The sequence below is a fragment of the Gallinula chloropus genome, assembly GCF_964237585.1.
Source record: "Gallinula chloropus genome assembly, chromosome: 4".
In the NCBI taxonomy this organism is placed as follows: domain Eukaryota; kingdom Metazoa; phylum Chordata; class Aves; order Gruiformes; family Rallidae; genus Gallinula; species Gallinula chloropus.
Window position 1 is genome coordinate 74379285 of NC_140088.1, and position 144179 is coordinate 74523463.

The following is a 144179-nucleotide window of genomic DNA, read 5'->3' on the forward strand; positions in this document are numbered from 1 at the left end:
TTTTTTGCTTCTGTGCATGCCTCTTCATGGTAAACCGAGTTGGCTACCTAAGTACAGAACCAAATAAGAGCAAAAAGTGGAACTGCATCGTTTACCTGTGTCAGGTGTCCTGGAGGTCTGTTAGGATCATTGGCTATAGTCCCAGTGACAACCATTCTGTGTCCAGCAGAGAACGGGAATTAATTTTCTGTTCAGACCAATGGCTTTGTCCTGCAAGAAAAAGCTAAAAGCTAATTTATGTAGAATATACTGAGTTGGAAGGGACCCATAAGGATCATCAAGTCCAACTCCTAGAAAAAGTATAATCCAAAAATTGCCTGAAATAGCTAAATAAGTTTTAATTTTCTCCAGTAGAGTCTGGCTAGGTCAGGGATGAACTCACATCTCCCACAGAGCACACACCGCAGGGCAGTTAGAGTTGTCCAAGACTTCAGTGGACCTCTCCTGCCAGCTGCTTTTTTTTGGGGGTTGCGGGGAGAAATACAGACTACAATTTTTATGATGCATTGACTGCAGTGTTACTTCCTACTTCTTCATTTCTTCCACCAACTTGTTTGAAATCCTATTCTGGTTTTGGTTGGGTTTTTTTAATTGTTTCATCTACCTAACCTAATGTAGCTGGTCAGCACTTTGCCCAAGTTAACTTAGTTAAACCAGAGTTGTTTGCTTATGACAGTTAATGGAATTTGCACTTAAACTGTGTCAACTGTAGTTGTGTGCTGACACTAAAACCAGTGACTGTACCTCAGGGATTCTGTGAATATATTTGTAATAACACTGAATTGTGGCTTGATTTTATTTATTTTTTTAAATTTCTATTTCAACCTACCTTACATCAGTCCAAATTGAAGTCCAGATTTGGCACCAACAAGGCTGTGGTTTTTTCATATGCTGGACAATAAATGAACACACCTGATTTTTTTTTTAGAATTCAGGTGTTGGCAGAGGTGGGAGCCGGATTTACATCTGCAAAAGAGAACCAGTTTTAGGAAACATTGAAACTTGCAGTTTGTATGCACCCAAACACACACATCACTTACCTGAACAATGGCAACATCCAAATGCAAATTGGATGAATTGCACTGCCTCTCTTTATGAAAAGAATGTATTGGTATTCTCTATATGAAATGGAGCTTTCTTGCCTATTCATGAAGTATCAATTTATCCTAGTAGAATACATTCTGACATTCAAATATTTACATACACTGCTTTACAAGTCTTTCAGATACCTGTATTGTTTGAACAAATGTGTCCCCTTGCTGTCATAACTATTTGTGGGCTCCAGTGTGGGCCAGAAGATCCAGGTTAAAAGCCCAGCTGAAGAAAAGTGGCAGACGCAGCAGAAGCTGCAGTACTGGGCAACTGTAGTCCAAAGCTGGGAATCTGACAATTCATAAACAAAGCTCAGGCTGAGTCATGTGAGGGATAACAGGCCACTTATGCCATCCCAGTTACCTTGTCAGCCTAGAGGAACCAATTCTTTGAAATTCTTCCAAAAGCTCATTGGGAAACAGAGAATCCAGACTTTGTGACCCCCTTCTACAACCAGGCCTGGATGACAGCATCATCCCTACGGGTACCAAAACAAGGGCTTTACGACACACCTCCTCACGTGTGCACCAGGCCAGCCATCAGCCCTTGCTGCTAGAGCAGGATGAGCACATGCTGTGGGTCAGAACTGAGAAAATTCTCCTGCAAAGGACAACATCCATGGCTCATGGCTGTCTAGGTCCTGCACATCGCTAGTGCATCGTATTCATGTTCAAAAGACACTGGTGAATGAACGAACTGAAAGATGCTCTCAGGAAAAGCAGTAAGTATGTTTGCACAGTCACAATGGAAATTTGATCTTGCCCGTTGCAGCAGTGCATATGAATCAAGGGGAAGGTATTTTCTATTTGAAAGATCTCAATCTTTTAGTGAAGCAACAATGTCTCAGGTATTTTGTGAATATTTGTACAAAAGCCATGATGAATATGCACTGCTGGTTGCTGGTGAGGGCACTGGACTAGAAACCAGAGGTAGGCTCTTACCTGGGTTCCTCTGACAAGGTCTGGAGACCCATCCAAGATTAGCCAGCTTCCAGAATTCTCCATGATCCTGAATTCTGAAAGGAAGAGAGAACACCTCTGTGTAAGATGAGACACCAAACTGCAGGTACCCCGAAACGCCAGTCACGGTTTAGCATACTTTCTCTTTACCAGTTTGCACCCTTATTCCCTGAATCGTAACAAAGGTTCCTAGTAAGCGCTCTGAGGCCGAAACACAGAAATAGGTATTGGAGGGACTGTGATACTATTCCTGTTTAGCCTGTCATTTTCTCTTTCTGCTGCTCTGGTATTCGATTCCGTATGAGACAGGGGGACATGGAAAAGCACAGCCTTACAGTGGCTTGCTGTTTACAAGGTGATCCTCAGACTGCTTGCCCCTGCACACAGCCACACTCCCGTTGCTGGTCACATTTCTCAGTGCAGAGATGAGCCGGTTTACGGGCCATCTGTCAGGCAGCGCGGGGGCACTGTGTATTGATGCCATGCTTGTAGCTATCTCTTGTTTGAAACAAAGTTCAGTTCAAAGCACTTCCAAGCACAGAAAGGGGAGAAAAAAGATGTTAATGTGTTTAGATTACATTAAAGTTTTAAGATTAACTAAAAGAAAGGGAGAAAAAAGTCTGCTAATGTGTAGAGCTCAGTGGAGAGGCATTATTATATTACTTCTAATGCGCATAAAGCATCTCCTATTAAAAAGGGATGGCAGTTTTACATCCTATTAAATATATCAAAGCTGTACTTCAATTACAAATCCTTTCATATGCATGTTTTAACAAATATGTCTTTGATAATAGAGTGCAGCAGTAGCTTTTTAAATGCTAAACAAGATCCCTACAATACAGCACAGAGATAAAAAAAGGAAAAGTACCAGAGGAAGGTGGGCAGGGCAGGGCAGGGGACTGAAGGATTTATTTCAATATTTTCATTCCCTTTGTAGCTCACAAGGCAGAGTTTACATGCCATTCCAGTGTGCATAGTAGGACACCGATGGAATAGCACAACCTGCAAACAGTATAATGGAGGTGTTTGGCAAGATGCTATTGTTTTTCCACATCACTATCTTTGAAAACAAGCTGTGTGCTAATAATGCTAGGAACAACAAAAATAAAAGCAAGCCGTGCTTGGATGAGACCTGCAAAACAAAGGAGAAACTTCCTGCCCACAGGAGGTGATGAGGTGACAACACACATAGTCCTGGCCCTGTGAACTTACCCATCAAACGTCACTGTCATAAGCCACCAGCCCTGATGCTGCCCTGGAAAGCCCAGCATGTGAAACAGTCCTCTGCAGTGGGCAGTCTGGTGCAGTGCGGCCCAGGGGGAAGAACAGTGTTAGAAGGATCAAAGGAAACCCAAGAGGGACCCAATGTGATCCAGAGTCCAAGTTGTTTATCCCCTTCTGCCTCTGCACAGAGTTGTTAGGGCTGGGCAGTGCTCTGCAGACCCTCCTGGGCCCTCTTCCGCGTGAAGAGCCAGCCCCTTGTGTTGCTTTCCCTGTACCTAGACCCCTGCGAAGGGAGGGTTGGCATGTCAGATTTCAGCTGTCGCGACACTGGTGTTCAGATCCCCGTTTCTAATTGTGCCCACCCCCAGCTTTACAATTATGCAAACCCCAAACTCTGTTCCTGCTCAGGGTGGACTGAAGTCACAACATTAATTGGATCAGGCTGCCCAGCTCCATTTCCATGGATCAGGTATTATTGACATCTGGTATAGGAATGAGCCCATGCCTATGGAAATATATGAACCCGCAATTAGCTTTTTCAGGCTTCTGATGAATTAATTGAATAGAGGTTCATAAATCTTAAAAAAGAAGGCAAAAGATGTGATAATAATAAAGAGCGATAATAAATTCTGCTTAGCCTTTTGTCCCCATGGTTTCTTGGTTATGGAGATAAGGAAAGCTGTAGAGATTTAGTGAAACGAAGTCACTTAGCTAGAAAATAATGATGAGCAACAGCACTGTAGTATCATAACTCTGATGTCCACAGTACCGAGCACCAGGGCATCACAGTACTCATGGAACTAGGTCTCGCTTCCCTGTCTGCTGCTGCTGTTAAGGCTTATGTGTCGTACAGCTTGGCTCTGCTGGGCTACTCTGCAGAGCAAGGAAGGCGTTATGTTCCTTAGCAAGGTGGAAGGGAAAACCAGAGCCAAGTTAAGCCTTCTCCCTCCCCCTCAGAATAAAGCTACACAGCAGCAAAAGCACCCACCGGAATTTAAACACTGGGACACAGTAGGCTCATAGAACCAGTTCCAGAAATGCTGCATGATACCAGCTGTGAAACAGAGGGTTAGAGCCAGGACAAAGACGCTGTTGTCCCAGATTGCCACCCTTTGTCCATAAGATCCAGAGCATGACAGAACCTTGTGGTACCACATGAACAATACACACAACTTGTAGGACAACCAGGCTGCGCAAGACAGATGCTGTCCGCATTGGCTTGCAGAAAAGATGTCACCCAAAGGAAACACTACCTCCCTTTTGTCTCTGGGCCAAATCTTCTGGGTGATATAGATCAGTATCACACTATTGAAGTCAATATTACAGATTCCAGCTGGTTAAATTGGCTTCAATCCACTCAGTCAATGAATCAGATGCTCAGCAGGTGATATACAGTGTTTGACTTGCCTAAGCAATCATTACATCCAGAGACTCAGAGATCTATTCTGAAGTCTCAGCAAACAAGACAAAATGTGTTCCTCTTTTGGCCTCATATATATCATTTCACTTTAAAAGGATTTCTTGCGTTAGATGCTTCAGCATTACTTCCAGCAGGTCCTGGTGCTGCAAACTGACAGTACTTATGGCTGTGTTTATTTGTGCTGATTTTTTTTTCTTTTTCCAGCTGCCTCTATTAGCACAATGGCTAAATGCAAATTCAAATCACTGTGGTGATTAGCTGCAAATATTGCTTTTTGCAATGGATTTGGTGTCCCAAGCAAACAAAGGACTGTTCTCCAGCGCGCTGCAGACGGCACGATTGTGTACTTCACAGATGTCTTTGTGCAATCAGCTTTTCATTACTGGCCTGAACATAACTTTTGATAGAGCCGAGAGAAAAGAGTGGCCTGTGGTGGGAAGCAGAAGTTCCCTTACCTGGCACACAGTATTTCCTCCCCTGCAGACATATTGATTACTGAGGGGCTGCTGAATGAGTGAGGTGCTACTCAGCATGAGCGTGGCTGGAACAAGTCCTATATAATTAAAGGAACAAATGATCTGTCCAAAAACTCACGGTGACTATCCTATAGCATTGTAATTCATAGCCAGGTCCTCTTGCTTTAGGTTTTCTCTGCTATAGGAAAAAACCCACAGCTGAAGGCTAATGAATTATACATGAAAGGAAGAAGTTGTTTCTAAACCCAAGGTGACTGGGAAAAAATCTGCTGTCTCCTGAAGCAGGAGCTTAGGCATGTTTCTTCAAAGATGTGAGACCTGCCTCTAAGAGCATTACGGCCAGGCTAAGCACAAGCTCCTCAAGAACTGGAGCAACTCTGCAGAAGAGAAGACAAAGAGCTGACCAAGTAACAATTTGTCAGTTTGTAAAAGGCAAAAATTAAAGGCAGAGTCTATTCCTTATGCACAGTGAACAGAGCAAGTAGTCAGGGCTGAGGGAGATGTAGATTAGACATGTTTTGAATGTCAGAGAACAGTCACTGAACTTCTACTACGGCTCATTTGCCAAGGCTAGATAAACACGTCAGACAAGAGAAAGGTAGAGCTGATCCTGCCTTGAGGAACAAGAAGGTACTAGAGGATCTTTTAAAGTACCTTCCTATCCTTTTTTCTATGACTCTAATCAAGTATTGCATTGGTAGCTCCTTGGCCCCAGGAAATTACAAATCTTGCATCCTGAAAGAATGGGAATCACTGTTTCACAAAAAAACAGTGGATGTGCATCTGCACCACTGCATGTTGGCTTTTACATGAAGAAAGGTGTTTGCCCAAAACAGGAGCAAAGAACAAGCACTTAAGAGTAGGCTTAATTGCATCAGATGAAATTTGTGGTGCTTATACACATCCCTATGTACTTCGCTGGGCTGGAGATGCAAGTTTTTAAGGCATGATGTTGGAACACTGGCAGAACGAAGGCAGCCCTGCACAGAGAACAGGAACGTTGCAGGGTGTCCAGACAACCTGATGTGAATGAGCAAATTAAGAGCAAGGAAATATTTTTAAAAGCCAATGCAATAATAAGGAGGCTATGCAACACTATAGGAGAGGAAATCAAGCTGAAGATAAATTTCTGCTCTAACATGCCGTTGTTCTGCTAAGTCAGCTTTTTTTCAGCAAGGGGTGATGGGTAGGCAGAGAATAAGGTGGTAGAGGGGAAAGGGTATGGCATGGCAAACACACCCAGCCACACAACAGCACCTGCTAGGAATATGCTGTGCCACTAAACATGTGACCAAAATACACAGAGCCAGGAAAGACTAAAAACTTTTCAAAGGGATTTCCAGCTGCTCCCAAGGAAACAAATCAGAGCAGGTCTCTGCTCCCAGGGAAACAATCAAGAAAGATACATTCTGTTCGTTACTTTGTCAATAGCTTGCTGTGTGGCTGTGCAAATCATTACCTTTTTTTTTTTTTTTTTTTTGGCCTCAGTTTCCACACTATCTGTCTATATTTACTGCGTAAAGAACATCATGAGCAAATCCACCAGTGAAGCGTCTGAACTACCTGAGAGGGCACAGTAAGGGGGAGCAGGCCAGTATCTGCCTGGGACTTGCTCCAGAGGAGTGCTATGAGGGTCTCACCCTTAATAAAATTTCTTACTATCGATAACACTCTGGCAACAAAATTGATGCTTTGTTATCAGAGAGAAAACTGTGGCTACAGTAAAGACAATCTCAAAGCTTCAAGGTCTAAGCACCCTCCTAAACATTTTTTTTAAAAAACTCCCTCTCTTGCCTTATAGCCCAAAACAGTAAGAAAGAGAAAAGACATGATCAATAATTAAAAGGCTGGAAATGAACAAATGGAATGAATTGTTCCAAGAAGGTTGAGGAAAGGAACCTGAGAAATACCATCTATCTTTATCTCTCAATCTGGCAGAAAATTTACAGAGTGTCTTTATAAAGAGAGATTCTAAGGTTATATATTAACTGGTTCAGGTTTCTGAGTGATGCAAATTTAGGGGTATGTTTTCTTTCTTTTTTTCTTTTTACATTATGCTTTCTCATTTTATGACACTTCTCAGACTTGACTCATTCACAGCAGATGGCTCCATGAATACTGGATATTTCCATAAATAATGACAGATTTCCCTACAGTCTCCCCACCCTCCTTCACTCCACATGCCCAAGTCTTTTGTGTGCTATCTGCAGATACACATTCAAATTCTGGTCAGCAAACAAGCCTATCTAGTACTATTGTCATTCCTGCAAGCCCAGTAGAATCAGTAAAACAATGAACTCATCATCCCATCTGATTCAAGAGCATTTTTTCCATGAAATTCTAAGATAGAAAGGAAAACCTGCAAGGCATTTGATGGAATTGAATACCTCCACAGGTAACAGTAGAGAACTACAGCAGAAAGCCATCTTAATACTCTGCAGCACTGGCCAGACAAATTTCCTGCACACTGACTTTTAGTTCAGCAGTCACAAGGCCACGTGCTCAGGTCCTCTGAATACCTTGGCCACCAAGGAACCTCCAAGCCTTGGACTGCAGAGGAGGAATTTCTAACAAAACAAGGAACCTCAAGAGGCAAAAGGAGCACAAAAATCCTTGATGTTGGGGCACAGTATTTTGGTTTGATCTACCTATAATAAATGATGTGTGATGCTACTGTCTTACAGAGATAAAAGCAAGGTGGCTTTTAATTCAGGACATTAAGAGAAAAATATTAAAAGATTCTTATCAGAGCAATAATTTATGGTTAACTTATTGCTTCAAGTGCTCATAATCTGCCATCTATATACATTTCTATCAAATGGCCCTGTAAATAATTAATAGATCTAATTCTATCAGTGTTGCCAGGGCAGGTTTCCCTGTAGAAGGTTAATGCTGTGATTTAATTCTTTATTTATGTGATTAGCAGCCCCAATCAGGCTGTTTTAATGAGGTCGCAGGCAGCGGATTATCACAACTGACTCGCCTGGCAGGAACCCTTCAGCACTCTGTGTCTGAATGATGCTCAGTTCTGCTGCACTGTCCAGGTGCCCACAGAAAGCTGCCAGAAGGTATTGGGGAGCAGAGCGGGGTCCCTAGCCAGGCACCAAATGATACTTAACCCTTTCCAGGTAGCCTGACCCCTATTAGATTGCTGCAGTAGTCCAGGTAAAACATGGTAACATAAGAATTGCCATAGCGCTTCAACCCTAAGGTTCATCTGTGATGCTTTCTTGTTTCAGAGTGTCCAGAGGAGGAAAGACAAGAGTATCACTATGAGGAGACGCAGGATAATTTGTCACTACAGCAATGCCTTAGGCTCATTTGTAACAGTTAGCGTTTGGATTAAATCCAAATGACAATCCTCCCCACATCAACAAGAGTACCTGTCAGTTATTAGATTCTTCACACTCAATGCTAGGGAAGGAACTGATAGAAGTGCAGTGTTTTTAAGATCTCATAAATCTGCATTCCTATGTAAACAAAAGCTTTGAGCACACAAAGAAAGCAGAACCTGTGTGCCTTTCTTTCATTTCCTTGCTCTTCTCCCCACCCTCCCACCACCACCCCCCCCCCCCCCATTTTTCCCCCAACATTCCAACTCTTTAGATCGCTCTCCAGGCTTCTTAAGGCATTAAGGGCCAAATGCCAATGTTCATTTTCATAAGGACACAAAAGACCAGGTCATTCACCTCACATTGTAACCTCCCACCTAGCTGGTGTCCTCACTCCTGACGAGAAGGGCTATCCGGGGACCCTCTGCTGTCAGCCATTCTGATCTTAACAGGTTGATAGTAATAAGGGAGCGCTCAAACAGCACGGACTGCCTGAGTGGGAAACAGCAAGATCTGTGTTTTATTATTCACAGCCTCTACTCACACTAGCTGAGAAGGGCAGGAGAAACAGCTCAGGTATTTCTTTTCCTTCTTCTACTTTCCCTGTTCTTGAGTCAACAAAGATGTTTTTCTTTACTCCTCTTTACTGACCAGTTTGTGGGTTTGTGGGGTTTTTTGTTTCCTGTGGGGTTGGGAAGTTGGGTTTTTTTAAATTATTGAATCTTGTTTCCCCATCCAAACTGCCTTCAGCTCCTGTTTTGTCTATTATACTTGGCGCAGAAAAGAATGAAAAGGAGAGAATCTCGGAAGAGAAACAAAAGCCCGCAATAAGCTGTATTCTCAATTACCCTGTAGCACGCTGACTGGGAACAAGAAGACTTGCCACGCTGACATATACAGCTGAAAATTGAGTTTGCCATGAACAGTGGTGTTAAAGAAAGCCTTTCACTGTATCCCTCGCAGGCTGCCACTGTGCTGTGCCCTTCGTGAGTAACTCTGCCACTTATTGGCACAGGTATAAAAATGCCCTTTAGACAGCAGACAGCTCAGGTAAGCTCTAGAGAAATCAAAGCAAGGAAGCAGATAAAAGGCTAGCAATATTTCTGTCACTAACTCATGGACAGTTTTTTTCCTCGCTAACAATTTCCACCATGGCAAGCTCTGGGTCACTACAACAACATCCAGAACAATGAATTAAAGTTATTGAAAAAGATCACATAAAATTCAGAGGCCGAGCACTTTTCTGCCTCACTCACACATTTACTCAGTTTCCTGTACTAAATTCCTCCAAAAATAATGGAAACTCGATGTAGAAGATGAAGTGCATGAATTTCATCACCAGATGGGAGCATCCCAATCCTCTGATCAGATTTCCAGGAGGCTGCAGACTAAAGATGCTCACTTAGGAATTTCTGTGCTATGCATAAGGGCAAAAACACAGTCTCCTGTGTTCAGAGACTCAACATCATGATTCCTGCTTGTGTAACTTACCATTGAGGCTGCAAGTCTATGGTGGTTTGACCCTGGCTGGAGGTCATGTGCCCTCCAAAGTCACTCTATCACTCCCCTTTTCAGCTGGACAGGAAACAAAATACATATTGAGAGGCTTAGGAATCGAAATAAGGACAGGGAGAGATCATTCTGCAATCAATGACATGGGCAAAACAGACTCGACACAGAATAAAGGAAAGAAACTCTCTAATTTATTGCACTACACACCCAGTGAAACTAGAATCGGATAATGGGAAGCACAACCAGATCTTAAAACACGTGCCCCCACCCCTCCCTTCTTAGCAGACTTCACTTTAGTCATGATTTTGCTCCCTTCTTCCCCCTCATTGTGGCATGAGGAGGGCCAGGGAATGGGGGAATGGGGGTTTCGGTCAGTTCCTCACAAGATGTTCTCCTTCTTAGCTGGTGGGGGGGGGGGGTGTGGGGGGGGGGTGGCTCATTCCTCATAACCTTCCTCTGCTGCAGCATGGTGTCCCACCCATAGGAGACAGTCCTCCATGAATGTCTCCAATGTGAGTCCTTTCCCACGGGGCTTCAGCTCTTCACCACCTGCCCTGGTGTGGGTCACTTCTATGGGGTGCAGTCATAAATCACAGACTGTCTCTCATTCCCTCAAGCCCAGGCCACTCTAGCCCTTTTCCATGGGCTGTGGGGGAACACCCGCTCCATCATGGGTTTCTCCATGGGCTGCAAGGGCACCTTCCTCTCTGGCACCCGGGGCACCTCTACCCCCTTCCCTGGCCTTGGTGTTTGAACAGTTCCTTACATCTTCTCACTCCCTTCTCTGGTGGCAAAAAGCCGCTGCTTGCATTTCTTTTTCTCCTAAATGTGATTCCCAGAGGTGCTGTGACCATCACTGATGGGCTCAGCCTTGGCTAACAATGACTCTGGCCTTGAGTGAGCTGGTGGTTACCCTCTAGGGCCTGCAGAGATATTCTAGCTGCTGCTTGCAGAAGCCACCCGTGCAGATCCCCCTTCTCCACCAGAACCCAGCCAAACTACAACGAAGTCCAATGGCTGAGATTCCACCATCCAAATCCCTCCATACAAACCCCAGCAGAGGGGCAGGGATGACAGCTGTGGTCACGGAGTACTTTAAACTGTCCCACCAGGAACAGAGCACATACAGATCACTGCCCAATGATCTGTCTGCTGGGCTGGCAATATTCCCACCAGGAATCCTCTGCAGGGCACAATCAGTGACATACTTTGGAATAACTAAGCAGGAATGGGTGATGTAAAGCTACGGTCTCTCTGCATAACTGTCCTCCCACCCCACCTTATCCTGGCAGGGAATGTTAGCTGCTTGTTTCTAATACGTTATTGCTTTCCATCATTTTAAAAGGAACCATGGAGGTAATGGCAGTATTTTCCCTCAACAGGCAAATAAAAGGAGAGGAAAGTGCTGAGCCCACCAGCACTGCCTGCTCAGGCTGCAGATTATTGCAGGGCTCAGGAGAATAGCTGTAGAGAGCTTTCCTAAAGACCCTACTGAGGTGGTGTCACATACAGAGCAATGTCCTCGTTATTCTCATGCAGCAGCAAGCAGCTGCAGGGGACCCGGGGGACCGGGAGGGAGGGAGCAGAGCATCCCAGCAGCCTCTCATACATCTTTACCTGCAGCAGCTCCAGCAGTGGGCAGCAAGCCAGCCTGTGCTTGCAGAGGGGAGGCAAACGTTACCTGTTTGGTCTGTGCCGGATGGTTTTTCTGAGGGTTGGTTTACATTTCTTTTTTAAGGAAGTGTTTATCTTCTGACAGTTTTCTATTTGTTTTATTTACAAACAAATCCCCTGGTGAAGCTCTCTTTACTCTCACAGATCTCCTTGGGGTTTTTTTTGTTAGGGGAAGAATTAATCCAGAGACTGATGAGACTTCCATACCTGCCACTAATTCAGAGGGCACATTCCCCTTGTGCCCTCACATCTTTATACCATTGTTTGCAAAGTGCTGTTCTCTCTGATCATTTGTCTTTTGACATTGGGTTATATCCCCTGAAGTTTCTCTCTTCTGTTTCATATCCCAATTCTCTTAAAATCACATCCTAATCTCCAGGTAGTTCCAACTGCCATTTACATTTCTGGGTCTTTTTTTTTCAGCAAGGTACTCATTTATGTGCCTGTCTTCAGATTGGGAGACTTATCTATGCAGTGAAAGACCGTTTGGAGATCAAAGCAAGCGCAGCTTCTGGATCTGTGCCCAGGCTAACCTGAGGAAAGGGGTAGGAGAGATGCTTCATCCACACAACTCCTCCAGTGCTACCCAACAGATAGCACTGTTTAATCACAAAACTCTGGTGGCTTTTTGTCCCTATGATATTTATTGTTGCTCCCACTCTATTGTTATTCTGTTATTATTACAGCTTTTACCAATGTACTTTTTGTAGATAATTTGGTTTACTACTGCGGATTCTCTCATGAAACAGTTAAAAAGAATCTGTTGTTATGCTGGTTCTCATCCTGAGAACACAAACCAGGGGATGTTATAGTTACCACTTGACCTATTTCATCCCTACTCTGCCAGGAAAGGCATTCCACTGTGGGAACCTCCCTGTGTTCTTCCACAGCAAAATCATAAACCATTTCATTTTTCTGAATGCTTCTTCTTATTTACTGTTTACTAGTCCTACGGACTCCAGAAAGCTTCCTGCTTCATGTGTTTGACTTATTAGAGATTTTTCTAAGTTTCTCCAACTCTTCTGGCCTTCCTCGTCACATCTTTTTCTATAATGTGGCTGGGTTTATGAGCCTTTCTACTTTTATTTGTCAGTCCCAAGCACTCTGAAGGATGCCTTCTCACTCTTAGCAATATGCTTTACCTGCTGTTTAGCCACCTCAGCTTCCTTCTGCTCTTTTTTCTTTTTTTCCTCAAGGTGACTGGTTTTTTTTTGATAAATGGGAAACATTTGCTCTGGGATTGCATCACTCTGTCTTTGTTACTTTATGTCTTTATGTGACTTGCTATGATTTAACTGTTTTAGCCGCTTCTAGCTTCTCCTTTCTGAAATTAAGCGTGATACCAACGGATGTTTTAGCTGTTGTTGATTCTGCAAGAATGGTCAGTTGAAATGAATTGTGGCAGGGCGGGCCTTTGACAACAATATTATGAATGACGTGCAGTCTGCTGGCCTGGCTTTCAGGAGTTGCTTCTGTTCCTGTGCCTTCCTTGACCGGCTGCTCCATGAAGCGGTCACTGATGGTGTCTCAAAAAGCAGACTCTACGCTATACACTGATATGACATTTAACCAAGCTACAAAGGGGCCTCAGAAATTGTTCATCTTTATTGCATTTGCTGCCTTCAAAAGCAGTCTGTTGTCTCACAGAGTGCTACTGTCACTGTCAGTCAATGGTTAATGCAGTCCTAATGTAGCATTTTTTCCTACTGAAGCCTCAAATTTGGGTCTGAGAAGCTGACATGCCTGTTTTACAGATCTGGTTTGATTCCAAGCTCCCACTAGCACAGAGCACCACTCCTCCACCAGTACTTGACTCTTGACCTTTCATGTATGCTGTGCTCCTTGGTCTTACAATGCTCCTTGACCCTCTCTCTTCCCTCTCTGAAGCTTGCAATAGGCCTGGTACATCAATACTGTGGCTTATAGCTATTTCTTAGGCATTTATACAGAAATTCAAGACCTATTGCTCTTGTCTCCTACTTCTCTTCAGCCTGCTTAAATGACAGTCTTAGCGCCGATCGTTTACCACCTTTCTTGATTGATCGCTGCTGATTTCTGCCCTGACCTTTAATTTAAGGACATTGAATTGTTATGATTTCATCTCTTGGATAATGGATAATCTCAGAGAACACCTGTTTTCTAGAAAGAACTGGATTTGACTTAGATTCTTAACCTACCAAAATGTCCTTCTGTGTCCTGTAGGCTCAGTCCAGTTTTGACCAATTTTGTGTCATAACTCCTGGAGACATCAGGGATAGCTGCACCTTGTCCTGCACATATTGCTTGTGCAGATCACATCTTAAAATCATCTCCTCTTTAAATGGGAAAGGGGGGAAAGAGCAGAGCTCTTACCAAACGGCTTTGTTCTTATCAAAGACCACGACATATGCTTATATTTTCATGTGCCACTGACAATAAACTTGTATCACACAGCCAGATCTAAAAGAGCACTATGAAGTGACATTTAGGCTGTGAAGCCTTAATTTAGGCACCACAATGATTAGAGTGTTTTAATATCATAATAACTGATAAATAGACTATGTGTCAGACATTTCATTCCCTTTTAATCAAAACTCCTAGTCTGCTAAATTAATCACCCCCTTGGGGTACAGTAGCAGATTTCCAATTTAGTCATAGAGCATCATTAATAATGAAAAGTTCTGGAGGCAGATTCTTCTATTCATGTTCCTTTGTATAATCCAGCAGGTTTAAAGAGACAAGACAGAGAAGGTAGAAGGCATCAACACCTTCCAGCAATCCAAATAAACAAACATAATTTTTGATGTCAATCTTCTAAGGACTCTCCTCCTTGAATATTAAGAATACCACAAAGCACAGCCAGACAGAAGAGTTTTGATTTTACCCAAATGGTTTTAATAAAATCAAAGCTAAAATGCATGAGAAATGGAAAGGAATGCTGCATTTTGAGCAGCTCCTGTATCATGGCACCATAAATTCACTCTGCTTAAATTGGCTAATTTTGAATAAAACTGTTTCTGAGCAAGCAATCTTTATCTGGTGTGTCTTAATTTTTCTCACTAAAAACATTTTTGCTCTTCTGCTGAATCTTAAACAAATTTCTGGTCAGAATTTATGCCCCACCCACTAATGGATGTGCTTCATTTTCTGTTCAAGTGTTGTCTAACTACATATATAAATTTGTGACATATTTCATGATAATGGTCTCTGAGTAGAATGAGTGGCATTGACTATATGCAGAGCTAATGGCAACACTAATTTTGCTGGGTATTAGGGAAACATTTTCCTTGCCATCCACTCTTGCATCCTCCAATCCGTGAAGAATGGCAGGATGACTAAACCAGTGAAACCTTCTAAGGTCACAGACAAGTGTCTGTTCATTTTTTCCTACCTGCTCTGTTCAGCAGTGGTGCAGGTCCACGTATCCATCCTTTGCAGTTCTCATGGTGCCATACCTTAAACTTTCAGCGCTTCTGCTAGAACTAGCACTGGGAGAGAAGAGCTTTAGGTAGCCACCAGCTTCCCTGGATTTACAAGTTGACAGTCTCCAAACACTTTGCTGTTTGCAGCATATAAAGGACTCTCACATTTAGTACCAAAAAAGTAATGCACCTTGTTGGGGCTTGGACGTAAACCAAAGTAAATAAATTGCTAATTCAAACAGACACATCTACAACTGTTAACACAGCAAGTATCTCCATATATCACTATCCCAGTTGTCTGTGCCGAGAGATCATCTGATCCTGATGCACTGCTTAACTTCATCTCCCACGAGTAACAGGCTATGCTACGTAAGGGAAAAGCTCTGGCTATAGCAACAAAGAGCTGATTAGAAGATTTCTTTCTGTTCCTGAGGCTTGGAGGAATTTCTTCAGGTGCATGAAGCTTTCAAATAAAACCCTCCTGCAAATCACTCTAGTGTGCTGTCAGCCCATACCACTCCTGTCCCTCCTCCACTGGGAGAGCCATAAAAGTCCAAGGCCAGAGACTGCTGCTGAACCAACAAGCAGGAAGGATTTACGGCCGACAGTAACACCTGACCTCATCAAACTCCACTTTGGGCCATTTATCACTCTTCTGAAGGAAAGCAAAAGCATTAGGATTGGGGAGGGATCAGGGGAGATGGAAGGAAGGGAGAGGGAATCGCAGTCACTTTAGCTCCACTAAAAGGTACAGTAAAAACCACCAGCAATACAGACAAGTGCCTAATGCCCTTGAAAGCCAGTGTCTCAGGAAAAAACCCACCCTAGGCATTAAGTGAAATGGATTTAAAACAAATGCTGAAATTTATCAAATAGCTGAGTAACCCCTTGTCTCTAAAGCTATACAGCAAAGAATAAAGATCTGCCTAGGATAAAAAGCGAGAACATCTGTTGTAGCAGGTGAGACCACGCAAAAGATACAGTTAAAAAGCCTTTCTGTTGAGTGACCATCACAGAGAAGTTGACTGATGTGCATTTGTCCCGGGGAGCAGAGCAGGCAGAGCCTTGCAGGTGGACTCAGTAAGGGAAAAGCCTGTCTGCACACTGGCTTAGCCTCATCACCAGGGTGGTGATAACAACACTGCAGATACTTAAGTGAGAAGGTATCTTGAATTATGGTGTTTCAGTGTCTGACCTGCTAGCAAATAACACATTCAGATAAATACATGCAGCCAGGGTGGCTGGCTCAGGGTGGGCAGGAAATAAGTGACCACAGACTCTCTTACCAGTGTATGTAATACATTATCAAGGACAACCAGTGGGAGAGTTGGACTGTGTCCCGCAAGAGACGTAGAACAGAAAGATCTTGAAACAACAGTCCGGAGGAAGTTGAGTGATCGGATCACCTGAGCCTTTTACTCAAATGAAAGTTGTCCCAGAGGAGCATTTCTCCACATACGCCACACTGGTGATGCACACACCCTGGCTTCTCTTTCTTCGCTATTTTTGAAAAGCATACACAAAGGGAGCTAATGAAAGGTTCTTTAAGGGCAAGAACAGAAAATCTCAGTGCACAGGACTCCAAATTTCAAGCATTCACAATGATACATGTAGACAGGTACCTAAGAAGAGAGGCACTCCAAACCTCTGCTGGCTTCTAAAAACCCAAGCTTTATGTTTTATCAGAACAACCTGAAGCTGAGATGCACCTTCATTTTGCCTGAAGGCAACTAGAAGGTGGTGGGACTACTTACCAGCTCTCCAAACTGCACGTATTGGTATAAGAGCTGGGACCTCAGAGGCCATTTGTACTCTCAGGAGATAGAGCTGTTCTGCATTGCAGCCAACCTGTTCTCTTCCTATCAGCAGTTTCTGGTGGACCACTACCTAATGCTAAGGTATAAACCCCTCTGACATTAACAATGAAATCACAAGTCCTCAAAGAATCCCCAAGGGTCAAGGAAGGACAACACAACTGCTATCTCACAGGAGATTCTCTCTGTGCCATAAGTGAATAAAGACCAACGCAATACTGACAGCAAATTCACATGTGGCAGCAACAGGCAGGAAGTAGATTAAGTTTATGGTTAAAGAGATACAGTGTGGAAATAAAAAACAATGTAAAAGAAAGACAAATATAAGCAACCATGAGCAAGGAGTATTCCCCAAAATTAATCTCACAGAAAGTTACTGATTAGGGGAGAAACATATTATGTAAGCGCAATAATTAAGTGCCAAAGAGAACTTCAACATCTGCAGATGGCAATCTCTGCTTAACACAGGCTCTGCACTCAAGCTACCTGATACCTCTTTTATGGTATTAAATTTTACATTGTCAACAGTTGTTTTCATAAATAAACAATCTTATCTTAATGAAGTATGTTATAGATGGGTCACCAAAGCACTGAAGCTACATCTACTGATTTTCTGCCCACAGAGAAACCTAACATGTTTCTTTCACCCCCAGTATTCTCTGTATCTGTTACACTTCTGTGTATCTTCACAAACTCAGTTGATTTAAGCTTTGGCTATGAACAGCAAACATTAAAAATATCATCCCTAAGCCTGAAAGCTGTCCAGTTGGAAACAGCAGATTGAGAGATGCCATTTGTATTTCTCGTATGCTGATTCCCTCCCATGGATCTGGTGAAACTGTAGCCCTGTCTCTGAGGGAGTAAAACCCATCCAATTCAGGGTGTGAGGAAGCAAACACAGCTGGGCTGCTTGAGACTAATTTAGATGATAAAGAAGAATGAGACTGAGGCTTCAGAGCTGCACCTTCCAGAAAGTACCATCATTAAAAAAGAGAAGGAAAAAAGCCCCACAAAATTACAGGGGAAAAAAAAATACCCAAGCCACACTTTCCCTGAGCTATGTTACTTATTTAAAAAAAATTCCATCAGAAGTCAGCATTGGCTGACTTTTCAGTAATCCTAACACCAGACAAATGACAACATTCCTCACTGCGGCTTTCCAATCCAGTAATCCTACAAAGAATTGTGCAATCAGAATTTTAAATGCCCTGGGAACTGAGTTAATACCAGATGGTATGCAGCTATATTCATCATTATAATTTCCTAATATTATATTAACATTTACTAGTTTAGCACTTGAATCATCTAGCACGACACTGCTAAAATGTATGTCCTGAACTCAGTACCATGCAGAACAGTTTCGCCTCTCTCTCCTTGGCTGTCATTTCCTCAAGTTTTTCATAATGTCGATCTTTTAACATTTTATGGCCTTATGAAAAGTGCAGGGTTCCACATGTAATATTATTTTGCCTTTTCAGTTACAATCGCAAAATTAGATCAATCTATAGGTGCTTCTGTCTTTTCAATAGTTCCCGGATTTTTAATATTATCAAGATGAAAGCGTTAATTTCTTTTAGATTAAGGAAAAAATGCTGCATGAATAGACTGTATATTTTCTGCAAAGGGGAATGATTAGAGCTGCCGATTTGCTTATGTGGTTCTCCTTCCCAGTCGTGCATTGGAAAAAGTGCTGGAAATCTCCAGTTGTACCACTCTCTCCCCTACATGCAAATTTATGGCACATAATGTAAATTCTTGTTATCCAACTTTACATCAAGGGTAATCTGTTGAGCTATACTTGGTTGCAAATAGTTGCAATGGCAAATCTGTTTTATGGTGGCTTTTCATTATCGTATCACATTTTCAAACTTCTTCAGTGCACCTTTTTCTGCATTTTGCTCTACATTTTGTTTAGTGTTCAGCTCTGGCAATAAACACCAGTTTTGTCTCCTACCTTCCCACCTTGCGCTTCCAGTGTGTTGATATAATTGATTAAAAGCCTGAAGAGCTGACCTAATCCCAAGAAACGAGCCTCTTATTTCCAAAGCAGAGAAAGAATTGGCTCACCAAGCAGCATTTTCTTGCCTTTCAAATGACTAGCACAGTATTTCAAACAGTTAAACTGTTTCCTTTCACTGTGATATGAAATGAACAGCTTGCAAATAAGCACTAAGGCACATGTTCATTTAAACCATAAGACAGTACACAACATCTAGAGTGCAACCCATACCCATTTCCCAGTACATACTGTAAATTTTCCATATAGTCTCTCTTCCAACAGTATCTGTTCATTGTCACTAGTGAAGCAGCAGTACTCAGCACTTCCTTCTCAAAGTGATGCTCTTTTGGAGGGGGTTCTTTGAACACACACTACTTAGTGGCCCATCTTTGCCCTCCCACTTTATTTATTCCAGGCACGCCACTCTTAAACAGCCACCTCCCCAGCCAGTCGAATTACCTTGATGTATATCATGTTAAGTCTCTTCTCCGTGTGACTCCTCATAAAATTAGGTATTTATCTGCATACCAAGACTATCTATATCTAACATCAACAACAGAAAACACTTTTAAACAACTATTAAACCTCGTGCTCCAGGTTGTAAGTTGTTCCTGTTAAAGCTCAGCAGAAGATTTAAGTAGGAATAGATGATCGTTGTTAACATCTGTTTACAGTAGAGGTCTTAACTCATCCACTGGTATTGCTGGCTCTGCCTAGTGCTGGAGACCAGCTGAACTTTGGGCTTAATCCACTCTGGCAGTTCCTTGGAGTCTGCGTATTTGGATAAACTGTGAGCCAGCCCAGTTAGACCATAACAGGATTTTTATTCTTATTAGAAATGCCATTTTTCCTCCTCCAATTATGCTTCTGCCCTTCTTTGACTTTCTTCATTCCCAATGAGAAACTAAGATGTGCATAGGTGGTACCACTGTGCATAAGACTGGCACTTGAAGAAACTGTGGTCTCTGATAAGCCACAGGTCAGATCCTTCACTAGCCTACATTGCTTTCCAGCTTGGGATGTCAATTTACTTGGTGGATGACATGCTATCTCTAAAAGAAAATGCATAATTTAGCCCCATAAAGATGACATCAAGCTGGAAGATACTTCTGTGATCACCCAGTCTAATGTCTTACAGATAATTGCACTCAGTGACTCTTAGATCATGGGGAAGCAATGTACAGAAGATAGGTTTGAAAGCATGCAGCAGTTTCTAAAATACCATTCTCAAAAACACCATTAATTAAAAAGAAAATTGACAAAAGAGCCTGACATCAATTTTTTTCTCTGAAATGGGGTTATCAATAATGCATCATGCAAAAGTACACAGGTAAATGGCTACAATAATTTATTGTGGTTCCTTATTGCAAGGCAGGCTAAATACACTTTTTGAGATTATTTTTTTCTGCAAGTAAGCATCTTTGCCATTGTGCCTACTCTGCATTAACTTTGGGAGTTTGGCTCAAGCTGCCATGACACAAGGAAGCAACCAGCCTGCAGCACATACCACTATATATCAAGGAGAACTTTTACCAGTTCTGTGTTGACATCATTAAACACAAATTTTCAGCGTGTTCCTGTAACTTAGGAGCCTAACAACCACTTCCAAAACTGAAGTAGGTAGATAGGTGCTTCTAGATCCAAAGAATTAAATTGCAAGAGTGCCATCTAGCTCAACTCTTGCTGAAAAGAGAGTGGGCATTCAGTAAATTCCACTGAAACCTACAGCCTCAGCATGCCCCGAGATCCATACAACTGAGATGTATATGAGGATCTAAACCCATGATAGCTTCAAAAATGGTACACTTAGCATCCAAAATTCCTTAGTAATTGCAGGAAATATGTTCCATAAAGTACTGGAATGCTGGACTTTAGACACTTCAGTCTGTAGCCTCCTTGCCATGGATAGTGGGGACAACAGCTGGGGGTTGATGTCATACCAGCATTGTACTGCCCATTTGCATGCAATATATTTTTGGACTTGTAAAATGAGCAAAGAATTTATCAGAACAAAAGGCAGCATTGTGAAGACAGATTGATTAAATTATGTGTTCCAAGTTTGTACAGTCAGTGTCTTCTGTATCCTCAGTTTCACCTCCAAAAAACTCCTGAGAGTCTCTACCTCTGTATCAGGCATCCTGTGTATTGTGGTGAAAGATGACCACCTCTCCTCATTTAAACCCACTCGGATTCTCCCCTGGACAGCGCTTAGCCCGGCTCATAATTATTCTTGGTCCACAAATTCTAACTGGTCAAACATAAAATGTTACAGTTTGCTAAAAATCAGAAGAAAAAGAAAACTTGGTGGAAGCCTTTGGCAGACTTGACCTGTCAAGGGTAACAAATTCTGAATCAAGTTTATGTTCCATGAGTTGATGCACCTAGCTGAAGCTCAACAAGGGCAAGTGTAAGGTCCTGCACCTAGGGAGGAATAACCCCAAGAATCAGTACAGTTTTGGGGCTGACCTACTGGGAAGCAGTGCTGCACAGAAGGTCCTGGGAGTCATGGTGAACAAGAAGCTCTCCATGAGCCAGCAGTGTGCCCTCATGGCCAAGAAGGCCAATGGTGTCCTAAGGTGCATTAAGAAGACTGTGGCCCGCAGGTCAAGGGACATTATCCTCACCCTCTGCTCTGCCCTGCTGAGTCCACATCTAGAATGCTGTGCCCAGTTCTGGGATCCCCAGTTAAAGAAAGAGAAGGAATTATTGGGGACAATCCAGCAGAGGGCTACAAAGACGATGAGGGGACTGAAGCATTGCTCGTATGAGGAAAGGCTGAGAGATCTGGGTCTGTTTAGTCTGGAGAAGACTGAGAGGGATTCTGAGTAATATTTATAAATATCTAATATTTATGTCTAGAGGAAGGGGCCATGTTCTTCTCAGTGGTGCTCAGTGACAGGACAAGGGGCAGTGGGCATGTGTTCCGTCTGAACATGAGGAAAATATTCTTCGCTGTGAGGGTAACAGAGCACTGGGACAGGCTGCCCAGAGGGGTTGTGGAGTGTCCTTCTCTGGAGATATTCAAGAACCTCCTGGACACATCCTGTGCAACCTGCTCTAGATGATCCTGCTTTAGGATCTAAATGATCTTCAGAGGTCCCTTCCAAGGCCTGCAGTTCTGTGAATCTATGAGACTGTCCCAGGTTTCCCATGTGTGGCAGCTACCTGCTTCTGCAGAGGAAGTTCCTAGTTGTCTCTCAGTCTTCTGCTAGCATTAAAAAACCAAAAACCCAAACCAAAACATCAACGAAGAATGCTACCCTTGGGCATTCAGCTGTACGGCAACAGAAAAACCAGCTGGATAGCCCACTCTTGATGACACTCATCTATACATAAGACCAGGTTTTCAGTCCTTAGTCTCTTGCACACCTGGTGAGTAACTTGAAGAGATCAGATAAGAGTAGAGGGGTTAATTAAAAAGCAGCAATTTATATTATATGCCAGCGTGATCCACGGTCCACTGAAATAAAATGGAAAGGATCCCTGTAGTTAATTCAAATTAATTAACCCAGCTATGATTGACTCTTGAGTACAGTATGTGGTGAGACAGAAATCAGAAACAGAGTTTTATTTTATATAACTTTAGGTAAGAGATTAAAAGCTAATGTGGTCAGGATACATGAAATAATATTCTCTACATGGTCTTAGAGTCCTATGACTATTTTCCCACTACATCTCATGTGAAATACTATGAGCAATTAATATAAACCACTATGTTTTGCAAATCCATTAAAAAATAAACACTAGTCCTTTCTTTTAGATGTGAAGAAAAGCACGGATCACTGAAAGAAAAAATCCTAACAAAGAAAATATGGAACAAAAGGAATAGGGAAGCAGAACTTAAGCTTACCATTTTGAAAAAATGTTTTTTTTAATGCACAATTTAAAATAGGGCTGCAGTGTCTAAACATAAAGCAACCACAAGCATGAATATTATGGGTTAAAATATGCCTTTCCTGCCAACCCATCAAACTGTTGGAATGGCGCTTGCAATTCATAATCGACTGATGAAAACTAGCATCATCACACTGAGCCGTGTTGTCAGCAAGAGTTCTCAGGCTGCTCCCATCCTACAGCATGTTGTTTCTGATCACAGTCACTCCCACTGCCCATCCCTTCCCCTTAAAAACTCTATGTCTTTCCACTGTAAGCAATCACAACTTTGTTCTCCATCAAAAAAATTGCAACTGAAGAGAACACAAACTACACTGTTGCATCTTATGAAATGGTGAATGAACCCAAAACTTCTAGTTCCTTAAGCATGTGCACAGTTCAGGATTATCCACTGGATTTCCCAGCCTGTCTGAGGCGTCACATGTACCAGGCTGGGGCAAGCTGTGCATGCCCTGGCTATTAAAGCCAGCATTCCTGCATCCCCCTTTTAAGTCTGTGTTTATATTTGCAAATTGGTAAATAGATTTGTCAAAGTGTCAAGCAACCAACAACTTAAAAGAGGCTTCTCCTTAAGCATCCAGAACTTGCAGATGAAATTAACTCTCAGGAGGACAGATGCCATACAAATGATCTGGGTATTTGCTAAAACCAAATGTCTTAGTGAAAAGACACAGTTTTCTTGAACTCAACCTAGTAGATAAAATTCCACCAAAACTGGCTCAGCACCCTGCACTTTCTCAGGCTCACTACTACAGCTACAGAAACCAGGATTTTCCAGATATGTAGCTTTTGATTGCCCCTCTCCCATGGATTTCCCAAGACCAGGAAATTCAAAGTCTCTGGAAGTTTCAAGAGATCTGTGCAGCTAATAAAAATTCTGCATCTCTTTAAACTCCCCTGCCAGTGTCTTTTAAAGTAGATTGTGGAAACAAGCTTAATTTTTGTACTTTTTTCCTTTAACAAATATCACACAGTGGGAAAAACACTATGGAAGCTTTAAATCCAAATCAATGAGCAGTTATTACCTCCCCAAGGTCAGTCCGACAGTTTTATTATCAGTGACACGGGAGCAAATGTTGCAAACGCAATGTGCAAAAGCACCTCCGTATTACGCTTCCGTGCATGGTCTGAAGCTAAATTACTCTGGATATTGTGCCAGTGATAGTTCTGACAATACATTTTAAGACCAGACGCAGGTCATGTCACATCCATGAATTATATATGGAACTGTCAAAGTTTCCAGAAAACCTTCTGCTGCTTTTTGTGCGCATCTGTGTGCTGGTAGCCAAGTCTGCAATATTATTTATAATTATAAAGTGCCAACAAGTATAAACATGGGAAAACATTTAGGATTCAGTCTTGCACATATTGAATAACAACAGACATTGACTTCAAGCTGATCGTGACAGACCTTAAAAATATATATACTTTTCATCTTGAAAAGCATAGAAAAGGCAAGGCAATAAATAGAGTGAATATAATCCAGTACATAGAGAAATGACGCAAGTTTCCTCCTATCTAACATTGTGTTTCCAGAGAAGAACACCATGAGGGCTTGAGAAAATTTTCTCACTGCAGATCACAAAACGCTGCACTAGTTGGAGGGAGACAGCCAGCCTTTCCAGCCACAGCCTGGTATTCCTTCTGTGGATGACATGCGTTTCGCTCGCTTTTACGTGTGCACACATATACACACACACCCCCCACCCCCCGCAGAACCTGGGCTTGCAAACACGCCAACCCCAAGCAAAAACACTTTATACAGGTGTCTTTTGAGAGGGATGCCCAAACCAGATGGAAATCTATCCAAGAGCACTATAGAAGCAGCTTTATGGAAACATGAACTGGTTTTATCTACACTGTTCAAGGCAGTAAGGTCTGTTTTTCTCCTCTTGGCAAGTATCAGGGAGGCCTGTGTCATGGGAGGAAATCCTGCTCTACAAACAACTGAGGAATGCTGAGACTTACCCCCAGATCTTTCTTGCCTGCGTAAAACTTTCTGCGCTCACCCCTTTCTCTGAAGGACTTTGTTATGTTTTGCCAGTTATTCTCTAATGCCAATAAGGGGAGGAAGCAGCCAGGAAGGTGCTTTTAGCACACACAAAATTATAAGCTTTGACAACTCTTGTCTTGAAAAACTATAGCACACTTCCTTTGCAAATTAATTTTAATAACTGTGGCTAGTTTGCTGTGAGTTGAGTAGTTTTGCATGAACACACACAATTAAATTAATATGCAAATGTTCCCATTCCTCTGAGAATACTAAGAGGCATTCTTTACAGCGTGTGAGACAAGGAGGAGGAAAAGGGAAAAAAAAAAGCATCCCCCAAAAGAGTCTTGTTTAGGAGGGTGGGATGTCTTTTCTTTGGCTAAGCTACTAAAAGGGGACTCAAGACTGGCTGAAACAATGCTTGTTGATGAAGCAGAAATAAAGGAGGAAGAGGAGTCTTTGGAGATAAAGGAAGGAGGAAAAGACTGGAGCATCCCAAGTTGTTAAAAACTGACCTCAGCAAGTCTAAATCTTCACAAAGGTGGCATTTACTGTGTCAGGCCTCACAAAGGTTCCCATTCTTCCCCTGCCTGCAGGGACCCCGTCTTTCTCCAACCATGTTTGAGCAAGGGCCTCAGACAATTAGCACAGAGTCTGGCCCTTCACCCTTTGGCTGTCAATCACCTACCCAAGCAGATGGACAGCAGAGCAAGAAAAGATGGTTTCCAAGCGTCTTTGCCCTTTTTCTCATATCTATGCGCCAGGGGCCCCTGGGAATGGCGGCCTGGCTGGGAGGGTGTCGGACTCCCTGACAGCAGACACCTCTGCTACCCAGGGCATCGCCGCATGCGGGCAGGGCTCTTTGTACAGCTGGAGCATGAGAGCGGGAACGTGGATGGGCTTCCCAGGAACCTCCGTGCTCAGCCACAAAAGACCCTCTGGAAGCCGAGAGGCCAGAACGACTCAACAGTCACTAAAAGTTATTATGGAAAAAAAAGACCCTTTCACTCCGGGCCTTGCTTGCTGGCTTTGTAGACTTGGACAAAAACAGTCACTACCCAGACAGCGGATGTATCACAGGAGAGAGTGTGCGTGTGACAGAAAGATAGATTAGAAAAGACTGGTAACATGAAGGCAAATAGATATAGATGTGGGTCTCCAGGGATGGGAGGGAAAGAGATGGAACACAAAGGCGCTCCTGTACTGCTGCTGTTTGCAGCACACTGCCTTTCTCTGACCTTCCCTACCAGGTTTAAGGGAACCAAGACCATTTGTAGTACTGCAGAGGAGTGAGAACAGGTGTGAAACAAGGACAGGGAACCAGGAGAGAGGACACAACTCGCAATTCCTCTCCTACCAGCCTGCCCCAGCCTGGGATCAAAAGAGAGGGGAGGATCGTGGGATGAGCAAAGATGCACGGGCAGCAGTACAAATGCAGCCTGGTAAGCAGGAAAGCCTTCACCCCTCATCCGAGCAGCAACAGAAAAGCAAGTAGAGAAGAAAGAAAAGCCTGTTTTGATCTGTGATGAGACAGTGCAAATCTGAGATCAGTGGGGAAGGGCATGGCTCTGATCTGAAACAATAAACTCTCTACAGATGACTGGTCAGTGGGTCCCAGAGGATAATTAGGATAATTCTGTTCACCCTTCTTGGCCAGGGAGGGAAACAAACAGGCTGGAAAGCGCCCATCTTCAATTACCTGTCATATTCTCCTTACGTCCTTGATTTGCACAAGTTTTGGAAGATGAGTCATCTGCAGCAAGCACATGCACATGACTCCAGAGAGAAAGTGGGCCTACGTGCCCTTCACCCTTTCCAGCACTACTTGGGTGTGACACAGCAAGGATGTCATGCAAGGGTAACCGGGACTCCTGAGGAGCCGTGACATCTAGATGTTGTCACTTTCCCTATTCACTTTTTATGCTGTCCTTTCAGGCATGAGAATGCTGTGAAGGAACTAAAATTCATCCAGAAGAATCTGACTGTCTAGACTATTAGTTACACAAATAAGTGTTCTTCTAGAAACTGTAGCCATTTATTAAAATCTCGTGAACATGACTGCAGGGAAAGGATTCAATTTATTAATGCCTTGTTCTTTTGTTGACATGAGCCCACCATCCCTCAATCTGAGGAGCCCAGTACATCTGAGAATGAAAATAAACAGTTTCCCTCCCCCTCTAAATTCCTATGATTGGTTAAAACCTACATGAGATTTTAATAAAAAGCATCCAATTTGGTTTTTATTTACCTTCTGGTTTTAAGTCTTTGAGAAACAAATTGCTATGCAGGTTTGCCGGCTAAAATAAATAAATCATTACATAAATCAATCAACAAATAAAGTGAACAAAATAAACAAATAAATCATTTAAATAAAAAAAAATAAAAAAGCCTGACACTTCTACAGTCCCCAGCTCCCTGAAGCTGGCATAGTAAGGAGTGTACCAGATTGTGCCCTGCTCTAAGAAACAATAGCGAAATTTATTAAGACTTTATGCATTATTGTTGCCTTTCTGCTGTTATTAGTGAGCCTATTCTGCCTTTCTCCTTCCTTGCCCTGTGCACACCATCTGCTAGTAAGTAGCAGGAAAACAGGAAAAGCGCATTATTATTTGTAGGCACAGACTAAGGCTGCGGTGTGTGAGCCACCATACAAATTGAAAAGGTAAGTACAATATATGCGCTAGAAGGATGAGACATCAGAGAAGTGGTGGGTGAGAGAGTACACAAAAGCAGCGAAACCATTCCTTGGCCTCGGAGGTCTAGGTCTCAATGGCAGAGGTGATGCCCTTAATTTTAATCTCCTTGAGGAGCACAAAGGGAAGAAGGATTTATGACACAAATAAAGAAATTACTATGAATAAAATGTCTGTCTGAGCTACAGTGAAAAATGCCTGGCCCAGAGTTTTATTGTGTTTTTGGTTAACCTCCTCACACAAGGCAATGGGAAGGAACAGGGGAAGCCTCAGCCAACACCTCTGTACAGACAGGATCAGGCAAACACAGGGCACAAACATGAGCTCAGCTCTCGTTTGGAGTGGGCTCTGCAGTCCCAAAGGGATCTGCAGACACAGACACAGGTTTTTCAATATAAATGTGAAGGTACTAACAATATTACTTCATGGGTACCAAGGTCCCTTCTGCTCAAGACCAAATATTCCACCAAACCACAGAGACTGAAGTAAATTTCTAGGAAATAGGCTATTTTCTTTGTCTTCTCAAAGTCTAGTTTCTGGGGAGCTTTCAGCCAAGAGCTGAAAACCAAGAATCTAATCTAACTCCCCTTTCCTGAGGATGAACTACCTGGAGAGGGGGACAACATGCAACTTTCAGAGGTGCTCTGTCTTCTCACACAAATATGTAAAACACAAGCTGTGGGCTGGGCTCTGCTCCCCAGTCATATACCAGAAATAGTATTTCTCACCTTCATGTGCTTATAGTTAGACACGAGCTTAAGTGCTCAATGAACTAAGGCTCCTGCTATTATTTAAATATGTTTTAAATACATTTCAGCCTGTTTCCTTCCTTTTATGACTGTTGCCTGTTTTTCACTGGATACCCTCTCATTATAGATGGTTGTGTCTATATATTGATCGCCTGCTAAGGAGCAGGTAATCAATTTTGAGAAACTTTAGACCTTTGCAGTTCAGCCTGCTATTAAGTACCACTTATTTTTCTGGCCTGAAAATGTGAATATCTTAGAAATTAAAAGCTGTGACCTGAGCCAGGTGAATTGACAGAGAAATAAAACCTGTAATAACAGACAAACTGAGATATTCCTAGAATGGCTTTCTGAAAGCAAATGCTTCCTGCGAGGGCACTGGTAACAGTTTGTAGTGGATAAAAGAACATTATTATTACACAAAGCTGTGGCTACTTATGACAAATCACAAAAAGGAGGTGAGGATGAAGTCAATCGATTCAGAATTGTTTGCATCTATTCAATCTCCAGGTACAGAAATCTTGACTTCACACTGGCCTGGGAGGCTGTTCGTTCACCTTTATGAACGAAATGAACAGTTAGACAGTGATACAATGAGAGGGGAGGGACGGGCAAAGCATTCTCAGGACCAAAGAATGTAATGAAATACTCCACAGGGAATAATCAAGGTAAGTTAATTCAACAACGTGGGGGATTTAGACTTGAATTTCCATAAGATTGAGGGGTTAAAACTCAAAGCTTCCACTGTGCCTGCAGGGGAGGTGGGATCCGCTTGATATTTTAAGTCTTCTGGGTTTCTTACTATGTCCTTTTGCAACAGGTGTAGGTACTGAAAAGACAGCTTCATTCCAGATCTGCCAGGAGCTCTATATTCTCATTGCCCAACACTCAGAAAATGGAAGACACCAGAAAACTCAGAATAGTGGAGTCTGAAGAGATGGAGTCACTCTGCTTGGGAGCTTGCATGGAAAAGCATACAAATACAAGGTGGTACACAAATATCATAAACATTGTATGGTCTTGGCCAACACACATAAACCAGGTGACTGGAGAGAGGAAGTAAAATTCGCTCTTCCTTTTCCTTGCCAATGCTGCCCACAACCACACCGAAGTAGCTATCAGCCAGCTCCCAGGCCTCTCCACTCCCACCCCAATGGCTTGGCCAGCCCTCTACCTGTGTGGCTTCTTCCCCAAGCAACAGGGATCTCTGGGAAGAAATAACAAAGACTGGGACCAGGCAAGAAAGCAGTTGGGCTGCAGCCAGCAGTAGCAAACCAGGCTCAGTGTCAGTTCCTCAAAGAGAAGCATCAGGGAGGGTAATGGTGGAGACTTCCTCTTCCACAACTCCACCTCATTCATCTGGATAATGATGCAGATCCTCATGCAAGGCACAAGATTCATGTCAGTGTTTTCAGTCACCACTGAAGTTTTAAGACTGAGGCAGCATTGCCTGCATGAGCTCTCCTGCCACATGCATCTTGCTTCATCTTCTCCCCAGCTCTTTATCTGCATATTCAACAATCACTCCTAAAATAAACAGCACTTAGAGCTATTTTTGATATGAGGACACACTGTAGGTCCTAAACAGTCTTGAGCAACCTGATATCACACCAGGAGAAAGGCAGTCTTGGTCACAGTGACTAAGAACACTGCATTTGTGGCAAAGGCTTTCAACCCTGTTTGGAGAGCAATGCTGTCTTAATGCATGAAAGGGAAGTTGAGTTGGCCCCAAGGTCAACACTGAGAAGGTGGAAGCAGCTACATCACCGTGACTTGGCTAGGAAAAGCATATTTTGCTTTATAGAATAAGAGAATTTTGTTCTTGTCTTAACCTGTGATAAAGGACAACCAACACAAACATTAACACTTCAGGTTGTTTTTTTTTCCCACAATATATAAAGTTAAAAAAAATTGGTGGAATCAAAATCATTCTGTGACCACTGTGTAGAAATCACTCAAATCTTCTGTGAGCATCAGGTAGCAGAAACATGATAAATCATGAAAAGCCCTCTTTGCACAGGTGCTTTGGCAATTTTTCTATGAAAGAAAGACAGGCCTGTTGTTCTACAGAGCAGAGTATGGCTTGTTACAGAAAACCTGCATTTTTTCAAGGCCATTTTGAACTTCCCATCTCAGACATGGAAAGCAAGCCAATTTGAGATGTACCTTAAAACATAGATCTGACTGCAACTCCAGACAGTGCTGTCTATAGCAATAAAATCTTGGTCCTCAAAACCACTTTGTGCTCAAATGTGCTCAAATATATCCAGACCATGCTCTGCATTCCAACATCTCCCTGAAGTACCCACCGATGTCCAGCTGTGTTACCACATACTTCCAGGGCTGCCCTCCTAATGAGAAACCTAAGTCTTGTAATTTCTGCCCTTCCCTCAACCAGTCACTCCAGTGGCATCCATGTGGAGGAGACAATGGAGACCACTCTGCTGCCTAATCACTCACAGTATCTTGCACTCTTCCAAGTAAAAGAAAACCCTGCTTGCTCCAGCTGAGACCATGACAGGCAAGTAAAAGACAGAAATCTTACTTTCTCCAAGACAGAGCAAGTCCCAGATATGATTCTCATGAAACACATATTCCCAAAACACTTTTGATCATCTCTGCCCAATCTCAGTGGTCACTCCAGTATCTGAAGGGGACCTACAGGAAAGCCAGGTAGGGACTGTTTACAAGGAGTGATAGGAGAAGCAGCAGTGGCTTTGAAACTAGAGCAAAGTAGGATTAGATTAGACATCAGAAAGAAGTTCTTCACTGTGAATGTGGTGAGACACTGGAACAGGTTGCCTAGAGAGGTGGTGGAGGCCCCACCCCTGGAGACATTCAAGGTCAGGCTTGATGAAGCTCTGAGCAGTCTGATCTAGTTAAAGGTGTCCCTGCTTTCTACAGGGGGGTGGACTGGATGGTCTTTAAAGGTCTCTTCCAACCTGGCACATTCTATTCTATGACTATGATTGCTCTCTTAAGTGACTCATATCTGGAGAAACTTTTCAGCTCCTCCCTACAACCTAAGGCCTGCAGAACTTCCACCCCAATGCATGTCAGTACATCCAGCCAAGACTATGGCATATGACTACTGCCAGAGAAGCACAGGTACTGTAGAAGACTAGGAAATTTTGATGGGTGAATAAGTCCTTGATGCTTTATGACCACAACATATCATACATATCAGGGAAAAACAGAACACAAGCCGAAAGGAGGAAGACATTTATAATCTAAACAAAAAACCTTGGCTGTTTTCACCAAATCAATACTCCCCAAAGTTCTCCCCATGGTGGAGGTAGAAGAATGTCCGTAACTGGAAACTGCTACGGTGCTGCTCAACCAGGTGGAACAAAGCATCACATAAACCAGACCTCCTGAAAGCAACCTGAGCCCTAGGTGATCACAAAACATTATAAATACATCTTTGTGATTGTCCATTCTCACTCATTTGGGAGCAAAATGGGATCTTTAATCCTATGGTAAGACCTGACAGAGTGGAAACCCTCAAAGCAGAAAATGCGTCAACCCTTTCTCCCTGAGCAGAGATCCATAGCAACATCTGAAGGGAACATATCCTTGCTTTTGCTAGGCGAATGTCAGGCCCAATACAATCTTAAAGCTCACTCTGTATCAGACAGTCCAGCTGCTACAGGAGCCAGGCTCCATGTCAACAAAAGAACAGCTCTTCTGAAAATGACAGATTGCCTTGATGTAAACACCGTTGTTTCCAGACGCAGTAAGTTTTATGTCGAAAGCATTTAATGCTAAAATTACAGTAAATATTCAAGGCAATACTGTGAATTATGGTCAAATAATATTTGATGCATCACCAAAAAAAAAAAAAAAATCCAAGCATGCATGCTTTCCTTCTAAATCTTTCAATAAGTTTAAGTTACTACACACTTAAAATACTACGTATATAATCTATGGGCATACGTCTAAACCACAGCTTGCTGTATACAGTCATGTACGTAGGAACAGATATAAACCACACATGTATAAAGACATATGGAGCTACATATTTACTTATGTTAATGCGCCAGATGTGGCATTTATATCTGGGTGGAATTTCTACTTATAATGCAGCTAAATTCACACACCTATTCTTGTTGCCATACACCTGTACAGAAGCAAATAGAAACAAGAGGCAGAAATAGTGGCTGTAAACACAGACACTTTGCCCATGAGGTAAAGTGCTAACACTGCTAAAGCAGGAACGGGTACCTTGGAAGCAACATAAACGGGGTAGGTCTAAAAAGAGGTGTTTATATAATAGCAAAATAATGTTTTTCCAAAGCGAGTTTGAATTCCAAGTGCCCCTTATTAGATTTGATTGGCTGCTACACAAGAAATCACCATGATCAATCTTTTAGTTAATCTCCATCGTCCTTCAAGCATCACAGTGACATGGCTGGGACATGCCAGCAGTTGCAGATGCTTCATTAAGTAGTTAATCGGCAATAGCTGTAGGGGTAATTCAACATTTTCCAGAGTTCAAATAGCACTTTAGGGTAAAACGTGCCCCTCCACTGATATCTTTCTGGGTTGTTGTTATTAAGCATAATTAGGGTTCACCATCTCTCTTCCAAATAATAACACGCTGGAGGTTTGTGAATGCCAGAGGGTATCTGGCACATCAAAGCCATATTTTTAACAGTAGATGCATGGGTTTTATAGCCTGGACCAGCGGAATCTAGCAAGAGTGCTCTGGTCGCATACTAGAGAGAATTTTCTGTACTGAAAGCCCCAGAGCGAATGCAGTCTGTGTAAATAGTTCAGTGGTAGGATGTAAAAGCAAACACTGATTTACTGAGCAAACTAAAAGTAGCCATGTTGTAATGTTCTTGTCTCAGATCAAATGCTTGTCTAGGGGAGAATCCCTTTATTAAGAGAAGTGTAAACTTCTAGCAGCTAGAGAACTTTTGGACAGTTATGCTTGCAAAAAGCATAGCTAACGGCTACCAGAGACAGTGCCATCTTCCAGCAAGCCTCGTAAGTACAGTGGTCTGACTAGCACTAACAGCCCCACCAGCTACCCTGTTCTCTCCTCTCACTCAAGCTCTCAGTGAGGCTGCTCTCCCATCTATCACATGTTCAGCCAGGAAACAGCATGTAGTTTGCAAAACAACCCTGAAATCTTGAAGCATACTCATCTGGGTACAAGCCCGTATTTCAGAAATACATTTCACACCATAACGTGTATTCCCTCAATTTGCTGTCCACTGGTCACAGGTAGTCACAGGAGCACTTAATGACATGAGGAATGGTGTTTAAGAGAGCTCTGTTCTTGGACCACCGTGTTGTCAGTGCACAGAAGGATGACCTGGGCCCCCACAAGACATTAGTCTCGCGCACTTGTTTCCAAACATCACGCAGATTGCTGGAATGACTCAGCAAAGGGAACACTGAGTTTCTATGAGTGTCTTAGCGTGAAGGATAGGACTGTTGCTTTGTGCTCTAAATCCAAGCAGCTTTTGGCCTTGACAAGTGTTTTCATTAAATTGGTAACCACCTGACTCTCAGAACATTAAAAAATGAGAGATCTCTGAAGAGACACACGGACAAATCCAGCGTTTCTATTTGTCAGAGCTTTCAGTCAAAATTAATTACGTGCCACAGATGTCATGCTGGCCAAGTTGAGTGGCACTCAAGAGCTGTGGTAGATACCAGCACTGGCGTATGCATTAGCAGCCACGCAGAAAGAGGACAGCATTCGGTCCTCTTGGAACACGCAGCTAGTGGAAAATACAATGCTGTTCAGTCAGTCCTGTGCTTTCCTGATAAATCAACCTGCTGCCATTGCCTCTTTGCCCCTTTCCCTCCACAGAAAGAAGAGTCTGGTACACAGATTCATTAAATAAATAATAAATGCCAGTCGGGGCACTGGGGTGCATCACTGAGAAGAGTAGGAAGAAGAGTTCACCCTAACATACCGATCAGTGAGGCTGAAGGTTAGCGAGAAAAACACATGCTCAATAAAATAATTATGACGAAAGCATGAAGGAGAGAAGGATCTCTTGCTGTAAATCTTTCAAGAAGGTAAAACACAGAAATAATAATAAAAAAAGGCTATAAAGTTGAAACTTCTGGCTGTGTCACATGTGCTCTTCTTTAAAGTGAAAATACACTTTGTGATGTTTACAGTCATGTCCACATAACAAACACATACCAGGATCCTCTTTCAAGTGCATATTGTACATGTGCACTGCAAAAAAATGCTCAACTCTGACAATATTGAGACCTATTGGGGCCTCACGCCTGATACAGGACTGAACCACTTGGACAAGGCACCATGGATTTTGTTAGTCCACACAAGGATTAACAAGGGCAGTATAGCACAGGGGCTACAGAGGGATGGGTATTTATATACAAATAGGGTCGTGTCCCTTAGAAAAGGTACATTGTGTGTAGAACTGCCCAATTGTATTTGAATGTTTGCATAGAGACCATCCCGCTTCCTACAATCCTTTTGGCTCATTACTGTCATCAGAGCTTGCACAGTTTACTTTTCCAAAGGAAGAGGAAGAACCTGTGTGTTTTTGTGCTGTAACAAATCGAGTACAAGCAGAGATTTGCTATCAGCAGCATAACAGTTGTGATTTTGTAACACTTCCATTTCTAGGCATAAAAGCAGAGGTGCAAATAGGATTCCTTGCAAAAAGGAAGGATTAAACCTGCTACACTTTTGCTTGAGAATGAGCCGCTTATGTTGTGAAGTGGAGTTCTCCTGCAAAATTTCCCCCTGTACTTACGTATCACCTGGGCAGGGATTGGCAACATGTGGTTTTGAAAAGTGATTGTATGCTGGTAATGTTCTGTCAGTCTGTCAGAAAAGTAACCTACAATGTTTGGCCTGGAGTCCCAAAGCACCTTCTCATGTAGCTACTCATTTGAAAGTATAATTTCAAAACAATAAATAAAACTTCACAAATTATTCATATAAAAACAAACCAAAACCAAACACGACCAAAACCACCAGCCAACAGACTTAATAGAACAAAACCAGCTCAGACGATGGTCATGTTTTATTGAATAAGCTTTTAGGACAACATGCACCACTTTCACAGAGCACTGTGGAAGAACTTGTCCCCATTTTTTGCATTCCTGCAGTTTCTTAGGTGGCTTTTTCAGACCAACTACCAGACTGCGGGACACAATAATATGAGGTTGCTCACAAAAGTGCTGACTTCTGTTGATGTATAGTGCTCTATCCCCTTTGAAAATACAGGCCATCAATTTCAACTGGACTTTGTGGATGCTTAAAACTAAGCATGTGCTTAAATGTTTGGAGATTCAGGTCCTTAGCATACAACTGCCTGCTTGCTGCCTATGAAGAGGACATAAATCTGTTACTGGGTGTCTGAAAACACCAGTCCTGCGCAATAACTGTAAATGATAAACATTTTGACCATAATAAAGTTTGTTCATTTGAGTTATCTCTGAACACGCATATGACATGGCTTGCTGATATAACCAGATCCTCTTAACTTTGTATGCTGTTTTCGGAGTACAGACCTCTCTTTCCTCCAAGACATCTGACGTGCCTTTAACTTGAGCACTGAACACTTCCTTCACATTTAATTAAAGCTTGAGGGATCCTTTGTTATCTAATACTAGATTGTGAAAGAGTTTCCATGTTTTCTCTTTGCTTGCACTTCAAGCAGTCTTTAAAGCTTACCATATTTTTTTCCAAGCACAGATGCTCTCACTTTTGACAGAATTATGGAGAATATATTTTCTTTATCTCCTTTTATAACTTTTTCCCCTCCTACCACTTTGAGAATATACTCCAAGCCTGCTGATGTACAACTCTCATTTCACTTTGCATGAACATTATTTTCTATGTTACAGAAAATATAGACTTTTGTTTTTTTAAATAGTGAACTGATAGAGGAATCAAATTAAATTTAGATGGAAATTGCAGTGATGTGATCTTGCCCATACAAAGTATTGTAAAAGTATCACCTCCAGAAAGATCCTGCTGTCTCCACAAGAAGTAGCATCTTATTCCATAAGCAAGTCCACCATTGGCTTCATCTTCACCACTATATTTTGGACTAACATAACATGTATTTTGTGACAACTGCAGAAAAAGCCTTAGAACTTGATTCAGACATTTTAAATAATGTCTTCTGCCACATAGGTTAATTAGAAGAGAAAGGCATTACTCAGAAAAAAGAAGGTTCTCATCCTCTAAAACTTGATAACAGCGGCAGGAGTTGGTATATTCTTGCAGATGAACCCTGTCTGACACTGTAAGACACCTAAAGAATGACACAAATCAAGTATATCCCAGCTGCACACCCACTAAATTCTGCTAGAGACATGAAAACGGCCTTAAATGATTATAAAAGACATGTAGGTTTCAGTGAGATTTATTTCTAGAGCTGCACTATAATATTCTTCCCTATGGCACATGGTTTATTGCTTCTTATGCAGTCACATCCACAGTGATCAGGCAGATCACCATCTTGCTTGCCTGGAGAGATGATGGCAGTATCAGAATGACCAAAATAGGTACAGGAAGTGATGCTTTCATATGCTGGCTTTGCAACCAGATGTACTTGCTTAGCCTACTGCAGCTGGAAGGTCTTCCCTAAGCAGATCGACTGCAAAATGAATAAAACAGTACTGAAAATGTTAAAATAGCTGTAAACCTGCTGCAATGATGCCAGTACATCCATATGTTATGATACAGTGTAGATGCAGATTTTCTGGTGTCTTATACTGCCAAAGCACACTCTCAGCCTGTCCAATTCACAGGCTTGCACAGATCAAACTGTCTTCAGCTTTTGTTTCGCCTTCCCCAGCCTCTGATTTTGTCCCTAACACTCTGTCTTGCCAGCACAAAGCCCACAGAGAGAAAAGCAATACAGGAGATGGTTTAAAGGGAACTGGTGAATTGAACATGTTGCCTCTAAGGGGATGCTTTGAAAACAAGTTTACTTCTGAAGCTAGGAGAGAAAAGCATAAAACTTGATGCAATAATCACAGGGTAAAATTCAATAGTCTGTACTGCCTGGGAGGTCAGGCCCAATGATCGTAATGCCTTAAAATTATGAAAATTGAGAGCTGCTTTAAGATTCGTGGGTAGGTCAATAAAATTTACACTGCTTATGAAGTGCTCCTGGTAGGCAGAAAAATAACTCCCTGTAGCTTCTTGCTCATCTCTGCCCTTTGCCATTTCTTTTCCAATCCGCTATGCTTTTGCTCACAGGTTTGTTACCATATCTGCCTATCACGCTTCCATCCATGTTGAAGATGTCCTTCACCCTGTTCTGCTTCCTTACCCATTTGCTTACTCCCACATCGCCCTAGTTAACAGCAGACATGTATCTTGCTCTGCCATTCAGCTGCTCCGTACGTATACACTCACTACCTTTCATCACTGTCAGCCGCCTCTTTATTTTCTGCCTCAAGGGAGACACATTTGAGCATCTCCAGGGGACTGTCAGTGAGGAATTGACAGGGACTCTGGCATGCAGCCACTGGATGCCAGCACATTCAAAATTTGGGTTAGAAAGCTCCTGAACCCTTGCTGTCATGATTGATCTCTTGGCTCTTTCTACACTGGCAAAGATAGGCAAAAAAGAGGTGTATCCTTATCAGATCTCGAAGGTCAAATGACTCAATTGAGTAGCCTTTATTTGAACTGCAGCTTCTGAAAATAGTTTGACAAAAAGAGTTTGATATATCAGCAATTTTGGAAGGCAATCAGAATTTTGGGATTGCCAAGATGGAGGGTCTTCCAAAGTCATCCAATTGTTATCCCACAAGCGGAAGATGCTGTGAAAAGACACTAAATCCAAAATACTGCGTGTTACCTTTGCCACCCATACATTCCAGTGGCTACGAAACACCCCACTAATGCACAGCAAACCAAACACTAATAGCACAGGAGTCCAAAATCTGCAATACTAAAACCAAAATGAAAGCAGAGCACAGCACTAGACTTTCTTCTCCAGCTGAGGAATACATCAGGTGAGAACTCGTCACACAGACTGTCCTCAGATACGTGTTATTTCAGCATGGCAAACAACGGTGGTGTTTCCATGAGTCAGATGGTTCAAGAGATGCATTTCACAGCCGCATCATTATATTCTAGGAGCAGTAGGGATTCTTCTTCTTCTTCTTCTTCAGCCTCTTCCATGGGGAAGATGCTGACGGCGGCACAGATATGAGCTTTCTGGTGGATGAAGCCAGGACTGTTCAGGATCTGGCGATACAGGCAAAATACCACCTCGCCATGTTACTCTGCTGATGGAAGAAGAGCTAGGTCAAGAGGAGTTTAATTTCCAGAGGGATCAGATCAGCACCCAGGCTATTTGTCATGCGCGTGAACTGGATACTCTGCTGTCCTTTGTGACATTGAAAATTTCCCCCAGTGTATTTTAGCTCAGAGAGGACCTGAATGGGAAATGGAGCAAGCCAGTAGACTGCTCTGATCAATCCCAAGTGACAGATTTTAGTTGGAAGCCATCGCTTATTTATTTCTTAACTGCTTGCTTGTGGTAAGATTTTTTCAAGGTTACAGACAGAAACTGCATCAAATTACTGTATAATTTAGTGTTTCAAATACTTTTTCCGTGCCTATATATGTCTGGCCTGCTCCTCTAAGTATTTAAGGAAGAGAATTAGTTCTCTGGCTGACAAAACCAAAACTGTAACATTTGTCTTCAACAGAAACCAATTCCCCTTTCCTCTGGTTCTGCTCCCCTCATTTTGGGAGAAAGGATAATACACTCTTGCTTTGTCAAAATATTTCACTTTGTTGAAAATAGAAAATTCTCCTCTATGGGAGAAGGTCTTGTTTTTCCCCTTCAAAAGTTAGAAATGAACTTAAGTGAAATGTCACTCAGATAAGAGAACCTGAAATATTTCAAGGTTTTTCCAAATTCTTATCAACCTTATCCCTCCCTCAGCTGAAACTATTTGACCCAAATTCATAAATGCTTTTGGCTAGCATGAACAAGGTATTACTGTCAGCAGAAAAAAAAAAAAACCCAACCAAAAAACCCACAAAAAAAGACATAAAGAAAAGAAGTTTTGTTTGAATGTTTCCTTATTTCTAGCCAGAGGCAAAACTGCCATGTGTTCACTGGGACAAAAGCTGGGTTCCAGTGTCCTCTAACTCTCCTCCAAAGTTAGTAATTCACACTCATTCTTTTCTTATGCTGGGGAACAAAGTGCTTAATTTCACTGGGGGGTTTTGGTGTGGTTTTCTTTCCCTGCTAATTGCCGTGGTGGACAATTTAAAAGATACATGCTTAAAATTTGTGAAAAGCGTTCCTAATTTAAGTATATTGGGCAGGGACACTGAGAATTCACAAACTAGCAAACAGATAAATACATGGACAGCACCGTGCACTTTCTCAAGTTGCATGAGGACTAAGAAAAGGGTTACAGAGAGAAAGAAAGGGAATAAACGTGCTGAAGGTAGCACTTGCATTAATGACATTTAGGGAGTAAGCTGCAGTAAGCAATATCAGAGAGCTCAAAGCAACAAAGACATTAAAAGAAGGTGGTAAAAATAGATAAGAAGCTTCTTCAGCGTTTCACTTGGAAAAAGGGAGGAATTACATATTATTTTTCTGATTCTTGATTTCAGTACCACTGCTTTATAGAACTTGAGCAGGGAATGACATGGACCTAAATCAGAGACATATGTTTCCAGGAAACAATACAAACAGGATAACAAAATCCCACTGTAATGGGGCAATCAGCCTCCAACCCATCAGGGCAGCTCCTTCACCTTCAAGTTCAGTAGGTAGAGGAGGGCCAGAAAGGAAAGCAGTCCTTATCGGGATAAGAAATCCTGTTGGGAATGACCCTTGAGCTTCTGCAACCTAGTCCCTTTGGGGGATGCTGGAAGGAGGGATCGGTTGCTAAAAGCGATGTGTGTCCAGGTTCCTCCAAGTGTCATTTGCCTTTAATAAGAACGTAAAGGCTGCGGTTTGCCTCCGTCAGCTCCTGACTGCGTGAAACTCCTACGTGTTCCGTGACTACAAATCCGTAAGTGATTAAAATTTCCTGTGGGAAATTACAAATGCCTTTCATTTAAGGAAATTCATAACTTTTGTTTAGAAATTATCATTTTGATTTGTACCTTTAATAGAATGGAATACTGTAAATGGATTTACATATTAGATTATAATTATGAAAGTAAAATTAATTACATTTAATACCGTCTGTGTAGGCACTTAATGAAGGAACTAGAAATTCAAATTTGTCGGTTGGAACTCAGTAATTTTTTTAAAATATGAGCTCTACCTGGAAACGCTGAGTTGGATGCAACTGCATTTTGATAATCTGGCTCACTGGTTTCAGTGCTGTCACGTTTGATTTCTGAAGGACTGTATTTTGGAAAATACGGGGGTCCTAAGTCTGCCATGATGGTCTTCCTCCTCTATTTAGCTGCCACTCACTCTGTAGAACTGCCAGACTTCCCTGTACCCAAAAAGCTAGTCCTAATAACCTCAGGTACATAGTACTTTGTAGATTTCTGACAAAAGGAAAGGGTCTTCACAGCACCAAGGACTTGGAAATCCATCCCCAGCTGAAGAAGGAAAGGGAGCTCAATTCCATTAACAACCCAGCCATATAAATCTTGGCTAGCACACATACTGGATTTAGCTTTTGTTTTACTATTGTAACTGAAAAACAGCGATACAATTCCCTGTGGGATGTTAAAAACCGGGCAGCATAGGTCCTTCAGAAAATTCAAATGCCTAATTCTCACCCAGGAGCAAACTTTTATGACAGTTTTTAAAGCTTCTGAAAAACAGTTGGTTGCAGTGATTGAAACTGAAGTGAGATTCGCATCCATTTTCTAACGCCTTAAAAATAACAACAGGAATAATGGCCCTTACACAATAGAGTTGTAAAAAATTAGAGGTTTCACCAAAAGAGTTATTTAGATGAGAAAATTATAGCTGCACGTTTGCACATCTGCACCTTGACAATCATATCCATGAGAATGTTGTAATTGCCATGAATTATGCAAAATGCTAATTAAGAACTCTAATTCACTAATCATCTCACAGGGTCGTAACTAGAGCTGAATTTTATTAAGGACATACAATTCTGTGAAATGAATTTCTGCACCATACATCTCTTTCCAGAGGAAAGGAGGGAGGGAGGGCATGTGGTCTTTGTGGTTTAGTACGAAGGAAGGGATTCAAGAGGAAGCTGTCTGGGCAGCCCAGCTACTGGTATCCTTTATGACTTCTGATTAACATCTTTGTTCCTCAGTTTCCCCCTGTGTAAGATCAAGAAACTACCTTCCTGCCCTTCCTAGTAGTGTGTGAGTCTTAGTATGCTCATGTTCATAATGTCACATATGTAATACTGCATAACTCTTCCAAAAGCTATGTAAAATTTTCTGAGCTTGCTGATGTTAAAAATCAGTGAAGAGGATTTTGTTGCTAATACACAACTGGCATCTCCTATGAAGGTTTGAGGCAGAAAATAAAAAAAATAAAGGCAGTAACTATACTGCAGCCAGGGAAGAAGGAAAGAATTATAGAGAATTGCCAGGAAAGAACTGTAGTTCAGGTTACTATTTTGCTGACAAACAGAGATCATACCGTGGAAAGACCTCTAATTTGATATGGTATATTTGCAAAATGCTACTGACCCAGAGATGACAAAAGCTAACCTTCAGAGATTCTCCTGAGGCAATGTTTAACAATATAAACCTACAAGACTGCATCAGTTTAAGGAAACTGCACCCATGTGGATGGACACAGCCAGGCGAATACTCAGAGGGAAACGCAGCAATTCTAAGAAAGATCTCAATGCCCCATTCCCATTAAGGTTGCTGGGGGTGGCAGCTTTCTGATCCATTAGCTGGTGCTAAAGATCTCAGTTACAGAGCTTGGATATCACATGTTGGGAATACTGCAGGCAGGCAGGCAGATGATAGATACAGACACAGACAATAAAATCAACTACCCTCTCCAGTCCTTGTGCTATCGAGTTTCTCAGCTGTCCTGCAGTTACACATTGTGCACACGTGCTGAGAAGCATGGGACTGCTAATACAATTATATCAATGTCTGTCTGCACCAATCTTTCTAGCGGAGACAAATCTTTCTCTGCAGCACTGATCAAGGCTTCCAAACACACATTTGACCTAACAAGAAATTCACACCGAAGTGTTTTGGCAGACTACAGAAATACACTTCAGATTAAAGATGGCATAAAGTATTCGCTGTAAAGCAAGCTGCTTTATGTCATCCATCTAGTGGATAAAGCAGATGTGGAGATCTACTTTTGCTGAGAGAACACATCAGCCCTGTTATACCAATAACAGAAACTGACACCAACCTCACAGCTACCAGGGCAGATTTCCAAATTGGTGACAGTTAGTCATTTCCCTCTTTTCGAGGTCTGCCTGCTTCCATACCTTATGTTCTAAATTATGGCAACTTTATGGCCAGAATGCAAGAAGGGGGGAAAAAGTCCCAGGACTGGTCACAATTTTATTGGCCAAGAGTATGTTGGCACCAAGGCAGACCAAGCTGGATGGAGCACCTCTCATACTGGGGCTAGGCAGGGCCCCAGGAGACCAGAAGTAGTTAATCAGAGCACCATGGGCTGTCGCTCACCAGCTCAGCATCCTCTTCCCGCTAACCTGGGGACAACAAGAGGAAATGGAGACCTCAGAAAGGAAAATTGGGACACCAGGAAAAAATGTAAATGCATATATGACACACCTTTTCCATTTTCTATGAGCAGCCAGAGGCATGAGCTAGCAGACAGGGTGAGGTAGTAACAGTAGGGTCCCCTGCTATGCATCCCTCCCAAGCGCTTCGACCCTGCCCGCAGAGTGCCTGCTGGGGAAGTGACAGGGCAGGAGCCAGGAACGCTTTTGCAGGGAAACGTTTCCTCACCAGGACTCAGCTACCAGTGCTCGCTAGCTACAGCTTGGCAAACCCTTCCTGAGAATTAGACACTCACAGAAACACGCTGCTATTTGCTAATGCAAAGTGGGTTACAGACCAAATCCTGACATGGTGTGAAGCACACCCTACTAGTAAGAGAGGATCTAGCCTGGTATTTTCTGGGATGAACGTGTCTACTTTTCAGTAGTGGGCAAAGAGGAAGGAAATACATGATTAAACACAAAAATAAATCCAATTAGAAAAAAATAGCTAATGTTTTATTTTCATCTTTTCTAATTTATATCTCTTCATTAAATAAATTAAATTAAATTAAACTAATTTCAAAATATAATCAAATCCAAAGAGCAGTCTTGCAGCATCTACTGACAAAACAGACAGAGGATGCTCCGTGAAGAGGACAGAACAAGTAATTTTTCCTCACACTGACTGCTCTGGTATTACTGTCAATTAAGAGGAAGGCGGCCAGGGGACTCAATACTGGCAGCATTGCAAATGTAACATTTTGCAATTCTGCTGGCTTGGCTAAAATTGTTATTCTTCATTCCAACTCCTGTGCTGACAGGTGTGTCCAGGTGAGCTTGTGGGTCATAATATGGGACTGACAAGCAAGAAATGTAGATTTATTGTATGGATATGCCATGGACCTGCTGTGGGAGCCAAGGGAAAGCCACTTAATCAGGCTGTGAATCTGGGATATCATCTGTGGGTTTTTTCCATCCCCGCTCTCTAGTTTGTTGAGCTGCAAGCAGCGTGACTGACAAGCTCCCACTGTGTGTCTGTATTCCACCTAACACAAAGAGTCTCCAACCTATGAAAAAGCCTCTAGGACAGCAGGAGCCCCTCAAATTATAAAAACTCATTATCCTCTTGGTTTTACATCCAAAATGAGAGCATTTGACATTCTTGGAAAGGTGTCATGCCTGTCAATTGCTACAAACTTCCACTGTGTATTCAGTTTAGTAGTACGATTATTGTCAGTCATAGGAGGAGTGTGGATATATGATAACAGCAATAAACTGCACAGATGCAAACTGGAAAATGAGCAGCCCAGATTAGAGACAGGGTACGACCTAAAATGTTCTTCAAGATGTGTCACCAGCATTGGTATGGCAATAGCAGCAAAGGGCTCTCCAGCTGATGGAAGATGGGGCTTCAAGCAAATACCCTCTTGGACGCTCTTCCTTTCTGGCAGGACTTCCCCAGGAAGCCCTAGCCCAGTGTCCTGCACACATCAATTCAGAGATGAGAGGGTCAACCATAAGATCTGCCAGATAAAGCACAGGGATTCTCCCCCTTGTAATCAGGGTGATGGGGAACAACTTAATTTGTTAGAAGTGGTGAACAGCACAAAAAAAGGGCTGGGAAAATGGGCTCTCTCTATGGAGAAGACATGCCCGCTGACCCTTGGGGTGACCACAGATACCTTCAGGTGCCCCTCAGCTAGAGAAACAGTGCCCTGATCTTGAAAGTGAGGAAAGGGCACTGCTGAGCCATGCCTTCCCCTGGTGCGAAAATGCAATATTAAAAGCGTTCCAGTCCTCCACCATTTGCAGTGGAGCTGAATGAAGGAAACAATCAGTTTGTTCTTTAGGAGGAATAATCACAAAGCAGCAAATGGCTAGAAGTCAATATTTATTAAACTGCAAGCCAGTTGCATTTTATGAGCGCCAAAAGTGAGAACATTATTATAAGATCTGATAAATCAAAGCACTGAGAGTAAACACACTGTGTAAGCTACAATTATATGCCTCTGCAAGATCAATAATTCAAGAGGTTTCATCCACATTATGCATGATGGCCTATGGGAAGTTGGCCTCTTGAGAGTGCTTGCTTGGACTGAGAACAGATGCAGGGGCTTTTGAAGAATTCCTGTCTCCAAATTTCAAGCAGTCGACTATCATACTTTCAGAGATGCAGGAGCAATACAATTATCTATAGCGGGTGGGAGGGCAGCTATTTCTCCTGTGCTAATATCAGGTGCAGAAGGCTTTAGGGGGACTTTTCACACGTGCACACCCACATGTTTTGCAGGGAACGTTACCTCCTCAGGGAACGCTTCACAGTTAGGATCTGCTTGGTGCTAATTAAAAACCAACACGGTGTGTTAAGGACCACCTTTCTGTACTGAAGTACCCACTCCAGCAAAAGGAGCTTAGAAGAAGTGCTTCCTTCATTCTTCCTATGGACTACTCTCAGCACAGCATCTTACCAATGTAAACTCCAAGCGAACAAGCACGCCGGTTTCTCTGTCACCGGAAGAACTGCCCTGCTTTCTCTTTGGGGTTACACCACCTGCAGAGGTAGTGGCACTCCAAGATATCGCTAGCCAGCCAGCCCCACAGATGACCACAGTGAGTTGTAGGAGAGTACCTGTATCGTGATGAACCCTCAGAGAGATTGCTCTCTAGTTCTACCACCATTCAATGAAACTGTCTCCCTTCTCATGACAGCAAGCGAAACTCCCAGTATTTTAAGCAGGTTATTCTGGTGTCCATCTGTTGATGTAAATTTCCCTGAAAAACTGCTCTCTTGCATCGGACATAATCAATATCCCTCCCCAAGACAGCACTTGTACTTTTCTGAAGAATGCTCAGAAACACAAAGACTGCTTGACCTTTACTGCATATCCAGGACCTGTTTATTTCTTAGCCTTCTTGTTTAGGAGGGTACCTGCCTCACTGTGACTCGCTTACAGTCTGCTGGAGTAGCCTCCATGCTGAGTCTACTGATTAGCCAAAGATTCATTTATCAGCAGATGAGGTTATGAGGTTGTCGTAGCTACACTCCCCAGCAACCCGCTTGATACTGATTTCATTTGCAGTAATAGTACCATAAAGTAAACAGCCTTGCCTTTGTTATTTGCTTTAAAGTAATCAATGCAGTGTGCAACTCATTCACTCTGAGGCTTAATCAAATTAACTATATTTGTTCCCCACTTATTGCTATGGATTTCAGTCCTAATTAAGCTCCTAATCCATGAAGTTGTTTTCTTCCTGGGATACTATGGGAAAGGCTGTTCCCACCTCCTCCCCCCTCCCTTTCACACAGGGTTATGTCAATTGGAAAGCTGTTTCCTTAAGGAAGATGCACTTACTTCTGCTATCAAGTTGCCAAAACTCAATGCCATTGAGCTTCTAATTAAAAATCTAAATAATTTGAAAAGGGCTAAATAAATAACTCCAGAAGGGTAGTCAGTTAGCTGAGCTCATCAGAAATACGTTGGCATATGCCAACACAGAATCTCATTTTCTAAGGACGGCTTAGTTTTTAGGCAAAACAGCAATGTGTTTATAAAACCAGACTGCTTTAAGAGGCAGTAATTCTCTCTAGTTGGGAGAGCTGCGCTTTCCTAACAAGACTGGAGGCATGTTCTCTTTGTTTCTGTCTACTGATCCTCCATCAAAACTTTTAAACTTTGTGATCCAACTTAATTACATCTGGCAGAAATATGGACATCTCAAAGATCCTACTTTCCTGCCATTGTTGGAAACAGCTGGGAAGGGAGGTGAGAGACCCAAGCTAGCGCTCAAAGAGGAAGGTGCTGTATAGGAACAAGTTTAACCCCGTGGTTTATTAGGCAACTGAAAAGCTACAGGGGACAGGACTGTGAAGACTCACACCTTGCGAGGCTCCACCACTTTCTGCCACACTTCTTGTTGCTACACTAGCACAAAAGAAATCTGCTTCTTGCAGACCCCTCTGAGCCAGCTCTCACAGTAGTGCTACTTGCAGCCCGGCAAGGAACTGGGCTCCTTGGCTGAGGGCTGAAAGCTTTCAATTCTTGCTGAAGTGGCACTTGGCATTTTATTCCCAAAACAGAGTTCCAAATTTTAAAAACTCAGTATTTTTTCTGTGGTTTCACTCGTCTGAAATTGTCGGTATTAGGTAAGTTTAAGTTTTTGCTTAAGAGCAGTAATTAATGTTTGAAAAAATGACAACTAACACCTACTAATACTGTCATAAAACAGCCCAGGGAGATCAACAGCAACTATCATTTGTTGTGAACAACTGCTTCTTTCGAGAAACCCCAGCCCTCAACACCTCACAAAATCACATTATTCTAAACCTGCACAAGTGAGAGCAAATGTCCATAATTTTCAGGTTATTTTCTGATGATCATTCAGTTAGGTGTGACCGTTATTAACAATGCCTTGGCATTTAGCCTAAAAATAAGCATATTAAAATGCTTTAAATAAAATCCTTCAAAATTAAGAGGAGTATCGTATGGGGATCTTTTTTTTTAATTGGTGATTTTTATTGTTTTTCCTAGCCATGTTTATGAATGGCAGGATAACAGCACTGAAGGGACAGAATTCACTGTTTCTTGTGAAAATTCCTCTTGAAAATATTTAGATATTATGCCTGCTATCCAGGAAGTCCCAGTTAACATATATTATGCGTTTTTATATTAGTCACAATTTGATTTACTGTTTCTAGCCAATTACAAATGCTACAGAAGGAGGCCTTGAGAGTACATCTGCAGACACTGAAGTGTCAAAAGTGCAAGTAAGAGCTTGAGTAGCCATGTTGCTTGGAGGCTTTTCTGCCCACAATTTAAGTAGGATTAAAATATAATGGACTGTTGCTCTCAAAACTCAAGCATACAAATGCATATCTGCATGCTTTCACTTCTACAAGAACTGTGGAGTTGATGAAAGGAACTCCAGTGTGCACCCACTGAAGATGTCTGGTTAAGCATCCATCTAAAAAGCTTTTATATATAGTGATTCCAATGCATAAAGCTGTCCAAGTGGAGAAGATTAGGACAGGGATTCTTTGATTCAACAGCCCCGTTCGCCATAAACATAACTGCAGTTGTGTTTCTCCAGAGGTAGAAGCATTTCAGAGAGGCACCCATGATTTCTACACACAAACACACTTGTGAAAAGCATCAGCCAAAACTACATCACCATCATAGCCCAGCTATCACTATTACTTTTTGTTCTGATTACGTGCAAATACCATATGCAGAATTTGCGGGCACATGGACAATGCTGTGTTCTAGCTAGCAACCACCATCCTGCCTGCAGAGCAAAGGGACAGATCCTGATTGATTTTAAGCACTTCTGAGTGTTCCTACGAAACATTACTACCCCCGAGTCTAACGTTTTAAAACTTGGATGCCTTAAATTAAGCCATTAAATCTATACTTACTCAGCGCATAAGTGTCCTGAATTCCTGAATAGCTCTCTAAATCAAATCTTACCCAGATCAAATCAATCATATTAAGACATTTCTTTAAAGTCTCAGCAGGTGACTTTCCAGGGAAACCTTTGGAGCCACAGAGTTTGAACTGCCATTAGAAGACCTGATCTGCTCTCAAAGCTGCCAGGTTTAAGGGCAATCCCCCTACAGTGAGTCCAGGACAAACACTGCTCTGGCACCCCTGCTGCAGAGCCACTCCACCCCAGAGAGCAGAGCGCTCCCCAGGCATCTTACACAACCATCAAATACAAGAGTTCTCTGCTACTTTGCAGTGAACTTCCTAGAGAAAGAGTTAGGATATTTTCCTCTTCTTTGCCCTAATCATCACACACAGCCTGACAGTATTTCACAGTTGCGCAAGAATGAAATGGAGCATATTTCTGTGAAGTGCTCCATTAAGCAACAGCAGAAAATTAACAGGTGCCACAAAGTGATCAGAAGTGACTCAGTCTTGTCTTGGCTAGAAAAAAAAAGTTAGGAGGGAAAGAGGGGAGAGGAATGATGAAGCAGGAACAATAACTGTGGAAGGTACCAGACAAAGTTGGCCCTGCAAGTAATTCCTCAGACTCTGCACTAAAGTAGGCAATGGGATTGAAAATCATGTTAGAAAATCCAAGAAATATATTTTCAGATGTTCAAGTAAAAAAAAATCTGAACCACTCACTCATTTACCCCAAGCTATGTTTATCTCCCCAAAGGCCTGAATTTGGCCTCTTGAACCTTCCTACCTCTGTTACCCATCTCTGCCTCACTGATAGAGGTAACATTTTGACCCTAGTGAAGCCATCTCCAGTTAAAAGAGATGCCCACTCTCCCAGTTGCAAGCTTCCACAGTTAACATTCCCGCAGATGAAGGTATGCAGAAAACTACTGACAGAGTGGGGCTGGCACCACATTGTAAATGAAAAAGCATATTAATACAGAATAACATCATCAGAATCAATAAAATCCTTCCCAAATCACTCCAGCACTTCCTGAACCTGACCAAGGTAAATATGTCTTAAAAGCTATTTCCCAGGCCAAGGAGAGACACAAACATCAACTCCATAAAACCAACCCAGACAAGAGCTTTCAGACAAAAGCAACCCTCAAAACCAGCTCTGCTACTAACACCGGACTGCTCGGACCGTCCCGACACCACTCTGCAGACATCATGCCAACACACCAGCTGAGCGCAGCAATCAGAAAGCTGTTAACTAATGGGGAAATCAGCTTATTTGCAAGGCAGCTGGTTCGTGTCACCATTGCCAAAACACTCTGTCTGCATAAAGATTTGATAGCACCTGTCTAAGAACTATTAATTTCTACCTAGGAAACCTTCTCAGTATTATCAAATCAGTACAGCTTTGGGTGCTGCAGGCAGAAAGTCCGAGTGCTGACAGACATCACTATGAAATGGTAGTGCAGTAACTTCCCTGCACAGGACTTTGAGTTCTACAGCAAGATCATAGAATAGATTTGGTTGGAAAGGAACTTTAAGGGTCATCTAGTCTGATGCCCTGCAGTGAGCAGTGACATCTTCAATTAGATCAGGTTGATCAGAGCCCCATCAAGCTTGACCTTGAATGTTTCCAGGCATGGGGCATCTACCCACCTCTCTGGGCAACTGCCTTCAGTTTTTTAACCACCTTCACTGTAAAAAAATTTCTTCTTTCTATCTAATCTCAATCTATCCTCTGTTAGTTTAAAACCATTGCCCCTTGTCCTATTGTAACAGGCCCTACTAAAATGTCAGTCCCCATCTTTCTTATAAGCCCCCTTTAGGTACCCAACAGCCACAATATGGTCTCCCTGGAGCCTTCTCTTCCTCAGGCTGAACAACCCCAAGTCTCTCAGCCTGTCTTCACTGGAGAGGTGCTCCAGCCCTCCGATCATCTTTGTGGCCCTTCTCTGGACCCACTCCAACATGTCCATGTGTGTCTTATACTGAGGAGCCCAGGGCTGGATGCAGTACTCCAGGTGGGGTCTCACCAGAGCATATGGGCAGAATCACCTCCCTTGACCTGCTGGTGACACTGCTTTTGATGCAGCCCAGGATATGGTTGCCTTTCTGGGCTGCAAGTACACATTGCTGGGTCATGTTGAGCTTCTCATCCACCAATGTCCCCAAGCTGTTCACCTCTGGGATGCTCTCAATTCCTCCATCCCCCAGCCTCTATTAACACTGTGGGTTGCCCTTGGACTTGTTGAACTTCATGAGGTTCACATGCACCCACTTCTGCAGCTTGTTTAGGGCCTTCTGCATGGCATCTCCCTGCCTAAAGATCCATAAAGCCATTCCGTTCGCCTGCTCCAGCACGACAGAGACTTGTCATGCCGACACTCACCTACTGCAATGGGTAAAGACAGGCATACCAATCTCTGCCAGCTCCCGCAGCTCACCCCTGCCCCTCGCGGCTGAGACGGCATCAAGAGGGAACTGGGAGCAGGAGCACGATGGGAGGGGTCTGAATTGAAATCGCTGCTATCATTGCTCAGCATCTGTACACACACAATTGCATGGACTCTCTGCCTTCCTGCACTTCTTTTTTGCTTCCTTTTTCATATCTGTCAGCTAAACGAAAGATCCAAATGCAAAATGTACCACTTGGGAAAATTATGTGGGTTTGTGGCACTCCCTGGAGGGCCCTGGGTCTGTGAAGCAATGAATGGATTATAATGAGTCATAAATATAGTACTTTCATCTGTGACAGGATCCTATTCTGCTATTCATATAATGTAAATGCAAACTGCCCATTTTCTCCAGACCAGTAATCTGAAATCTCAAAGAGGGAAAAAAAGATAAAGAGAAAGCATCTCTAGGCACAAATTAAGCAGACAAATATGCAAGACAACATATTTAGCAGCAGCTTCGGGAACTTTGAATAAGAAAAATAGGTGCAATTGTCTTTTAATTATTCTGAAACATAATACCAGAACAGCTACATCAGAACTGAAGTGTCATATTCAGTAGAGGGCACGGGGATGCAGTTGTACTGATGATTATTCTTCATTTTATCCCTTTGAATCTCCTTTGCTGTATGGCACATCCTCGAACTCTACCGCAGGTTTCACAAATCAAAGTTATTTACAAAAATCACTGTCCTCCCAGAAGATGTGAGCCTTTTTTCTTCCATGTGTGAGAGTCACCTCACCTTACAGTTTGCTGAGCTCCAGCTTACCTGCTCAGCCGCGTTTTCACTGCCTCCTTGACTGCTTCTGCTACACGTTAGCAGCTACTATTGCTCTGACAGCATGCTTAATATAGAGATCTTTTGTATCCAAGATGGTAAGTTACCAGCTTCCAGGCAGTCTGCTGCTCTCTGGATCTGAAAAAACCCCTGTCAGTCATCCTCCTTTAAAGCAGCATTTGGATAAACCAGATGGACTATTCCTTCTCTGAAATCACACCCACTGAGTGGATCCATTGCACATGGCAAGTTTGCATGGGTTAAATTGAATGACAGCAGACAGATTGCTGACATCCAGTAATTACAAGGACCATCTTCCTGGGCTTTTCTGGTCAAAATAGGAACACACTTTTCATATTTCAGGACTAAAAAAGTCCTATTGTGATTGTCCTCATTGCAGGCCGATCCTAGTGATAACCCCCTTTGACACCGCTGCACCACACTGATGTTAAAAGCAAGTAAAGAACAGCACATCCCAAGCCTGCATGTCATTCCACTTGAAAACTATTGCTTGCAACAGGTCCCCAAAAACACCACAGGACTTCTTCCCTGCACAGATCACACACAGGTACCAAGCATGTGAAATGTAAGCACAAGACCTTCTGGATCATTTTAATGGCTGTGTAAGAGGGACACAGCACCAGGATTTAGGGACTTTGAGGGAAGAGGGTGTTAGTAAAGACACACAGATGTCAGCGAGGACTAGCTTTCCAGAGCTCTGGATCAGTACTGTAGCATGCACCTATGGAGACTTTTGTCTTAAAAGAACAGCGTGCGGGACAAGCATATATACATATATATATATATATATATTAATCATTGCAGTTTGTCTGCACCCTAAGAGCACTAATAAGCACACAGCTCAAGCAGAGTGCTTGAGCAGAGATGTGAATGCCAACATGTTTCCAAGGCTGAGAAAAAAAAGATTCCTTCTTGATGTTCTTCCCAGCTGTTGCTAAGAAGTTTTGCTGTTGTTTTTTTTTCCCCAGCATTTGCCAAGAGACCTTTCTAGAAAATTTGCATATGGATATTACCCACTTAAAATGGAAGAGAAATCATGGCTCAAGTGAGATGATTCTCTGTTACTGACATAACTAAAAGAAAGCAAGCAGCATCAATGAAGAGCAGCGGCTGAGGTTTTTTAAAACTAGGCAGTTACAGTCACTTGTTTTGTCTTCAATGAAGACTGCTCAGGCCAGTGTTGAAAATCAGGCTACTTGTTTTGATATTTCAGTCCATCCAAATAGGATTTTAGGACAGGGCCAATTAAGAAAACAAGAACCATGAGTTTTCCCATGCACTTTGTACTTCAGGATTACCCCCACCCCGCAGTGTCTGTTTCCCTATAAAATGCTCGCCTTAGAACAAAAAGCCCAACATTTCTTTTCAACTGCCAGTGGTATTTTCCATTTTCATTTCCCAGTAAAGATTCCCATTTCAAACTGACTTCAGACCCTTTCTCCCCTCCTTCTACAATTTCCAATTCTTTTTTTTATTTTGTTTGTAATTTTAGACTGCAATTCCAGCAGCAACCCCCTGCCTTCTTGTGAAGACTTTCAAAAGAGCCTGGGGGAGTTAAGCATTCAACTCCCAGGCATGTATTTGTTAAAGCATCAGTGAAAGTCCCAGCCCACATGGAAAGCAAAACCAGCTCTCCAGAAGCAGGCTTATGATCCATCAGAAAGCCAGTTTTCCATGAGTTGCAGCCATCAGTGGTTCCCAGCACTGTAACTAACCCCACATGTGAGCAGTCCCATCGACTCCACGGGAATTGCTCAGAGCTTGAAGTTGACAATAATTATCCAGAGCTTACAGAGCATTTGCTGTCTCTCCATCTCTGAGAGATGTTATTAAGAAGGTCAATAGTTTTATTTCCATTGTACAGATGAGGAAATGGAGGTGATATGACTGGGCCAACCTGAATGGCAGAGCTGGGATAAATACAGCGATGAATAAAGGCTACCAGTTATTACCCCACTTGCGAAGTCTTTAATTACTAGAGTCTCATAAGAAAATTTATGAAATAGAATCCATTTCCTTTTTCTCCCTCTTTCCTGAGCGCTGATTCCAGCTAATCATCATTCATCCTTTGTGCCATCATACGAGAGATAACTACAGAGAGAATAAAAAGAGTATTTAGACAGCTAAGGGAGGATTTACATAGCTGGTTCCTTAGGAGCTTTTAACATGTACTGGATCAAAAATCAATTTTTTTAGAAATTGCCCAAATAAATACATATTTGCCTTATAGGCCTTAACAGCTCATTCAGAGCCCTGATGGTGCAGTGAGGAAACAAACTTCACTTTTTGGATATTCTGCAGCAGAAGGGCTATGTTTAGCTTAGATCCAGCTCATCTTCCACTTCCACGTGACATGAGTTAGTTTAATGTAAAAAATTATGTTGTTTCAGGCCTTCATGCTTCTGGGCACCGAGAACAGAGTAGGCAGAGCTGTGAATATGTGATCTTGGCATGACTTTCGCTTTCCATTTCCTTTACTGGCCACTAGTGGGATATTAGAACAAATATATTTCTGGCAGCACAAATACTGTAGGAGATTTCTATCTCCTTTCTCTTAATTTTTTTTGGCTTAGATTTTCTGTTAATTATCTTTAAATTAATTGTGAGAGGAGGGGGAGATTTCTTTGGGTCTTTTGGTCTCCAAAGTATTGAAAATACTCTTTAAATTTCAATCTCTTGCAGATACATCCAGTGTGTCCATGAGACAATTTACGAAAGTTCCCAACAATATTCTCAGTTCTTTGATGCCTTTTGAGCTTCCATGTCTTCATTCTCATTTCTATGCCAGAGTTGACACTTTTTGTCACTTTAAACAAAGCACTGACTTTCTTTTAAAGCCCACAACAGGTACACAGACTGGATCAGAAAAACAACAGCCTGCGCTCACCTTCAGCTCCTTCTGGTATCAACACGACATTCAGCACCTTGCTGTAACCCTTGTCAGCATTATTAATTCATGTAACTCAGTTTCGGGGTGTTAAGTAAACTATCCATGAACCAGGGCTGTTCTGTACAGTAATTGCCCCTTGGATTTTCGTTTAAAACAAACAATAAATCAAGTAATTTTTAACTTCTAGCTTTTACTTGTTTGCCTGGGGAAGTGAGAGTGTTCCTTGCTCTTGGTTTGGTTTGTTCACTAGCTTTCTCCATGGACAACTTTCTGATACCCTAAAGGTCCACAACTACCTATTGGTAAATGCTGCTGGCAGAGAATCTGACACTGATTTTATGCCCCAATGTAAGGTGCATAAAAAATGACACAAAAATTTGATTAAGCTATAGAACAGCCAGAGCATTACCTATCCTCTTTTTGTAGTCTGTTGACTATGGATGGTCCTGGATAGCCCAAATTAAGGGCTCGTGCAATCTGAAAGAAGACACACGTATTAGACATTTACAGCAAGAAATGCAAACACCAAATGCAAATAAATAGGGTTTCCCACAGGTCCCTTCTATTTGTTGCCCAGTGAGTATTTTCTAACTGAAATGATATTCTTAGTATTGTATCTGTGTGATACAATAAACCTTATACAAATTGCTGCAGAAAGTCAGTGGAAATGCGCATTCAGGTTATATGCAGTTACAAAACTGGTGTTTGGGGAACCATCTCATAAAAATGTAGTTTGCACCCTTGGGGCTTAGTTTATAGGAGGATTCAAGCAGCATTTTATCAGGTTAGAATCAAGTTTCTGCCATGATTTCTAAAGTTACCGTCTTGGCTTTGGTCTCTCTGACCAGACATTTTTCACTTCCTGCACTGAGCAGTATTTAGCAGGGCAGCTTTTCCCCTATGAGAGACTTGCACATCCAAATAGTTTGAAAAGGTTTAGTAAGCAATTAGTAGATCACATCATTTTGTAAACACTAGTGATCTCTTATACAATAAATATGATTTTTATACCAAAAATTAATCTTAAAACCCTACAAAGTTTTTTCATAAGGTCTTACTTTCATGTTTTCCCATATATTTTTCCCAAGTTATGACAAATTTAAGTTATTATATACTATCTTTCTCCCTCAGGAATTTCTTTTCTTTCCTATTTTTTTTCTCCTGAAAGCATAACATTTTCACAGAAGATGATTTATGACAGTGTGGTGATTTCACATCAACAAAATTCCTCTCTTACACGGGCCTCAATACTTCTGAATTAAAAAACCTTCTTGTGTTAGAAGGGCCTTTAATTAATTGTTTTACTGGAACGTAGGGAAGGACTAACAGTCTTTGCAGACAGGCATGGAGTCTAGTCTGGCTAAGACACATAGGTACAGTCATTCAGGCAGACACAAGCCACCGCTTCAACCTCCACAGGACTTCTGCTAACTGGCGAAGCATGTGAAGGGCTTTGATACCACCCAGTCACAACACACAACTCAAGAGGGAATTTAAGAGCAGCATGGGATGCTTTACCCAAAGCAATTTATTCTGCCACCCCATGTACACAGTTCTTTGTTCAAGTTAAATCATTTATCGCAATTCAAAAGGGGAAGTTGAAGAGCAGGCTGCTTCGGGAATTATGGGTACATAAAACACGGTGAGACACCTCATTTGATCCAGCATCTTCCAAAATGCCCTTGTCATGCTCTTCTCTCACTAAAAGTGTGGCCGCAAAACTCAAGCTGCCCAGTTGCTTGTGGCTTTAATCCTTGGGACACCCTCCACTGGTCTGTGCTATTTGCACAGTTAGCATGTATGTCAGCATTTGCTTATGTATATATAGAGAAGGAAATAAGCTAAGGGTAGTGGACTAGGCTTGCTATTGACTTAGTTAGCATTAATTCACGGAAAATGCTTGCATAAAGTTCATTACTTAGTTTCTCTGACAAAGTTTCATCAGTTAAAGAAAAGCAGTGCAGGTCCAGGGGTGCTGTGGTAAATGCAGATTACCAAGAGACTTTCTCAGTTCACTGACACCGTCCCTGCAGTCCCAGAAATCACCCCTGGAGCAGAAAAATCCTCAGAAGAACAGATGGGCTACAACACACAACTGGCTCGAGCAGACAAAAGAACACTTAAAAAAATATTAACCTTCATGTAACTTCTGTAAGATGTAAAAAAATTTCAGGTGTCCTCCAGGTGTCCATGGAGCCTTTACACTTTGCTTAATTTGATTTTCACATGTGTTAGAGACATGGTGCCAACACTGGCCGCATAGGTGCCCTGCAATCTGGGATGATGTTGTACTGATTACAAAATCAGACAGGACTTGTAGATAAGTATCACGTAGCTCACATGTTGCATGGCCACAACTCAATTACCACTTAAAAAAAAAAATCTTCCCATCATAAGTATTGACTGACTGGGAAAGAAAGGTGGGATGCATCTCTAACCACTTTGCTTCAGATTATATTGAAGGCACATATTCACACCATCTCATTTTACGCACTTAATTTAGGTGCCAAAATTATTCAACTGATAAGACTGCCAGAGGGTGCCCCAGAACTCATCAGTCAGGCTGCCAGTTCCATGTCAGCATCTGACAGAGACGTCCCTTTTGCCAACTACAGGAGGAGGTGTGAATTATCTCTACGAAGTATCTCATCTCAGTCTTTCAAATAATTCTGCATTCAGTGAAATTAAAGGAGTCAGAAATATTGTCTGAGTCTGATCCCAACCCCTGAAGTCCACGGGACCACATCCGCCCTCATGCCATCAAGAGGCAGGGCACAGAAGTCCCTCCATCCCATTGCTCTGCCTCCTGCAGATTACTTGGTAAGGGAGAGTCCCTTGTAGTGAAGGTTTTGCAAGCTACAGAATCAGGGAAACTACACAAACCCCAAACTGACCCAAACCAGGGTCCTGCAAGGACCTGCAGCAGGCTGGTAACAGTGTGGATATGGGTACCTGCAAGCCCTGATCTGGATATTCAACCACAACACAGGTGCAGGTGCCTCCAAAAAAAGGAAACACTCACTAACTGCATTGAGGTGCTATGCAGCTCTCAATGGGATTTTAAAAATTTTGAGGTCTATCATCTAGCACCCTGCATGCTAAGCAGTTTTCTATGAGCAAAACTTTGGAAGCCCTTGGCTGTGAGGATATTTATAGGCTAATGACATGAGACAACTAGATGGTAGTCAAACAGTTTAGCTGAACGCTGCAAGCAGTTATGAACCATTACACTATTTTCCTCATTTCTTGTTTGCCTTTCTCCTACATCAGCACTTATATAGTAGATTCACACAAACTACAGTAGCCTAACACTTGATCATGTTTTGGTGTCAGTGCTCAGTCATAGAAATTTTTCAGTAAACCATCCCATTCTCCCTTTTGGAGGTACTTTCTGCAAAGCACAAACAATTGACCTGCTTCTTCCCAAATGCTGAATAGAACAGTTACCATTTTAAATGCTAGTATGACAAAGACACATGATCACCTGACCTGCTGCCATGCTATGCAGCCTTTTTGAGCAACAAGGTCCCAGACTGAACTCTTCCCAACTCTGTGATAGGGGATGGGGAAAAAAGAGAGAATCGGTAAAAGTAAAAATAAATTATCACATGCATTTGAGTAAGTATTTGAAGAGTGGAGATATTTGCAAGCAGAAAATACTTGATTCCCTGAATAAATTATTCATTACAAATTATTCACTCAACTCCAATAAAAAGAGATAGCCTCTCTTTGCTTTTTCAGAGAAACGAAAATCCACAATATTCCACAGAAGCAAAAAAGGAACTATTAGAGATATTATTTACGCTCAAACAGAACGAATTATTCACAGGGTGCTGAAAGCAATCTTTTCAACCAAGTGATGCATTGCACTGTCAAGAAGCCAAATTTTCAAAGGGCTCAGCACCCAGCAACTCCTACTGAGGGCAGGAGCCTATTGAAAACCCAGCCACTTCATGGACATCCCTAAAGAAGTCCTGGCAGTTTTGGAAACCCGCCTTTGGCTTCCCCTACTGACACGCTATGCACTCTACCTTACACAGGCTAGCCCATGCAGCCATCCAACCTCTCTTGAACGTCATTATCTGCAGAGGGACATGGACAACCTGCAGCCTCTTCAGATACAATGGGGGAGAGTACAAAGAGAAAAAACCCTGCGTCCTTCCCACCCTTCCACGTTTTCCCAAACTCTCCAAAGGGGGCAACGCAGCTCTCCCTCTGAATACTGGCAAAGAAAACGTAGCTAGACCAGAAGAACAGACTCTCTAGTTTTAATAAAGCTGTCAGGGTTGACATATAGTATCTACCGCTTTTCCGTTCTCCTCCATCTCAAGCAGGATGGAGGGATTATGCAGATGAGCCACTATATTGTGTCAGGCTCGGAAACATTGTCCTGTATGCTTGGCATAGCCTGAATTCGTTTCTATACCCCTGAATGCCCACAGCTATGAACTGTCTTGGTGGGATAAACACCTTAACAAAGCTGTTTAGCAGATTCACTAAATGGTTCTGGCAGGCAAAGACGTTTCTAGTGAATGGGAGAATGTGCTCTCATCCCCCTTCCTTGCTCTCAAACCTTTGAAGTTTTATTTATGATGTATGTAAAAAATAAGACACTTAATCAGGGCTCACGGGCTCTTAAAGCTGCACTGCGGCTTTCCTGCAAGCGCAGGAGTATCATCCCAGCTGTGAAGCCCCTTCTGCTTCCCAGCCACAGAACAAGCCAGCACAAGTTGTTCACTGCTAGTTCGTCTCTGCATACACACACCCAGACTTTTGGAGGGATGAAGGAAAGGGAGAGAAGCTTTCCAAACCGCAGCCCCATTCATCTAAAGGGAAGCGAGGCAAGACCCTTCCTTTCCCTCTTCGCATGCTCCAGGTAGGAGCTTTAGTTTGGTTTGACTGTCCTTAATGGCAGGTAACACAGTCCCTCAGCCTACAAACCAGGTGTAGAGTTCAGAAACAAAGGAGTTTGCCTGGACTCTGCAGGACTGAGTCCTAATACTGTCACGACTGCCAGGAGCACTGTTACACTGCTCCTTCCACTCTTGTAAAAGTTCAGGCCCAAGAAGGTATTTTTCTTGTACAGATTTATGAGCAGTCCTGGTCACCCAGCCACCCAGCTTTATGCCCTCACACTAACATCCGGATTCACTTCCACCATCACAACATGTGGGCAGGACAAACAGCACACCTTACTCAAGACTCCTTCCACAGACACACACAATCAACAATAACAAGGAAGAGCATAGTTATGGTCTCTAACATTATTCCTTTGGCAATTATGCTCTCCCAAAGTGAAATAATTTTTATATTCTTCCCAAGAAGAATGAAAAATAATGAATAACTTAACCTAAAACCTCTCTGTGGAACAGCTATAGTAAAAAAAAATAAAAAAAAACAAAAAGGAGTATTGTACATACTGACCCACTACACTAGTAGTATGAAACTGCATCCATAAGAATGTATCCCAAACTGATCTCTTTTAAGAATGTTACATCCTAGTGCAACCTGGAGTATTAATGAAGCAAAAGTTTGGGCCAGATTAAGCCCAGATACAGTAATTTATCAGGTTAACTCAATTCCTTTCCTGCACTGGGAGTACCGCAGTTGATTACAGTGATTCATGACAGCACAGGCTGCTAAAATGTAGTCATTGTAATTTGATTGTTGATCTGGTATCTATTCTTCCTCTTTTGTGTCTCTCAGAGAGAGAAGAATAAGGAGTAATAGCACATCAAAACAAAGCAAGCTTTAAATACCAGGCTAGACACATTACCTTGTCTTCTGTGTTTTGTTAGTATTTTAAGAATGAATTGACAGATTTGACAAGATGGGTATCGAAAGAATTTGAAAAAATGCCAAAAGTATGGGATCTAATCAAGACAGACTGTACAGCCAGCTTCTGCTGAAGAAAGGGCTGCATGTAGGTGGGCTGCATACTAAAACTCGGAAGGGCAGGCACTCACCGGAGGTTTTTTCCCCTTGATTTTCAGGAAACAGAGATGAATGTTGTGAATCGCTATAAACAATCTGGAAAAAAAGCTCCTGCTTCCACCTTCCTTTCTTTGTTAGGCAACCCACCCATCCGCTATTTTCCCTCCCCCACACCCTGATTAGCTCCATTAACCTTGCAGATAGGCAGGTCCAGGTTGTGGCTGAGAGCGGGTCTTTGTCATGCGAAGCATGAAGGCAAAGACAGGTTGCTGCAATGCATCTGAAAAATGGCAGGCTTCTTCACAGCACATTGCCTCAAGAGGCTAGGTCCAATTAGAATATCATCCAAGATCAGTTTTAATTTAGCTTCTATTTATGACTACTTGGCTTAATAAATTAATTTAGCTTACTGTGCAAACAAAACCACAAGTCTGGGAAGGTGAACAGATTCATAAGATGATTTCTAGAGAGGATGCCTTCAACCACAAGCTGAACAAGAAACTCTAATGATTTGCCCTGTGACAATCTCAGATAATATCTCCTTGATTCTACTGAAGTCTAGGCTTATTCTTTACACGTTTCCTTGCTGAGTGAGGGAAAGATGACAAATAAACAGTAAATAGAGTTACTAAATAGACATAGTACAGATAGTAAATACAGATAGATTAATAGTAAATAAAAATCGATTAATAGTAAATAGTGATAAATCCAGTTGTCGTCTTCTTTCCCAGCAACAGGGCTCTGATTCAAGAAGGCTCTTGGGTATGTGCTCATGCAAGTACAATTAAGTGCTGGTATAATTAAGTTTGTCACAGCCATATTTCCCATCTAGCAAAGAGGAGGTCATTTCAGGCCATTTTACCCACTTATTCAACACCTCTTCCCTGGGATCCTCTCTCTACAACAGTCATTCAGCACACACCCAGATTCACCTTCTCTTTAGCCTCTGCCCAAGACCACCCTTTTCCAAGTGATCCCTGCTCTGTACCAGTCCCCCTAAATCAGAAATGCCCCTCATGGCTTTCTCTGTAGGTTGTGCACCTGCTGGCTGTTTTCTAGAGCCCTGTGCCGCTATCCAGGAGAAGAACTTACAGTAGCCCCCTTGGCTGGATGCCTGATGAGTGGAGAAGGCACACAAGCCGATGAAGAGCTTGCTGAGACATTCAGGGTTCTTAGATGAAACTGCAAGGATAAGAAAAGTTGCCAACAGCAGCACCACATGCACCAGATTCAAACCCTTCAGTAACCATGCCTGAGCAAAGACAAGACTCAAACACCTCCTGTATAGTGCTCCAGAAGGAGCCCAGTGAACGGTCTGGGTGCCCACGGCATGCAAAGCAGAGACACCAGTGTGGAAAAGCTAAGCGAAGCAGCAAAACTTCTCTGGGCACCCCTGCACCTGTAGCATGGGAGTTAAACTGAACTCAGTGGTACCGTGCCAAAGAGTTCACACTGCTCTAATGCAAGTCACTTCCCTCATCTCCATGCAAGTGCTGCATCCCTCCTTTTGGTTTCAGGAAAATCCCAGGGAACCTTCCTCCAACCACTTGTTCAACAGACACTCCAGGTTCACATCATCCATGAAAGAGTCCACACCAGAGGCTGAAGCAAGCCGCACCCCTTTTTGTCTATAAGCAACGGTGTTTAAACAGTTCTCAAGCACTCTCAAAAATTTGCATTCCTTTTTGCAAAACAGGACAGATCCATCTGACATATGCTAGGTTCAGAAGAGCAGTGAGCTTTTCAAAATCAAAAGGAAAAAAAAAAAGAAAAGCTGCAGGAAGGGATTCACAGGAGCAGAAGGAAATGTTTCAAAACCTCTATAGAGAGAAATCTATAGTAGCAAGTGAGAACTTTCATCTCATTTCTTTTTTGAAGGACTGATAAATGTTTCTATTTACTGTAAGCATCTACTTCATCTACATTTTAGCCCCTTTAGCACTGCTTAGCAGGGACATGTGTGTTGTAAAGTAACTACAACAGGATTATACATTAGAGATGCAAGCTGTGGCTGATGAAATTCTACTCAAATACTGTACAGCAAAACTGGAAAGATCACTGGAGTTTCTCAGGCTTGATATTACCATAATGAAAACCTGGTGTGAGAACAATCCCTGTCTGTACCCCCCACATTCAGCTGTAGTATTTTTTTACTATAGTGTTCACTTTCCATGTAGAAATCCAGATCTCTAATCCTCACTTTACTGTTCCACATCTCACAGTCTAATTTATGCCAGTGCAAAACAGGTTTACTGCACTAACAAATCAAAGTAGTTATTTTAGCCTAGTTTAAATGAACCGAGGAAGCTCCTAGTAATAAAGTATTAGGCCTTTTGCATTTCAGTGTTGAGCGTCTAAGTTGTAACCTCCAAATTTGACCTTACGGCAGCTGAGGAGAGATGATTAGCATAACTCACTCTGTAAATATTCCAAAGTCGTCATCATTTCCAGCCAACATAAGAAATTAGGATTGCAGATGCAACTCAGAAGTGTCATTTGCAAGAGCAAATTTGTATATTTATTATTTGTATTATCTGCATAGTCTCTGTTTGTATATTGTAATATAGCAATATTTGTTTAAACACTAGCACCGACACCTGTGTGAGATACACACACCACATCTTCTCTATTTTCAAGACACAATGGGTTCTGAGGAAAACTGGCTGGAATGCTTTTTGCTAAGGCAAATATTTTTCCAGAAACTATTTTCAAAATTCACATCATATCCAAGATGCCAGAGCAGTATTTTTTTTCCTTTTGACAAAGAAAGACCTCTCAGATCCATGCCTGTCTTTTCTCAGTAGAAAGACCTGCAAGTTGAAGGCACAGCTATTGATACTATGTAGTATGATGAAAACATTGAGAAGTACCTGGTTTTCAAAACAAATTCAAATGCTAAAACTGGTTCTGAAACTCTGAAAGCTGCTGTGAAACCAGTCTGCTCTACTGCAGGGATCTTTTCAGAGTCCTGGACGAGCCTCCACTTTTCCTGTACATGAACAATTGTACAGGGGATAGAGGAGAAAAATGGACAATGGTACCTCGTTATTCTCCTACCCAAAGCAAAAAATCAAAACTTAAGTGAATTTTCAATTTTTCTAATAAAAAAAAAAAGAAATACCACCTCAGACCATTTCTGACCAACTTGGGTTCTTAAGAATTTTGTTTACATTATCACTGATGTACATAAAAGTTATCCAATATTGGGTGCTAAATACATGAGAGCATCTGACTACATGTTCCAGGAGCATCTCTGACTTCAATAAATGAATTGGATGCTTAATGTTTGTGAACTTTGATAGTCCCTTTGGGGTGAATCACAGAAACTTTTGGCCTTCATTTGATAAAGCAGGCAGCCAAAAATTGGATTTCAGTTGATATTTGCTCTGTCCCTTCATATAGTTTTTTACTGGCAAGCAAGCATACTGGAACGTGCGGTACTTGAAATCTACTCTTTTATTTTCCATATTAAACCATAACTGGTCTGAAATCTGAAACCAGTCCAGAAATCTGCCATATGAATTTGTAGAATATAAAGAGAGTCTGGCAAATAAAGCTGGCAGAGTGGAAGCACAGACCCACTGAAAGCATGTGGCAAAGCTCCTGCTGGTGAGAGCAGAGGCAGAACACACCCACACTACCTGCAGAATTGATGCAAAGCAGAAAGCAAGGTCTCAGGATGGGATTTTTCATGGGATGCACCCTGATCACACTGCAATTCAGCTTGTCAGACAGATCCAGCAGTTCTCCAACAGCTGGGTCCCAAAATTTCCGTTCCTGCTTTATGATTTGTTCCATCAGAGCTCTAAACTTTCTCAAACGCTGCCTGAAACTCACGTTGCACTGTATAACAGCAACAGTACCAGCAAATATTTGCTAATACTTGCCGGTATTTGCTCCTACTGCTTTGTTAGCCTCCTTACTCTAAGCATCCATTTTCGATTATTGCTGCCACGCTTCCCTGATCCCATCGGGCTGATGATTGAAAATAGCAATCTGCCCGTCATCACTGGGCTTCACACAGACCTTGCAGAAAGTGCCGAGGCAAAGGCAAAGTTGTTCCCAGCTTGGCTGGAAAAAACTGAGGGCATTATCGCTAAGTTTGAAAAGACCTGTCATTGCAAAATGCCAGCCACACACTGCCACCTCTAATTTCCACGTCCTCCTCTTCTGATGAATAGGCAATGACTTGGGTTTGTTCCACTTGCTTGTCCCTCAAACCAGCAAACAACGTTTCTCCTTGCCAGTCAGTGTCCCTTTTCCCACTTGGCAAACGCCGGTTTGCTCCCCACCGCATCGCCTTCTGCGCAAGAAGCTGGCTCGGCAACTGTTTGTTTTTGATTACTTCCTTATTTTTATCAGCATAGTCTATAGCAGCTCAGCTCTGGGAGCCTGGCTAAAGTCCTTCCAACAGCCTTGTCCTCCTGACAGCTCGCTTGTCCAGCAGCAACATAAAAGCCGTCTCGTACACCGGGAAATTTTAAAAACCCGCTGATTGGAAGGTGGGCGTAGCTGGGCACAGGCCAAGCGTTCTGGTGGCAGTCCAAGGCACTAACTAACATTTTGGTTCAGAGAAAGGAACCTAGCAATTGAGAAGCTCATTTTTGGCTACTGTACTACGCGTTCCACTGCAATGCAAGTGTTCCCTGGTGATACACCTACCCATACCCCCAGCAGCATCCTGGCCAGGCTGTACTTTCTATTAGGAATGAGTTTGATAACGGGAAAGTAAACTGCATCTGTTTCAATACAACAGGGACCGAGCCTTAGCCCTTCAGTTCCAAGAGCTGCCTTTGCTGTTGAAAGCAACAAAGAGCAGAAATAGACTTTACTCTCACATCTTCAAATCCCAAAGGATTATGTCAGAAATAGCAGGTGATCTCCTCCAGTCCTATTCTATCCTCTGCACAGATAGAAAAGTACTTCAAAGAAAGAAACTGAAATTTCCTCCCTGCGCCTTTTTCTTTTACTCTCCACTGCTTTTCAGTTTTTAAAAACATGTGAATTAAAATAAGAAAGAACAGGGGATCTAACATCCTTCAAAGTCACAAACCCAGGAAAATAGGGAGAAGAGCTGATTTAAAAAACAAATAAACAAACACCGACCCCCAATAGAACAACAGAATTTGCAAACAAGAAATAAATTTTGGTTCTTGCTTATTTTCTGATTTCATCTGGGAGATAATAAAACACTGCCACAGCTTACCCAGAGCAGTCAGGAATCCATCCTTGTGCTGAAAAAAGCCCTGAGCGACCCAGTCTGAATACGCTGTTGACCCTCCTCAGGGTGGGTGGTTGGACTAAACAACCTCCTGAGTATATCTGGTACATCTCTAACATTGCCACTGCTTTTGCAAGTTTTAGCCTGCATTTATACAAGACACTCATAACAATTATTACTTTTGTTCAACCTTTTAAAGCAGACATATTACTAAAATAAAGTAGGACCTCAAAGCAAGTCATGAGCCTCACTGGCTCTGACTTCCACCTCATTTAGAGCTGATGAGAAGCCACCACAGGGAGCTGTATTACAGATGTACCAGTACCACCTCAGCCCTACTATCCTGCACGGGCTGGATGACTCAATTCCTCCAGGTGTAAATCACTCTCCAAACTAATGGGCTAGAGAAATTATAGCAAGGGAACGCTATTACCTTGCAGTTCTAAGATATTATCCTTTAAGATATCTAAGCAACAGAAGCCCCTGATTTATCTATTCAGAAGCTGCCTCCACAAATGCTTAAAGTGTGCATTCATATGCATTTCAGACTTCAATTTGCACGAGGGAGGAAAAAACACTGAAATATCCTGCAAGGAAGTCAATACATCACTGTAGAGAACAAGTAAACCTTGACTGCAGTCTCTCCATCTCTGTCTTGCATTCAGTCACATGAGTAGGATGACCAGACGCTGCAGATAGGCCATGACAGTAAAGCAGCTGACAAGTCTGCCAAAAAACATACAAACCTGATTTGTTATTCATGGCTACCAAACACAGCACTGGAGAGGTTGTTCTGCCCCCACCACATCCATATGGGTCTCAGCACCCGTGGACTTGGAAAAGCATCATTCTTCCCTTTGGCTACATTCCCAGGTCAATGTCTATTTCACTTCAGATCAGGGCTGATTTCCTTTCTACCTTTTCCTGAGTTCCTTTGTACTCCAAAGGACATCCACATCCATCAGCTTTTCATCTACAGTCTCTTTTCCCTTTTCTTATATGCAGAGGGAAGAGCTCTGAGAAATACCTCTCTGGCCAGCTCCAGATCTCAGATCTGCTCCCAGGCCTACAAACAACTCCCACTGACAAAGTAAGAGTTAATTCAGTGAGTTGCTCTTTGTCATGCATGACTCATTAATTCTCTGTCATCTTATCCATTCCCTCCACTGTTAATGTCTTTCCTAAGTAAAACTTAAGTTTCTTGAACCTTTTCAGTCCAGGATTCTGAAAACCTCTCAGCACCCATGACCCCAAGCAGTATTTAAAAAAATTCTCCTTTAGCTGCAAATATGAAAAGATGAAGTTTTGAGACTTGCCCAGCACAGCAAACAGATCTCAGTAGAAGATATTAAAGGCAGAAATATATTTCAGCATCAGGAGCTAACCAGGAATTGCAGGAGCAGACTTTTGAAAAAAAATTCCCTTTTCGACACCATCCATGTTTAAATGGCAATATTGACACAAGTGTCTTGCTCTCCACTGTAATTGAGTGTTCCATTTCTGGTCCTTTATTACCAGTTTCAAGAATAATCTTCTGCCTCATGGGGCAGGGGGAAGAGGGCAGGCAGAAATCAACATTTCTATTGAATGGGAAATTCTAGTAATTCAATCTTTTTTCTTCTGTGTAGGAGAAAATAGAAGTGCTTACAAGAAAACATTAACTTTTTTGCTTTTTTTTTTTTTGAGAATGAAACAGTTCAGAAAAAAAGCTGTTTCATTTTTATTAAACAGTTTCTCAATTGAAATGATTTATTTTACCTCCTTGACTGAAGAAGTCACACTTCATTTTGTTGAGCCAAACAGGGACTAGTCACATTAACCCTGTTCCTTGTTCCTCCAGGCCCGCCTGGGACGAAGCAGACTCACTGCTCCCTCTTTCAGCAGGAGCACTTGGAATTGCCACATGCTGTTTCAAATACCACAGCACTGGGGTGATGCATTGTCACCTCAGACACCACATGATTCTTGCTAAAGAAACTTCCAAATGACCAGGAAAAATGCCTGCACAGGAGACAGCTCCACAGTTGTGTTAGCCTTTTCCATCAGTACAAAACTCCCTTTGCTGAAACAAAATTAAATACCATAACTTCCATTTACTTAACTTTCATAGCTTACTTAAACCTATGATTAATACATTGCATCATTCACTGTTGTAAAACTACTTCCATCTTTGCTTTGTTGTAAAAGCAGGTACAGTTTTAAACTCACATCCATGTTTCCAAACCACAGTTAGACCCGACTCCCCAAAGCTGAGCCTTAGCAGAGCTGATCCTCAGCTGACGCATCCTTTCTGAGTTTGCATTTCCAAGCTCATCTGCCTTGCCAGGCAGCAGCAGTGTCAAGTCACTGAGGTCCTTACAAAGCAAGGTCCCACAATCCTGAATCTGATTTATCCTCCTTCTTGAGGGCCTTAGTCTCACTCCACCATATCCTAGAGGAAACATCTCCCCATTGAAAAAGCAACACTTCCATTTCTGTGGAAAAATACCTCCTGAATAACCAGGAAAGAAAAAGACCCATCTTTTCTTTATGCATAGTTTTCTGTCATTTGGAGAAAACATGAAAGTGTGTTGCATTTTCAGCTGTTTAACAAAAACAATCTAGTTTTGTTACCAGAATCCCCAGCAGTCATGGCACTGTCTTGCTTTTTGTTGAGAATTCCGTTTTGCTCTGAAAGAAACCTTGCACTTGCTTTCTCTGTTCATCCTGCTGTGCCAGGGAGCAGCTCCCAGCACTGCAGCCACTCCTCCATTGAGACAAGCACAGTGGAAGGTGTTGCTGTTTCTCTTCCCATCACTGGGACTGCAGAGCCAACTGCAGCCTCACAGTCTGGAGAAACCCTTCAGCTCCTGAAACAGGAGACAGAAGATAAGGAGGAAGGGGAGAATTTGTTCTCCTCAGGGTTCTGGTACCTGCTCAGTACTTCTTTGTTTAGGACTGATGATAACAGAATGAATACAGTCCTGTGGGAAGAGTGGTCTCCTATTTTGTGTTTCTGCTGACCGACTTCTCTATTTTTAGACACATGACAAGACGTCCAGACTGCTTTCTTTCCTTTCAGAGATGCACATTTTTTGGCATAGCATTCCAGTGTGTTTTGAGATCCATCTCCAGCCTGATTTTGCAATTAGTGGTGTTTGTACAATAAAGTCACCAAAACACAAAATTTGGATCACTTTAATCATAAAGATATTATGTTTTCCATCATCTTACAAATTTATTACATCCTTCACGGGATTCACATTCTTGACTGGGGGTAACCGCAAACTACGCTACTTAAATTGCAAATTAGAGCTGTTCATAGTATTTGAAAGCCTAAGCCCTGCACGCACTACATTATTTCCACCTAATTGCTGAAGAGATTAAGTATTTAAAAATATTTTTTCTCTAGAACCTTTCCCATTGGGATTGGCTAGAAAAGAACTAGCATCAATGGAACAGGTTTCCTCTATCACTGAAATCTGAGATCAATACAATGAAGATGAATATCAATAATGTTCAGTCACCTTTTTTGGGTCTCCCTGTTAAACTGCTCCAAGAACAAAATGCAAATGTTTCCATTGCTTGCTCTACACACAGGACTGAACAACCAGAAGCCCCCCCCTTGAACGCAGCCTACAAAATTCCCTTGAATACTGTACTGCTTCCTGCCTGTGTAAGATAAGTAACCCAGGAAAGATGAACAAAATCAGGCAAAACAAGGGAAAGTTCATTTTCTTCCTCCTCTTTCTGGCTAAATAAAAAATATTATTATTTTTAAAATCAGAAAAATAATAGTACAGGAGAAAAGAAACAAAATTATGACAAATCAAGATAGATGACACATACTTTTCTCCCTATGTAGTTTGAAGTTTAAGGGTGGAAAAAAAGGTTATTTTTTTTTCCAGCCCTTGTTAGAAATGATCCCATCTCTTGACTCACATTTACACACGCTCTCTAACAAACATAACAGGAAGAAACTGTTGAACTTGTTAAAGTATAACTTCAAGGAGCGTATTAGCAGAGTCTTTTCTTTAGCTAGGTTCTTAATACAAGTTTTACACGGTTAAGAGCAGCAAAAAAAGCAAAGGAATGGTCGTACTTGGTCAGAGCAAGGACATGTCAACCTGTGACCTTAGGCATCCATTAAGAACAGATAAACAGCAAGGTACGATATCTTCCTCTCTTCCAACACCCAACCATTTTTGGACTCCGTGACTTTGAGATAAATACTTGGGTTTTTTATGTAGTTAGCATATTTCAAACAATTTATTTTCAATAAAGCTCAAGCCTCCCACCGAAACAGTGACAGCTTTTATCAACAATAAATGGCAACCGCTATATTATGTGCCAAGTGGCTCTGCAGATAAACTTCAATGAAGAGCTGGCTCCTCTCGCTTATTTTATGCTCGCAACATGCCGACCTCCTTCGATGCCCCCTAGGTTCCTAGTTCTTTGTGCAACCAATTTAGACAGATCTGTCAATTCAGAGAGGTAATTTTGTGAGCTGCTACACACATCGCCACAGGTGAATTTCAGGCTGGGATACTTCTTTCATGGAGGACGTATTTTTTTTTAAAAAAAAGACTACAGGGAACAAAACAGAGCTAAATTTCTCCACACAAACTAAGAAAAACATACAAAGACTTGTTTGCTGGTGTACAACTTCAGTGTAGAAAGTCAGCTGAAACCACACAGATGAGCACTTACACAAGCAAGAAAGAGCCAGAACCCTGTGAAAGAGTTTGCAGGGGGCAGGCATAACAAGGCACGGTCAAAAGCTTAATTGTAAGACCTTCCCAGACATACTAGACATCCTGACTAGAAATAATCTGGTGCAAAGGAAGGAGTTACCTGGCTTTGTTACACATAGCAGAAAAGCCTTTTCCCATTGGAATAAGGATCATGATTCTAACAGTTCAGTCTTGCCTCTCAGTTGGGATAGACAGAGCAGGGAGGACACACAGCTAATGGCTATACAGGGTATCTACCACTCCATACAGACAGAGGAAAAGACTTGAGACATTCTGCCAAAACCCCACCTGCCCTGCAGTAAGCAGAAATCTTTGATCTCTCTTCCCATTTTGAAGTCATTCATTACCAGAGAGCGGTATGGAAAAAGTCAGTGGTTCACCAAATAAAATAGCTGATTGCTTTGCTTTTTGGCAATTTGAGGCTAGTTCTTAAAAGACAGTCTCTGGGAGGCAAGGCAGAACCAAACGTTTTTTTTTTTTTCTATACAGGAGGCTTATTAAAAATAGGGAACATGTAAAGAAAATTCACTCTCTAAATACCAGCTGTGCATGTCCAAATTGATTTCATGAATCTATCACCTTTTCTCACCTTTCTCCCCCCTCTGATGAGGTCACAACTAATAAGTTTCCTGCTGCGATCCCAACACATGGTGAAAAATCTACGGGAAATCCATTCAAGTAGCTGTAGTTTGGCATAAAGGCCTTCTGTTAATGAATTGACTAGAAACATAGCTTTCATCTCCTGCAGGGTCACTGCTATAAGGAAGTACTTACGTGATCTCTAAATGCTAGAGTCATTCTTTTGTTCAGAAACATGGACTTGACTGAGCTGCCAGACCCCTGGGAAATTACATTTCTGTTGAGCTTCAACGTAATGAGCAACAAGCAGAGCCTACTAGCTCAAAAGCCAGGTTGGTATATTCCTGCTGCACCAACAGCACCCCCAAGTCAGCTGCATTCAAGCAGCACGTAGCGTGGTCACCTCAGTTGAGAAAATCATTAACCTCGGCAGCTTATTCCTTGGATGTATTACAATACCTCATGCTTGCACAGCCCTTTTTAGGCAGGAAGATCGACTTTCTTTCCAGAACAGATCCCACACAAGGAAGCCTGACTAGCAAAAGAGGAACCTAAGGCACAACAACATATGGACATTATTCATGGTAGGCTTGTATCTGTAAAGAGAAAGTGCAAGACTCCCCTCTCACTTTGAACGCTAAGGAGAACAGAGTATATCCTCTCATATCCTCTCACACCATGTCACTGTTGGTTCAGGACTAATGCATTCAGACTCTAGACAGTACCAGCAGAGGTTTTCTATAGGTGACACTTCACATTGGTGTTTGCTGCTGAGCTGTAACAAGGTGTGGGGGACACCCACCTTCCTGTGCTGCACTGCTGCAAGCTGGAACCAAGATGAGCCAGGCCGGTGCTTGCCCTCTTTCATAGTAGCAGGTACGTGGCCTTCACCCAGTACTGAAGTAATTAATTGCACTCATGCAAATTTCTGTTACCTAATCACGCTTGAGGCACCCAGGATGTAGCAGTCCTATTGTTTGGACCAGTATCTCTTTCACACAGTAAATTAAAGCCCTTGCTGCTGCCTCCACTGGCCAAGCGATCAAATTAGAGTGCTGTCTGCATCTCAGCCCCCACATAAGAAATATTAAAAACATAAAAATAAATATATATAAAATAATATACAAAATATGTCAGTGCTCAACATATACTGTGTGTGATTTCACATTTGCAAAAATCATGTAGTAAGATGCTGATGTTGAAGCTAAAGTACTGGCCTAACCTAACTTTCCCTGCAACATCTCACCCCAACTTCCCACTGTTCTAGTCCTATCCACTTAATTACAACCTCAGGCAGCATCTCTAAGAAAACCAGAGAGACCTCAGCTGAAAGCAAATCCCCCATGACACCGACTACAATAGCTGGTCATGATAACCGAATGAGGTAAGTGCTCCACTCCAAACCTTCCTCTTAGTAGTGGCCCCTTGGGGGTTTCCCACTTGCTGCCTCCTATGGGTGGGTGGAGAGTAGGGGGGTTGCTGCCTTTCTAAGCACCGGCAATTGCAGCAACATGGACTTCTAGTCGTACACTTCTCATTTGGTAACACTGTGCTGTGAAATGCAGTGCAATGTGCTCCGTAACCAAAGCAAACTGAATAGAATGCATTTTATTTGCACAAGGGACTGCTTTTCATCTCTTTCCCACTGCCATCTGCCCCAATGTTCTATCAAGGTTTTTCAAAACCCACTGTGTTTTCCTTTTTTCATCAGATCTCAGATTCTAGTGATTGTGCCATCATTTTAAAAGCACCCACCTTGGGAGAAGCACTAACTGCATTAGAAACACAGAGCCGAGGTTCAGCAGACATGATTTCTAATTCCAGCCTTGCCATCGCATTACAAGTACAAGCAAGTTATTGAGGCATGCTTGAAAAATTATCTCCCCACTGCACACAGATAAAAATTTACCAAAAAATAAATTTCTCTCTTCAGTTGGAGGTCTTCAAAATAATTGTATTTTTCAACTGACATGTCTGTTCCAGATTTAAAAGCTGGGGGAGGTGTTCAGGGGGCATGGAGTAGAAGGGAAGAGGGGGAACTAGGCCCCTTATGAAATAAACCAGGACTACAATTTTAATCCAAAGTTTCCAAAGGGTGAAGTGCCAGAATTGCATGAAAACTACTTTTGGAGGGGAAAAATAGATGTTTTCTTCTAAAACTTGTATTTTTATCTGAAAAATATACTTGTAACAGTTTTCATACCCCATATATCAGTGATTGAAAAGGTATGACCTGCAAGCTGCTTCTGTCCTGCAGTAAGTACTGTATTTATATTGCTGCAGTCCTCTATTTGTTAAGCTTGTTGATAAATGAAGAAGAGGAGGTAGGACTGTGGTTGAGGACTTCATGCTGAGTACTTGATATTAAGCTGATAGATTATTATGATCTAAATATATTTAAGTCCCATTACTTAATATTAATGACAATGCGAGGGCGTATTTGCTAAACAGCCTTTCCGTCTTCTCAGACATCAGTACTCAGCAGGTTACAGGAATGGAATTTCAACAATCACTCATATTTTTCTGCTAGGCTCCAGCAGCATGCTCTGCTTAGAAAGGAAAATGCAATAGAGTTCGATCCCGGCAGGTCTCGGTACTCTCCTACCAGCTGTGCGGGAGGCTTATCGGGGCTTACGAAGTGGGCCCTTTCCATGTCTGTTCAATTAGAGATAATAATTGAAGGCATTAATCCCACATTTACAACCAAATTTTTCACAGTTAAGCGACACCCTGCAAATTATGCAGTCCAGTGTACATCCACCTATTTATGTTGCTATGTCTTTGCTGTCCTTGGTCTGAAAGAAAGATATAATCAAAACTTAAACAATGAATGGATTTTCACATTCAATGGGCTGGGCTTTCAGCCTCTACCAGCAGCTCAGTGGCAGTGACCCTCTCCTGACTTTCATTCTTCCTTACTGTTGTTGGAAGAACTGAGAGAAATCATCCCTAGAAAGCTTAGGAACATGCCCATCACTAAAAAAAAAAATAATGTGGTGGTGTTCTCGGCCACACCATTCACCATTAAGTGTGGTAAGCTTTTTGAAATGATGCGGTATCCTCTCATTCTACCAAATTAATCCCAACACCAAGAAACATACTCCATCCTAATTATCAGATGAATTAGAAACTGAAGTTGGAGGCAGTCAGCAATGCCAGGGTGACCACCCAGTGTTTCTGACTGAAGGTCAAGTGAAGTTTTAATTTGTAGATCCCGCCCTCGGCACCGAAACAGAGGCACAGGAACCTCAAATATAATTTTAAAAAGAAGTCTAAGAAGGTCGGATATCAGAACTATGTGCGATAATAGAAAAGGTCACAAACTGCATATCCAACACCTTTAAGTTTCTTGTAAGTAAGGATCAGGGCACAAGACTATGTTTCTGGTGGTGTAACAATGGAAGCCTTTACAGGAATAAAGTTTTAGGAATGTCTCCTAACTGTTACTGATCTTTTTGTGTGTGTGTGCTCAGTTTTTAGAACCACCTTTGTCAACAAACCCAAGTTGTTTTCCACATTGCAGAGCCTTATGCCACGAGCAGACAAATTAATATCTGAGGTTTTCAACTGCTTGGATCTACCCATGACAAGTGACACCACTTTACTTTTCAGGCCTCCAGAACAAGTTGCAGGTGCAGGGCAGAAGGCCAAGTCAGAGCCACTGCAACTGAGTTTGAACAGATTTTTGGATCCAATAAGCCTTTGCTCTCTGCCTTTATCCACAGAGGAAATTGCAAACATTGTGCTCTCTAACGCTGCCATTGTCACAGGACTGCTCTTGGGTTTTGTATTTCTCTGAATGAACAACAATACCTCCAGCTAGAGCAGGTGAGAGAGAGCATTTGATGGAATTGTGGGGAGGGCAATTCATCAAAACCAGAGCCTTTAATGGAAATTGCCTGTGTTTTAGGTCAGCTGAAATGCCATCAGAGTTTAGGTGGGGCCTCACTGCTCTCCAGCAGCCTGCCTGTTAAGACACCAGGGAGCCTTAAATACCGTGGAGAGAGCCACCCAACATTACTCAGGTCCTTGCCTGTAGGTCACTGGCCTCCTGGAGGGGCTGCCAAAGGGCTGGGATGAAGGACAAGCCTTGCCACTACTTGACGTGGAGGGGAAACAGAAGCCTTGGTGTCCCCATGTTACTTGCCACACACCTGAGAGCCTCCATGCCCACAGTTGGTGGCCCATACCTCTACCCTGGCCCAGATGCTCTATGTTCCTAACCTCATTCTCCTTACTTAAAAAAAAAAATTGAAACAAAGAAAAGGTATCCAGCTCTCCCCAAACTTGTCTTTTGACAAGACCTTACATTAAACTAAGTTATTTATTACTGCAGGAGACAGGCTGCATAGGGCAGATTCGGGAGAAGAGAAGGGGGCCTGCAGGGATAGCAGGTTTTCCTCCTTCATTAGTTCTGCATGCACCGTACCAAGCTACATCCTTCCACATCCACACAATGCTGCCTGGAGCTCCGGACTGTCAGATACACTAAGCAGACAGACAAGAGCCTCATCTGTTGTTGATAGGCTCCACAGAAATATTCCCATTAGTAATGGTGGGATCTCATGGCACTACATACATTACACCCCCAACTCTGCCTTGTGAAGGTTCTCTGAAAACATTTTCAACTGATGTGGAGATAATCAGGTATGTCTCTGGTAATACTGCACCTAACAGCTCCATTTACTAAGAAGGAAAGGTCTTAACACAAGCTTTTTTTCCTCAGTGTAGAGAAAGGCCCTGGAACCTCTCCTTTGTGCTGTTCCCTGAGGACAAGGCCGTTGTGATTTGCACTGAGCAGCAGACACTGTGAGTTCATGTTAGGTGACAGAAACGGTCCTGGAGAAAAAGCAGCAAAGAGGGACGAGGTGGGAGAGAAGCCCACGCAGCTTTGGTTGAAAACCTCAGGAACTTCCTGAAGCTTCTATGCAAGGAGATGAGATCTGACAGAGCCTCAGAGGAACTGCCCTTTATTCAGAAAGGATCTGTCACAGGCAGGAGAAATTACACGCTGTACCAAACAGAAACACAGGCAGAGCTTACAGCAAGTGCATACGTGCACAGCAAACTGCAGTTGTGCCCTATGTTATATCCCCATTACTAGGTGAGACATTTTCACATTACATGAAAGTCTTCCCTTCCCCTATGGCAAGTCCACACTTAGGTATGTCCACATAGCAAAAACCCATCTTAATTCAGCATATGTATAAAAAAACCCACAAGTTTGACTAAGATGCTCACAATGCTTTCCATCTTTCTTAAGTCTCCTACACTTGGATTCCTGGGATTGCATGGAAAAAATCCATTTTCATGCTATGAAAAAAATGTAAAAAATTTACCCAGGGACAGTGAAAGCATTTTTTCTATTAATAAAAAAATCCATGCTCTTGCAACTTCCTTCTGAATATGTATAGGCAGGGAACAGCTGAGGTGTGAACACTGCCATGTGGTGAGGGAAAAGAAGAGCGCTCTCAGACAGCACTATCACACATGGCTTATTTAGAAAGAGGTAAGCAACCTCTTTCCTATGAAGCCAGTCTCGCAGTTGAGGTCCATAGGAAGATAAAAAGCTTTCTCCCTTAGATTATGAGGCATGTACTAAAGTCACCTAGAAAGTTTTGAAGATCATTACCTCCAAATCTGACTGCGCAAACCCAAGACAAAAATTGAGCTAACAGATATGGTGTGCATTCAAAAGCATTTTTAAGCACTGCCTTACTAGCATCCCAGTGATTAACATGAGCAGCCTATTTTTCCTGCCGCTTTGCCAACATGTCTGGAAAGAGTCTTTCCCTAGGACCAGGTTATTTCTGAACTGATACCTTGTTTTTATGTCTCCTGCCTGGCAAGAGCGATACTCAATACCAGTCACTGGAATCTGGTCAGAAAAGAGAAAGGTCCCCAAACAGTTGTGCTTCACCACAATTCCCCATTACCCTACAGCATGGTGACTTTGTGGTAGCTGCAGAAATAAACTCATTTCTGTCTCTAGTACTACTGGCAACAGAAATAACTAGTTCCATAAATATTATTTTATGGAAACCCAGTGTAATGCAGAGAACAGGTTTCCATGCGCTCCAACTGAAGTCAAAGCCACAGAGTCACTGGAGTCTTGACAGAGGATAACAACAACAACTAATCTTCTTAGAACTGCATACAATCTGAGGGCCCTTACTTTGCAGCAGAGCCCTTTTACTACTGACTGTCTGAGTTTAACATAGGCTTTGGCATGCTAAGAGGTGTAGCATAAAGTTGTTAGAAGATGGATCTGTCAGAACAGAGGCAATTTATCTAAGGACTTTCTGGCACCTGCAGCTGATAGACAGGAACCAGAAGTCACAAGGGCTAAGAACTGAATAATAGAGCTGAGTTAAAAAAAAAATTTAAAAAAGAGAAAAATCAATGTTTTCTTCCAGACTTAGGACAACTGTTGACATTTTTCTCAGAAGTGAACAAAATTCCAGTTTGGTTCTGGCAACATATTTAAGCCTCTTTGACATTAAGTCCATTTGCCAGTAAACTCAGTGACCTCTCAATCTTAGTCTTTCCTAGACCAGAGTCTGAAGGAAAGCAAAAACTCAGGCAACATGCTCCCAGAGACAGTTTTATCGAAACACAGCTTGGCACTACTGAAGACTGTGCTGTATTCAGCAAAAACAACCCCAGACTTTCATGGAACAGAGAAGGCACATCACCCCAGAGCATCATAACCCCCTTAAATGTATGAACTAACTGGATATAATAATAAGTAATCCAGGATTACTTATTTACATGATACAAGTTGCATGATACAGGCTGGTCTGTACATACATAAAGGAGCATAGACACATAACGGCAGGGTGCACATATCACAGGATGCAGACAAAGAGCGCTCAGGACTTACTATGGGATGTTTAGGAAAGGAATCAAAAGCAGAGAAAAAGATGGATCTAGGTGATTTGGGGAGGAACAACCATGTGAAAATACAGGCAGACAAGGGGATAAAAAGAACCAACCTCCTGTTAACAGAGCTGCTCCATACAGTTGTATAACTCCCTGCACCTGATCCCCACAGTCTGTCCTATTTTCTTATCAAATTCCATTTCTATCTGTTTTGCTGGGTGAGGGATCCTCTTTTCTTTGTGCATGGGAGGGCTGCAGTACCAGAAACTGCAAAGACTGGAGTGAGTGATTGGCAGCTGGAGTGGCACCTTGGATCACAGGGGCTTGTGAGTCTGGGGTACCAGGGCCTGGACTGAGGGAGGGTCCAACTCCCTGACGGTTTCAAAAGGCAGCTTAACTCATCTGGAAGACAAAAACCACCTTTGATTTCACTGTGTTGGCACAATTTATTATTTGGACCGACCTACCTACAAGGAGATGAAAGGTACACTTGTGTTTTGTTACATTAGAGGCTTCAAGCACTTGATAAAGGGAAAGTGAGTATTCAAATCTCTGAAGCCTCTTTCGGTCTCTTCCCTTATAAATCTTAAGAACATGCAATCAGATGTTATCAGATGCTCAAGTTTTCTCCCTAGAGAACAATACAGTACATAGCCACATACAGCTTTCAAACTTTGACCCTTTGTGTGAAAAAAAAGTATATCTAATTGATATTATGAAATATTCAAACCCAGTATGAAATATTTAAAAACCCCATCTTTGCAATATCAGAATGGAAACCAATTAACCCACCTATAAGGCGAATCTATAAATTGTTTTTTTTCACTTTTATTAAAAAATAATCAAAATGTATTTGTTATTCACATAAAATAGTGCTGGTTTTCCATTCGAGAGGAGGGGTAAGAGTCTTATATGTGATTCATTCTAAACCATTTTTTTATTATTATTGTTACTTTTAGTTTGGCAGCTGAACCTAAAAATCAATTACTTGTACAGTCCTGGATGACAGTTGAAAAAGCAGTTTCTAATCTTGTGTCAGTAAAGGCTGTTGCCATGAGCAGCAAGGTCCTCTGACTGACACGTAAACCAGTGGCTTTCAGAATAATTTGACAGATATTTTTCTTTAGGTTTTTGGTTTTATTTGTTTGGGTTTTTTCTTAAACAGGGAAGTCTCTTATTATCATTTACACACAGCAGTTCCTCTCTCCAGTACATTAGCTGAAAATCCACTTGTTTAATTAAGCTTTAGGCTGTAAGCCTTCTGTTCTTTCACTTTAATAGACTTAGACACAGAAACAGAGTTTCTGCAGGTTTAACTTACATATCACCAGGTTGCTGACTTCTTAACCAGATTACTAGATACAAAGCCTTGCTGACTTGAGTCAAGGGGGAGAAACCAAGGCCAGCCTGCTTTTACATAACACAGATGACATCACTGTTCTTCTAACAAGTGAAAGAAAGCAAGCCACAGTCCTTTTATGGACAGGAACGCAAGGAGCAACAATTACACAAGTGGGTAGAGAGTATCGGTCAGGGCCCCAAGAAGCTGACGAGACAGACAAGCACAGTGCTAGATGCAGTTGCCTAAAGGTTATCCAGCAGATCAGTAAGCCCAAAGCAAAATCAACATGCCATTCACCGGGCCCACGCCACCCTTCCTGGAGGGCAGTCCATGTGACTATTTGTCCTGGACTCACCTACTAGAAGATAAGTAGGTGTTTGAGGTTTTCCACCTACTTCTAATTCATAGAGAGAAGAAGAAATGAAGCAACTTTTTCTAAACTCCAGAAGTACGCAGAAAATACAGCATTTTCTCCAAATAGGTGATTTTTATAGCATGGCTACCCTCGTTGAATGGTGCTTCACAAACACACAGGCGAGGGACGCTGTGGGATAATGCCAGGTGCTGCACACTGTGCAGCAAGAGAGAAAGGCACTGATTTTGAAGGGAGCAAGTGAGGCCATGTTGCACATTCCTGCTTTGTTTGACATACCTCATATACAACTACCTTTCTGCTTTACTGAGTTACATGGTTTGATGGCAAGAGATACAGCGAAGTTTTAGGATTATCTCAGCCCTATGGAAAAAAAATCAAAGCAAGGTGACAAGAATATTGTTGGGGAGGGCTTGGGGTTTTTTGTGGTGTGGTTTTGGTTTGGTTTAAGGTTGAGACTTTTCTTACTTATCTTAAATCATATATAAAAGTGCTTGGCACTTCCCAAAACTGAAAAGGCGCCAGATTTGTATAAGTAACAATAACAATCCCACAGTAGCCATAAGGGTAAGAGAAAAGAAGAAAAAGAAAGATCATATTTGCACCTATCAGCAAGGCATACAAAAAGATAATCACCATTATTACATGGCCTTTGAGTATTAGCAATACCTTAACAGATCATGGACAACTCCAAGGCCCAGGGCTGCCAGACAGACCAGAGGCCAGAGCTCTTCTGCGCTATTTACCCTGAATAGACACCAATACCTCCACGTCAAGAACTCAAGATACAATCTCTGCTTCAGATATCACAACCACAAGAGAGCAAGTGTGTCAGGAATATGCCAGGAGAGGAGGGAAGGCAGAGGATAAGACAGGATTGCAGTACAGCCTCTCCTCACTTGCACTGCCCAGTAGCATAGTGACACTGGAGTAGTTGCATTCCTCCCCCCAAAACCCCTTCCACCCACGGTCAGTGAGCAGCTGTGTATGACTGGAAGCAAGAGCAAGCAAAACTGGTTGTCTGGCCAAGGCTCAAACCTCAGGAGTTTGACTGACATCTGAATTAGTTTTCTTTACAAAAAAAAACAGGGATTCAGAAGAAACCCCATAAATACTGTGCAGCTTGGAGATAAAATAGTCTTGAGAGAAATGAGGCAAAGCAAAAGAAAATTGTCCTTGTCCCTTCATAATACATATCCCATCCTGGTTTTGGCAGTTTTCTTTCCTTAATTCAAACTCTTTGCAATCTTTTACCAATGCAGATATAAAACAAATGTAATTATCATGGGCGTATTTTCATTCAGTGTGCTGCACATTATAAGTGTTCTTCTCTCACCCTCAATAAATCTCATTTTGAGCAGGCAGACATGTTGAGAATTTTCATCAAAATTTAGGCTGTAACAAAACAAAATTATATTCAACAAATCGTAACGGACAAGATAGTCAAATGCAGATAAGACAGCACATATCAGACCAGTCAACAGTGATTAGCAGGTTTGCCAAATATATTTGCAGTAGATGGCAAAACAGAGAGCAAAAATAAGATGCCTTAGTTGAAGCACTTTTTTATGTTTTTTCATAATCTTAAAACCAGGCAAAGTAGGAGCAATATGTTATTATGCCACACACGCTTTCCTCTGAGCACAGAGTACAAATTCAGCGTGCTGTAGAAGTGCTCCTGGAGACCAGGGCTCCTGTATCCCTTAAAAACACAATACAGTACAAGAGATGGCAGAAATGTGAAGTGCTACTTCTGCAACACCAGAGCACAGGGAATCTCGGTCCCATTCTGTAAAGAGAAATGACCCAAGAGCATCTGTGAGGCCAACAGCCAAAGGCTGCTGCAAGAGCCTGCTGCAAAGCAATTGCTTACCTCCCTTACTGCAAGGGAATAGATGAAGCCCTGGGAAGCAGCAGGATACACGCTTGCAGCCATCTCCTTGGTTTCCATCTGCCCTTGTTTCTTCCTGTTCAGACCACACTTCGCACATAAGCGCTTGGGTACTCAAGCTTGCAGGATATGGAAATTGGCCATCTCTGCTGTAATCATTTATCTGGGCAATTTTCAGAAACCTTAATTTGCACTGGTAGGAAACAGTAAATAAACTTTGCATGGCAATTAAGAGAAAACCTTTCATTTCTCTCCCTTCAAAAAAATCCCAAGTATTCTTAGGCTAATAAAAAAGGCCAAGAAAAGCAATCAAAAGTAACAAAACAGAACTGAGAATTGAGACTACTCAATTAGAGCAGTCCCCTGGTAAAGGGGATGGTGGAATGGATGAAAATGGTAACAGGTTTGGAGAAAGCAAAGACAAATATGGAAAAAAGGTTGTTCGTAGTCTCTCCCAGAACAGACACTAGGGGACACTGGGGAAACCCAAAGGTACTAGAATAAAAAACAAATAAGGGGAGGGGGTTCTACAACTATGCATAACACCGTCATGAAACTCCCCATCGCTTTATACTTGCATCTCAAGCAGCAGCCTTACAAGCTATCCACTGTGCCTCCAAAGTTTCTCTACTATGAAGCCCTGCTCACAGGGGGTTTGGGAAACCTGCAGAGGCCACAGCAGCTGGTAGCAGAGTCTGGGAAGTTGGTTGCCATATTACTGAAATTGTTGGCCAGATGACTGGCATCAGAAGAGATCCTATGTAGCCAGGTAAGGATTGAGACACTCTCATCCCCCTTCCATATAGAACAGACCTGCTGACTAAAGAACTCCTTTCCCATAGAGACAGCTTATTTTACACATTACTTGGGAACACACACGTACGCCACTGCTCACTGTATGTGTAATGGTGTCTCTGAGTGTACATGGAGCAGCACAAACACCTTTGCACGACTGGCTAAATTACACTCCAGCAGTCTTTTCCATTCAGTCAGAGCACAGACATTTTCTGAAACATTCCTGTTGCTTCAGCTTTTGCTGCAACAAAGTCTATGTTTGTAGACAAATGTGCTTTTTATGTTCTTTCCTTCTAGACTAGATTTTTGGGCTCCATCTTCTCTCCTCATTTCTAATTCCACTCATTGCCCTCTGCATTGTTTTTGAACTCTGAATGGCATTCACAGGCCTTCAGAACAGAGTGTCACCTGTGAAACCAAGCCACATTTTGTCTACTTTCTCTCATGGGTCATCAGTGAAAGCTGAGGAACACCCTAACCCCTCTGCAGCCTCTGACTGCTTCTAATCCCTTCATCACATACAATACATTGCTTTTTGTCATTTATGGTCTTCCTGACAATCTTCAGTCCACCAAATCTCAGTCCAAGTTTATCTGAATTCACTTTTCTAGCACCATTTGGGAGAACATTACAAACAAATGCTTCAATCACACTTATATGTGCAACAGCAGAGCTGGCACTGTTGCTAAACAGATAAACTAGAGAAGATGAGTTCTACTTTAGCTATCTTTTCTTCACCTGACATCACTTTGCTTCAAAACAGAATAAATCACATGTGACAGACCATACTCATCATACTGTCCCATCATCTGCTGGATCCAGAATTATTTTTGTGGTGGGAGCTGGGTCCTTTCTGTCTATTTTATTTATTTGTGGCATGCCTCCAGCAGATTGCATGGATTAGAACACAGGTTCACAAGGAGGAAGACAGGGGTATTAACACATTTAAGTAAATCAATAGCCTTTATATATAGTCATATATGAGTAGTGCCTTTATTCAATGAGTACTAGTAATGTGTTCTCAACAATGTTTTGCACTTCCCTATGAAATTCCAGGCTGACAAGGTTGACATTAGTGGAATTCTATCAGTAGTAGACAGCAGTATGAAAAAGCCAGCAAGATAAAAGATACAGTCGTATTGTTGATATTTTTCTAAAGCCAGTGAGGTCTCAGAAATATTTGAATTAGCCTTACAAGGGAATATAGAGTACGTATCTTTGCAACTCATAAGCCTGTAACTACTGCAGCAGTAGAGCATGGAAAAAAATTAAGTGGGAAACATTCAATGACAGTATCATTTTCCTTCAGATCATTATTAAATCCTTGCAAGCAGGATAAATGCAGTACTGAAAACTGGAAGACTCATTAATAATAATGACAATGGATCTGTTACACAGATGAATTTGATCTTGGAATAGATGATTCATTTGAGTGGTAGGGATTGTTAAACAAACCAAATACATTACAAAATATCTTGGATGTAAAGCTGTGCTTGTAAGATAGGGGAAGAATGTGAAATCCTGAAGTACAGTGCCGTGGTGTGAGTGACTAAGGGCTGCAAGACAGAGAGTGGAACAGAAATCCCCCATTGTCAAGGCTTCCCCATGTTATGACAGAGGACCAAACTGACTGCCAGGTCCTCAAGAAGAAGATACAAGGCAGTGTTAAAAAAGTAGCCAGAGAATTACCTGACATGCTCTGCATAGGTCAGCTGTCCCTTCTCAAGGAATAGGGAGAGACAAGGGGTACCATATCAGAAGAATTTTAAATATAAGTTATGGTCTAGAAAAAGCAGAAAGGAAGTAAGAAGCAATCTCTCCTAAATGTCTGCATGAAGAGACCGGTGATGAGAGAAATCCTCAATGAAGCAGCACAGGTATAGAAACTGAAAATGAACTGATCCAGCTTAGAAATTAAAGCACACAAGTTAATTTTTGATCATTTTCTGTTTTTACAGTTAATCCAAGGCTCATTGGATGTGCTTTTGAAGTTGCACATTCCCTCAAAACAGCACAAACCTGATAAAAGGCCCCATAATGAGACATAAAACCCTTGGCCCCACAAAAGAATTGTTGGGACCCATTTTCAGTAGAATCAGGTTCAAAAAAGAAACTGCTCCGTTATAAGCTGGAAACCAAGACAACACACTGGTTCAATTTATTTTAATTAATTTCATTTAAGTCCAACCCCTCCCTGCTGACAGCCTTGCACAACAGAACTGTCACCATAGCAATCTATCATCCCATTTGAAACTGAGAGGTCTCAGCTAAGTTGGCACTCTAGTGAAACCTACAGTGAGTGCACTGAAGGCTGTCCAAGTCAGATGCTGGAATGAGTCTACTGTGGAAGAGAAAGTCCCATATATCACTATTGCAGCCAAATCATCATGATAAATGGTCAAAAAATAGTACAGATGATCTCACTTTTTATTGGGTTCAGTTGTAGCTGAGGCAACTGAACCCTAAAAAAGTTAAGGGGAGGAGGGTGGTATCAGAGATGATAAAGTCAAGTCTCTGAGTCTGTTCACACTATGACAAAAACCAGAGAATAAAATTTGCTCTGAAGCTTCCTAAAGTTCTCAAAAATTTACTTTCTCCTTTTCCCTCAGGTGAACACAAATACATCAGCTTCACACCCCAAACCCTCTCCATGCTATGCCCTCACTGCAGTTTCAAGGCCTCAATCTCCCTGGCTGCCCTGGCTTCTCCTTGCTGTGAACACTCACAGGCGAAGTCCCTCAAGTACCTGTTACCAGAGATGCCAAAAAAGATATCTGGTGAAAGATGACTCTTTCCCTCAAAGAGGTGAAAACAACAAGGAAATTTTACTACCCTTGTATATTTACTTCAGTAACTGATTTTGATGCTTCAAGCCAAACGTGCGCTCGATTTGCCTCTTATAGACTGTATTTGTGTGTGAAGAATGCTAGCTGCAGAAAACCAAGCTAAAATAATCCCATGTCAAGGATTTCCACTGCAGCTGTGCGTGTCAGGGTGAGTGACACAGACATTTTGAACATGACCCCCATGAAAAGATTCGAACTGGCATAAATGGCTAACTGTGGTTTCTCAAAAGAAAACCACTTGACATTTGCTTTTATTACAACCTATCCCAAACTTCTTTATTGGATCAGCTTTCCCCCGAGGAGGGAATATTCAAACAATCTGCAAAAACATGACAATTACAGAAAAGATTGTTCAGTTATCTCAACTACATTTCAACACCAAATGTTCACTTCGAGTGTTTTATTTTCACCTCTGTTACATTACACATTAATGTCTGATATTGAAAAATATGATGAGCAAACTATGCCAGGCTGCCAATTTTTCTTTTGCATACCCATTTTTGAACAGAGTTTTTAAAGTTTTGTCTTCTTACCCCAGCTGGAGACAATTTCTGTAACTGAGGAAATGCAAATTCAATTGTAACTCTTGTTGAATTGAGGAATAAAACCAGGAACATCTTTTTTTAAGCATTCTCGTACAATATGAACCTTTAAGACTGATTTCCTGACTCAGTTAAAGGCTCCAAGCAACACTGCATGCAGATTATCTGCTGAGGTCAGAAGGAGCAAATGGGTTTAGCTGCTTTACTAATGGTGATCAAGCCTCTTTTGGAAAAGGTGCAATGAAGTTTTGAAAATTCCTTGTTTAAAGATGGGAAGTCAGACTCACGGAAAACTCAGGCTCAGAGCCTACTCCTTATATACCAAGCATACCTCAGAATGTGCAGCACCCTTATTTTTTTCTTCTTAAGCCTTTCAAGAAGTTGGGATCTAATTCCTGCATAGTAATTTTGAAAATGTCAAGCAGATTGTAAGGTTCTGAGGCAGAAAGTGTAGTTAATATTATAGAACAAGGTCTATTACATGAGACAGTCATGTGATAAATCCTGCACCAGCAATAGCGAATGGGAAGCCAGACTTGTATTCAGCTGGCTCAGTAATTCCTCTTACAGAGGATGCTCACAGTGCTTATGCATGTTGCCATTTCCCAGCATTTTGAAAAACCAAATTCAAGGTTCCCAAGGTAGCAAGCTAGTTCACCAACAGAGACATTGGCATAAGTCACATGGAAGGGCCTTTCACTCTAACAAAAGCTTTCAAGGATCAAACAAGCAACACTGGGGCATGCACCATAAGCTACTTAAAGTGGGGTCAGCAAGAGCTTTCAAAAAATGCTGCTTAGAAATCACAAAATTAATATAGTTCTTTGCCACCCAGCACAAAACCAGCCAAAGCTCTTCACATTCAACACAGAGAGACTGTACCCATCCACTGATACCTTGACTTGGAACATCCCAGTCTAACCAACACAGTCACAGGTATCACCCCCTCAGCAAGAGTAAGATGCCAGCATGACGCGATGTACTGTAACTCAAAACAAACCAATGCTGCCTTCCTCAGGGGACCAAAGATGCAAGCGAATAACTCATTATTTGCTACCTCCTGCTTTATTTCACACATTTCCTAGAAGAAAGGGACACTTTCCCTAGTGAATGAGCAGACCGGGAAGGCAGTCGCAGCATCTCTGCAGCAAAAGCTTGCAGCTCAGCACCAGACAGCAGCTGCCACAACAGGTTTAGGAGCACAACTAGAGATGCTCTCTACCTGTGCTGTAACCACAGCTGGTTGTGAAACTGCTCTTGAAGCCTGTACTGCAAGACTGGTGAGGTTTTGGTTGCTGTGTGCACTGAGCTAATGCTAAAGGGGCAGCACAGAACAGTACTTCACACTGCAGGTCTGCAGACCAGGGGCAGAGCTGGGCCACTTTGACCAAGCTCAGCATAGCACTGGTGAAGTCTACTCCAGTCTTGCGAACCGACCCCAACAGGAATCAGAGTTATCTCCAGAGCTCGGAGTTACAAGTACAGTACCACAGATCCAGTTGAGGCTGCAATTTAACCTTCTTAGCCTGTCCAAAAGATAGCACACACAGTGCTAGGTGTCAACTAAGGTAGTTTTTAAAATGCCCTTGGGTAACAGTTCTCATAGAAAGTGTCCATCCCTCATGCTGAAGAGAACTAAACAAACATTTCAGCTACCTTTAGCCCTGTCAGGGAAAAGACAAAAAAAATTTGGGAGCTGACTCTGGCTGTAAGAAGGTGTTTAAAAAGAAGCAAGTATCACCTTCCATATTGTAGTCAGAGGCCAGTATTTCAGCTGCAAGCATCAGATCAAATTCCTAGGGTGTACTTGGCTTTCACCGAAGGGCAATATATAAACAATAATGTACAGGATGTCTAATTGTTGAGAAATTAAAACATTCCCTTGAATGTCGCTCCTAAAACATGCCTAGAAATATACATAAAACACATGAACAGCCAGTGGAATTCAGAAATCCTTTTGGATGAACAAGGAGTTAGGATTTATCTGTCTAGAGCTTATTTCACTACAGAAATACTGACATCATTTACTTCCCTGAAGGCTGTCTTGCTCTCTTATCCAATATAGATTGAAGAAGACCGCTTTCCTACTATGCTTCACCCTGCTTTCCTTCTGCCTGAACCTCTGCTGTCATCTCCATACAACAAATTGGATTACAGTTTTCCTCCTCTCAGCGATATGGTACTTATACTTTTTGATTTGTGTAAGCACAGCATGGGTTTGTTCCACTCTGGTAGCTGACCCATGGAAACCCATTTAGAAACAGGTACAGCCACTCCACAGTGCTTTTATTGAGAAAGAAAACATTGTGGGTGCATCAGGGAAGCGAGCTCAGGCTGTGATGTGGTCTGCTAGGTAGCTTGTGAGCTCTGCTCACACTCTCCAGGTAGGTCAGCCAGTCCAAGGTAAAGTGTGCTACTGCATTTAGACCAGAAGCCTCTCTATTACCAAATCATCTTTGCAGTGAGAATAAGTAGGAGAACCAAGTTGACATGCTCCATTACTTTAGGGGAGGAACTCTGTGGTGGAGTTAGCATCTTATTTAAAAGAAGTGAGACCTACTTCAGATAAGTTTTACAAGCACAAGGTCTCCATCCTGCTTCTTTACTCATCAGAAAAGAAGTTATTTCCATCCCTTTCTTCTGCCCCCGAGACACGTTTTGTAAGCACCTCTATTTATTGTGCTTAACCAATTCTCCTAACTGGCACGTGAATTTTTAGGCCTGTAAGCTGTTGGAGGATGAGAAGGGGAAAAATGTCTGTGTTTTATGAAGGAAAGAATAGGATGTAGATAGAAAACTTAAAGGGAAGTACTGCCAGCAGTACTATTAGCTATACAGTATCAAGGTTAGCAGTCTGCCCTCCGGCTCCATAGGAGAGCATGAATTACTGGTGTCGTACTGTAACACAGCCTTCTGGTGAAAGGCTTTCACACAGGAATTATGTGGGCAGCTGCATAGTACGAGTGCTGTGGTTTCTGAAAAGGTTTGAAGCCCCAGCGGTAGTCTCCATACCTCTGGCAGAGGCATTTAAAGCAATCATGAAAGAAGGGCAGCAGCATCCAAGTTCACGCGTCCTTCTGTTTTCCGTGCTGAGGTCACGGGTTTGATTTTTAAAGTTTTGCTTTACATGGATTCTTTTCTGCATTAGACCCATGACAATCACCCATTTCTCTACGTCAAGCAATTAGCACCACTACTGCCAGTGGGGCATTGTTGCCATAGTATGGTGGAGCCAATTATCTTCAGCTATAAAATGGATTTGCACAAACATACCATTGTACATCCTTTGTCACCAGCCCCACGCTGGATTTCAGTTGCTTTCAAAGACATCCCAGCCCTTTTTTTTCTGAGCTATCAAACACCAGATGGATGCATTTGATTTTGTTCAACTCTGTTAGTTCTTGCACACTCAGAATGCTTAGTTTCACACCTTCCCATTCATTGATATTGCTTGACATGACGTATCATACAAGAGCAGCAGCTTTATGCTGAAGAAGTTTACTCTAATCAGGCAGCAGTGTCTGTTATAAATTAAAAAATCCCCACACATTCTAATTTAAACCATTAGCATGGCCTGTGGTTAGATGACATTATGTTGCTAATGGATCCACTGTGGAATATGACACCAGTTGTGCTGTCCACTGGGATTTACAGGCATATAATACACATGTTTATTTCAACTCTAAAAGGCTGTACTAATGGCTTCAGCACTTGTGTGTTAAGTAATCGACATTCTCCCCCTTTGGCAGTGAATGCATATGTAATGTAATCCATGCTTTCCTGGGATAATTGGTCTTTCTTTCCTCAATCAGAGGTATGATGAAATTCCAGGCTAGATGTGTTAGAAGCAAGTTAGGTTTGCCTGTAGGTCTTCTAGGTATTTTCAAAGTGGTTGTGCTTTTCATCTCTCATCTCCCCCCTGCCTACTGTCTCACTTCAGGCTTGCGTTCACCAGGACAAAAATGAAAACTAACATGCTAAGATGTCTGTGAAAATGCTGCTTCTTCTGTAGCCCAGCGATAATCTAGGAGAGTCAATTTCACTGGCACTGCCAGCATCTGAAATGGACTGAACTGTCAACAGGAAAGATGCAATTGCTTAATGAAAGGTGCTATCAATGAGTAATTATGTTATGCAGTCTTCCATCTAATGTAAAGCTTGTTTATCTGTAAAGCATGAAAGTGTTTCTTCCAGTTATCAGTATTCCAACACCCAAATTTACATGTGCATTAACAGAGGATGCTTGTCACCAAACCAACTCCTGCCATCTCAAAAAAATGCTAGCACAAAAGAAAGGCAACAGTGGAATTCTCCATTTCAACTCATGGCTCAATACATCAACTCCTCCTCTTTCTTGAGACTTTGGACTTACAAATCCAATGTCTCACTACCCAAATTTAACTCTCATATACATTTGACTATGCGACACCTCCCACGAGTCCCCCAGTTTGTTTCCAGTATCTAAAAATTATATCCTAAGGGCTATTTCTTTAAGATGTCATCTTTGGACGATCTCACGTCCATCTTAGTTAACCTTGTCTTCAACACATAAGTAACACCGCAATGCCAGTAGACAAAAAACTTATTCCAATTTTCCACTTAAATAGACCATCAACTGAGACTCAAACCTCTTAGCATATTCCAAACCAAGGTGTCCTACAGACAGATATTATCAATTCCTGCCTGTAGGTACCTTTATACCCCAATCCATCAGGGCTTCATCTGCATCTTATGGACAGGCAACCAAAACCCATTTAAAGAATGCCTTTATCTTTCCCAGTAGTCTTGCTCAGAATCCTTCAGCCCAGGGATCAGAAGTGCTCCCAGAGGATCCCTTGGGTGGAGGTCCTGTGATCCCATGGTTTCATCAAGATTCAGAAGCAAAGTCCCATCTGGATCACCAAAATGATACCGTAGAAATCAATTAAGGAAACCCTCTAATACTCAATTGGATATTTTAAAAGACAGGCATTCTTTAGTACAGTGCTGGACACCAAGGAGACTCATGTCTTGAATTATACACATGCTTTTCTGAGGGCTTACACCTCTTATTACATCAATATTTACATATTCATTCTATTCGCATAGTCATTAGACATGTGGTAGTGGTTTTAGAGAAGATTCTGGTGGGTGGTGGCAGTATCTCCAGTGGTTCTTTGCTTGAACTTTCCTAGGAATGTGCGCCATAATTGCTGTCTTATAGAACTTCTTTTTCTTTACCACCTTCAGTCCTTGACCACAAAGTGTCAGTATCTCAGCTCCTACCTCCTCTCCCACACCCGCATTCTGCCCATCTTATGCCCACCCAACGAAAGCACAAGTCAAACATATGAAAACACCAAAACAAAGGCATCAATGGAATTCTCCATTTCAGCTGAAGGCTCAATTCATCAGCAGGGGACAAGCAAGAGTAGGTAACCTTACAGAGATGGCATTCCATATTAGGTGGCATAGCAAACAGAATACACTGTGGTAGCAGCAATTTTAGTTTAATTGTGCAACAACTAATTAGCTTAAGAAATGATCAGCACAATCATGAAAGAAGATCTCATACTTTCTTACTGGTTCTATTAATTGTATTAAAAGTATGCAATCCTGTGGTTGCTGGAATGACTTCAGAATGGTTTTGACCCCATTGCGTAGGACTGTGGCAGATTCCAGTTGGCCACACTACCTAAACAAAGGAAGCCCAGAGGGTGTATCCAAACTGAAACAGATGGGCTTACTCCTAGCAGTCAGCTATAACAAATAAGTCACTAACCAAACCTCCATCAGGTAGCAGAAGCCAGTGAAAGAGACAGTTTCTGGAGAAGAAAAACGCCCTCTTGCTGTCCACTTTTCCCTTCATAATCTTTCCATGGGGACCATGGTTCTTTTTGGATCAGAAATAGCACCAAACCAATAAAGCACTTGGCTGTGCTGTTATGTTACCCTTTGCACATACCCCAAAGCTAAGCTCTCCTGTCATCTACTGATGCAGTTGGGCACTGTGCCTGCAGTGAAATCCAGACACACCATAGTCTGTGTGTTTGGATGAGGAAGTTCTTTGCAAAGACATATTTCAACTGCCTGCATTCAAAACAGGCTAGAAGGTCTAAAGCTCTGTAAGAGGACTTGAATTATGAGAAAACTGAATTGGATGCTCACCTTTCTCTTTGCTTCTCTATATTGCCTAAGTTCAGGTTGACCCCATTGCTTTGGTAGAGAACTTGATGATATGAGTGCACCATTTCATACACATACAAAATTTCAAGACAGGAGGTGAAATTCTGCCCTTTAATTGGATAGTTGTTTTGCCATGGCTTTCCCCTGGACCTGACTTCCACTCTGTTTCTGAACCAAAGCACAAGCACACCTAAATTCAGAAAGAAAATATTTAGCTTCAGCTGAACAATACTAGATGCTAAACTAAAGGAAAAGTGTTCCTTATTCTGCCTAAGGAATGTAGGACAACATAGCAAAACAATCCTGCAAAAATATAGAACAGCATATATTTCACAAGGATCTGGAAATAAAAAAAGGGGAAAAAAATCAGCGCTCTCCAATTTATATGCATGCTACATGCAGAGAGTTCAGGCAACGAGAAAAAATAATCTAAAGGAGCGCTTTCCCAGGGTGCATTGATATTCTATTAAAAAAACCCAACAAACCACAAACCAAAAAACACCACAGAAGGAAAAATCTCTTTCAAATGCCTCCTTGTGCAATAGGAACTTTCTTAAAAGTGTTGCTTGTCGCAGCAGACTGCATATGGCCAAGTGCTAGGGAGCAGCAGGCTCCTCGCCTGCCACTGCAGCATGTATGCCTACCAGGCAGCGAGCGTCTGAAAGTCACCTAGTGACTATTAAATTTCACAAAGGAGGTACAACTGTAACGCTATGCTCCTATTAATTAGATTTCAGCCAAGATAACGATTACCGGGGATTTGTCAGATTTGTAAAATTGTAACTAGTATAATTTCAGTGCTATCTGGGGACCTGAGATAGACATCTCACATTACGTTCAAGTTAACTAAACATCATTTATAAAAAGTTAACTCCTCAGTACAAAATGAAATAATTTCAATCAAAAGCACACAATCTGATCAAATACATGGGGAGACTGCTCCTTCTAGCTTGCATTTAATGAGAGGTTTCTAATTTGCATAGCTTTTTTACTAGGGGATGATGTATCCAATTTAAAGTTCTCACATTTTATTTTTCTCGCCCAAGTACAAAGACGCTGCCACCTGCTTTGGAAGTGTCCAGCTGGCCAATCTGTGTGGACAGCATCATTATTAAATTGTCTCCTGCCTCTTGCTGGCTCCGGACCTGACCCACTACAGCGCATGCTACTTCCTCAAAAGCTCTCGGCAGCCAGAGCACCCACTCTGGACAGACAAGTGTAAAACAGCATCACTTCACAGACTTAAGGTACAGCCATTCATTAGCTAGCTCAACAGCTGTAAACAATATTCCCAGACCTCTTTGGATCAGGCACATGCTGACAAGGTGACATTATAAAAGCGCAACACCTACAATCCACAATCTTACAACAAAATCTATCTTATATCCAGAGTCCTCCAGCAATTTACAGAGCAGCAAAAGCAGAATATAAATGATTCTAAACTTCCACCTGAATTAAGATGCCTCTGTGAAACAGATCTGCTTATTTTAATAAATGTACATGTGCTTTCAAAGATTTCAAGTGACTGGAAACTGTGATGCAAGATGAAAATGCACCACTAACTATTAAATATCTTGATAGTGCAACTATTGTAATACTATAGCTACTAGGAACCTGAGATTTTTATCCTTTCTACTTAGTTGTTAGCACTGAAACCCCCCCGCAACTTACCCTTAGGTATCTCCACAGTAATTCCCACACCATTAGTTATTCACAATATTGCCTACTATCTATAAACGCAGCTATTATGTGCACCTAGTATGTGTGGGTTTAGAAGCAATATGTATTAAATTTCCTACCACATCTCCTTCAATAGATATAAGAATCATGCAGAGAAAAAGCCAGTTTGGACTCCGTTCGCCCCCCCCTCTTTTATATTATTATTACTTCAATTTTTAAACCAAAAGAAATAACCAGCACTAGGAAAAGCACATAGCTTTAATCAAAGCTATTCAAGAAACAAGGTGGAAGATTATAACACTAAAAAGCATGTGCCAGCAGTTGGAATGGCATATGGAAAAAGTGCAGACTACATTCCTAACCAGGAGGAAGAGAAAATAATCTTCTGAGAGTTAATTTTTTTTTTTTGCATATTCATGCCCCAATAAATTGCTTTAATTAGCTAAAGGAATGAGGAGGCAACCAAGAATGAATATGTTGTGCTGAACACGCACACCTTAAGGATATCACTGGTGTTTCAAAAACTGCATTCTGGTAGAAATCCACACCTACCCAAACACCTTTTTTCCTCGATGTATTATTCAGACAGTCACTGCTGACAGGACTGAGGAACTGCGTATGAAGATAAAGCTACTTTGCAACACAGTTGGCTGTTAAGAGGCCCACGTTAATTCTTCCCCCTTGCCTCCATCTCCCCTCCCACAAATAACCATACTTTAAAAAACCCAAAAGACTAAAATCCCATTTTCTCCTTAGGATAAATGCATGTAAATGGCTTTGAAAACGAGACAAGCAGTGTTTGAGAACACAAATATTAACTAAAGCCCAAGGCATGGGGTTCATTATCCTACAAAGCCCTAACAACAGAAACCAGCTTAGGCCATCTCAAAATTTCAGAACCCAGGTATTATTTGTACACCTGAAGTGGGAAGCATTCATTTGCAGTTTTTCTTTTAAAAGTTGCCAGAAGAGTCAACACTCTCTACCATCACATTAAAGGAGGATGAAGATCTTGGAGACGCAGGGACTTTAAATGTTCCTATGGTTAAATGTCCAGCTGCTTTAAAAAATTAAGATCTAAATATCTGACAAATTCCAATTCTTTTTTGGGTTTTAGATGAAACTCTGTCCCTTACCCTTCCCAATTTCTAGTTACAAATATCCACTTAAGGGAACAGTGGCCTTCCATCATGAATCTGCATAGATTCAGATTGGTTTGGGTTGCAAAAAGCCCATCTAGTTCCAACCCTTCTGCCATGGGCAGGGACACCTTCCCACTAGACCAGATTGTCCAAAGACCCATCCAATCTGGCCTTGAACACTGCCAGGGATGGGGCAGTGCTCTCTCACAGTAAAGAATTTCTTCCTTATATCTAATGTAAATTTCAACCCCTTCAGCTTAAAGTCATTTCCCCCTTGTCCTACCACTCCCTGCCCTTGTAAACAATCCCTCTCCAACTTTCCTGTAGGCTCCCCTTAAGGTACTGGCAACACTCTTCAGTTGCTGGAAGGCATATTACTTTAGAGAAGAATATTTGCTTCTAGACTAGATTGAACTCAGCACTAGTTTTCTTAGCCTGTTCAGATTATAGTTCCCAATTTGCCCTTCTGCTTCATGGGCAAACAACACTTACGAGAGCAGCAGTTCTGAAGTAGGACTAGACCATGCAGACCTTGGAGGGAATGGACAGCAAGGGAGAAAGCTGACCCTTTTTTTCAGGTCCTTCTACGTGCTAATCCTAGGGATTTCCCTTCCTCCTTTTAATTATAGACTTTACTAACAAGCCACGTGTGTTTTTGAGCACTTGTTGATGAGTTCAGATTAGATGGGGACATGGCTATTTCCCTTTGGTAATGTAGTGAATAGTGAAGTAACAAGCTAGCCCAAGAAGCAATTTTCACCTGAACTTCCTTCTAATTACCATTCTCATTTAAAAACAATAAAAGGTGATTTCCCCTGACAAATGAAACAGTTTGTTGATATCCCTTTGAAGATCAATTTAAATTAAATTCACCATATAATTCTAAATAACCCATCCACACACACGCACATAATTTACTTAACCATCAAGAGATTCAAGAAGCTCGCACTCAGTCTTCTTATAGCAGTTCAGAGTAGTGCTTTTATTCCCTAGGATGAGCATTGAGTAGCAACCATCAGTTCCCCCTTCTGCTCAATACTTTTACTCTTCCTCCAATTACTTTTTCCTTTGCAGACCTGACCTCAATGAAAAAAGGCAAAACATGCGGCTTGGGTATTTTACAGCCCAAGCTCTCCACAGGTTCCTGCATAGTCCTCTGGAGGTATGGTGGTGAGGAAAAGAGGTCAGAGTTAAGGCAATCAAAACACTGTAAGGACAGAACAGACATGTTGATCTGCAGATGCTTATCTGGTTGTTTCCTCTGCTGGGCAGTCTTCTGATTATGGCTTCCATTAGCCCTATCAGTTATACCAGTGCTACACACTGCATCCAGGTTCCCTGCCATGACCTCATTTAACATTGGGATTAACAAAAAATCCTGAGAAAATTTCTGGAAAGGAGGAAAACAAATCTACAAAAGCCATGAATTTTCTTTTAGTGTGATCAGAACCAAGAGAAAGCTGCAAACAGCCTGAGAGAACAGCACTTGTAATTACAAACAGAATTATGCACAAAGGCAGAGATCAGATGAATTCATTCATCGTAGTAAGGTGTAAATAATCAGTGCAGGCAAATAACCTGGCTATCATTGCTAACAGGTTGAGCCATGATTCAAAATGTGTTATAATATGGCTGAAGCAGCCCAGGAGCACTGTCAGAGCCAAGCACTTCTGAAGTCATACTTGCCCATCACAGGCACAAAAACATGGAAAGCTCTCTACTGACTCCCACTAAAGTCAGCAAGAATATGGGTCTGGACATATTTGTGACCATCATGTTCCTAAATACATCTGCTATTATCAATAAACACATCCCTAATTCCCATGTAAATCAAAGAGAACTAAGTCGAGTCCTAACTTACTTGACTGTTTTGAAAGTTGCTGTTGTTACAGCATCTTGAGTAACAGTGAGTCACAGGCAATAGAACATTCTTGTTATAAAACACATCAAATGCCACATCCATCCTTCTCCTATTCAGTTGCATTGATGTTAACAGGTGATCATAGGTCTCCCCCACTTGCTTTGTTGTGTGCATAAAAGTTGCATCCTAGATACTGGGCAATAACCAGCTTGGTGAAGTTGGCAGGCCAGCCAACCTGGTGAAACAAGCTTTAAACTGAAGGACTTGCGATGCGGGGTCCAAAGTGTCAATGCTCAGACCACTGCATCCAGCTGGGAAATCAGCCAGGCCAACCAGAGCAGGAGTGACAAATGTTCCTTGGCTTCCTCCCAAGATGAGAGTCAGAGGACCAATTGCCTCAAGGGTGAGTATGGCTGTGGTGGATCCTCTTCCATCCCTCCAGGGAAACCTGCATCCTTGATTACCTCTGAAACGTAATGCAGTGAGGGGAACAAACAGGAAGAACTAGAGATCTGCATGTGGTCACAGAGCCACACTCTCACTACAGTGACAGAGATATGGTGGGATAGCTTGCATGACTGGAATGCTGTCATGGATGGCTACATACTTTTTAGGAAAAACAGGCCAGAAAGATGAGGTGATGGAGTTGGTCTTTATATGAGAGAACAACTGGAATGTATGAAGGTCTGCCTAAGGGTGGATGAAGAATGAGTCAAGAGCTTATGGATTGGAGTTCAGGGGCAGGCTAATATAGTTGACACTGTTGTGCACTGCAGAAAAGGACCTAGGAGTCCGGGTGGACAACAAGCTCTCCATGAGCCAGCAATGCACCCTTGTGGCCAAGAAGGCCAATGGTATCCTGGGGTGCATTAAGATGACTGTAGCCAGCAGGTCAAGGGAGGTTATCCTCCCCCTCTACTCTGACCTGCTGAGGCCACATCTGGAGTGCTGTGTCCAGTTATGGGCTCCCCAGTTAAAGAGAGACAGACAACTATTGAAGAGAGTCCAGCAGAAGACTACAAGGATGATGAGGGGCCTGACACATCTCTTCTATGTGGAAAGGCTGAGAGAGCTGACTCTGTTTAGTCCGAAGAAGAGAAGACAGAGGGGATCTGACCAGTACTTAGAAGTATCTAAAAGGTGGGTACTAAGAGGATGGAACCAGACTCTTCTCAGTGGTGTCCAGTGAGAGGACAAGGGGCAACAGGCACAAAATGGAACATGGAAGTTCCACCTGGATATGAGGAAAAAAATTATTTACTGTAAGAGCGACAGAGCAGTGGGACAGGCTGCCCAGAGAGGATGTGGAGTCTCCTTCTCTGGAGATATTAAAAGCCTGCTTGGAAGTGATCCTGTGCAACCTGCTCTAAGTGATCCTGCTTTAGCAGGGGGTTGGACTAGATGATCTCCAGAGGTCCCTTCCAACCCTTACCAGTCTGTGATTCTGTAATAAACCAGTCAGAGAGAAGCTTCTGGTTCTGCAGACCGTTACTTGAGCAGCTCATCTGTGACTGTGATATTCTGAAGAACAATCTCCTTATACTTAAGTGCTTCCACAAAGGATCCTGAAAATCCACTTGCTTGACACCCAGATCTGTCCCTGCAGGTCTCTATGGTAGTAGCAGGGTCCAGAGGTTTTTTTGTAATACTGTTCCTATTTCAGCAAGCAAAGTGCTTTTGTGAATGTCTTTTCACCAAAATATGAACAGGTATTTACAGGTTACAGGCTATTGTTCTTTGAAAATTAAAATGTGAATGCATTGTTCGGACAAGCAAGTAAATTTCACTCTAAGATATAAATCCACTAACATCACCAGAAATATAGAAAAAGAAATTCTGAACCCACGTGTCATCATCTACCAAACACACAATACTACTCTGAACAAAGAAGCTAAGTCTTCCTTGAAATCTGTTACAAGGAGCAAATAACATTGCAGCTGAAATTATGACCTAAATAGGCAAGTTATATTTTAAGAATCAAAAAGTTACTGTCCCCAGAGTCTCAATATTATGTCTGGAAATAATTCCAATATTTTACAATATAATTAAATTCATTGCTTGCCTAGGTTTTAAATGCTGGGCTGGGAAAAAGTGTGAACACGGGTAATGAAATGTGTGTAGTTATTATTGAACTTAGAGGATTTCTGGTCCTAGCTAAATTTGCAGAAGCCACAGTCAAATAAATGGGAACGAAAACAGGCATACTGAATGTTAAAGAGGATATGCACCATGTCCTTGAAAACGTCAGAAGAGCCACATACCTAGCTCTGAACACTGTACGACATAAATCAGTGTTACACTGGCATAGAAGAGCTTATCATATTCCCTCATATCCCAAACCTTTAGTGTCTTCAGTGGCAACAGAAAGCAGGAGAAGTTCAGCAACTAGTACTGCTGCTAGTCCTTGAATAATCAGGGAGAAAAAATATCTTCAGTGGAAGCATCAACTGACATTGTATTTTCCACATGCACATCCCAGAGAAAAAGCCAACCAGGACCAAAGAATGAGAATTCACAGACTTATACTTGTATTTTCGTAGAAGACCTGTCTTTAGTTTGCATAATGTTAGTGACCTGCTATCAAATCATAGCAGGTAGGAGGATATAAATGAGGCAGCCTTATCACAGGGCCTCAGTGATAAAACTAAGAATTTCAATCATACATTTTAAAAAGTATTCATTTTAAATAAGATCTCAAGTTGAAAAGCCAATGATTTGTCATGGCATAGTTTTAATCTGTGCTATTATTACATTCTCCCACAGACAGAATTATTTTCTTCCTTCAGACTTAAAAATCAGCAAAAATTGCAGTAGCCCCCTTCAAGGCAAAGCAACACACTCAGATCCTTAAATTTCTCTGCACAGCCTGGAAGAAATCTGTTGGAGAAGGCAGACACACAAAAAAATGGTGCCAGGCAGTGGGCAGGCACTGAATCACCCTTTGCAAACATGGTGTCTCAGTTTCTCATTTACCTGAGAATTTTGAGGTGCTCCAAAGCACAGAAGTTTCAGAAAGCCTCAGCTCCCATCCAGCCACTGCTACCAAGTCTCCAGTGCCTGGAGCTAAGAACCAGGTCAGCCTAGGGCCACAATCTAACACAGTCAGTGAAAACCAGGCAAACTCTTTGCTGAGCCACTCTGTGAAGCTGTCCACCGTAAAGAGGATCACAGGCAATTCAGCCATGAATTAGGCAGTCACTTGAGGAGCATACCTTACAAGCCTGGGCTCTTGCTTTGCAGTTCATCTCTGAATTTGTATACTGCTTTTTCCAGGGGTAACCCTGGGTAGCCTTTAAAACTCGGTTGGCAGAGCATGAGATTCTTGATCCCAAAGTTAGATTAGAACCCAAATGACTATGTCCCAACAGACAAACAAATTTGGATGCACTTATTTCTCCAGAAAGCATGAACCATTTCAGCTGAAGCACTAGTTTGAACCAGACAGTGAAAGAAAGAAGTGCTTGACCCCATGCAAGTTAAAAGGATACCCAGGCCGACCAGCTTCTTACAATGTCACACTCTGCCATCAAGTTAACATTTGTAAGGTGTCTTACCAATTATCACAGTACCCTTTGTACTCTTTTGTACTTTTCTGTAGACAACAACAAGCTGATTGGCACAGTTAACACACCTGAGGGAAGGGATCCAATCCCCTGGGACCTGATCAATCTCAAGAAGTGGGCACACATGAACCTCATGAGGTTCAACAAGGTGAAGTGCAAGGTCCTGCACAAGGGTCAGGGCAACCCTCGGTATTAATACAGTCTGCAGGAAGAAGGGATTGAGAGCATCCCAGAGGTGAACAGCTTGGGGGCATTGGTGGATGAGAAGCTCAATGTGACCCAGCAATGTGTGCTTTCAGCCCAGAAAGGCAACCATATCCTGGGCTGCATCAAAAGCAGTGTCACCAGCAGGTCAAGGGAGGTGATTCTGCCCATATGCTCTTGCAAGAGAGCCCCACCTTGAGTACTGCATCCACCTTTGGGGTACAAGTACAAGAAAGACATGGACATGTTGGAGTGGGTCCAGAGGAGAGCTACAAAGATGATCAGAGGGCTGGAGCACCTCTCCAGTGAAGACAGGCTGAGAGACTTTGGGTTGTTCAGCCTGAGGAAGAGAAGGCTCCAGGGAGACCATATTGTGGCTGTTGGGTACCTGAAGGGGGCTTATAAGAAAGATAGGGACAGACATTTTAGTAGGGCCTGTTGCAGTAGGACAAGGGGCAATGGTTTTAAACTAAAAGAGGATCCAGAATAAAGACGGAAGAGATTTTTTACAATGTGGGTGGTGAAAAACTGAAGGCAATTGCCCAGAGAGGTGGTCGATGCCCCATGCCTGGAAACATTCAAGGTCAAGATGGATGGGACTAGTTGAAGACAGGATCTGATCTAGTTGAAGATGTCCCTGCTCATCACAAAGGTTTGGACTAGATGACCTTTAAAGTTCCTTTCCAATACAAACGATTCTATGATACTTCACACCACACAGTGCTTGGGCTGCTGTTTAAGACAGACCTTTGCTCTGACTGGATATGGCTGTTTCTCAATTAATAGTCTCTTCACCACTGTCCAAGTTCTCAAGCAAACCATTAATGTGCCTCAAGATTTGTTAGCAGTTAGATTCACTGAAAAAAACTTGAAAACTGGCCATAATCCTGCTTAGAAACCTGGAAGTTGTCAATAATTCTAGGGGGTTTGAAGTGACATTTGATTCTGAGTAAAACCAGTAGGACATGGAGCTTTTGAGCCCAGAAATAATAAGAAGAGTAAATTTACACTCCTCTCTTTCTCTCCTCACTTGGAAGTGTCTCAAAAGACATTAATTACACTCTCCAGAGATTCACAAGCTTGGAGAGTTTGCTGGCAGGGCGTATTTTCCCAGCACCTCACTGCTATAGATTAAAGGAAAGCATGAAGAGAAGTACAAACACAGGGTAGTGGATCTCTGATGTTTTAAAGTTAGTAATGTATGAGGTAACCTTCTCATCCTGCCCAGCACACATACGCTGAAAATGCTTAGGAATGGTACCATGCAGCTGTCACCATTTCACACACACAGAAATTCAACATTTGCCATGACATAACATACAGTTACCATGGATATTTCCCTGCTCTTAGCATACTGTGAAGAAAAAAGAATATAAAAAAGAGCAAAAATCCCCATTATCCAATGCATGCTGGCCTTGAGCAAGTGTTGACTCTGCAGTGACAGCCACCATACTGGCTAAGACAAAACTGAACTTTATTCTGCCCAAATTATCACACATGGATAATCTATGCACTGTTTAAGACTAGGATTTCTCCGCTCCATGCCACACAAGGATTGTCACAGGGCAATTAATACCCAAAGGATCATGTGAACCACTAATGAGCAGAGGAGAGTGAAAGTTGGTTTGAGACCAAGACCCCTCCTGACAGCAATAATTCAGAACCAGTCTTTCGTTTAGGATAAATTAACTGACAGGAGAGGTATAAAGGAGGGCTACTGGCAGAAAGGGAAAGGGAGGGTAAGGGTTTAAGATAAGCATTGCTCCTAAAAAAACCCCAAGAACATCATGGCTTCGTTTACCCCCAGGGGGATATCCTGGGGAGAAAAAATATGTTAAATCCAAACAAATGATAGCCCAAACCTAAGCATGTATTAGACCAGCTGTGAATTAGTAAATATTGGAGATAACAAGAAATTCCAAAGAGACAACAGGGGAGTTTGTTGAGCTTTCTAGTTTGGCCAGCAGATGAAAAAGGAGCTTTTCTTACGTTTCTTATGTTACAATCTGGCAAATTTGCATCTAGGCTCATATGAAATTGCTTTCTATTATAGTAGGAGTTAATGTTCTGTGTTCTGGTCAAGCAAAGATGCCTCAAGGCACTGCTGCCCCCTTGTAAACTGAGCCATAAAACTTCAAGCTGGCTCACTGTTAGGAGATTCTGTGTTTTTTTAAAACAACCCACTACCAAACCAACAAAAAAACCCACCCAAAACCAAACCACCACAAAACAGAAAAAACCCCAAACTTGACCAACCCTAATTTACATCAAATTCACTACAGGAATTTGAACTAACTACAGGAGAGGTTCTAGTCAACTGAAACCGCACTTTCAAATGAAGAAGCAATTAATCAAAAAGAAAAGCAAACATACTCAGAGCATGTTTTCTGCAGAGGTTGAGTGAGCTGGGAGGGGGGTATAGAGCACATTTTGTGCCACAACCGCCCTATCGCAGCTCTACCTAGAGTACAGCCAAATTCTCCAGAGAATCTTTAAAGTCTTTTGCATTTATAGTTAAATATATGCCGTTGCATATGACCAAGTGACAGTTAGGACGTGTCAGCATGTAACCCTGTCTCCTGCAGCGGTTTCACTGGGTGTCACTCCTCTACATTCACCATATGGTGTACTGCCCTGCCCTGCCATGCTGAGATGCTTTGATCTCGCAGGGGGGTTCTCCAAGGGACATATTCCTCCTGTGGCCAACCAGAGTGTCAAAGCAAGGCTCAAAATCTTTTGTTATTCAAGTGGAAGCTTGAGATCAGAAGACAATATTAAAATAAAGTCCAAAGTAAACCAAAAATAATTCTGGATGAAGTTTTCAGTGGCACTTTTCTTCCACACCATTAAACAAAAATAGACCAAAAGATGGTGTTGAATCATTAGAATAGCTGTTGCTTTGGAAACCCAAACCGCAAACCAGTTGTACTGGTGACTTGGGGAGGAATGGGAGGGGGTGGAAGGTACTTGTCGTTTAAAATATCTTTCTGGATTGCAGTAGTGCTTCATTTGTTTTGCCATAGCAATTTTCCAAGACTGCTTTCCAGTCTTGGCCAAATCAGCTGATCTCTGAAATGAAATACCCGTTTTTGGACAAAGACTCCCAGAGGTGACAGAATCTGCCTTTGTAATATCAAAGCTGTTAATAGCTTCAGAACCAAAACCCCCTAGCAGCAAGTTTTGAACTTACTCTAAAATACATACAGCATACCCATCCACACAGTACCACACTGTCATTATTCCCAGCCTATCAGGTGAGATAAGACAATACCGAGTGAACTGTGGCACAGAAAAATATTGGTATCTGCCCAGCCTCACAGAACTCAAGTGTAGAAGAGGAAATTATCACTTGTCTTCCAAGCTAGTGCTCCAGCACTGCACCATCCTGCCTCTCTCCTTGACAGTTTTCAAAACAGTGTTATATTAAAAAATAAAAGATGAGCTTTGAGGGCATCTATGCGTATCCTTCACATGGAGCAGCAGTAGCTAAACGTAACTTTAAATATGAATCCAACCAGTTGCCTTGACAGTGCTCGCAATACAGAAAGCAGAATTAATCAAGCCAAACCCCTGAGACAGTGGCATGGTAGGACCAGGACTCCCTACCTAGAAGGACACCCTGTCTTCCCCAGTTTTCTCCTGAGGTTCGTCAGGGTCTCCATGGTGTACTGACTGCTACTCATGCACACCCTGCATATGCCAGAAGCATAATGATTCCCACTAGACCCAGCCTGTTTCTCAAACAAAGACTTAGTAGCAAATTTCAGTAAGGAAGTTGTGCCTTACGGTTGCCTCTTTTCTCTTGCAAGACGTATGGCTACGGTATCTGTACTAGTTGATCACTATGAAGTGTTGTCATAAATTATTTAAAGAACAATTCTCCAAATAAACGAGCAAGGTACTGCTTGTTTGTGAATGCACATTTTCTTACTAATTTGTAATAACTAGTCTCCTGCAGAAGGCTTCAAGACCATTACTGTGAGTTACTGTAGGCCTCCAATACGTTATATCGTTTCAGTTTACCATATCCCTGACAAACACAATAAAATCAGATTATATTTTTTTATGTTTCATACTTCCAAGCAAATCCTGGGCAGATAACCAGCCGCATAAGAAATACCAGAGCATTTCAAGACAAACTACAAGAAAAAGAACTGGTTTGGACAGCACTCCCTGACATTATCAGGGAAAAAGAATCAATTCACTGAAGCTGTGAACAGCTAGTCAAATTAGGAGCTTCAGCAGGCTAATTAGGAAGTGCATTAAAGGTTCTAATGGTCAGAGTCACTTGGAGTTAATGAAAGATTTTCCTAGTACAAAATATGTAATACTGTACTGCATTACTCAAACATCATCATGTAATCCCTAATATTAGAGAAGCCTATACCCACATCCTCCAGGCGATACCATCCAGAAGTTGCCAGCTGCTGCAGAATTACCGAAAAGCTCTTACACACCAATAAAGATGAAATGCCTCAGAGAACATAAGAGTGTTACATTCATGAAGACAGCAGTGTTGGTATGCCCCAACTGTTCCCTTATTTTTTGTTTATTAAGCATAACAATGTGAAGAAAAATAGTGATGTAAATCCAGTTTCCCATATCTCAGGAGAGTGCCTCATCATTAAACAATAGTATACCTCTAGGCATAAGAAGATGTGACAGAATGCTCTCATTCTTTATTCCTGAAATTGTGCGGTTTCACGGGGCATAATATGCACCTAATTATCAACTAAAACAAACAGCTTACCTGCATTTCTGGAACAAATTCCTCGAGCAGAGGGGTCACTGCATTCCAGATTCAGTTCCCAAAGAACTCTGAAATATGAAAACATATAAATAGTCCCTGTAGCACAGCTAAGCAGACAGGTTTCACCTCTTAGGTGGCAGTCTGAGAGACAGGTGGCACTCTGAGAGACAGTCCTACCCTTACTTGCACTCCACTGAATATTTGCTCATTCAAAAGAAGTGGAAGAACTTCAGCAAAAGCCAGCAAGAACACCTTAGAATATCCTATAGACAACCAAATAGTTGCAAGACCTGGGAAATAGTTGCTTTCAAAATTTCTCAGACAGATGAGGGATTTAATGGGTCTCACGCTGGATAAACAGAGAGGAAAGAAGATGCAAACCAGCGAGCTAGCAGGTAAACACAGAGTTAGCTACAGCATCATCCAGGGACCTTAACTAGCTAGCAGCCAGAAAGTTAGGTAACTTAGCACTCGGTATCATAACACACAAACCTTCTGTCTATATTCGTGTTGGTAAGTCTAAAAAACTTCAGTATTTTAATGAAAAATAAGAAAACATTTCTTCAGGTAGATCTTTAAAGAAGCTTGTAGATAATTAAGTGCCATTTTAAGAAGTATCTTGTGCAGATAAAGCCATGTTTGTAACATAAGTTTAATACTGGATTCTCTGGGTTTTCCAAGGGAAACTAAGGTAGCCTCTGTAATGACATTCTACCTTCTTTTGAAATACCTGGTCCCATTTCTCGGCCCGCTGGCTCTTGTCTATTTATACTTATAAGTCTTTAGGGCAGGGACTGCTGCTGACTGGAGCCCTGAACTCAGCTGGGCCCGCAGGCATCCTTTTGATGCAGACCATAATATGTTTATAGAAAGGAAAAAGGCTGTGTTCTTTAGCAGCTAGACCAAGTTTGAATAAGCAGCCACCTATTTTGGGCAGTAAATACACAAGAGAACAAACAATACTGCCTTTGATCTATACTCACCTAACAAAAAAGGACTGTTTTGACAGGTAATTTCTAATCAAGAGGATAATCTGGACAGTGCATTGCAGCTAACACTGGTGAACAACATTTTATTAAATTCATATACCGCTGAATTGTCAGCAGTTATTTTGGCCTGCACACAGGGCAGCTTTCAGCATTATTGATCATGAAATTTTAATATAATGCTTGGAAACATTCGCTGGCATTTCAAGAACACCATACGATTGATTTAGAACTTAGCTGCCCCCCAGAGACAAGTCCTTATTGTCTGGTATCTTTCTCTCCCTTTTCAGCTCAGCTGGTTACTGCATAAGAAGTTGCTTGAAATTTAAGTTTACTCAGAGCCCATAGGCCATGCTGGCCTTTATGCTATTGCCTGTTACTGAAACTCTACATTTCTCAACAGCTTTCTATTGCTTTATAGATTTATTTCAGTTTTACCTCATTTGATGCTGTTATGCTGAACTCCTTTCTCCCCAGCTCCGTGCAACAGTGAAAGCTCAAATATAATTAAGTTCTCACAAGTAAATGCACCCAAACCTGAAATTATGATACCCTGTCATCCCACTGCCCTCATAATTAATAATCTGCTTCCATTTGCTTTTAACAGGTGCAACTTTTGGATAAAACCTTGCCTTCAAAGTCAATTTGGACTGTAACCCACTGTGTGAATTAGATGCAGGTCTTCAAGGCTATTAAAAAACAAAACCCAAACAAAACAAAAACAAGGAAAACAACAACAAGCAAACAAAAATCCCTCCAAAACAAACAAAAAAAACCCGACCCAAAAAACCCCACCCCACTGCTTCCAACCTTACCCTCCCAGACCATTCTCTCTCTCTCGAGTATTGCCTGACTTTGCCAACATTTGTCTCCCAAGACTGAAATTCTGGCTTTGACACAGATTTTTCCCTATCCCCAGCAACTTAATTATCATGAGTCCTTGTAGTTTGCCTCCCTTCAGCTACTGCATCAAACCACAGTATGGTCAGAGCCAGCTTGCACAGCCAGGAGATACCTGGCTGCATCAAGTATCACTTGGTTCTGGGTCAACAGACATCCTGAAATCACCCAAAATAAACACAAGCCTGATCCCACTCATGTGGGATAATACCTGGCTCTGGATCAGGCCCTGGGGTCCAGCTTCATTTCAACAAATTTCAGGCACTTAACTTACACGCTTTAGGAAACCAGAAGAGAGCAAGAAAGCTTGGCATGTTCTCAGGCCAGCCCATCACTGCCAGAGCCACAGTCCTCCTAGGAGCACCAGAGCTCCTAAATGCCTAAGTACGGCCATTATTTAATAATGATAAAATCCCCTTTTTTTTAACTTAAAACCAAAAATAAACCCAAGCAGACTACTCCAACAAATTAAAAGCATAACCAGTTGTATTGCTAGCATGTTTAAAGTCCAAACTGAGATCCCAGGCAAATTTAAGCCAGAAGAAACAGCTCCCTGTTGCCTCACATATCCCCAAATCTGTTAATAAACCACAGGAGGGAAAAAAGCAGCCCTCATTTTGCAACGGCAGCTCCAGCCAGCTACCTCCCCTCTGTTGGCCCTACCCAGCAGCACGTTTCTCAGAAATCACCAGTAACTTCACTCTCTAATTCTACTCTACCTTTCACAAACATCATGATGTTCAAACTTTTAAGCTCAGCCTCACTCCAGATACTGCACAAAGCTCATGGTATCACTCCCACCCTGCAAAAAAGCAGCAACAGGTCAAGCTTCAGGAGTGAATTTTTACAAAAGCACATTTAAAAGGAAGAGAAAAGGTAATGCAAATTGGGAAGGGTGGGGGGGGGGGGGGGGGGAGGGCAGAGCAGTGGTGAGGGGGGAAGTAGGAACCAAAAACTTGGCCCAGCCCCTGCTTACTGCATTGCAGAAAGGCATTTGTCTTCTGTCTGCTGCAAGTGCAGACCCTTCTTGCAGGGGTGATGGTGTGGATATCCCTGTGTTGGTGGAAGAGTCAATCGTTGCACCTAGCTCATCAACACCATGTCAATGACGGACAGGGCCAAGGTTTGTCCTGAGATGGGAGGAGTGCAGACACCGCCTGCCAGGGGTGTACCCTGATGTCGGAGGAGGGAGAGCTCCACAGACAGAGCTCCTGTCCACTAGCCCCTGGAAATTTGCTTCATGTGGCTGACGTAGTCAGGAAGAGTTTGCTGTATGCCTGGCTAAACCAGAAGCAGGCGAGTTCCTATGCCAAGGAGAGTACCAAGGAAAGTGCCACCTCTGCACTGGAGGGGAGATATTTGTGCCGTCATGTCCCTCTGCTATGGAAAAGCCCTGTACGATGCCCAGGCCTGGCATGTGCCCTCTCAAGGGCCTGTCCCCCTACCCTTACCCTGGAGGACTGGAAGGAAAAGCCGAGAAGCAAGTACAGGATATTTTCACAGTGGAGCAAAGCTGCACAGAGACAGCCATGATTCGAAGAACAGCAAATCTCCTCATTCCTTGCCCCTTCATCTCTTTCAGAAACAATATGTTCTCCAGCAATGATTTCTCAACTGTGATAATTATCAGCAATGACAGGCTATTAAGGACTTAAAACTGACTATGAGAAGCAATACAAATAAGATCTAAGCAAAAGATAGACTATATTCAGAATTAATGGTTATTCTCCTACCCCTATCATTACCTTGACTTCCTGCTGTCCATGATATCATAGACACTCTAGTAACATGTCAGCAGTTGGAGCCAGACCAAAACTGGGCGCTCAGTGGGACTGAGCAGAGGTGGAGAAGAGACATGAAAATGACTGTACATCCAGCTGTGCAAAACATAGTAGGGGCTGCTCTCAGTGAGCCCTTTTGCCATAAGGACTTCCAGGACTGAAAGCACCAGCAGTGCTAACTCCCAGTAGTGAGATCACCTTTCATCTGGTCACTCCAGCTAAGCAAACACATCCCCATGGTATTGATAGCTCCAGTCTGCGTGTCTGTGAAATCCCTTGGAGGAAATTCACATATACATACGTATTCCTCTCTCAACATGTCATGTTTTATAGGCCTTAACACAGGCTTGAATTCCACAAAGCTCATCTTTCACTCAAAAAGTTGGAAAGCATGCTAGCAAATAAACTTGATGAAAAACAATCGCTCGTGTTGCCAGTCAACAAGCCACAGAATGCAATTACTTTGTACATGGGTTTGCTATTTCCCCTATGCCAAGACAGAACAAAGGGTTGGGCTAAAATGTAGAATACACAACAACAAATCCCCATCTCCCCTACATCATTCAAGACAAGTAGCAGCTTTTCTAGCCAAAAGAAAGTGATCAGAGAAAGCCTGGTGCACTTCAGTGCAGCCAAGTCAATAGCAACTGACTCACGGGACTTAATACTGAGGTTTACTTACTAGATGTAAGCCAGTAGTACCACCAGACCACTCACCAAGGCAGTGGGACATGTGGTCCCAGAGCCCACTTCTTCCTGTATGCAGTGTAAGTGTACCCATCCTGAGAACACAGACCTCTGACTGCCAAGTAACAGCCAGCTAGGATTGGTTTTCGCCCTGCCCCAAAAGTTATGGTGTTCCCCAAAAGAGCATAAAATTAGAGAGGTACAATGCACAGCCTTATAAAACTAGAAGGCACAAAACTATTGGATGACTGGAAAGGTTGCTAGACACATAACAAGACTTCAGCAGAAGCTGCCAGTGCTGCCTCTGCAGACTTGGCACAGGCTGAAATATCAGCCATGATGACTAGATCTGACACAGGGTCTGACCTTTAAATGTGTGTTTGGAGCAGAAGCTCATCTCAGAGCTGCTAGGCATACCTTGCCATCTTCCCTGCTCAGAACTCCTCCAGAAGAATTAATTCTGTTGTCTTTCCACTTTCACAAACCCACATGGTCATTAAGAAATGGAATTGAAGTGTCATTCCCAAAGATTCTCAGGTGACTAAGCTAGCATGGCTAATGATTTTTTAATATCTTTTTATGCCTTCAGGAAAAGTGATATAAGTAATGTAGTATTTTGTTTTCCAGTTCTATAAACCCATTTGTTTTTGTCTCATTTCAGAGTCCCTCTGGAGCAGCTCTCCAATTGGGCTTATTTTGTATTTGTTGAAATTTATATCAATCTATTTTCCTAGTAACAGGGTTGAAGGCCAGGAAGCATAATATCCTTCTATTTCTGAGAAGTCATTTCTTTCTGGCTAACCTGGTCTCTCTGACCTAGAAGAAACTGTATCATCATTGAATTAATTTTTCTCAAAAAAGAAGAAAAAAAAAAAGCCTAAAATGAAATAAGCCACGGGAAACTGTGTGGAATAGGAATAACAGCAGACTGATATGTTCATTTTATGTAACTACTTCTGCTCTTTTATGGGCCAAGTAAATTATTCTGTTCTTCCTCTTCTTGTGGCTTGTTAAACATTAGAGGTGTTATTACAGCTGCAGCTAGAAGAATCTTATTCTGGTACTATTTAAACATGTTGTTGTTTTTAGTTGTGGGTTGTTTTTTTTTAAAGAAATGTATCTGTGCTTAGATAGGCTTACTATTAAGTATAAAACAAAACCAGCCAAATATAAACTGCAAAAAGAATTACAGTCAAATGAATTGCAGGAGGCAAACGTGTTTCATAGGAAGTAATACAAGTGCTATCATTCAGACCAGAGACTACATTAAAGGAATTAGAGACAGATTATTGTTCATTAGGATTTTATACTGAGGCTCTTATGAACATTTAAGCAGGCCTGCTCACAGCATTAAAACATCCTCCTTAGGCCAGTTCAGAAAGCAAATACTAGGACACAATTATCCTACATGCCTTGTTTTCAAGCTGGTGTTGCAGGTGCCTCACAGCTTACTGCTGAAGAAATCAAGCTGAACACGGGTAGCTGACTATTCCACCACCTAATCAGAAAGCTGTGTTTGCTGCAGCCGGACATGAGGTGTTTTTCTCACCCTGTGGCGGGGCGGATGGATCCACCAGGCACAGTGGTACAGCGGCGCATGTTCTCCCGGTGCAGCCTGGTAAGAGACAGCACGAGGCTGCACATGCGCCAGGGGCACTTCAATTTCTTATTTCTCTTTGAAATAAGACCGAAGCACCAAAGCAGGCCAACAAAAGAAGCTGTAGGCAGGGGAATTTGCTTTTATAAAGTTTAAGAGATTAGTTATATTCCTTTGCTCACTGTTCTTCCATCCCTCCAGGGCATACATTCTGAACCTACTCACCAAAGTGGTTTTACTTCAACACCTAACAAGCCATTTTTGTGGGGCTACATCCATGACATTTCATCCCTTCCACAGTGATGCAGAGGAAAGCACTATTAGGCATATCAGCCCAGAGGCTATCAGCCCTTGGGGCCATTACTAGGACCTGCAAGCACCACTCAGATAGGAGCAAGAACATCACTAGCAGAGGGGAAGCTACCTGAGGAGTAACAACTTGCACAGAAGCAAACCTCAAATTGGCACCAGTGGATCCCTCTCCAGCACAGCCAAAGGAGTTATCCCTTAGGGTGCTGGCATTCTTCATACCAGGAGCTTCCCACATAATTACCTTTACCTGGAAAAATATGTTAGGCTCATCTTCTGCTCACCTTAAACTTCGTGCTGCAACGTACCAAATCACCTCCCCCTGTCTTTCCAATATATGATTTTCCCCACCCCCCACCCTGTGGAGGGGTAACTTTCGCCATCCTAGATAACAGCTGCTGATATTACCTCTTTTATGAGAATCAGAGACCAGACCATCTCTGAGATGCTCCCACTAGGCGTCTCCATGTTGCAATTGGTTCAGACAAAGCCAAGGTTGTGCCAGCTGAAGGAAAACAGCTCCTGTCTCCAATATGTTTTTCAAGCAAAAGAAAATAGCTCCTGTCTCAGATATGTTTTTTGAAGCAGCTTGTTCCTTCCCCTGTGTGAACATGTGCTGACAACCTGTCTCTCTGTCTCATCTTCAGCATCTCAGACAGAGGTGTTGGATGGCGAGCAGAAACTGTCTGCTGATAGCTCAGGCTTTTAGTGATGATACAGAAGAGGTGGTATTACTGATACCCCAGATAGAGGTAGTTCACACAACATCTCCTTCTTCTCAGTCCCATTCTTCTTTCAAAAAATTACCTACCAGGATGTGGACAAAAAAAAATCTCAGAATCCAGCTGACTACTACTTTGGCTCTCTATAAGCAGAGACAAAATAGATGACCCCTGTTCCAAAGCTCACCCTCACAAAGTAAATGCTTATAGCTCTCCTACCACCTGATTTCTCAATGGTCACTCCCACAGAGAGGAAATTATGGCCTTCCCCCTTTCCTACTGTGCTAACTGATCCTCTCAAGCTGAAAATGGTCTGCTAAATGCCCTTCAAGAACCAGCCAAAGTGGAGTAATCCGATTCCTCCTTCTGCTCCTGCTATCTGCAATTCTGCTGACCTATTGGGGGCTTAATGATATGGCTGCAGGGGATTCATACATGTCCTATAAGAAAGTCCCTTCAACTCTCCAATCTGCTAAACTCCTGTAAGAAATGTAGCATGATATAGTTTGTCTCTGCCAGCTTTTGCAAGAACCAGGTCTGGCTTGCTGATCCCTTGGAAAAAGCTCAGCTGGTGTAGCAGTGCTTGCCAGCCATCCTACCAAAATAGCTTTATATTCTGTTGCAGGCTTCTGGTACAGCTAAAGCAGCCTTTCTATGAATTCCCCATCTTTTTTGTCTTTTTAAAAAATCTTTTCGCAACAAAAGGGAATGCTGCACACCTGAAGATTTATAAAGCAGGTTAGCCTTAATTGGCCCTGTGTCTTTCTCTAGCCTTAACGCACATGGTAAGTGGTGTTGTATCAGCAGTTCGTTATTGTAAATCAGCACACAAGAGAGAAATTAAGGCAATGTCAGATTCACGCTCTGGGAACCTGTACTTCCCATTGTAAAGTTGGAAGGCAACAGCACCCTCAATTATTGCAGAAAATTTGAGTAAAATATTAAATTGTTTTGCATTTAAAATGTTTCTTTCAAGTGCCCTGAAGACACTTAGCAGTTCTATCTACCCCAATGAACTTTCTGAGCAAGTACCCACAGTGAGGTTGTGCCACAGTTCTCCTCCATTTGACTCCAGACCTTGTTTTTATGATGCTGTTGGCTCCAGAGAACACATACCCTTAAACATGTTGTAGAAAGATCAATAAAAATTAGATCATTCCTTATTAAGATTCCCCCCCACAAAAAAAGCTCAACCCAACGCTCCCTTATATTCTAATCTTGTGATTCAGTGTAATTATGTAATGCATCTTCAGAGATGACTACACCAATAGGCTTGACATTCAAGCTGAGTTTGAGCTATTCTAGGCTGTAGCATAATAATCACATGTTTGGTAGCAAAATTAATGCAGACTCTCGAAGTTGTACCTTCCAACTCTGGGAGCACTCCTCAGACCATCTCTGCCACACAGAAGAAATGCCTGAAGAAGAAAAGAGGCTGTAGCATCCCCCACAAAAATGGTTTTGTTGCTGTATTCCTTTCCTCCTTTTTTCCCCCAGTGTTTTGTTGCTGTATTCCTCTCCCCCTTTTTTCTTTCAAAATACTTCCATCTCCTGCAGAGCTTGCTACAGCATCCCTGTGTGTAAATAGCATGCTCCTCTATAATTAGCTTCCTCCTCTGTGACTTAATCAGTGATATTGTAAACCAGACACTGTGATAATTTGATCAGCTCAGTGGCAGTGAATTGTACCATGACTAAAAAGTCCAGGGCGGTTGTAACTATAGGAGAAGCATCTGCTTGAGAGAAAGGGTGATCTACACGTTAGGTTCAGAGCACATAACTACATTTAAATCCTATAGCTAATCCTTGTTCCTATTCCTTACAGACAGTCCTACTCCCTAGAGTGAAGAGGCACACAAGCTTTCTCTCCCTCTGTGCATTCTACTCCAGGCACTGTTTACACAGAAGGGGAAGGATTGCTGTATCCATTCCAGAGGAGACCTTAGTCTCATGACCAGGTGCTTCCCAATAAGGTGAATTTGGGGTTCAGAGATCCTTCCTTATCCCATTGTGACTAGTTGTAGGCAGCATATTGCAGTCTGCACGTAATCTGGAAGCATTTGGAGCATATATGAACAAATGAATTTGTTTAGTCCTTTTTCACCCCACACACCTGGAAGACCTTTCCAAAATGTCCATCAGGTTTCTGAGTCACCGTAGGTAGTTCTATGCTTTCTGGCTTTGAGCCATCCACAGTAAGACATCACTGAACCTAAAGGTTTCCTTCTGCAGCATCAGTTTTCTCTAGACTGCTTGGGTAACCCATGGCAGGGGCTCTGTTAGTACATGCAAATTGCACTCTGCAATCTGCTAATGAGTTCTCAAGCTGGATTGTGCACTTAAATAGCAGAGTTGCTTACATAATTTGTCTTCACCCCCAAGTAAATCTTGCTTCAGAATATCAGACATGCCATTAGATGAAATTTGCTCTTGCATCAACACAGTACCGTTATTTCTCTGTGTTAACTCTGGATTTTCAGGTGTATACTTGCCTGTGTTGCCTATCTGTGTAATATGAGCTAGGGAGACTGCTTTGACAGGGGGGTTGGACCCAATGATCTCTTGAGGTCCCTTCCAACCCCTATGATTCTATGGTAGCATAAGCTACCTTACTTGCCTCATGCTGCTAATTACTTTGCAGCATTTAATGCCAAAGCTCTTGTTCAATGCTCTCACTCAATAGCAGAATTTGCTCTTTCCTGCATGTCACCCGGGTATGAATTTCAGAGCACACAATATGAGCAAAGAAGAAAAAGCTGTGCGTTTCTTTCCAAGGAATTTTACTGAGTCTATTCAGCAGTGAAGTACCACGATACTTCTGGGACTAGCAAAGGATGAGCTGAACAAGAGGAAATGACGATACACTATGTAGACAACGCAAGAACAGACAAGAAGCCAAGCCATGAGGGGAAGGTAGGGTTTTTGTTACACGTCTAGGAAGTCAGCAGAGAGTCCCTGGCTGCAGTCAGAGAAGAAATATGCATAGGCAGCTGATACAAGTGACACGGCCCTGTCCCAGCAGAAGGGTGAAACACCCATGGGCAGCATTCACAGATTACCTGGTAGAAGATGATGAATAAATCAAATGCTTCCTCTTCAGAGTTCAAATTCTGCCCTCATGGATCCATACAATACTTCTTTGTCTTCCCACCCTAACAAAAAGCTGAACTGAAAACATATAATGCCTGTAAAGTGGTCCATTTTGTTCAAGGATTTGGCCTAACCTCCTAGCAGGAAAGCAAACAGTGCAGGTTGGACCCAGACTGTTGGTGTTGCTGTTGACTCAGTGTAATGGCATAAACAGGCTGCACTGGGACTGGTGGATGTGGTCACAGCCTGCTTTTAGGGCCAGAAAGGACTAGGCAGTGATAAATATGCTGTTTGCCTGTGTATGTGTGGGTAGGTAGGGATGTATGCATGCAAAACCATGCACAGATCTCATTGTTTACCTAAGAAATGCTACTGTGTGGATGTAGGGACAGATGCTGTTTCCCCAAAAAGGCCCTTCCTTCCCAGAGACCCCATTCTGCGGTCCCAATGCACAGCCCAAACCTGGCTCTCAGAGATGTACTGTCAAGCAGATAGGAGCAGCACAGAGTTGTGGAGCCTCAGCCAGCAGAACTGCAGCATGACGTGCAGTCCCCCGTGGCTTGCAAAACAGACTGGATAAATCAGAAGCTTTTCAAAACCCACAGTATCTCCAGGAACAGGCACCTTGCCCAGTGTGACAGTATTTTTCTTTACTTGAGATCCTTGTTCTGAAAAATCTCTCCAAATTTCTGCTCTTGTTTTGTACAAAGACAAGACGGCGGATTGCCATGCTTTCAGTGCTTTGCTCCTTTGCCACGATGGGAGCAGAGTGCTGCAGAGCTCTAAAAAAGCACTGAAGGAAGTTTGAAGCAGAAATGCCACTGAGAAATGGTGAGCCTGGCACTCCTAAATCCTTTGGCAGCCACTGGGAAAACTGCCCAGCATTAATACAGACCCTAAATGCTCAAAGGACTTTGTCACTGAAAGAAGCACGTCTGCACTGGGAAGTCATGCTGGTCCATCTCCATTGTATAAAATGCCAGCCAAAATGACAGCCCAGCCCATCTCACTGAAGAAAAGGGAAAAAGGAAAACTCAACCTGTGCAAAGTTGTATTTTCCTGGACTCTTACTCTGGCAAGCAAATTAGAGCCTGTGCAGCACATTTGCGTATTGGGATTTCTGGAAAGGGTAAGGCTTATCCTTGTGGATAAGTCAGTCACAACAACAGCATCCCACCAGCGGGCTCGCATATGGGCTAAGTACTGTTCCCAGCAAGTACTTAAGAGATGTTACATGGGAGCATCTAGGAGCTGTCACCAGTAGAAGGATCCAATTTTGGGTCCTTAAAGGATTCTTGAAATGCATTCTACATATGCTGTGCCTTACACTATTTGCCATAAAGCTGTTGCATACCTCTTCCTCTTGCAATTCAAGAGCAGAGTTTGCTAGAACATGTCTGACAGCACTGCTAAAACACCATGTGCAGCCATTCCTGCATTTCAGAAAAGATGCTGGAAAGTTGGAGACAAAATTTTGCAGTTTGAGGAAGAAAATAAAACACTTTGCATCAAGAGGTTTAATTAATGCACTCTGCTTAAATTATCAATACAAAGATCAAGCAGTGACTTATGAATGGAACAGGTTAGTGTGGATAAAGTTCTGGGTATTGGAGATACATTTAAATAATGGAGAAAGATGCAATACGGCATCAGCAGGGAGCAGAAAGGGGATGGATTCTGATGGAAGGGAAAGAGCTTTTAACAATGAGGAAGCTTAATTATTGCAATAAAATATTGGGGCAAGGATGGAGTCACATCATTACATAAGTTCAGATCAAACCTACCTCTCTGAGGAGACAGTTCTGTTACCCAGGGATTACTGTTCGCAGTACTGGAAGACTACGTATTGTTTTAAGGTCTTGCAATACACTGGGGCACAGACAGAAGATCTATCGATGTGTTCTGAGGTCAGAATGTCTCCACTGAAGATCCTTGCTAGGCTCAAATAGATTGCCAGATCCTACAACCTAAATTCTCCTAAAATATCTCTTTTTATTAAGTCCTTAAGTATCCTGTCTTTGAGTTGGCTGACAGTTCACCTCCATCACACAGTCAACTTGAACACCACTGAGAGAGGGGGTCCTCAGCAGAGGGGAATCTTCCAAACTGGCTAAAAGAAAACAACCTAAATCTTGCAGCAGGCACGCTATAGTTACATCTCTGCAAGGTTGAAGGCTGAGTTTCAGATAAGATGATTGCTTCATTTCTCTTGAGAGAATACCTTACGTCATTATTTTGCTAAAGGCATCAAGTACCACAAGTAAAACCCTTCTTCAATTTAGAATTGCATGCTTTGGGGTGCAACTGCCTCCCATTCCTTCAGCAAACACTATCCTGACTGATGGGAGTCCATTGACTAAGTCTTACAGCAAACCCTTACCCCAAAACTGGGCTCCTTGTCTGGCAGGTGAGTATAAATCACATTGTTCTGTAAAGCCACCATCTCTGCTGCACAGCAGGGCACCTGTTTCCTTTAAGTGCACAAAGACAGTTATACTTGTCAGGTAGCCATTGCTCTTCTCTAAATTCCAGCGTGTGGTGGCTCCAGTGCAAGATGAACATAAGCAAGAGATTCATGGCCTGTTCAGCAGCTATTGCACCACATTACAAATGCACCATATTCATGTAAGCAATACATTCCCATGCAGTGTGGGATGTGCTTTATGTATCACACCACATTTTTGTCACATACTTGTCAGTCTAAACCTGTATCAACAAAACAAACCTTTTGCAATATTTTCCTGTTTCTAGCATTTGGATATTGAATTTGGACCAATGAGAAGGGTTTGCTAAAGACAATCTCTGAAGGATTGCAGCAGAAAGCATAATTACATTCATCTTTTGGAGTAGCATGGAATCATCTGCATGTACTTAAGAGTTCAGAAAGGCTTCAGTACTTTGCTGAATAAAGATTGATGGCAAAGTCAGGTCTGCAATGAATCTGTCTCCTGGGTTGCTACACCCTTGGCACCTCAGCAGTCTGGTCCGAATCTGCGAGCACTACTGGCTGTATTTGAGTGCTAGATCTTTTTTTCCATTGCCTGTAAGGCACAGTGCAAGGGAGGGTAAGTCCTGCTGGCCCATTTTAGTGTAGTAGGAGCTATCAAATAGCATTTCACCACAAACGCATGCTTAAAGGGAGTTTGGCAGCCAAACATTCAAAAAAATTCTCCTGGAAGCTGATTTGCAGCATCCTGATAGGCAGCCAAGGCACTTCCAAATAACGAACAGGACAAATACTCACACATCAGTCCAATTAATGGTGTATGCAGATGGGGCTGAAGTTTGACTCTGTATTAGATATGCCAAGCAAGAACATCTCCATTCCACAGCCAGGCCATTTTTAAGTTATTCTTCTTCTTCAGTGCTGCCTGCCACAGAAAATGTAGCAAACGTGAGGGTTGGTTTTTTTCCCCCTAAAGGCTTGCAACAAATAAACAAAGATAAACCTTATCCTATGATCATAGGAAAAGTCAGTTTGGAAGGGACCTCAAGAGATCATTTAGTGCTTATATGACTCCCCTGTAACTAAGATTTCAATGCAGTAGCAAACAAAAATATGTGGTCTATTTGTCTGAGCAAACCTGTGTCAAATCTCGGTTTTACTATGATCTAGAAGAACAGCCTTGAGTTTGGTACCAGAAGACTTCTGTTTTGGGATTCAATACTGCTGCTGCACAATCCTGTCTTCTTTTTATCCCTTCTGTTGCCTAATTGCGCAGGAAGGTCTTAGAGGAAGAGGAGCCAGGATATTTCAGTTGTGTGTAGCATGATGTGAATCTGATTTCAGTCAGAATTTGTTGATACAACCATAGTAAGAGTTATCATGATACTGACATGATAGCAGCATTACACCAAATCTGCAGCAGATGCTTGAACTGAAACCTGATCCCCCGAAGCTCAGTTTCTGCTTAATCAATAATGTCACTTTGTGAGGAAGCTGCCTATCTCCATCAATAAAATACCAAGATTCCCACAACAGTTCACTCATTACCCAGTCTCTCTTTTTATAAGACTCATAGCAGGTGTCTGAGGTGACTGAATTATTTAAAAATCCCAGATATTATTTTTTCCTAATTCTTCATTTCTTTTTGACTTCATTGCAAAGTTGAAAGACATCAGTTTAAGTTTCTGCAATGAACTACTCAATTATTTCTTTGAAGCACCAGCTCACAATGGAACTTATCTTATTATTGAGGTTTTTCTTCAACTGCAGCGGGTTAATGATTTAGTGAGTTATTTAGCAAAAACCCCACTGATCTGACACGGTGGTGAGCTCTCCAGCTAGTGCTCATGCTATCATTTCCACCTCCCAGCATGTCATCACAGTCTTTAAAGCTGCAAGCCAGATCCAGAGCCTGTGAATCTTCTGACACCTTGAGCCAGATACTCACACCTGCTTTATACCACCATAGGGCCACTCAGACTTGCAGAAGCCATCACCACCGAGAGAACAGCTTTTAGTAGAGTCAGATGAGGCTTTTCACAAATGGAACTTTTTTATTATGCTAATGGCCAGCATGTCTCATCCCAGGGAGAGTGTGGGTAACTTAGCCAGAGACAAAATGGCTGTTAGATTAAATGACAATTACTGTGTTTTCTGGCCTCAGTTAATTAAAAAAAAATTTCCTGGTACATATGATTTCACTTTGAGATTTAAAAAGTATGGTTTAGTGAGCAGACACAAGCCAGGTCTCAAATGGAAAGAAGGAACTTTTACTAAATTATATCACAATATATTAGTCTACTCAAATTGCTATGTATTTTTCCACTTATTCTGTTAGAAGTAGTACTCAGGAGAGGTGAAAGGGAAAGACAGCTAAAAACAATAATTGTGCTACTACTTCTAAGGAAACCACATTTTTTTCCAGTGCACTTCGATGTTCAATTTGAAAAAAAGTTGTTTCAGTTGCCAATGAGAAAGACTATGGGACCAAGTTGTCATGGTCTGTTAATATGCTACATATTTCTGCTAACCATCTGGCTGCTTTCAGTGCTTTTGCCACTCAGGGAGAATGTAATTTACAATCAATTTCAACAAATACCATATGCATTAGGTTGGGAAAACAAATTCTATTTCAATATTACACATTGTAGAAGAGTTTCAAGTTCACCAGACCCTTCACGTTGTTGGGTTTGGGGTGGATTTTTTAATACTGTCCGCAGCCCAGTAGCTTGGAAACTGATGGTCCAGTTGGCAACCGCTGCTTAGTGTGAGATAGGCAGAGAGACTGTGGAGACCAGCTCACAAGCATCAACTCCAGAACACCAGCCACAGCCTAGGAACGAGAGCTTATTTAATACTCTAAGCATGGTAAGGACGTGAAAGATTTATATCAGTCAATACCAGGGCTTCTAACTAACCTAGAATCTGGAGCTAGTTTGAACTTACTGAAGATTTAGTGTAAAAACACAAGACCCCTTAATACTTCACTCCTTAAAGTTGCTTCCCCAAGTACTCAGATATTCAGACATGAAGGAAGGTTCTTTATAGCTACTCAGTTTAAAAGGACAGGTACTGAGGCTTTGGTAAGTATTGTTTTATTTGGTAAGTATTGTTTTAGTAGTTTTATTTTTCAGTTAGCAAATTAGTGATTTTATTTTTCCTACAAAAGCGAATGAAAAAACAGTAGATTTTAATTATTTTTCATGTGTTTGAAAGTTCAGATAGTAAATATTTTAACAGTGCTTCTAATTAGTTAACATAACCATCTAGTCTTGCAAGTAGAACGTATGGAAAATTTCTTCTGAAGCTGAATGTTAACAGATGGGCCTTTACAAGCAGTCAGCATTTATCTAATCCTCCTTCTATTTGACTAAACTGGAGTTTTACCGCTTGCTTCAGGAAGAACAGGTTTGGGCCAATTTTAAAATTCCTTTGCTACTAAATACATAATAACTACCAGATTTGGACAAAACTGCAGTCTCATTTTCAAGACAGCATGATAAGCATTAGTATTTTTAAACGCCAATTACACTAGTCCATTCCAACGTTTTATAACAGACACATTACACAGGACTGAATTGCTATTCAAGCCACTAAAAGATCACACAATATGATCTTTCGAACCTCATCTTACACAACAACATGAATGACAAGGAAGGAATACACAGAATGAGTTTAAAAGAAAAAGTCGACTGCCCATCCTTTAGACTAAAAATGCAGATTCCCTAGTAGAAATACACTAACTTTGCAAGCGTAACAGCAAAATATTATCAGCCTGACTTAGGTATGTTAGCAACTCCACTCCTTCTGAATGTTTGGAGCCATATACACTGCAAAACGTGTCTTAGCAACTGAAAAGATATTTTTTGACAAGACATACAAATCACTTCCACAATCAAAAGACCTTGTGCACAAAACCTGACAGAACGTAATATTCCTCAGCGTTCAGAGACGTATACTAATTTGTACTAACTAGGGAATTGATTCTCCTGCACTGCTCATGAGCAATGTACTTGGCAAGTTACAAACAGCACATTATCTGTAGATTTAATTTTTCATGGAAGGCTGTAATCAGCACTCCCCTTACGGTGCTGTTATTTCAGTGGAAAGTGCTCTGAGCACAGTTAGGCATTTTTTTCTCTGGATAGCATTATAGGAGGGGTATGATTGTTATTGCACCTGCAATGCCCTCAGCAGATTAACTATTAGCTGCATCTCACATGTGCTACCAACCAGAAATATTAGCTCATTACCAAAATAAAGGAGTCTGAAAGAGCTATGCGTTTGTTCTACCAGTCTCTTGTGTGCTGTGCCCTGGAAGGGGCTGGCTGGACTCGCTGTAATTCTTTTCAGTGACAGATGTAAGGTGTCATAAGTGATTTTTATAGCATAGCCTCTGTAAAGACCAGTCCTGGGGAAGTTGGCACCAGCCTGAAATAGCTCTGCTCTGGATATTATTTTGCCATAAATGGCTGGATTTCAAGTTTTCTGAGATTAAGCAAAACCTGGGCACCAGGGTTTTTTTTTTTTCCCTGAGACCCTTTAAGAGGAGTGTTCTTTCTAGTGCTTATTTTGAAAGCAAAGTCCTTTTCCCATGACTTACTGCTGCTGCCATAAGCTCAGTGAGCTAAAGGTGGTCTTTCCCACATGTCAGCTCTGTAATGGCTTCAACTTGCCCTCAGCCTCCTGGGGACACACAGACAGCACCTCACAAAACTGACTTTCAAGTTTTCAACAGCGGCTTGGTTTGGATAGCAAGAGAAATGTACAGTTATAGTAATGACAAGCCTACCTCTGAACACGTCCCTCCATATTCACAGATGCCAGGCATTATTAGGGCCTTTCAAGAGCCCAGGACTCTCCATGTGCCTTCTGCTTCTTGTGGAAAAATCCCATTATTTGTCTCCCCTCCGTAAGCCACTTTCAATCTCTCTAATTCAGGTACATTAGAATATAGATCTGTCAGCCTCTGGGAATGCAGACACTGTCTGACCTTATTTATCCTGTTTACTGCCATTGCTAAACACAAACCAGCAATCTCGTCACAGGTTTCCTATCCACCTCTCCACTCTCAGCCCCAAAGACCTGTTGTTGAGGAATGCTTTTTGGTCTTGATTTGCATTTCTTCCTTATGTTGCCATATAGATCCATCCTCCTAAATGTGCCTATTAACCGGACAGTTGTTACAAGAACACCCCTTGCCTTACATACATACAAATTAGTGGTCTGTAGATAGGACTCGAGGATGGGCAGCATGGCCTGGAAGTCATGGCAGCTGCAACCACCTTCCTTTGCATAATTGCTTAGCATAACACCTTATTTCATAGTATTTCCATTAGCATTGTATCTTATTGCATAAAATAAAGAAGCCATTTTTTGCTTATCCATACTGGCTACTGTTTCGTACACAAGAAACAAGCTTGTTCATACACAAATGATTTTTTTTTTCTTTTCTAGCTAATTCAGTGTTCACTAAAATAGAAGTAAGGATTAATTTAGTGAAAACACAATAGTAATTAAGCTCTTCTGGTAAACAGACAGCACACACTGATATATGGGGTGCATGGAAATTATAACTAATATACAACCATTGTGACTTATCAGCAATGCAGCTTCCAGAGAGCATTGTTGGCTCTCAGACACAGATTTTTCTGAATAGATGAGCTCCAAGCAAGTGGAGAAAATACAGCCACACTGCCACAGGTCAGCCAATACAGAGCAGTGCTGTTGATGAACACTGTTGCTTTAAGTGCTTCACAGTGTTGGATCTACAAGGGAGCCTTTAACAAGTTGCTATCAACATGATATCTGAGCCACCTAGCAAGTGTAAGTTCAGAACTCCTTGCAATTGCTTAACTCCCATAAATTAATTGCAATCCTGGATTATAGGTCATTACCAGCCTTTCTTTAAGTCCCTGAAAGAGATAGAAACACCTTCTACTTAATGGTGAAGTGCTTTATATATATATATATATCTCCACACTGTTTTAGCTTCTTCAGTTTAGAGCAGTTGTGGGAAGTTCTAGATGTATGGATCAGGTGTAATACCAGTGATTTCATCAATGGCAGGTGCTAAGCTAGAACCATAGGTACTTTCCATTCCAAGCAAATTAAAAATAGTGAGGCCAGAATGGAGCAGTTACTGCAGTGTGTGGCTTCTGAAATAGAAGATTATCTTCCATCTTTGGATGTTGAAGTCTGACCTGAGTGCAATTTCCAGAGGTCTGGCTGTGTTATATGGTTTTTAAACATAAAAGCGTGATTCGCAAGGAAGTGTTCATACAAAACCCCAACATAACTCTGGAGAGCTGATAAATACAAACTTTAAAAATATGCCGAAGAACAAGAAATGTTGTTTGTTGTGAGAATTCCAGCTATAAAAAAGTGATATCTTTAAACATCTACATAGAGGATAACTCTAAACCAGCAACTCTGAGATTTATTGTTCAGATTCTGAATAAGACTAGTGGCCCATATGAAAATGAAAAATGCTAGATGCAGAACCAATAAAACCCTTTCCCTATTACTAATCTGCAGAGCTCTACCATAAGATGCCAGTGGAAGATACTGTAGAAGCATTCAAAATAGCAGCATTTGTTTCAATGAACAGAACATTATCAGTGTTAAGGAAAAAGATTAAGTAAATGAAGTCACTTTAGGAGTTAAATCAACAGGTATTTAGACATAGAAGGAAACTTTCTTTATAAACAACTTGCTCGCTGTGAAGCATCCAGTTCTGAGTACCACTGCAGAGAGCAAACACTTAGCTGGGATGTGGATTTTATCCTGTTCAGAGTTGACAGTCCTGAAGTCACATGCAGCTATTGCATTCAACAAAATAGTCAGGCTTCATTAAACACCTTGCGTGGAAGAAAACCCAAGAATTTGTCTTTAGTCATTTAGAATAAACTGCCTGAGGGCTGCTTTTTAACAATGCCTATTTGCATGCATCAATGTTCGCCCTTGTTTTACTGCTCTACATACAGAGCACTCAGGATTAGAGATCTTACTTATTTTTGCTCCCCATGAGAGCAGAAGGTAGTGAATAACCTGGCCACATACTCTAAACGTGTTGAGACACCTTTAATGTCCTTCTTTGTGTAAGAGAAACTGCATAAAAAAACCAGGTGATGTAACTGCTGGGAGCTGGGTATAAGAAAAGGACATGGCACACCCCAGCCTATGCACCTGCAGCTCTGACAATGCTTCACACTTCTTTACAGCTCTCCTGAAAGGGTAAAGGTGCATGCTTGATCCTCCAGTTTCAAAGCACACTGTAAACACATTGACTTTTGTGGAAAAGTCCCTACCCCAGCCCAAGAACCAAAGTGCCTGGCAAAGCAGGGACCATGGTCACAGGTCAAGCAAAGGATTTCCCCAAATAGTCACTGTTTGACGGATACCTAAGATGACACCAAGAATCCAAACCAAGTTTTGAGCAAGTAGCAGACACCAGTGTGGAGCAACTGCTGAAAATACAGTGCACTTGAAAACCAGACAACTTTGATTCAGGCTGTTTCCAGCTGCAAAAGCCCTGGCAGGGAGAACCAGCTAGAGCTGAGCCTCAAGCAGCTTGGCAGGGGATGACAAGCACATTAAACTGGGCAGTATGTTGGGCTTACATGGCAAGGTTTTGGTAGCAGGGGAGCTACAGGGGTTGCTTCTGTGAGAAGCTGCTAGAAGCTTCCTCTAATTCCAAGAGGGCCAATACCAGCCAGCTCCAAGAGGGACCTGTTGCTGCCCAAGGCTGAGCTCATATTTAAGAAGGGAAAAAACCCAAACCAAACCTACAAACTGGGGCAGCTTATTCAGCCAGAGAGAAGAGTAAGATGTAAGAAAATGCAGACACCTTGGGAGGAGGTGGAAGAGGTGCTTCAGGCAACACAGCAAAGACTCTCCTACAGCCCATGGAGAGCACCATGGTGAAGTAGGCTGTCCCCCTGCAGCCCATGGAAGATGGTGGAGCAGATTCCACTTGCAACCCAAGGAGGACCCCATATTTGAGGAGGTGGAGACATCTGGAGGTGGCTGTGATGCTGGGGGAAGCCCATGCTAGAACAAGCTCCCGGCAGGACCTGTAGTCCATGAAAAGAGAAGCCCACATCAGGCTTTGTGACCCCATGAGGGACCCATGATGAAGGTCCTGAAGGTCTACACCCTATGAAAGAGGGTTCTTGAAGAGCAGTTGGTGAAGAACTGCAGCCCGTGTGAAGGACTCATGTTGGAGAAGTTGCTGGAGGACTGTCTCCTGTAGGAGCAACCCCATGCTGGAGCAGGGGAAGGGTATTAGAAGTCCTCCCCTTGAGTTGGAAGGAACAGCAGAGTACATTCTGGAATGAACTGGCCACAATTTCCCCCTGCATATCCCCCTGTGCTGCTGGGGAGAAGGCAGAGAATTTTGGAGCAAAGTGAAACCCAGGAAAAAGGGAGGGATGGGGGGAGATCTTACAAGATCTATATTTTATCTCTCATTGCCATCACATGCAAACCAGATTAATCGGTGCTTGATGTCTCCCTGTCGTTATCTCCACCCTTGAGCTTTCTGTTACATTTTCTCTCCCCCACCCCACTGAAGGCAGGGCCAGAGCTGCTTTGGTGGGCACATGGCCTCCAGCCAGGGTCACGCCACCACAGGCAGACACATAAGGTATGCAAGCAAGTAGCCTTGGCCTTAGCCGAGTGCAAAGACCCACACAAAGCTGAAGGGGGTGGCCAGCTACAATGTAAACCTTAGGGCAAACTTTGGCTTCTCTTGGGGTACCATGAAAGTATTTTTAGCCCTCAAGAGACTTTCCATAGGACCACTGTGACACTTTTAAAGAGAGCAATGTCCAATTGCTCCTTGTTCCCAGGGTAGCACCAGTCCTCCTGACCTAATCTGCTGCTCATCCTCTAATCCACACCTCCTCAAGCAATAAAAGGAATTAAGAACCACCCTTGAAAGTGAGACAGTTGTAAGAAGCCAAACCATTTTGTCCAAATTATTTCTATTTGTGAATCAGAAACAGCTTCTCCTCCCACCAGACTTCAGCCTCTCTGAAATAAAAAGCTGCCAGGTGAAGTCTCTTCTTTTAGCTGCCAAATAGGGGCTCAAAATACCAAGGTGAATTACAGACAGGAAATTCCTCCTGAAGGAGGAACTGCTGTAGTTGTAGTTCTTTGTGCTATACTTTACTCACTTTTAGACCTATTAAGACCCCTCATCTTTCATTCCCGTACCTTCTTTTCACACCATTCCAATGCTTCTGCTTTGCTAAGTGTCAGGGAAGAAAAAGCAAATCAAGAAGCCAGAATCAGAAGACAGATTCAGGTCCCTATAAGCAAAATGGGCAGTTAAGCCAACAGCTTGCACTGACCACTTGTTTTTGTGCACTGCAGGCCTTTTCCCCTGTTCTTAAGAAAGAGGATGGGCTGTGAGAACCCAGCTCACCCAGTTTGTTTGTGCACCTGGGAAGGATTTGGTTGGGGGCTGGCCTCTGGAGACTGCCTTTTCACAGGAAGTGTTCACACTCACTATCTGAGAGATGTTCTTGTCACCGGTGTCTCATAACAGATGCTCATAATGAATATATCAAGCTTTCCCCCCCTCAGTCCTTCTGTGTCACCCCTACAAGTTAGCTGCCTCCTTTGCTCTCTTATTAGTTTGTCAGAAAAGCAACCTTCTGCTTCTGCAGCCTTTCGAAAACAAAACTTCACACATGCCTAGTTCTGCATCTTGAAAAGTTCCAGTGAGCAAAGACAAAACCTTTAAAAGGAAGTCCTTTGAAAACATAAAACATCATCTCCCTGGTTTAAACAGTGGAAAGATGTCACTTACCAGTGTTTGCTAACGAGTAAACAAAGTGAGGAGAAAGTAAAAAGGACCTTCTGTAGGATTTAATGGCCAAATGTCTAGCTTGGTACTGTCATCTTCCCTGTTCTTTGCAAGATCATCCTGGCTCAATCAAACTAACCAGTTCACAAATCTAATTTGAATTCTTAAATGCAGCTCTAATTTATTGTGTTCCCTTCTAAGGTCATATCTATTCAGTATTTTTTTCAGAGTTTTCCAGCACAGCAAGTACTTTAGCTGCATAATAAAAGGAAATACAATTCTTACTTTATGGAAGATTTCATTGAAAAAGAAAACAACCCTGCACTGCTGTAGCTATTATGAATTTCAGCTTTTATAACATACATTGGTACATCCATTGGTTTTCACAAGACCCTTGTAATTCTTGCAGCCACCAGGCATCGGCTTTTATATATATATATTATATATATATAGACATACATGCACACACACATACATATGTAATACTCAGAGAAGATAAATTAATTCAAAGATGCCATACTGCAAACTTTGGAGATGTATCTTCTTAGTATCAGTGCTCTGCTAAAACTTATCTTTAAGTAGAATGGCAGTTGATGGATTTTGCAGAACCATAGGACACAGCTCAGGCATCTTAATTGCTAAATATCAATATTAGTTTCAAGTATGGCCTCTACACTGATAAGAGGTAAACAGGGAAGCCCAGAAAATACACCATAAGTAATGGAAGATGAGTTAAATACATTTGGCTACACATAGAAAGCACAAACATCTAATTACAGATATAGCTCTCTTTCTTTAAGGATGATCTAAGCTCACAAGGGATGCGCAATTCTGTGCAGACACAGATCTTACATGCTGTGGAGCAACATCACATCTCAGATTTTGGCTGCAGTTTTCAAAAAAGCCTGAATGAATCAGTTCTAAATATTGCTGAAATTTAATAGATACAGATAATTTAATTTTCTTGAATAAGCTGTTGTGCAGAGCTACAAATAATTCAGGTCACTAAGAAAGTGATGCTAAAACCTTGATGTCATATTGCTCTGCAGCGGAATAAACACTTGGATTCATTGGAGAGTTATTTCTATTGTTTTCACTGGTCCATTTTCAAACTTTTGACATACCACAGGGCTTTCAGGACCATGAATCTAGCCTTACAAGGACTCAAAGGGGAGAAAAATAAGATCAATTTCTTTAGAGTAGCTTACTCTAGCAGCACTGCAGGATGTTGCAGGAATAGAGCCAGTGGTTTGCTCTAATGGGACATGACAGTAGTTGCTTCCCAGTGGAAGAGGGGGTCTACTGCTGTTTCTAAGTATATGGGATATTCCTACACTTATCTCCGTGCTAGGACTCTAGGTCTTACACTAGAGCTATTTTGAAATAAAGTTAGATTTGAGCTTGGTGACTGCATCTAAGCAGCAGAGCAAAGATGGCTATTTGGTAGGCAAGGCATTACTCTCCAGAAAAATTTTAACCTGTAGTATTTAAGACTGTTTGCAGTGTTAGATGAATGTTGAGGGAGGCAGGATAACAGGGAACACACAGGCAAAAATTTTAAAGCCACACAAATGCTACACAACAGCCTAAAGCCTGTCCCAGCTCTATTCAATGTAGCAATGGCACTGCCAGAATCACAGAATTGTAGGCGTTAGAAGGGACCTCGAGAGATCATCGGGTCCAACCCCCCTACCAAAGCAGCTCCCTAGGACATATCACTCAGATAGGTGTCCAGATGGGTCTTGAATGTCTCCAGAGAAGGAGACTCCACCACCTCCCTGGGCAGCCTGTCCCAGGGCTCTGTCACCCTTACTGTGTAAAAGTTCTTCCGCATGTTGGTGCGGAACTTCCTGTGCTCCAACTTGCAGCCATTGCCCCTTGTCCTGTCAAGCCAGGGCTGGGTGCGTGGCAAATGCTCTTTTCAGAATGGGCACAGACATGCATTTGTAGCTATGATCTTTGGCACCTGGCTTAATAAATCGGATTTGACCATCAAGCTCCTATATGCCCATACAGTTTCAGTTAAATACCTGACCACCAGCTCCCAATTTGATGGGCTAACTACTGATTTTGAAACTTCCATTTGTAGAAGCTTTGGGAAATCTGGAGTTGATTTATTTTCTGAGGTGTTGGGTGAATACAGGGCAGGCAAGCAGAAAGGTCTTTGTGTCTAAGGCATAAGACTTTTGCTTTTAGTGGTGGCAAAACTCAGTCCAGAGGTTAATGGATAAAGCCCTGCACCAGTTTTTATTCTAACTCTCAAGCTTTTAAATTCAGCAAGCCTTAGCAGTTATGCTTTTCCCCACCTTTTTTAAAAGTTAGGAGTTCTTCAGAATTCTTCAGCAGTGAAATGTGGTGCTCTAGGAAGAGAAATCCAGCTGTAAATCTCACTCTAACAGCACGTAAGGGACATGCTGAAAGGTCTCCAGGCACAGTACCCACACCACATCCCAGATCTCAACTGTCAAAATTCAGGCTAGCTCACACAGACAGGCTTCCCTGTTGGCAAACAAAACACTGAGGAAAGAGGAATGGTTTCCTAGCCAACAGTGCTCACTAAGCCAATGTTTACCTGGTGTTTTTTCTGACTCTCTAGAACAGGGCCATACTCTGATCCAAATGCTGTTGAGCTCTATTCTTCAAGATTTGCCCCAGTTTATTCATTACACCCAAGGCAGCATACTGTAACAAGACAGAAACAGGCCAGCCTCCACAAAACGTACACACATTTCCCCCCATCTCCCAAGAGAAGCCTTGAGTTAGGAAGCCATTTCTGTTACTGCTTACACTGCCCCTTGCTCACAGGAGTATGAACGTGGGTATTTGCACACCTTGCTGAATAGGGATGGCATCTCTCAAGAAGGCATCTCACCCTGCTTCTTCCTTCAGCAGCATCTTTGCTTTTTGTCTTCCCCTAGTTATGACTAACAGATTACCTCAACACAACTTTTACACACTAGATAAAAACAGGATCTCCCTCAACAAGGTTCCAACCTCACTGTGAAAAAGGTATGCAGCACAATAACTGAAAGCCTTAAAACCAGTTGGGAGATAACATTGCTATACAAGAGATTGTCATGCCCTCCCCCTGATATCGACACTGATGATTTATCTAACCAAATTATGAATCACCAATATCTTTTTGTTTTACCAGCATGTAATTAATCCTCAAAGCAGCTCTCCACATCTGTTCATGGACATTTGGTCACATTTTGACACTTCTGAAGGCAAACAGACACCAAGAGATGACATAGGCCTGTCTAATAACACATTGCTTTTCACAATAGTCATGACAAGGGAATTATAGGCTGTTGTTCTGTTTTTGTTGGCTGGAATGTCTTTTAACTACTTATTGTTTATTAAAAAAAACAGTAATCCCCCATTTTCAAGATTCACAGTGCAAATAAGATGACTCGTTTTTCTGAAAAGAAAATTGCCCTGCAGACATAGATGGTCATGCAACCAGTCTGGGGTGACAGCTGGTATTTAAATGGAAAATTAATTCTTCTCAGTCTGTCAAAGCAGGGACCTCATCTTCCAAAGGAAGTGTGAGATTGCTTAAGACCCTGCATATCACGAAGTCACTGACAGGAAGAAGAAATGAGTGAGGTGAAACTAGAAATCCTCTCTCTCCACGAAAGCTGCAGCTTGCTTGCAAGCCCTGCTCACACATTCTGGGGGCAGGGGGGTGTGCTCTGTAGGGTAGCAAAGGAATAACACTCATGTAACAATGGCAACAGTCCAACAAATCCTATAGAAGCAGTGTCTAACTGTAGCATAAAGGCTCACACTTAACTCCTGCTCACACTCACCTCAGTGTACTATTATAGTCCGCTCTTAAGCCCCGCGATGTATCTGCAAAGATGGGTCTGCTCAGAGACATGATTGCTCCTCACTGTGTGATGCCATCAGGAACTTATTTTACCCCAGAGGGCAGCTTATCCTCTTCTGCATCCCCCAACCTGCTACCAGGGGGCTGCTCAGTGAGCACTCCTTGTGCACTGTGCTGTGCATCCCATGTTGGCTCCACTGCCTTTCCCTGTCTGCTCCTGCACAGCAAGGACATGCACAGCCACTGCACAGCATCGCAGGAGCACCCAGGAAAAAATCCCCAGCAGCATTTGAGGAAGTCTTTCGTGCTGTATGAACCAAAAAAAATGCTATGAATATAACTTTCTAAAATTCCTGGTCCACACATACTTCTGATACTATTCTCAAGTTCTTTGTTTGAGAAGTGTTTTGATAGCTGAGGCAAACCAAAGGAAAATAGTAACATAAACATTACCTATACAGTTTGTTTTATTTCAGAAAGAATTCAAAGCAGAATTATTCTAAAAGGTGTGTTGGGACAGCCTTTAGCTGAAGCATATACTTTTTTTCCCATCTATTTCTAGGCAGAGGCTCCCATATATTTCAAGAGTTGCTCAAATATATATACGATCATCTTCAAATCATAAGCCTTTATATTTCTGTTGCACAGACAGACCTCTGCTACTGAAGTTCCTGATGTTGTCCCCATCCTCCCACTGCCCCACAACATAGGAAAGCACCACCAACCAAATCAGAGATGAAGATGAGCTCTAGAGAGAAACTGGGCAAGCCCTTCAGACTAGGCTGCAGACAACCTGACAGAAGTCACACAGGAAGCACCCAGCAGAGCTGGCGCATTAGGCACACATATACTGTGTATGTACACATACTCACCTTCAGTAAAACGCTCTATTTAGTTTGTCTTTGGGCTGTGTGCTTTGCCATAGTGGGATTTTCACCAGGAAAGGAGACTATGAGCACACACACCCCTATATAGGAGGCATGCATTGATATTAAAAACACAATAGACAGCACATAGTGTTAACTTGTCAAAGGTCTACTATAGACCATGCTGCATGCTCCTGACAAACTGATGATCTGGATGCAGATCATGGGCTCTGACTGCAGATGTTAGGAGTGCACCATTCCTAACAGATGCATAATCTGATTAAATATGAAATGCAATGATATTGTCAAAACCCATTAATCACTCTTTCAAGACACATTAATGTAGGCTTTACTGACAGCTGTGATGATTATACTGTCTCTGCAGGTACTGTTGCTCATCAAAGTTGTCCATTGGGTCTCAAAGGAAAGAGATTCCGCAAGCAGAACATACCTAAGTGTACTGCACAGATTTTTCTATCATGAAAAGTGTTTGTATTACTTATACTCCTGCAGCTTTCTCTAGGTTATAACCTGATTTCTGTGGAACCCTCCCTATCTGTGCCTTGTCAAAAATACAGGGATTCAGAAATAAACTGTAAGCTTGTTATGTTCATGTATTAAAATACAGCTCCACAGGGGAAGTTCTACAATCTCCCTGTGTAACTAGGAGAAACCTACAGGCATCTGAAGCAGAAGGAAGACTGGACCAAGCACCGTGCACCTACCGAGTGCATTGCACAGAAAGGGCTTGCCATGATTAGGGCCTAAATATTATAATCAAGAGTGTTTCAGAAATAAACACCTTCTTCCAAACCCCATGTCTAGGCAACCAAGCCTTGATTTTCAAGGGTGAAATACTTTACATCCATGAAAAATGCTGGTTCCTGGATCCTCTCAATAATTAACTAGTACAAAACCTGAGTTTTCTTACGAGTTCAGAGCACTTCCTGTGCTTCAGTCTGCCAATGCTCCTCCAGAAAGAGCTTTTCATAGTTTCTATAGGTCTTATCTCACTTCCTCTCCACACTGTACTGCTTTTCAGAACCAACCATTTCCCTCTGTGTATATAGCTACAATTTTTATACCATAGTACTAGGATAGAAACTTAAATGCATCAAGGTTTAGAAAACATCATCTACTTGCATCCCTTCTCTGCTGTACCACCATCTCAGGATTGATCCTGTTGCCTCTGGGGGGTTGAATTTGGGGAGCAAAGATGTTACTTCCTGGCCCACCAAGAAGTCATTTTTCATTTGTCCTGTGCCAGAGGCAATATCTCTGTTTAATAGCCTACAATGCCTTTTTATTCCATTAATTTGTCCAGTCACACTTTAAGGCAGTGTAAGCTTTCAGAATGTGCAGTATCCTGTAGTGAGTACATCAACAGCTTATGTGACAGATTATCTTAACTCATTCTGCACACCTACTAGGTTACCATAATGCCTTGTAGTTCTTGCACTAAGAGGCAACATCCTACCCCTACTTTAATTCACCACATCATTCACAATTATAGACCTATTGTCTCTCCAGTCAATTTTGTCATTGTTATTTAGTCATTGCTCAGTATAGAAAATCCTCCATCATTTCTGTGGCTCTTATTTCCACTGTACTTTTCTCCTTGCTCCCACCTTAGCCATCCTGTCAATCTAGGCCTCCATTCTGCAATTTACAGGATCAAATAGGGGATAAATTAGAAACCTGACAGCTTCAGAGGGGACCAAGATTGGCACAGCAGTCCATCGTGTATTGTTGATCAAAGGAATACAATTCGTATTGAAACTCTTCAAAGTAAGGATTTTTACTACATATTTGCAGAGTAAATGTCTCAGTGGAGCATTTCCTTATCTAGGATTCAGAGTGTTATTCAAACAAATAATTAATAAATAGCTCAAACAGGTAAAACAGTGCTAGATAAACATTTAAGGAGAATAAACACTTGTAATTGCAGGCTTTTGAGTATGCTAAAGCAAGCATTAATATGGTGAGCAGCAAAGGAAAGGATGCAAGTGTATTTTGTAAAGTCACATGGAAATGGCTCTTGGCACCAAGTGATGTCTCAGGTCAGCTAAGCCAGAGTAGCACCTGCTTATAGATACATACATGCACACAACTGCTTTACACATATATCAGCACATAGTACTTTTCTCAGTCGCTGCTATTTTGTACCTTGTAGACTTGAGAAAATTGTTACAAGAAAATCACCTGTCTGCACTGTATCTTTAAAGCAAGTCCATGAAGGAGTGAAGGAAGCAGTACTATACAGTAGTGCCAGAAGCAGACTGGAGACGCTTTTCTTAGGCAAAGATGCACAGACAAGTAAATGGGAACCAACAAAGTCCCATTAAGAGGCAGTGGGATAGCTCTGTGTGTTAAAAAGCATTTTGGTTGTCTAGAACTTGGTGATGGTGACAATAGGATTGAGTATTTATGAGTAAGAATCAAGGGAAGGACCAATAAGGCAGATGTCATGGTGGGATGCTGTTACAGACCACACAACCAGGATGAAGAGGCAGATGAAATATTCTGCAAGCAGCTGGGAGAAGTTTCACAATCTCTAGCCCTTCTTGTCATGTGGGACTTCAAGTTAACCAAGGTCTGCTGGAAATGCAATACAGGAGAGAGGAAACATTCTAGGAGGTTCTTGGAGTGCTTGGAAAATAGCTTCCTGACAGCTGGTGAATGATTAGCTAGCACCCCACTGGACCTGTTTGCAAAGACAGTGGGATCTGTGGGTGGTGTTATAATTGGACCTCATCTTGGGAATAGCAATCATGAAACAATAGAGTTTTTGATTCTTGAAGAAAGGAGACAGAGCAGAACTGCTACCTTGGACTCCTGGAAGGAAGGTTTTAGCCTGCTTAGGAGCCTGGTTGAGAGGTAGTACCTTGTACCGAAGGACAAAGGATCTGCTTGAGTGTAGGAAGATTCTACAGAGGGACCTGAACAGCCTGGATTGAGGGGCTGAGGCCAACTTGACAAGAGTCAACAAGGCCAAGTGCCAGGTCCTTGGTAAACACCTATAATGGTATTCCACAAAAAACAGGCTAAAATCCATGCAGCAGCAGTTAGAAGCATAAAGTCACAGAGCATCAGGAAACTGAACAGAAACATACCATGATTTAAAAAATGAGATCATATTTGTGTGAGGTTTTTTTCCTCAGAAGGGATCAGTTTGTCCACACTGACAGAAATCTTCCCTCCTAGGCTGCAATCTGAGCCATGACCATGCTTCACAGGAACTGTTCCTGCAGAGTTGTGAGGTTTTTTCTAATTATCCCTTCCCCATCTTACATCCTTGTCAGACATCTCTCCCACTGGGAATGCCATTAGAGCCCATATATGCTCTGTTACTAGTAATGCAAAGGGAGCAGTTACTACATCTAATGTTATGGTTAATGGAGAGCATCCCACATCACTGGACAAGGAAGCTCTTCATCTCCCCAGCAAAGTGTAATGGGCTTTACAGCCTAGATTTCTGTTCAGAAACACTTTTTATGAACAATTTTGAAAAGGCAAAGCCAGTAGAAAAAACAAAGTTAGTGAAAGACAATCAGTCTCCAGAAGAAAGCAGAGCCTTCCAATCAATACAAGTGGATTCTAAAACCCGAAATACCTCAAAGAACAAAGTCACTGGGTAGCATCTAGAATGACCGTTACTTAACATTAACTTGCTGGAGATTTAAGCAGACATGTCAACAACTTATGGCAAAGTAGTAATGGTACAATTCTCTATAGAGTTGGCCATCAGTGCTTACTGTTTCCACAAGCATCCAGCTGCCCAGGGCAGCCATTGCTATTCCTGAGCAAGCAAGCACTTGGACTCACAGGATAGAGCATATTTTTGACCTATATGGCAATACCTTGAAACAAACCTAAGCAATCAACTGTAGTCAGTTTCACATACTAGGAGTGTTTAGACCCAGTTCTCATTTACACTGACAGTCATTTAGCATTGTTGAAGTGTAAGGCAACTGCTTTCCCAATCAAAGCACCCAGGAGTTACTGTCATATGTGGTGTGGACTTGTGTTTAAGTATATTCATGTCTTCTAATTAAAGCATGAATTTAAGGCCTTATTACAACAACATGAAAAACATAAGCATTCCTGCCAGCTTTTGGTCACCTGGAATTTTTGCCACAAGTTGGCCCCCAACCCCCTTTTGCCCCTATTAGCCGATTGTCACTCCTGAAGTGGGCTGGTGAGAGTTTGGTTTCTCTTGCTTGAGGAGATACTGGCTATTAGAAAACACATGCAGGGTCAGTTAGACAAGCAGTGAACTGTCTCTCCAGAGATGAAGAAAGGAATGAAGACTTAAGCACAACCCTGGAGACCACAGAATTGAAAACAGACTGGTTCATGATGCTCTGTACAAGCCCGCAGTGCTCAGCAAAGCTTAAGAACTTCTCAACTTGACACCACAACTTTCTGCTTGGCTTTCTGCCTCCAGAGTTTCAACTTATCTCCACCACCAGCTAAAAAATACCTCATTTAGGAGGGCTGGAAACACAACCCTCTAAGCATGAGAGACATTATCTCCCATAATGGAGACTGGGGCATTCCACTAGCTGAGCATGAGATTTCAAGTATGCACAACCCAGCAACTGGGCACCATTCTGTGATCATCTTCTCAAGTTAAAGGCACTCATCCTATCTGATGTAAGCAATTGACAGCCATTTGTTGCAATCTATTCAAGTTAGCACAGGTGTTTGGAGCTTTCTGATCTCCATCTCAAGCCAAAAGTCAGTAAAAAAATCATTGTAATGGTAAAAGACCAGCACTCTGCATTTCAGACTTTGAAACATGCTCTAAAAAAGGTCATTCATTTGCACAGTTATTGAAAGGCATTTTCAATGATTGTTCAACATCAAGTAACTCCAAATACATGTATTTCTTCCCCTCTTGTGCCACCTTTTTTAGAACACAAACCCCTTCCACTGCAAAAGGTAGGGACAAAACATATGACTTTAGAATACTGACTTTGTCCTCCATTAGGCCATTGTAGTCTTGTACAGGTCTAGAAGAAACATCTTATGTGAGAGCCCCTTGCTTTGCTGCCACCTCTGTGCAGATCACCAGAAATATTATGTTACTGCAAAACAAGGCATTACCCTAGGAGGGCTCAGGATGATGGCACTGTGATAACACCACTACTTGAGAATGAGCCAAAGCAGACTCAGAGCTTGCCAGCCTTCTCACAAGCATCCTCAACAGCCTGGATGTCTGAAGGAGATCATAGTAGAGAGATTATAATGAGAACCAGCGATAACACCACCTCCCACTCTTCCCTGCCATGGAAGAGTCATTTTATCACACTAGCAGTTTCTGAGTCATTCTCCAAGAATGGATTTCCCCTGTGGAAGGTTTTTGTCTTGTTCCATAGCAGGCATTTAATGTACTTACACACCCAGTTCTCAGAACTGGCATGCATCCATACTTCTTTCACGTGGAGAAACATCCAGGCTCACTGTGTCTTTTGCAAAGAATACTTAAGTTCAGCCTATGAATTATAACACTGGTAACTCTGAGCAGGGACCATCTCATGGTGCAGTAGCTAGTACCCATCTTGGAGATACCTCAGGCACTTAATACTTTGGGGGTGACTCACTGAGTTACAAGGTGACTCATTCCAGGAGGGCAAAGTGATGTAACTCCCTTACAGACCACAGACCTCAAACACTAAAGCAAGCCTTGAATAGTTGATTCCAGCTTGAACACAGCTCACAAGCTTAAAAAAAAAAAAAAAAAGGTCACCAGCTTTGATCCTTTGATTTTCATTCACCCTCCTGGAGCTCACTAGTCACTGTTCAAACACCAAGGGTCAAGGAATACAAGGCTTATATCAGTTAGCTTAATCTTTTCTTATAGAGACAGTAAGTTCCCAAATAAAAACCAGAAACCTGATGGAGGTGAGCACTTTTATGTGCTTGCTAAAAGTTTGTCATGCCCTAGCACAGGGAGAAGGGCTGTTAGAGGAGTGGGAAGCAGTTACACTTAACAGATCTGTTCTGGCTTGCACCTCGGCAAAAAGCCTCTGCCACAGCAGGGGGGTGCCGAAAACTCCAGCAAGTTCAAGATGGAGCAGTGAGAATGTTTTCTTCCCACCCAGAGAAATGTTGACAGGATCAAAGTATGCTGCAAATCCCTGCATCTCAGAGGGGAGAGAGCAAGAAAATCCAGAAATAGTTGAAGCTAACCTGCTTATATAGCAAATCCCACTGGAAACATTTTTCCTCATAATTTTAAACAAAAAAAAAAAACCCCTGCTCTGGGATCAATTTGCAACAAGCTGAGGAGCAGGAAAGGTGCTGCCATACTTACCTGGGTGCAGAACAGCACAGAGATGCTGTTTTTTCCATTGTGCCTTACTGAACTACATACAAGATATCACGTTGTCTGTCCATCAAATCCCAGGATTTAGGCTAACTTTTATGAAAGCTGGATTTGAATATACTTAAAAAAACATTTCAGGGAATCTGTGTAAACCATACTGATGCATAGCATGAGAAAGTGATTCTATTATTGTACGCCCTGTATCAAGATGAATGCAAGTAAGGTTTGTAACAACAGCTATATTTCAAATATCAAATTAAACATCTAACTGTCACAGAAAAACAAATATCCCACACAATATAATCCCCCTCCATGTGTGATAGTTAAAAATCTGCTTAAAAGCAGGGCAAGAGTTGGAGCAAAATCTGTGCCAAGTGTTGGCACTGGCAGAGTACAGCTCCTGGAATAACATTGCATAAGCAGGAGAATTACTCATAGAAGATAATATAGTCTGAATTTTTATTATTCTGGAATTTGCTGAAACACACAGCTTGGAAAGGAGAAGCCAGGCTGTTGATGTGTGTGACAATAGTTGGGAACATTGTCTGTATTTCAGAGACAACATGCTGTCCATTTCAATAGCGTCAGCTCTATATCTCCATATAATCACTCCAGTTTAAAATTAGAACAGGAGCCTGTGGCCAGAGAGTTTTAGCACTTCTGCAGCACTTAAACAGTCAACATTTTGGGGGGGAAAAATGATCAGGTGATCCACAGTGCATGCACTTTGCTAGCTGTCAGGAGGTTAATGGTGTGCCTCAAGCATAAGGCTAAATTAGGATGTGAACACCTTAATCTGCAGTTGCAAATGCTGACAGCAATGGCACTTCATCAACTATTTTTGCAGTCTTATTTGCTGCATATCTCCGATTTCTCAAGCCTGTGCCACCAACCTTCCCTCATCTCCACATAAATTAGCTAAATGACCTCTCGTAGCCTGCTTGAAATGAAAATTGTCATCTGAAGGAGAAAATAGCTGTTCTAAATATTTGCAGGGAATGGAGAGGGTGTTGAGTATTGCAAGCTTTCCTGCATTAGAAAGCCTTCCAAAAATTCATGTATCAGAAATTAGTCTTACCTGATATTCAGAGCCAAGAAATTAATAGTCTTCCCTCAAAAAAGCAGATCACTGCTTTATATATGCATTAAATATTAAGTCTGTAGTGCATTGGCAACCTATAGATCTTGTTTGAGAAAAAACACTGTTCTAACAGAGCTGGAGTTTACCTGGCTTTGTTTTAGCATGCCTTATAACACAGACTGTGCCGTACTGCTAAAGAAAACTGGTGGGTAGAGGTGCCCGAGTGACCACCACAGATGCATTGATACCACACTTTTAAAAGCTTTACTGCAGGAACACATTCAACAAAGCTGAATGGTAAAGAGAGTTTCAGCCACACACTGACGCTGTTCGAGGGGAGATACTGAATTCAGAAGATGCAAACTAAGATATTGGAGAATTACTGTTATGCTTGTGGACAACTTGTTACATATACCCTCAGAAAGATTAACATGACAGCAACAGAAACAAGTCACAATGACTTGACCTGGGGGTGATTTATTTCCTCCAGAATAACAGCCTCTGAAGACCTACTTACCACAGCAGGTATGTAGATGTTTTAACTAAACAAAGAGCTTCCCAATAAACATATCACAGGTCCCATGACCCATCAGGCAGGGAGGAGGAGATATCACCTCCCTCTACGTGTTCTTACACAGCTCAAGATGCCAGCGGCCTCCTCCACTGCTATATATGTGATTTGCAGTGGCTTGGTAGCAGGGGGGTACAGGGGTGGCATCTTTGAGCTGCTTTCCTTGTGTCCCATTGAGCCTTGGCTGGCTAGCTCCAAAGAGGACCCACTGCCAGCCAAGGCTGAGCCCATCAATGAGTGGTAGCACCTCTGGAATAGTTTATTTTTTGTAGTAGGGTGAGGCTATGTGTATGGCAGAAAAATAGGGGCAGCATTTGCAGCCAGGAAAGGAGTGACAATATGCAAGAGAAACAATGCTGCAGACACCAAGGTCGTTGAGGGAGGAGAGGAGAAGGTGCTTGAGCACACACAAGAGCAGGTGGCTGTAACCCCCATGGGGGACCCATGCTGGAGCACTTTGAGGAAAATCTACAGCCCATAGGAAGGACTCACTTTGGAGAAGACCATGGATGACTGTCTCCTGTGGGATGGACCCCACATGGGAGCAGGCACAGAGCATGAGAGGCCCTCCCTCTGAGGGACAACTTGCATTCCCCATGCTGCTGGAAGGGAAGAGATAAAAAAAAAATTAGTAGTAAAAGTAAGCCCAGAAAGAGAGAAGGGGTGGGGTGAAGTGTTTTAGTCTACTTCAATTTGATTGTAACTAAGTTGATTTTCCTAATTTGAGTCTAGTGTACTTGTCACAATAAACGGTGAATGGTGTCTCCTTGTCATGATCTCAAACCATGAGCCTTTTATTATATTTTCTCTTCCCATGCAGTTGAGGGCAGTGATAGAGCAGCTTTAGCGGGCACCTTGTGTCCACCCAGGGTCAATGCAGCACAGGATGCTTAGTTCACAGAAGCTGGGGACACCAGGGTCATTCTAGTAGAGTTGCTCCCTAGGTGGTCAGGCATAGCCCATATCATTGCCAAGGTCTCAGCCTCCACAATGCAAGACTTGCTCTCCAACTAGAGGTCATCTGCAAATTTGCTGCTCTGCTCCATCCTCTCTTTCAGCAGTTGCATAGAGGAGCTTGACCGCACAAATCCCAGTACAGACTTCATGGTACACCACTTATCACCAGCCTCCAGGTATATTATGAAGGCATGAGCCACAATGCCTCTCAGATTTGAATGTCTGAAGCAACGTTAAAAGAGGCAACACTAGCTTTGAAGTCTTTAGTAGATAAGCCATTTGGAAACTTCCAAGAAAATGTAATTGCTCCCATATCTCTTGACAAGTGAGAAGGTATGCCAGTGCTGCTCACAATCCTGTTACTCACTGCAGGAGTAAACTACCTTTTCACCTTCACCCATGGGTCTGGAGCTCAGTCTTTTTGGTGATCTTACTAACACTCTCACTATGTGTCTGTATGTACAGAGGTAAAGAAGGAGGGAGAAAAACAGGGAAGAACACCACATCCATCCAACTATGACTCCATCCACACTGTCAAGAGACCCATCATCCACATACCTAACTCACGACCATGTTATCAGGAAGTCTCATAATGATGCTCTCAACTGTGATGAAAACTCAAAAATGAAAATTTAAGATCTTTTAAAAAGGGCAGAAAGGCATCTTCAGACAGTAGCACAGTGTAGGAACTATCAAGAAACATCCTTATGAAGATAAAGATAACAGAGGGCAGTGAAGAATATAACATGTCCCCTATTTCAGGGCTTACCATTCCATTATTTTCCAAGCTTTTGGAGCTAAATAAAGCTTTGAGGCTAAGATGCAATCCTTCTAAGAGCTGGGGCAGAAGAGTGAGAATGCAGTTTATTCTTTTATAAGAAAGCCTAATGAGAAGACTGGGAAGACAGGATTTATTTTTTTTTTTTTACAACACATCATCCAGCTGCCCAGTAAGAAAGGGCACTTCCAGCATACACCCTGCACCACCTGCACAGCATGACAGAAGTCCCACTTGCCTCACCATCACCTCTGGTACTCATCAGTTCACTTAGAGGCAAAATTATGGCACATATCATTGCAGCAGCTGAAACATCCTGGCTGCTACTTAATGTTAGATGCATAAAAGAGGAGAATTACTTATAAAAGATAATACAGTTTGAATTAAAAATGAGCAACCACTACCTCCCAACTCCTTGATAACCCTACCTAACAAGTCTAGTAAATTGCAAAAAAAACCCATTTCCTTCACCTAGCTTCAGTTTTGTCTCCTTACTTATTTCTGCTTCCTCAAGAGTAAGAGAGGCTACAGAGCATGTTGCATGGCCACCGGGTTTCTCTCCAGCCAAAAGGCTGTCTCTCCAGTGAAGAGATCCATGAAGAGATTCCAGTGAAGAGATGCATGATTGCATTGAGAATCCAAGGAGAAGATACTCTACACACTGGTGAAGTGATAGAAGTTGTCTAGACTGATCACAAACCTGATCCTCCTCTTTGGTAGGAAATACTTCTGCAGCTATTAGAGGGGTAAACAAACAGCTTCAAAACTGCCACAGAGAAATAAATCCAGAGAAAGGGGTTGCAGCATTTTTGAGGCTTGAGAATTTTGTGCTGTATGACACAGCCATTCACATATTTTTATATATTGCAGAGTGTCCCTGCAATCCTCTTATGCCATTTTATGCAGAATGCGTTAAGCTTCATCCCTGCTGAGTGATAGAACCAGAGACAATGAAGAAAGGAAAATACACATGTACTCAGGGTCACCTTTGTTCACAAAGGCCATTAATACAAGGTTGTTAAACGAGTACAATTATGCCTGAAGTTTCCCTTCAAATAATGCTTTGCTTGACTGTAATGAAACCAAACAGGAAAAAAACACAGTATTCTTGCCTTGAGATCTTAAGCGTAGCATGGCCCAGCAAAGATTAAGTCTCCCACAAGTAAAATCTTCTCATATAAATTTAGAGTACGTCCTCCAAAAGACAAATTCAGTGCCAAGTTGCTCTCCTTTTTTCACACATTTATCAGAGCACTATTGCTAGGACCTTTTACATTGAGATCCTCCCAGTCACAGCATCTCAGCTAAGGCTCCTGATCTCAGCCTTCACTTACTTTCAGCAATGGTTCACAAGTCACTGTTCCCAGATCTCATGAGGACTTCTGAAGAGAAGCCATCAATTCTGTCCTCTAATTTCAGCATGTACTTCAGAGAGACCCATGTCTTGGAGGAACACAGACAGTGAATCCAATGACTTCATCACTGATACAGGCCTGGTCAGGTACCTCAAGACTCACCTAAACCTCACTAACTTGACAAAGATGCAGTGCAGATGATAGCAACAGGTGGCCTGTAACTGACAGCAGCCCCCAGGGGTCAGTACTAAGATATCAATTACCTGGATGAGGGAACAGTGTGACCTCAGCAGGTTTGTTGATGATACAAAGCCAGGAGGAGTAACTCACACAACATAAGGCTACACTGCCATTCATCAAGACCTGGATAGATCAGAGAGTTGGACAGAGAGGAACCTAATGAAAATCAACAAGGGCAAATGGAGGGTCCCACACGTAGGAGGAATAACCCCATGTACCAGTAGAGGTTGGGGGCTGACCTGCTGGGAAGCAGTGCTGCACAGATGGATCCGAGAATCCTGATGGACAACAAGCTCTTCATGAGCCAACAGTGTGCACTTATCAATCCTTATAAAGGGCGGGTGTCAAAAGGGTGGACACAGACCCTTGTCAGTGGTACCAGTTGACAGGCCAATGGGCAACAGGCACAAACCGGAACACGGGAAGTTCCACCTGAGGATGAGGAAAATCTTCAAGGGTGACAGAACACTTGGACAGGCTGCCCAGAGAGGCTGTGGAGTCTCCTTCTCTGCAGATACTAAAAAACTGCTTGGATTCAATCCGGTGGTGATCCTACTCTGGCAGGGGGGTTGGGCTGATGAACTCCAGAGGTCCCTTCCAACCCCTACCAGTCTGTGATTCTGTGAAAAAGGTGAGGTTTCAGAACAATGAAAGATCCAAATCTGCCTAAGCAGCAAAGGGGAAGAAATATATCCAATATTCCCCAGTATAATGGTAAAGGGCTTATTTACATTAGCTATTCAGAGTGTAAACCACTGGCAAGCATCCCACAGCAGGTTTGCTGAGCATTTGAGCTGCAGGAGAAATTCTCATCTCTTTGGTGATTCTAGACCAGCAAGCAGAAGATGTAAAAAGATAACTTTCATTATTACAACAGAATGTTTTTTCATAGCAGTTGTTACCCCATTTGGAAAAT